General features: G+C 46.1%; 2 protein-coding genes across 18 annotated transcripts; both read left to right on the forward strand.

Annotated features, from left to right (window-relative positions):
* Positions 1-1,497: 1,497 nt before the first annotated feature.
* On the forward strand, positions 1,498-106,394 carry PPFIBP1 (PPFIA binding protein 1). 17 transcript variants are annotated; one of them, XM_030238203.2, is made up of 31 exons: positions 1,498-1,588; positions 2,134-2,214; positions 33,581-33,652; positions 59,215-59,375; positions 61,212-61,417; positions 72,227-72,313; positions 73,426-73,539; positions 74,086-74,217; positions 78,650-78,742; positions 81,087-81,201; positions 82,394-82,426; positions 83,728-83,789; positions 84,553-84,637; positions 85,665-85,819; positions 86,753-86,883; positions 88,169-88,222; positions 88,846-88,906; positions 89,983-90,012; positions 91,728-91,902; positions 93,341-93,373; positions 95,567-95,708; positions 95,981-96,109; positions 96,685-96,835; positions 98,066-98,177; positions 98,320-98,408; positions 100,181-100,303; positions 101,090-101,215; positions 102,032-102,220; positions 102,744-102,923; positions 103,554-103,619; positions 104,083-106,394. In XM_030238203.2, exons 4-31 carry the CDS (start codon positions 59,312-59,314, stop codon positions 104,167-104,169), a joined length of 3,024 nt encoding a protein of 1,007 aa, XP_030094063.1. In that variant the 5' UTR covers positions 1,498-1,588; positions 2,134-2,214; positions 33,581-33,652; positions 59,215-59,311; the 3' UTR covers positions 104,170-106,394. The 17 variants fall into 17 exon arrangements, with proteins under 17 accessions (XP_030094063.1, XP_030094066.1, XP_030094067.1 ...); XM_030238206.2 differs by having other exon boundaries at positions 91,731-91,902; XM_030238207.2 differs by having other exon boundaries at positions 84,553-84,628.
* A 144-nt stretch (positions 106,395-106,538) lies between these two features.
* Positions 106,539-108,965, forward strand: REP15 (RAB15 effector protein). Its single transcript, XM_018918620.3, has one exon. It carries the CDS (start codon positions 107,148-107,150, stop codon positions 107,883-107,885), a length of 738 nt encoding a protein of 245 aa, XP_018774165.1. The 5' UTR covers positions 106,539-107,147; the 3' UTR covers positions 107,886-108,965.
* Positions 108,966-125,790: the final 16,825 nt, after the last annotated feature.

The following is a 125,790-nucleotide window of genomic DNA, read 5'->3' on the forward strand; positions in this document are numbered from 1 at the left end:
ATCAACAAAAAATTCAGTTCCAAAATCAAAGGCTGAAGAATAGCAGATCCGTATTTGTTCGGAGTGCTTGTTCTTGGGCAAGTCCAAGCCCAGCCATTTCAGGAAGGATGGAGTGCTGGAGTGGGATCCCTGAGATTCAGCCTGGTGTGACCTGGAGTGTGATCAGCACTCACCCATCAGCTTACAGCAAACTGGTAACGTTTGCTGGGGAATTGATGAAAATTTGGGGGAAATGGGCAAAAAGACCAACTGCAGACCAACAAAACCATAGGTAGGCACCAAAGTTTTGAAACAGAGGTACTAGAAACAGAAGATACCAAAGAAACCCAGGTAATTTAAAATTGCCTTTCTTTTCTCATAGTCTGAAACTTAGTCCTGCTGTTTAACCTGAAACACACTGGTGCTGTGTGGACAACATGACAGGTTGGTAACTTGCCAGAAATAAAAAATGTGGTTTGGATTGACTTGTCCTCTTTGCAAACCATGCTTAAAAAGCAAATTATACCTTCCCACTTTTGCTAGGAATTCAAAATGTTTGCTTTCAACATGTCACCAATACTTTTCCCATTTTGAATGTAAACTTCCACTTCTTTGCATGTTATGGTCAGAAACAGAGCATAAACAAATTGTCTTTTCCATTAACAAAACATGAAAAGTTTTCTCTAACCCAGCTCTTGGAGAAGGGATGGGAGAAAGAGCTTTGAGTCAACTCCAAACAAAACTGAGAGTTAGTTGGCTGAACCCCTTGGTCTGTTACTTGTATGACTCCACTCCTGAAAGAGCAGCATCTCAGGCCTTTCTGCCATGGAGCTGGTAAAGCCAGCTTGGCTCTTGGCGTGGCTGCGAGGCTGTTGATGGAGTACACTGAGTCCCTTACACTGTATAAATGAGAGTAACGCTCGCGCAAAGGAGCAAGGATTACTGCATTAAAACCTGCACCATATTTATCCTCAGCACTGAGGCAAAGCGCTGGCACGGGTGCACTGCAGATTTAACCAGGGTGTCACTCGGTGCTGCCTCCTGCCAGCTGCAGCACCGGTCTCGCTGCTCGGGGGCCGCGGCTGGGCCCCTTCCCTTGCGAAGAGCGATTCGGGGGATCTCGGGCCGCTTCAGCGCAGCAGACATTCGGGGACATTCTTCGGGATCCCGAGGTGCGCACGGGAGGCCGGGTCCCGGGCAGAGCACCCTGGGCTGCTCCCAGGGAGGTGGCGGAGTCCCGGTTCCTGGGGGTATTTAAAGCCTGGACGTGTCGCTTGGTACCAGGGTGAGGATCGCGCCGTGCTGTTCACTCACGGGCTGCGCTCCATGATCTCTGGGGTCTCTCCCACCCTCAGCGATGCTGGGATTGTCCGTGAGGGGCACTGGGAACCCAGCCACTCGCACCACCCCACGCCGGCTCCCTCATGGCCGGCCCCTGGAGCGGCGGCGGGCGGTGCCTCGGCCGGGCGGGGCACAGCGGCGGCTCGGGGCCGGTCTCGGGGCCGCGGGCGGAGCGGGGCGGAGCGGCGCGGGCGGGACGGCGGCTGGGGCTGCCCGGAGCCGGCGGAGGCGCGGCCGGCCCGGAGGGCTCTGCGCGGTTCTGCCGCAGGTAAGGGAAGTTCGCGGGACGCGCTCCGAGAGCGCTCGGAGCCGACTGCGGCAACTTGGTGTCCCGGCGGGATGAGCCCCGCCGTGCCCTGCCCCGGCGGCTGCTCTGCCGCCGCCAAGGCCCGGGGCCCCGGCAGCGGGGTCGGAGCCGGCCCGGGCCCGGGGACGGGAGCGCCGCGTGTGCCCGGGGCAGGGGGACAGCGGGGGGGCTGAGCCGCCACATCCCGCCAGCCTCTGTTCCCGCTTCGTGTCCCTGTCGCCGTGCCGTGTCCCAGCCCCCTGCTCCCCCTGCATGTCCCTGTCCCCCTGCTGCCTCCCTTTCAGCGCTGCCGACCTTCTGTGCCTTGTTTCTGTGCTGGACCTGACGTAACTTTTCGGGAAGTTTTGGAGGGAGGTTGGCGTTCTCCGGTTTAATCTTTTCAGGCTCTAGTAGGACGCTTCAGGCGCTGGTGCTGTGAAAGTGCAGTTATGAGTTTTATCTAGAGCTAACAAATGTGGTTTGATTTAAGGCCTGGGGTTCTTACATCCTGTAATTATTTTTTCCAGGTCTGTTTCTGTTGGAGCCGTGATTTCTCCCAGCTGAAATAGCTGTGCTCGCTCGCACCGTGGCTGGGTGCAGCCGGAGCTGTAAGAAGCTGCTTTACACCTCCGTGGCTGTTGCTGGGGGTGGGGAAGGGGAAGGGAAGCTTTGCTGTTCGACGCTTGGCTGTGCTGCGACACGTGTGTGCTCCCTCGTGTGAGTGAGGAGCGCAAGGAAGAGTTTCAGGCTGGGCTTGGCTGTGCGGAGCCTTCAGAGGCTCTGCGGGCTCTCCTCTCGTCATTGTGGCCCGAGAGAGGCGCTGCCAGCAGCACCGTGGCTCGGCTCTGTGTGATTGCACCGGCAGCACGTTGAGCAATACAAGTGTCGCTGCATTCCAAAAAGTAAACGGCAGAAATGGGTCACGGAGTGGGAATATTCTCCGTGCTTACACCGTGGAGCTTTGGGGAGGAAGATGTCCCAGAGTGTCAGCTCGGCGTTTATTGCCTCTGTTAAAGGGAGCAGCTGTATCTTGCGGATTTCCATTTGTGAAGGGTGTAGTAGAGGTTTCAGTAGAACTGGTGCTCTCAGTGAGGCAGCATGGCAGGTTGGTTTGGGAGGTGTTCTGGGAAGCAGAAACTCTCTGTTTCAAGTGCAGCAAAGATTTTGGCCTCTGAACTTCTTCAGATCACAAAGAAATGAAGAGCCAGAGCACTCCCTACTTTAGCTTAGTAGCCATCCCAGTGGAGTTTTGGATTTAGCACAGCTTCTTGAAAAGCTGTATCAGAGGACAGCTGCTGGCAGTGACAGGACTGTCAGTGGTGTGCTGTGGTGCTCACACATGAGGATTGATGTTCCCATGCCAGGAGGGTGAAGTTGGTGTTTCTCTCCTCCCTGAAGGCAGCGGGAGCGGAGCAGGTTCCGTCTTTGGCAGCCTATCTCCTGCCCTGAGCCCTGGGATTTCATCCATTTGCTGCATCTGGGTGTAAGAGTTGTGCTGAGGGATGTAGAAGTTGCTTTGTCCTGTGCACTTGTGTCTGCAGCAGATCCAGGCTCTGCTTGTCCCTGACACGCAGGGTGGAGGGCCTTGAAGCCAGGGCTGTCCCGCGGGGCAGGACCCGTGGTGAATTTCATCTTTTTTCCTATTTAGATGTGAGTCCTGTTTCCTTTCTGGGTTGTGCTGCCAGGGCAGTGTGACACACTGCAGGAAGGAGAGGGGTGCTGCTGGAAATGTCTGTGCAGGTGCACGGGGAGGCTTTGCCTGTGAGCCCTGGCAACAGGAGGGTAATTGTTAACATTCCTGAAATGACAGCCATTCCCAGGAGACTGAGGTTCCCAGGTGGTGCTGCCGGCCTGGCTGGTCGTGTTGGTCCCTGGTGATGAGCAGGACAAAGTCTGGTCACTGCTCACTGGCCAGCTCAGGGTGGCCTGAGGACAGGCAGGGCTGTGAGTGAGGAGGTGCTCGGTGCAGTGTCCTTTAGGAGGTTTAGTCTCCTTAATCCATCCAAGTGGGGCTTCTCTGACGTTTCTTTCCCCACCTAAAGGAACACTTTCAATGAAGTGGAAATCCTTCCCCTGAAGAGCTTTGAAACCAGCGAAGGTTTAGTCACTTTCTTATTGCTGCAATTGCATCAAAGCGGGCCTTTGGCTTGCTGAGCACAAGGGAGTTGCTGTGAACCCCTTGGAGGAACTGACTGATTTTCTTTGTTGTGCTTTGTGTGTTTTTTTCTGGGAAGGTGGAGGGAGCACAGAGACGGGCCCAGATCCCAAATCTGGGACGGATGTTCCAAAAACACATCCCTGACTCCTGAGGTGGTTCAAAAGGAGTGCAAAACCCTCCATATGCCTCTGACTGGGGAGTCAGCTGTTTTGCAGTAGTTTTCAACAGAGAAGCTAGGAGCCAAATATTAGGCAGGATTTAGGTGGGTGATAGAGTATCCTGTGGTTTTAGGGGTGGTCAGTAAAGCTCCTGTTCCACTGCTGAATTTGCATGCCCTTCCTCAAGGAGATGCTGGTAACTTTTGCCTCAGCTGCTAAATGGTGATGTGCAAGTTAGGTTGGTGTATCTGAGACAGCTGCTTCTTGTGCTTGCCTTGGTGATTGTCAGGGCTTCAGAGCAAAACTGAAGTTATGTGGCTGCTTTCAAGTGTGCAGTTATGATCTGACCATTTCTGCCTGGCCAGACCACATCTCTAAAGCTACAGAAGCAAGGAACAGGTTTATTGGAATGTTCAGGCAAGTTTTGTTGTGTTCACTCCTCTTGAGTGGAACGTGTGCACGCAGCTGTGCAATAAGGATACATAAAAACACTTAATACCTTCATCAGTAAAACTGCTTAATACCTTCCTGTACTTAGGCTGAATAGTAAACCCCTTCCCCCATTAGTAATTGTGACATCCCATTAGTCATCCCATTAGTGACTTCGCTTTTGAATCTAGCCCAGGAGAGGTGAACTGCTGTTTCCTTGCCTCATGCTTACTGCTGGTGTTTATGCCCACATGTTTATTTAACATTTACTATAAATTCCCACTCTGGCTGAGGGAAGACAAGGTGATTATTTAATGACAGCTTCAGAAATCACAGGTAACCCTTTGGAGATGTCTGGCTTGCAAGCTTTAACCTTTGCATCGCACGGAAAAGGCTCTGTGCTAGTCCCCAGATTACATTACATCTCTTTCTTTGTGTTTGGAAAAGTCAGAATCTAATCCAGAACGAAAACGTGGTTCTCTTAGAGGTCAGTATTTCTCTTGCCATGTGTTTGTTCCCTGCATTTGTTGTGTGTGTCCATTTTGAAGTGAGTTCAGCAGAGATCATGATAAGTCCTGACATCTCTCTGTAGGTCTCTGGTGGGATCTTAGCTTTGGCTCTCTCTTTGCCCAGGGAGGGTGCTTAGCTGGGAAAATACCTTGAGATGTAGGGAATGATGCATTTTTTATATTCTTTCCTTTTTATTCCCCCTCCTCTCTCTCACAAATGGACCTGTGTATTGACTCAGCTCATACCGAAGACAGTGGCTGTTTGTTACTTTTCTAGTAGTGCTTGCTGCCAAAATAGTACTTTATTTGTGCTTAAAGGATGGAATTTTCAATTAATAATTCGGTAACCACACTGGATTCACAGCTGCTTGTTCAGGCTGTGTATTGCTCTTGCTATGGGCATATACAATTTCCTGGTGTTCTTTAGCTTCCAGAGCACTTTGTTCCTCTGTGACCCCTGCTGTACACAAGGAAAGTGTACAGCTGTGTGCTGGGTTAAAACTTTCTCCTTTTTCCATTGGCTGGCCTTCTGTTTCTGTTAAAAGGCTAAGATAAACCAATTGTAAAAAAAGCTGATTTCTTTCCTCAGTGAAACTATATTTAGATACAAGTTTTGCAGCCCATTGTAGGCAAAACCTTTCTGGGTGCTGCCCCCCCGGGTCATCTTTATCATTAATTATAGAATCATAGCATTTGTTAGGTTGGGAAAGACTTCCAAGGTCAGTGAGCCCAACCTTTGACCCATCCCCACCTAGTCACCCAGCCCAGAGAACTGAGTGCCACATCCAGTCCTTGCTTGGACACCTCCATGGATGGGGACTCCAAACCTTCCTGGGCAGCCCCTTCCATGCCTCACCACCCTATCCATGAAGAAATTCCTGCTCATGTCCAACCTGACCTTCCTGGCATAGCTTGGGGCCGTTCTTCTTGTCCTGTCCCTTGTTCCCTGGGAGCAGAGCCCAACTTCCCCTGGCTGTACCCTCCTGTCAGGGAGTTGTGCAGAGCCAGAAGATCCCCCCAAGCTTCCTTTTCTCCAGGCTGAGCCCCTTTCCCAGCTCCTTGGCTTCCCTTCATCAGACTTGTGCTCCAGCCCCTTGCCCAGCTCCGTTCCCCGCTCTGGACACGCTCCAGCCCCTCAATGTCCATCCTGCAGTGCCAGGCCCAGAACTGGACACAGCCCCTGGGGCGAGGCCTCCCCAGTGCCCACAGCAGGGGGGGACAGTCACTGCCCAGCTCCTGCTGACCACACCATTGCTGACCCTGCCCAGCAGCCATTGGCCTTCTTGCCCACCTGAGCAGGTGTTGGATGATGTTCAGCTGCTGTTGACCAGCACCTCCAGGTCCTTTTCTGCTGGGCACTTGCAGCCACTCTGCCCAGCGATGCAGTGACAGAGACAGGTGGAGAACTGGGGAAATGTTGGGCTGTGTAATCCAGCCTGCCAAACCAATGTATCTGCTGGCTGTGAATCCGGTCCCTTTGTGCTGACAGAGCTGATACTTCTGGAGAGAGCTCCTCACCAGAGCTGCTGGCTGGGGGGAGTTGTTTGTGGTAAGGTGAGGATGCTCCTGTTCCCTTCTGTGCCTCTGTCTCATTAAGCAGTGCAAGTTGTGTCAAGGAACAGCACCAGAGGCCACTTCAGCAGTCTCTGGCTTGTGATGTTTGAGGGGAAATAAGAATAACAAACCCAGTGACTTTAGGCAGCCCTGGGCTTACATTTTGATGGTAATCCCTGTTCCAGCAGGCACAGTGTTGTAACTCTTGCATGAATAAAATCCCCTTGCCAAATGGTAGCTGTGCACAAAAGGCTGAGGTCAGGTGTGCTGATGCAAAAGTTAGTTTGCACTTGCATCTCTCTTTATGGGCTTTTCCCCTAAGTATTAGTGGAGAACTGAAGGCTGAGCCTGGAGCCGGCTGCTGCAGCATCTGAACTCCAAAGTGGAGAACTCTGTGCTGCCAGCCAGCTGTCAAATTGTGTCACAGATGGGAAAAATCTGATAACCACTAGTGTGAATCAGCATCTTTTAAATCCAACAGTTCTCAGGGCTCCAAATGTGATGGAGTTGGAAGAAGAGCTTTGCTTTCTTGCCTTGTTACAGACACATCAAAATAAGAGGGAAGTGTAATGGTCTGGTCTTCCCTGCCTTGCCTCAGACTGATCCGTTCTGAAGCAAAGCATAGGGAAAAACAGGGTATGTTTTATATGTCAGTGTAGAATTATCCCCAGATAGTTCATGGGCACTGCAGTGGTTGTGAAGGGAGATACAACACACACAGTTTATAGTTGGTAACAGAAAAATAACTGTAAAATAACTGCAAAAGTATACAAACTGCCAAACAACCAATCCCGCAAACCTCCTCGTTCTCAAATCTTTCCCTTGTTGTGCTCTGTTATGGAGGTCAGAAACAAGAACACACATGCATTTACCCAATCAGCACCAGGATCTGTTTTGGGGATGAGGGAGGGCAGTTCCTTTCCTTGGTGCTGTGGCAGATGTGCACACAGCTGTCCATCTGCTCTGTCAGCAGGCATGGCCACGGGGGCCTGGTTCTCTCCCAGCTTTGTGTTTCGTGGGCTGAGTCTGTCCAAAAAGTTGAGAGTAATCCAGAAAAGCTGTTTTGCTGAATCTCGACTTCACGTTTTCTCTCTAGAGTGTGTGTACTCACTAACTACAGCCATGTAAGAAGTTTTGACAGAAATACAGCCTTTGTGAAACATGGGAAAGGTGTGAGCACTGTTGAGGGAAATTAGCTATTTAGACTAGCCCCGGTCATGCAGAGTATAGGGGGTGGGGAGAAGGACCTGCATCCTGTGTGAAGGCTGGTCTCCATGTTTTTGGGTGTCATGAGGCTGGCATGTGAAGATGTCTGTAGGATCAAATTAAAGCTCTGCAGAGTGTAGTGCTGCTAATTAATGTCTGTCTTGAAGAGCAGGTGAGAAGAGTACCTTTTTTGTTAAAACACCCTGAGCTGTGGGTGTGTTCTGAAAATAGTTATGATCTCACGTGGTTGTAGCCCTTGTGATCTTGGGTTCTGTGCAGCTCTGCCATGTCCTTACACAGCTGCCATAGGTTGGTAAAAATCTCTCTGGTCATACGAAGACTGTCAGAGTCTGTTCTCAGGCTTGGATCAGGTGGGCTGCTCCTATGGAAAAAGTGCTGTGGAGGCAGGGAAAGGGAGCAAATGCCTTGGGATCTTCCCAATGTGAGATGAGCAGGTACTCTTAGATGTCAGCTGTGTGGTTGTGTTTTGCATGATTTTGGAACATTTTCTTTTGTCTTCGAAGCATCCATCTCCTCTGTTCTCCTGGTTTAGATTTTCGACCTGTGCTAAAAGTAGGATGGATTAATCTTTGTCCATCCCCAGCCTCAGGGGGGAGTGTGCTGTCTCTGAGAGCTGCTGTGTGCAGGATGCTGGGGCAGGCAAGGGTTGGGGTGTGGGTGAGGCTGTGGCTGTGTGGGAACAAGGAACATTCCTGGTGCTGGAACCTGCATTCCAAGATGGAAAACATGGCGGAGGTGGTGGTTTGATGGCCTTGATGCTCAACCTTTTTGCTCTCCCTTGTGCACTGGAAGCATCTCTGGTAGACTTTTGTTCATGGGTGGGGGAGGGATGGTACACAGAGCTTCCTTTGGAAGAACCAGACAGAAATTTTATCCTCCCCAGAAAAAGCAAGGTGCTTCATCCCACAGCTGACAAACCCATTGTGTGATCTACACCCTGAGGACCTCTGTGCTGCAAGGGGGAATCTCCACATTGCAGCTGGAGGCTGAAGTAGCCATTCTTAGTGACTTCCCTCAAGATACAAGTTTAAATGTCTGTTCTCCTTTACCTGGATGTGCATTGTAGGCAGTGTCATGGCATTAGTGGCCTACAGAGAGGGAGAGGAGGAGGTGTTGGAGCAGCAAGGGCACGCTGCCCACTGCTGTGGCAACAGTGGAGCAAGGGTCTTGCTGAACAAGAGGGGGGGTGTGTTGAGCAGCTGGTCTCCAGGAAAGGCTTGTGGCAGCTGGGTGGCTGCTGGTGGATTCAGGTGCTGGCTTTGTTGTAGTATCCTCTGTCCTGCTTCCAAACCAGGATTAAGCCAAGGAAAATATTTCTTTACTCTTAATTTAAATCCCTGGGGAGTTGGTTTTGCATCAGAGCAGACTTGAAAAGGCTTGTCAGTTGGATCTTAGAGCCATCAGCATTTTTTTCCCCTCCATTTAACCAAAGCTGGTTTAATTTGTGACAGCACTTCTAATTTGTTATGTTTGTAAAGGAAACATCACAGGGGAAAGTTCAGAAATATATATTTATATTTCTTGCCTGAGATTAAATTGGTTCTAAAAATTTGGTGTTTGTATTTTTATAAAGAAAGGCTGGATTTTTTCTTTCTATATCACACAGTTTTTGTTTGGTTTATTGTTTGTTTTCTTCTCCAGAAGGAGCATATAATGGCTTACCTTGGTGTCTATCTTCTCTTGGATGTGAAACATGTAACTAACAGGTCATAACCAAAAGCATCTTCTCAGAGGTTTCCCCACGCATGGTAGAGTTGGTGTTGGACCTCCTGTGCTGGACAGGGCCACTGCAATCTCTCATGGTGCTGGAAAGAACTGTATTTTCTGGACTATCTTTAAGATGTGCAGCAGGAATTTGGTTGCACCACTCCCTGCCTCCCTCCTTGGGAGGACTGGAGCCTGTGTTGGTGAAGGATCCTAGAGAGGTGTGTGCCCTGCTCTGGGTGAGTGGGAGGACTGCGGCTGGGTTTGGGGTGCAGATGTGCCCTCCTCCCTCCCCAGTGCCCTGGTGGGGGCATGCAGCCATCTAGCAGCAGTGGCTGAGGCTGGGACTGTGCCCCATGGCATGGGGACACTACAGTCTCATTCATGGCTTGCTGCTGGCAGCTGGTGGCTGGTGTGACCAGCTTTGTGGTACTGCTCTAATGCTGGGATGCTGCTGGCAGTGTTGGGGTGGTGGAAACATCTGGGAACAACTGGCTGTGAGTTGGGGTGAGTCCTGGGGCTTTCCCGTGGCATTGGCTGTCCTCAGCCAGCTTCCTGGGGAGCTTAGAGGATGGTTAATTCTTCCCCCCTTTCAGGCCTTCACAAGAGTTAAAAAAGCAGCATTGAAGATGTGGCTGCATTTCTGGATAGCCATTAGGTGGACAGAGCAGCCGTGGGTTTGTTCTGCAGCGGCAGCATCTTGGTCTCTTTCCGTTTGCAGTAGAGCTTCAGTGTCCTTTTGGTGAGCAGTCATGAGGCTGTAAACACAGTGTGGAGATGAGAAGATTGAGATTTATTTTCAGGGTGGTGCTGGTAAACTTCCTGCAGCTTGTGGTAGAGATAATTCTACAGGTTCTGGCTCCATTGTTGTAGCTGGGTCTAAGGTGAATTTAAGAAAAATGTTTTCGTTGAACAGCCTTTCCTTTCTGTTTTATCCAAAGGGAACTATCTGTTCAGAGGCTGATCTGTTGTTCTCATTACTGAGGGAGTTTCTGAGCGAGACCTAAATCCATTATTATTTGCATGTCCTTATCTGTGTGACACAGGTTTTCCAGGTCAGTATCTCATGTTTCAGACTTCTCTATGTCTCCTCTTGTCATGGTGTGCAGTCTTAAACCTGCATATGCAGGAATGATTTCTCTTAAAGGGTCAATAAGGTGAAAGGCACTTCTTGGCATCATTTTGGGCAGAATCAGCTGCTGAGCTCACAGCAAGCTCTTGGGCTGTTGTTGGAAGGAGAGTGAAATGCAGAGCTGTCCATCCTATCCATCACAAAGCTGTAATGCCTGCTGGGGGTGGAGAGGAGGCACTGGTTACCTGCGAGGCTTATCAGGGATGAGACTTCCATGTGACCTGCTCAGAGGGAGAGGGAAACATCTTGTAGCTCAGCATGACTATGAGGATGAAGACCCTCCATTCCTCCAGAGAGATTTGTGTTGGAGCAAAACCACAGCCTGGCCTTGGGGAGGACCTCCTTTTCTGCAGGGTGATGGCAGTGGTAGCCAGAAATGTTTTTCCTTTCGGAGTTTGTTGGACGACAATCCATGTGATATGTGTGTATGGTTACCTCCTTTTTTGCAGATGTACCAAAGCAGGATCAGGGTCAAGGCTATCTTTTGCAAGGAGCCCCTGGGCTGATGTCTCCATCTGAAATCTGTTCTTAAATTTTCTTCAGCTTGTTGCTCTCAGACCTCACCGTGCTTGAAACTCCTCCCCACTCTTCCAAGGAATTTTGCAAAGAAATCAATAGCTGTCTAGTTATGACAGCAAAATGAAAAAGGCTGTAACATCTCCATAGCTACCAAAAAATACTTGTAGAATGCTGGTGGAAGAGAGTGCCCTGGAATTATCCCATGCATTCCTTGCACGCAGACTGAAAATTGTTTGCATTAGTTAAGTAATCGCTGCAAGCTTGCCCGGTGAGCAATGTTTGGTTACTGCAATAAAATTTTGTTCCTTAAACCCTGTGAAGCTGAAAAAATGAATTTGTTTTACATAGAAAATGAACTGACCTGAACTCTCTGTAAATGAACTGATTGTAAATGGACCAGCTTAATCCAGCTTGGTTTTTTCCTCGTGTTTCATGTAGCATCTGAAAAGAGACAGCTTGTGGCAAATTAGCTAGGGTGAGACTACAAAAAGATTGAATTATTCCTGTTTGAACAGCTCCCAGCATGTGAGCACTTGCTGCTTGGCTTGCACATCATCTGGCTTGCCAGGGCTGCTGTTATGGAGGTGAAAGTAAATAACCTCCAACTGGAAATCTTGCTTTTGCTGTAAATGATGATTTATTCATTCACCAGTGAAAATACCACAGAGATATGATGAACAAAAACTACAATTGCTGTGTGCTTGGCTTTCTTGCAACAGATGCCTCTCCCTGTTGTGTTTCTATGCAGAGAAGCTGTTTGACACTCTTTCCTGTGCTGTCCTAGGTAGTAATTTTGCTCCTGGTGGGACCTGGCACTGATGTGGAAATGCAGTTGTCAGAACAGAGATGTTTGCTTGGGGTGTGTGCGTGCCTCACTCTGGGCCATGGCAGCAGAAAAACAAGTGGCAGAGTTGGGCCTGCCCTGTTTAGGCAGGGCTGAGGTGACTGTGAGCACCTGGACATGCAGAAGGAGTTGGAACAAGGGGATGTTTCTGTAGCTTGCCTTGATACGCTGGTGTATATGGTGTATATCTGTGCCTCTTTTGGAGGGAAAGGACTCTGCAGTTTTGAGAGCCACGATATAAGAAGGATTTGAAACTCTCAATGTCCAAAGGAGAGATTTGGAGATGGTGAAGGGCCTGGAGGAGAAGCCCCATGAGAAGCAGCTGAGGACACTTGGTCTGTTCAGCTGGAGAAGAGCAGACTGAGGTCAGAGCTCACAGCAGTTCTGCAGCTTCCTCACTAGGGGAAGAGGAGGGGCAGGCCCTGATCTCTGCCCTGTGTGACAGGGACAGGACACAGGGAACGGCTGGGGCTGTGTCAGGGGAGGGTCAGGGTGGATATCAGGGAAAGGTTCTTCCCCCAGAGGGTGCTGGGGCACTGAACAGGCTCCCCAGGGAATGGTCACGGCCCCAAGGCTGCCAGAGCTCCAGGAGTGTTTGGACAACAACCTCAGGTGCAGGGGGGCATTCTTGCGACTGTCCTGTGCAGGCCAAGAATTGGGCTTTGATGATCCTTGTGAGTCCCTCCCCACTCAGCTCATTCTATAACTAAAAAGGGTAGGGAAGCTACAGCACATGTGGTAGCTTGGGATCAGTCACTCAGTTGTTTAGGACAGTGTATCCAGCTGGACTGCTGATGCTAAATTGGAATTTGGCTGTGATACTGCACTCAATTTCTCTTTGTACTAAAAATGTTCTATATACTTTTCCAATGGCTGTGGTAATTAGGCTTGGCTTTGCTGTTGCACATGGAGAGGAACAACTTTTCCGTTCCTCAGATCAAGCTGTGTTCACTCAGCTCCTGCAGAGTGTGCATTTAGGAGCAAAACAGGGGGTCTGTCTCTGTCTGTGTTAAAAATAAGGAATGGGGTCCTACTACCTTCCCTCTGAGCCTTACTTTGTGGTCTCTTTGCCCTAGGATGTTGAGCCATTTGTGGGTGAGGTGTTACTTGCTGGAAGCAGAGTGAGAAATAGGAGTGCTTTCCTATTTTTTTTCAAAAACCCCTTAGAGCCAATGAAAGTACCATTTCTACTTCTAGTCAGAGTTCCACTTTGCACTGTTTGACTTGCCACGTGTTTTGGGAAGAGAGAGGTGGTTGGGGATGGAGACCCAGTGGTGGTCTAGAGATGCCTGTCCTGTTGTCCATTTTGTCTGGGCAAGCTATTAGGGGTATGGCTGGGGAAGGGAGGAGGACACCCTGGTACCAAAGGGATGGTGGGTTTCTGCTGCTGAAGTCCTTGGCCGTGGAAGTGAGGGGCAAGGAAACAGGGCCCCCAGGGAATGTAGGGGCACTGGACTGGGCTTGTTGGGTGGTGAGAGCCCCACCTGAGCTGCTGCAGAGCAGGGGACCCTGCTGGCTTTTGCAGCTGGCAGTGCCACCTGCCATAGGGTCCATCTTCTCAGTGCATGTCCCTGCCCTCCCACAGGCACACAGGGAAATTCAGAGTGCTGTAATTTGTGGTGTCCTTCCTTCAGTCCTTCCTGTCTTGCCTGTGCTGCAGAGTTTTGAGGCAGATGTTTTCCTCTGGTATCAGGCCCTCATGCCTGGATTTTGTTGGTGTTTATACAGAAGCATGAGGGCAGCCAGAGGTTCTGCAGGGTCTGATAGAAGCCATACATGAAATTAATCCAAATGAAACTGTTAGTTGTTCCCTGATAAACAGGAGGTTACAGCGCAGACTCAACATGTGGCATAGCTTTGAGACTATGAAAAATCAAGCATGAATCCTCCTCTGAAAGTTGGCTTTCCCTGTTTGAGGCTTGATGAGGTTTTAAGACAAGCCAGTATGCCAAGCTTGCTGTGTAGGCGTTTGTGGGAAATGAGGCAGATTTTTGGGAGGGGACTGTGGGTACAGGGAGGCAGAGGAGTGCTGGAGATGAACTAAAGTAACTAAAAATCTTTTGGGGGGCTGCTCAAGGTGAATCTGTGGACCTGCAAACTCCTCTCTGTGGATGAGGGAGAAGTCAGGCTGTGTGTCCTGCTAGTGTGGGCCAAACTGGAGCTGCATTGCCTACATGGTGGGATTTTGTATGCCAGTCTGTATGCCAGCTTCCTCCTGGTGCTCCACAGCCATGGAGCATGTGGCAGGGATGTGGAAGGCAGGGGAGAGCAGTCTGGTCAGCGCAGCTTTCCAGTGGGTGGGTGATAGCCCTGTTCTTGTTGCAGAGCCTCTGCTGGGGCTCAGGAAATGCTGGAGGTTGATTAATGGCCAGACTCTCAAAGGGAAGCTTGGCATTCCCCAGGACAGTGTGAAAATATGTTGCTGGGACTGTCTCTGGCTCTGGCCCCCTTTACCAAGCACTGGGGTTGAGGGTGTTTTGGACATCCCAGCAGTAGTGGCATTAAGGAGCCATCGTAGGCTGGAATGATTTTCCATGGATGGAGCCAGAGACAGCTCCCAGAGTCATGGGGCTTTGCTGGCTTGTGTCTTCAGAGTTGTGTCTTTGGACAGATTTCTCCCAATGAGGATTTTAGGCCTCTCAAAGAAGAAAAAGTGTACAAAGATGTGCCTGCTCAGGAAGGTGTTCTGGGAGCAGTGGAGGCAAGAGATGGACCAGTGTAATTTTGCAGATGAATTTGTTCTGGCCTTGAACTGTGCTCCTCTGGACAGTTTGCAGTGCCACCTGGCCCTTGGCACCTGCTTGGCACTTGGACCATATTAACTGCTTGTGTTTGGAATTCCAAAGAAGAGGCTTCCCCTCTAGACTTCCTCTTGCAATTCACATCTGTGAAGCTGAATGCAGATGCTGCTGGCCAGGCTGTGGGGATTCATGTCCAGCTGTGTATGTACAGAGGAGGAGAGATGTTATTTTGGCATCTTCAAAGGCAGCTTACTAAAAATAGGCTAAAGCCCATGAACCCGGGAGTGAAAGTAGTTATCCCATAAGTCTCACTTGATGCATCTTTGTTTTTCTTCTGCCCTGAAGAATATTTGTTTGGAGTATGCTCCATGTTTCAGCGTTTGCTGAAAAGCCAGTTGTGCTCATGCTGGAGCTGCTTCTGTGTGGATGGGGCCAGACTGAGCTCTTAACTCCACCACTCATTGCCTTTGAGGCTGGGGTAAGTTGCCTTCCTTATTTTCACTGTTTCCAGCTATCAGGGCTTTTGTCTGGCTTCTTGAAGCCTTTGTGCTGTATGAGGACAGACAAAAGTCATGTCTGAGCAGAAGCAACGCTTTTTGGGGAGGCACTGCCAGTCAAGTGGCATGTGAAGAGGTCAGTGTGTCACAGCAAGACCTTTCCTGTGGTTTGGGCTGCTGGCCCTGGCCATGTTTTATGCGTTTGGTAGGGGCATTTCCTCACACACATGTAGCAGCCTTTCCCTCTTAGCTACTTTGTGGTTTTGAGTCTTTTCCATACCTTGATACTGTCTTTCCCTGCATCTCTTCCTCTGGTGTGTGCATCCTGTGAGCTACCTGTGCTGAGGAGTCCCTGCCAAGACCTCGTGCAGGTTTTGGGAGTGGAACCGCCAGGTTCCCTCCTACACAAGGCTGGGGCCTCCGGCAGTGCAGAGCTGGCTTTGTTTTCAGGAACACAGAATAAAGCACGTCGGTATTAACTTGTCTTCACTGGGCTGATCCTGGCTGCAGCTTAGCTGGGTCGTAGCTGGTAGGGAGAGAGACTTCCAGATTTTATTGTTGTGGAGAAAGAGCTTGTGCTTTGCTGTGTCTTCATAACTGTTTTCTGTCACTGAACGCCTGGAATAGTAGGAGGTAGTGTTACATTTCTGGACAAGGCTTTGAACAAGATCTGCTGTCAAAACAGCTTGATAAACTGCTTACTGTTATGCAGAATGCTGGTCTGTCATTTTGCAAATTGAATTACTGGAAAGCTCTTATGATTATTAAAAGATACTTTGTGTTAATTTAATTTCCTGTAAAAGACACAAGCTGTGTGATTTAAAGAAACAAAGCAAATACTTAATCAAGGTAAAAGCAAAATCTTCATATCTATGCATATGCAGAGCTTAAATATTGCATACTTCTAATGACATCTTGTGCAGGGACAAAGTAAAAAATTACACATAAAACCCCTGTACTTTAAAATTTGTCAGTTTTGAAGAAAGCTGGAAAATGAGTAATGAAACCCTGGCAAAGCGGGAATGAAGAAAACATTGCTTTAATATCTTCTCTGAGTGATAAGAAGTAGGAAATTTTCCCCTCATTGTATTTTAAATGAGCTTAAAACTGTGTTGCAGACAGCTTGTGAACAATCAAAATTCAGGGGTGGTTTTGTGAGCAGAAGGGCTATTATTTGGTCTTTCTGGCTGGGTTCCAGCTCAAGGGGTCTCAGTTGTGGTGAAATGCCTCCTTGCTATAGGCAAGCATAACTGTTGCCTCCCCCTCCTGTTCCTCAGGGACCAGCAGCCTCTCCTCCCATTTTTTCCATGCTGATGTCCTTTAGAACTGAGTTAAGCTCTAGTCATCTCACCCATATATATTGAACTTGACTCCAGTGAAGGAGTGAAAGGCTTTTGTGCCCAAAATACTGAATGATTATCTGGCCACTCTTCCCGTGGTGAGCGGCTGAGGAAAGGTGTTCTCAGTTGTGTGTTCCACTGGAGCTGGTCCCTCTCAAATGAGTCAAACATGAACGATCTTGGGCATCCTTATAAGGAAGAATGCTGCTCTGGATAGCAGTAGGTGTGCTTTTAAGGATGCCAAGGGGTCTGAAAGCTCTGTTGTAATTATATACAACAGTAAACTTTTAAAACAAACACATAAAAATATGTATACAAATGTTGTGTTGCTTTCTGAGTTTGTCCACAGGGTATGATGGAATTGTGTTGAAAATATTGGGGGAATACTTGGAGAGTTTTGGGGTCCCTGAGTGTTGGCTGCCTGCAGTGGTGCTTAGGCACTGCTTAAATGTGTTTAATCAAACATTTGCCTGTGTCTCCTGCCAAGTGAAGTTAAGCGTTGTGCTCAAATTCAAGATGTAGGTGGGAGGGCAAGTCAGGGACAGTGCTGGAGCAAGTTCTTCAATGCAGACAAACTCTCTGGTAATCAGTCTGTTTATCCAAGTCCTGCAGCAGTTTAGCATTCCTGTTCTGTCGTTCCCTTTGCGTGTACTCTCCCCTCCTGCTGCACGGCTATTCAAAGTTCATCTCTCCTCAAAAGTGGCTCTGCCTGTCCATAATACATCAAGTGATGTTCCTGGGGCTGTGTATGCTTTATTTGTATTGTGTGATTGTGTGGATACCTGCTTGTATCATTTCCACATGTTTTTTCCTTGCAAGAATCCTGCTAATGCAGCGTGGTTCATCATGAACTGAATTTATCATGTATAGGTATTTCTCTTACAAATACCTGACCCTGGGAGCAAGGTTGGTGTGTGTGTATCCAGCTGGTGGTTTGTTTACTGGGTGTTGTTAAAGAGCTTTGCTGTCTCCTGCTGCTGCCTACTCTGCTCTAGAGGAGTCATCGAATGGCCTAGGTTAGAAGGGATCTTAAACAACACCCAGTTCCAACCCTCCTGCCAAGTGGACACCTTCCACTATCCCAGGTTGCCCTGTCCAGCTTGGCCTTGGACACTTCCAGGGATGGGGCAGCCACAGCTTCTCTGGGCAGCTTGTGCCAGGGCCTCAGCACCCTCACAGGGAAGAATTTCCTCCTAATTTCTAATGTAACCCTGTATTCTTTCAGTTTAAAGCCATTCCCCTTGCCCTGTCCGTACATGGCCTCGTCAAAAGTCGCTCTCTTGTAGCCCCAGAAGGTGCTTTAAGGTCCCCCTGGAGCTGCCTTTGCTAAGGGCTGAGCAGCCCCAGCCCTGAGTCCTGAGAATCCTGCTACCACATGTGACTTGAGCAGGTCCCCTTTGCAGGACAGCTCCGAAGCTGCGTGTTTCCCTGCCCCTGCATGTCCCAGTTGGTGTGAGCTGTGTGCGTGTGTTCCTGTGCTGAGCTCTCTGTGTGTTCAGCATGACTGTACCGAGCTGTCCTCAGGCTGTGACCCTCCCAGTGTTCCCAAACTGAGCGCTGCAGGTCACAGGAAGTACAGCTGCATCGCTTGGAGTCTCCTCAATTCTTTAAAAGGATTTCCTGGGAACAAAGGCTCTTATTGCTCTTGTTCTTCAATTTGCTTTGTTGTTTTTTTTCTTCTTCTGCCTGCTAATAATCTTGGCTTCTTGTTCACAGTTTTCTCCCTTTTTAAGGAGGCTGGGAAAATAATGATTTCCTTGTTTTTTCAATTCTGAACTAAGTTTGCTGTGGTATCTGTAAGGCAAATAAATCTCCTTTTGCTACTTCTTGGCTTAAGAATACCTTTAATTTAAGAGAAACTATAGATCTAAAATAACAAAAAATACAGCTTGACCTTTATTAGTTAGGAAAATAGTGATGTAATGAAATGTCTACTGAGAAGGATCAATGGCAACAATCACATGGCCCTTTACTTGTCGATTTCCTGGCTCCGCTTTCCAGAAAGCCCCATGCTTTGCCAAAATCAGTTCTTAGCCAGTGCAACTATAGTGCCTCCTGAGGCTTTAAGTTTGCTTTGATATCTGCCCTCACGCAAATGATCAGTTCCACCAAATTTAGATTGAGCAAAGGCAGAGGGGATGACTGGTGAGGGGTTACAGCAAAGTTTCCTGCTGTCCCATCTGTCCCAGAGCAATCTCACCCCACTGGAGCTGCCTGCCAGATGTGCTTGCCTGCAGCACAGCCCTTCTTCCCCCCTGGCCAGGCAGTCTGGAGCAGGAGGGCAGTGGACCACGGGGATAACCTCTCCTTGCAGCCCAGGTTAAGGGCAGCATCCTCAGGGAGGGCTCTCAGGTGGCCATACAGCCACCTTCCTTACTTTTGCCACCCCACCCTGCCCCTTGACATCATCTTGGGGATAATTGCAGCTGTTCTGAGGAGCAGAGAGTCCAGCTGCTGAATCAGTGGGCACATGCATGTGTCACCGACATGGTTTATGTAAAATCCTTTACTTAGGATCTTTCATCTCCTGAGAGCTGAGAGGCCTCAGGAACAAACTGTAAACAATTCTTATCTGCTGCTGTGGAATGCAACAGGGGGATGTCTGTGACTGGCCCCGTCAAACTGTTTGCAATTGAGAGCCTATCACAGAACTCCTGTTCGGCTGGTCTCAGTCTGAGAAGACCTCAGTTTACACATTCCTTTTCTATTCTTAGCATAGCCTTGGTAGTGAAATCCTTCTCTCTCTTCTTTTAGTATAGTTTTTATCATATAATAATAAATCAAGCCTTCTGATACATGGAGTCAACTTTGTTGTCTCTTCCCTCATCTTGGAACCCCTCAAAACGAGGTAACAAATGGTGACCTCCGAGTGACAAAAGGAGCACCACCACGAAAGGTGAACACCGAGGACAGAACTGTCAGATGGTGCCTCGAGTGAAGAAATCACCGCAATTGGACCCTGAGTGAAGAAGAATTCTTCATTTAGTAAGCCCAGAGGAGCGTTGCTACATTTGGGTAAACCCCGAGTGTTTGGCATTGATGGTCACCTACACCAGGGACCACAGGAGTGGCTTCTAGCCAGGAGCTGAAGAACTGAAGATCCTGAAATTGAGCAGAGTTCACAGCCGAGGCTGGCCACAGAGAGAACCTTTGAAAAGTCTCCGAGACAAGATGTCCGGGTGTCTTTGCGGCACAGAGCAGCCTGCTGAAGCCCAGAGGACACTGTCGCAAGGTACTGTTTACACTGCCCTTCCTAAAAATGCTGCCCTTCGTGCAGGGTGGGCTAGGATGTGGCAGAGGGTACCTACGGAGGCCGAGGTTTCATTCTCTTTCGGAGATGAAGGAGTTATTAACCTCTGGCAAAAATGGAGTCATCGATGTGGAGTCCCTATGGTGAAGAGACATTTCTATGAGTTTTTTAGATGGACAAAATATTATGGCTTTTTCCCTGATCTGTTATATTCCCTTGATTCCTACATATGGGACTTCATGGCCTTGGTGTTCGAAGATGCTTTGCACCATGAGGGATTTGGAACTCCTTGCTGTTTTCCAGCATTTAAAACTCTCTTCTCAGTTTTGAAATGGATAGAATATTCATTCGAGGACATTGCGTCTTCAAGAGGCCGTTTCTCGCTGGAGCTGGGAAGAGTGGAATTTGTGCAAAACCGCAGCCTGCAGTTTCCCATCCCCCCTGACTGGGCGCAGGGGGGCGAAGCTTTGCCCGCGGCAGAAGAAAGGTTTTTTTCTGCGACCTTGGAGCACGCGCCGGTGGAACCGCTTGCCCCCCTGAGGACAGGGAGGTGGGTTGGCGCCGCGGCCTGAGCCGCTGCCCGCCCTGGAGGAGGGGCCGGTCCCTGCAGCCCCTCCCGCGGGTCCGCCTCCGGCGGGGGTGGACCCATTGCCTCCAGCAGAATTTGTCGGCGTTTCGGTGGCTTCTCCTGCGGCGCCGCCCCCTGCTGCTGGGCCGCCGTCTTCCGTGTCGGCTCTGCTGGCGTCGCTGGCTGCGACTGCGTTGCAGCTTCTGGTACCCGGAGAAGACGCGGCGGCGGTCCCCAGCCTGGTGGGGAACGCGCTCCTTTTGGCTTTGCAGCCCCCACCGACCCATCCCGGCGGCATCGCCTCCGGCTGGAGCACCGGGGGAGGGGGCTGGGCTTGAGAGTCCCCAAGCGGAACCGTCATCGGACCCGACCACGGCGGCCGCCGCGGCGACTGCGATCAGCCGGGACCCCCCCCCCCCGAGCTTCTTGGGCTGTCCCGAGGCTGCCTCTGCGGGGGGAGCTGGGATAGGGGACGGGCGTTCCGGCTTGCCCCTCCGTGGGGGGTGTGTGGCTAGGCAGCTGATCTCAGGCTCAGCCCACCTGCTTGCTTTCAATCTCGGTGTTTTTCGCGGGCTGACCTGGGTCAGGTTCAGGATTTCCCGCTGGGGGTTGGAATGCCTGGCTCCCCCTGCGCGCCCTTGCGGCGTGGGGGAGGTGGATCCTGAGCCTTTTGCCTCCAGTCCCCAGCCCGCTGGGGGTGGTGCCGAGGGGCAGAAAGAGGGAACGTCCTTTGCGTTTGCGTTGCAGAGGCAGGAGACACAGTGGACTGTGAGCATCGCTCAATTGCTCTGGGGACACAGCACCCCCAGATCTGGGGTGTTGATCCCTGGGAAAGCTTTTCTTCCCCAGCTGCTGGTCTGCACCGGTTCAGCGGGGATGAAGCGTTCGGTCACTCGGGCTGCCCGGATGTCGGCAGCTGTGTGCCGGGTTGAGAGAACACAGAGCCCGCTCCGCGGGCCGGGTTTGGGCCGGTTGGCTCGGTTCCCTGGGCCAGGGCCTCCCGGCCAGCGCCTGTTGGATTTGGGGGCTTTATTCCCCCCGCCGGGACCTGGCCCACAGTTCTGTGAGCCGGGTCTGGGGTCCCTATTCCTTCCACGGGGTGCAGGGCCCCCTGCAAACGGTGGCTGATGGACCAGCCAGTTTGGGGTCTCGGTGACCCCTTCCTTCTCTGCTGCTGCTCTTTCAAAAAAAAAAAAAAAAAAAAAAATTAAAAGGGCTGAAAGAGCTACCTGCTCAGAAAATTTTGCAAGCCTGCTTCAGGACCAAACGGGACTTTCGCAATGTCAAAGAGGACTATTTTCAGTTTGGACTTTTTCCTGAAACTCAGCTGTTTGGACTTGAAGCAATGAACTTTCCTTGGACTGTTTTTGCATTTTCTTCTATTTAAGATTGTTTTGGTGATGTGATGGGAATTTGGTGTTTTGCAGGTGAAGGGCTTCCCTGATGGTTCCCCACCAGCATTTGATTGATATTTTGATTGGCATTTTCCTTTGAATTTACTAAAATAAAAAGGGTGAGATGTCACCGACATGGTTTATGAAAAATCCTTTACTTAGGATCTTTCATCTCCTGAGAGCTGAGAGGCCTCAGGAACAAACTGTAAACAATTCTTATCTGCTGCTGTGGAATGCAACGGGGGGATGTCTGTGACTGGCCCCGTCAAACTGTTTGCAATTGAGAGCCTATCACAGAACTCCTGTTCGGCTGGTCTCAGTCTGAGAAGACCTCAGTTTACACATTCCTTTTCTATTCTTAGCATAGCCTTTGTAGTGAAATCCTTCTCTCTCTTCTTTTAGTATAGTTTTTATATATTATATATCATATAATAATAAATCAAGCCTTCTGATACATGGAGTCAACTTTGTTGTCTCTTCCCTCATCTTGGAACCCCTCAAAACGAGGTAACATGCATGTCTGGATCATTCTCCCTTGGGGTTTGGGACTAGACTGCATCTCCTCAATACTGACTATAAAGGATCTGTGACTGACATGAAAGGACTTGGAAAACGTTAAAAATTGGTTTAGCCCTGCCCTGGCACCTTCTGCCTCTGCTTTCATGACATGCAAGTGTAAACATCACAACTTGGCTTTCTGGGACTAATCCAGCCTTGGCTTGAGAAAATGGATATTTAGGTGGTTCTCCATTAAGTCAGTTCTATGACTTTGTAAAAAGTGCCCTTTGAATCAAACCTGGTTCCTTCGTGCTCAGACAGAGAGTGGCCTGGGTTAGCAGTCAGTCTCCCCTGCTTATCTTTGTTCATTGCTCTCTTCCCTCCTCGACTTTGCAGTGCTGTTGAATCATACCTCGCTTGGCTCCAGTGGTTTGCCTGGCTGCCATGTGGGAAATCAGCTGCAATCCTCAATCTGCTGCAAATCTGATAGAAAACTTTGTTGTTCAGCTAGAACAAGGAGTTGAGACTTGTAGTGGCTCATTGACCCTTTGAAAACACACTGAAGATGGATTGGGCAAAGTTCAGTCTTCAAAATCATATCCCCTGCTCTGGTGCATTTGTTTGCTTTTGTCTGTACTATCAAAGCTTATTTTGTATTCTGTATCAGCATCCTTGTGTGGAAGCTCCAGTATTACCTCTGGATTTATTACAGGCAACTTCACAGTGTTGGATTTGCATAAGCTTAACAAGGTTACAATGTACAAGTTTATTTAAAAGTAGTAGAGCCTTTGGATAGGAAGTCAAAATCTCTATTATTAATAAAATACAATTAAGTTTCTCAGTACCAGGCTAGTAATTACACAAAATTCATTGCAGTATGGAAAGACTGCAAACAGAAGCATAGACGTGTGTAGAAGGAGGCTTTTGCCAATACCAACTGCCTGAATTGTTCTACTCTTAAAAAAAAAAAAAATCTCCCTTTTGTCTTAAATAGTACTATGTTTGCTGTTTGGAGTTTGTAACTAGAGCCTATTCCTTTGCTTGGTGTGAGTGGTTTTAAACAGCAAAAGCTTTGAGGTTTGTGTGTCATGAGGTGCTGCAATCCAGTCATTCATTTTCTCTTCCTTGGTGAGCGTTTACGGAAATTTTGAGGGCTCAGTGAGGACTTGGACTCATCCAGAAGCAAAATCATCTGTTGTGAACACTCTTGGATTACAGGGAAGGCTGGATACAAATCAGTATTCTCTGTTTTCAACTAACTTGTAGAGAGTGGTAGTCAGTGCAAGACAGTGCACTGTTTCAGAACTATTTCAGCAGTGACCTTTTCAGCATCCAGCATATTTATTGTCCAAGAACTGTTGGAAAAGCTATAGTGAGATGGGTCTTTAGAGTCTGGATTGCACGCACAGGACTGCAGTCTAACACAGAATAGCAGCTCTGGGTTTAGGCTGTCTTTTGTTGCTTTCCCTGAGGGAAGACTGGAACAATGAGGTGAAGAGATGTGCTGGAGCCCTCAAATGGGTTGGCAGCAGAGCCCTGAACATGAAGCCAGAAGCCAGAGCATGCTGTAGTGTGATCACCAGGCAGTAATTCTGGAGCCACAGCTCTGGGCAGACACACCAGTGCATCGCTCTCCTGTGGCATGTGGTGCTGGTGTCTATCCTGCTGTCCTGTCCTGTGCTTATTCTGAGCATTAGGTAAGCTCCATTTACCCTGCTCTGCCTGGAGAGTTGAATTCTTCAGTGCGGCAGTGATGTTTTGGGTTTTTTTTAAGAAGGGAGTTATTGGATTTCTTTTGGCAAGCAACTCAAAGTAAACTCAGAGATGTAAAGCTTCCTAAATTACTCATCTTTTCCACACAAAACTGGGTATAACATAGGGCTTGTCTCAGACATTTTCTAATAATCAAATGTATCTGGCTTCAGACTGAACATCTGAAAGAAACTTCTGGGAAGGAGAGCCATGGAATAAACAGCAAATGAAATCACTTTACAGCCCTCTTTTGTATTACCAGAGGAGGAGGAGAGTGATTACTTCTTAGCAAATTAGGCTACACAAAAGAACTCTATATAAAGATTATAAGTGCCCTAATGAGTAATAATCAGTGATGAAAACAGAAAGGGGAAATGCATTATCACCAGCTGCATTGCTGCCATGTCTCTGAGGATTACTAGGGTTTAATGAGGACCTGTGGGAAGCTCTTTCCATAATTCCATCTTGCAGGATGTGATCTCAGCCTTCAGGTCCCCGGCTTGCATGAAGAGCAGGGGGGGAAATCCTGAATTAAAAAGCAATGTGGTGTTGCATGCTGGGAGTCCTGTGCTTGAGATGCCGTCTCTGCAGAAGAGAGGTAGCAGGCATCTATTTCCATGTGGCAAGTTGTGCAGTGCTGCACACACAGCTCATACAGATCTTCCGAATTTGTCCTTCTTTTCTCTGCACTTCATTTCTTGTGTTCTCCTGGTTCATCTAGACCTGGTTCATCTGTAGAGCACTGCATTGATGTAGTCCTCTCTTAACGCTCGTCTTGACCTGCAGAGCCCCACTTGTAGAAGAGGGTGCCAGTTCAATGTCTCTTAGACCTTGTCTTTGCTGGGTTAGAGAGATGCTAGGTGCCTAAGGATGGTAAACAAGGAATGTGTGGGAAGTGAAGGTTGTGTTGCAGCTCAGCAGCTAAGGGGTTTCATAGAAATCAAAGTTGTTGCAGTAATTTTGCGAGTGATGACTTGCCCTGTAGGTAAAGCATGTGTTTTACTACTTAGTTAGATATGGAGGGCTGTTTTCTCCCCTCATAAGTTTATAGGATTCTTAGAGGAAATTTCAGGATAAAAGGAACTGAGACAGAAGTCCAGTCATTGAGTCAGTCTCTCAGTTGTGTGTGGAGGGGTCTCTAATGGGACTGAATGACTGTGGACAGTTATGAGGGCGGGTTTGGATTGCAGGAGGTGAGAGACATGGCGGTGACTTGCCCTGAAAAGACCTTTTGGAAAGACCTTCTCCTGTCTCCATTGCTTCCACCATCCCCTCCATGGGACAGCAGCACATGCTCCTGGGTATGGCTCAAAGGGACAGACCCTGCAGCCTTCCAGTGAGAGGCTTAGGTTTCACTCAGCCCTTCTGCATAGGGGATGGATCTCCCTGTGCTCCACTACCTCTCCTGATGATGGTCCCTTCCCCAGTGTCCCTGCTGGAAAATAATCCATTTAAGTGACACTGAAGTCTTTTTTGCTGTCTCCCAAATTTTACTCAGCAGTTAAAAATCTGTTTGGCTGAACTGTTGGATTCTAGGAACATCTGTTTGTAGGATGTTTAATAGACGCATCCTTGCATGGGATGTATCCTACTTCTAATATTAGCTCTTCCCTGTGGGAAAGATAGTTATTAGGTGATTTCTAAATGAAGATCTAGCACAACAAATACTTAATGGTGCCCTTGTTTACCCTCAGCATCTTCTAAGTAGTTCATTCACATCTGACCTTTCATTTTGGAGTCTAAGCAAAGTTCACCTCTTTCCTTAAAGAAACAAACAACTGCTGTTCCACAAAACAAACCAACCAGTTAAGTATGAAATACTTATTTATCCACATTTCATGTGAAATATTAAAGTGGCTCTCACTGAGCTGGTTTCTGCTTGGCTGCTATGGTGGCTGGGGCTTGTTCTTCCACGAGAGTGAAAACTGGGTGGATGAAGTAGAAGAGTTTATTGGACTAAGCTGAGTAGAAAGCTCATAGGTTTTCTGGGGTCAGACATACAATCATAGACTGGTTTGGGTTTGAAGAGACCTCAAAGATCATCCAGTTTCGTTGGTTGAAATTCATTGTGATTTAAGGCTTATTGTTTTTGTGGGGTAACTTTACTTTTGTGCCCAGGGTCTGTCTTGTTCCCAGGCCCAGTGTTTGGAAGCTGTTTTCCATAAACCTCACCACCTTGCTCCTGACACACTGCAGTGCTTGGCTCAGAGCCCTGGGCTGTGGATGCCAGCACCTGCTATTAATAAGTGGAGCCAGACTATCCCAACTGGAGAGAGAGCCTCTCATCACAGGACACATCTGTGCTCCTGGCAGGACCAGCATTTTCTCCATGCTGCCATCAGAACATGTGTTGCTCTTGACCTGGGGTGTTTGCAGGAGCAGTGGAGCTGTTGTGGCTGTCTTCCTGTCTGAAGGCTGGCTAAAGTGCCAAGTGGTGGATGTGATTTTGCATATTATGACCCTGGAAAGCTTGGGGGGAAGCTGCTGCTGGTGACTTTTTAACTTGCTGTGTAATTGGTATGCACTTGGAGTGGTGGTCTAGAAGTGGAAAATGATTTTGCATCTTGTTTAGCCCCTGACTCTTGTACTCTGCCTGCATCTTTTCTTTCTCATAAACTGCCTCCTTGCTATATTCTCTGAGTGAAAAGCTGCTTTTTCTGCTGTTGCAAGACACTGACCTCTTTAAAAAAGGGCAGACTGAAAGCTAATGAAGTTTTTCCTCCGAAAATAATGCTCTCTAATTGTAAATGAAACGGTTTTTAGCATTGGTGGCAACATCCTTGTTTGTTCCTTGTAAAGTGCTGTAATAGGTTAGTTATAAAGCAGATTCCTGAATAAAATTAGTGAGTGGGACTAACTGTATTACACATTACATATTATTGCTCCATCAGCAACCTCAGGGCAAGTCTCACACTGGTGGCTGTGAGACTTGCCCTGAGGTTGCTGATGGAGCAGCTGCTGGGCCAGCCAGAGGAGGGAATTGCTGAGTTCCTGCAGCAGAATCTGAGCCTGTGAGAGGCTGATTTGGATGTGTCTTCTCTACCTGCACAGTAATTTCCCCCAAAGGTGTAGGAATGGGACAGCTGTTTGGATCTCTTTGCCTTCTGCCAAATGTGGTCAAAACTGACAGCAAGTTGAATATTTAATAGGGTGAGGACTGACAAACAACGCAACCACATAAGCTTAATTTCCTTAAGAATCCAGGCCAGTGCTGAGGGTTTTATTCTGCAATCATGTGCTTTAAAACTGTGTGGAACAATGTGATTAGTAGAAATGGTATTTTCAGGATCATTTGCAGTGCATATGAAAGTACAGCAGCTGAATCCTATTGTGTGTATGTGTATTAGCATGTAACCAACTTAAAAGGGCTGAAACAAGCCAAGTATCTGCATTGAAAGAAAGCAAAATACAAGTATAAAACTTATTTGTGAAGCTGGCAAAATATTCAGCTAAGTTGATCCTAATTTCTAGGGTTTTTAACTCTAATCCTTTGGCTGCCTCCTCTTGACAGCAGCAAAAGGATGTTATTTTGTTCTTTTTCTTGGTAAGCGCTTTTGGGCTTTGTTTCTTGCAACGCTTCCTCCTCACTTCCCAGCTCTGGAAGCAGAGTTGGGCTGTGTGTGCTTCAGTAACAAGGTTCTGTAAGCTTGTGGTGTTTAAGTTCCTTTGAGCAATGTCGAAGTATTTTGCTGCGAATGTGAAGGATGTCCAGAACAATTAAGGGTATTTGAAGGGCAGGCATGTTCCTGGGAGGTGTTATGGGGAACCTTATGTGAGAGCCTGATGCCTTTTTGTCCAGGAATATCTTGTGCTTATTTTGAGCAGAGTTGGGAAGGAAGACAGAAAGCAGAGTGTGGCAACACCAGTGAGGTTTAGGAGATGAACACCACTGATAGAGCAGTGCCTTTTGCATTTGATGGAGTATGCAGGATTGAAGGGATCAGGGACATGGAGACTTTTCCTGGCTCTTTTGCAAATGTAGTGGAATAAAACCAAATTGGTGCCTGAGAGAGAAAACACTTTGATAATCTGTGTTCATTTAGTGATAGCAGTGCTCCACTGTGATATCTTGCCCTAAAGAAAAAAGCAGTCTCCTCTAACAGAGCTCTTGCAGCCTCTGCTGCTTTGGGCTGCTGTCTGATTAACAGGATCCATGGCTTTAGTCACCTTAGTGTCAGCAAACGTGACACAACACTGAGGGGAGAACACTGACAGCACCAGCACTTGGTGCTCTCAGATCTGTCATTCTCTCATATCTGATTCCACAGATTTATCATCACCCTGCTTCGATAACATGGATTTTGGGGCATGAGATCTTCAGTTAAATGAATGAAGTCGTCTTCCATGTTTTTCAGACAGTTCTGCATCTTCCAGCAACTAACATCTGCATTTTCACAGATGATGAACTGGATAATCTGTTGCTTTAGCTTTGGCTTGTAGAATTAAAACAAAGCACTAGGTGACAGAAACTGCATGCAGTGGCATTCCAGTTCAAAGATGGACACAGTGGTTAATATAAAATTAGTCATAGATTAGTCATATTTTTTCTTTGTGTAAATCATGTCTAGTTTCAATTAATATCTGATAAGTCAATGATTTGAAAGCTTTTATTTAAACCTTCTGCAGTTTGTTCTTGCTGTTGGTCTTACAAGTACTTCATTGAATGGTGTACCTTGTGTTACTCATCTCTGACTCATGAAATTATTCAGACTATTTTATTATACTTCCAGAAAGTGTTTCTTTTCTGTAGTGGTTGGCTATGTTGTCTGTATCTTCCAGTGCTGCTGTGTGGATTCAGTGACTTCTGTGCATGTACATTGTTCAAGTGTGCTGTTTTCTGGTAGGAAATGTGTGAGCTATCAGCTGCTTGGATCACTGGAGTTAATGATGTGGTTAGTTTTGTTCAGTTGTGCCAGACCCCCTGGGTTTGGATCAAAACTTGTTTTTTAAGCTCAAGGCTGGCACGTGTAAATGCGCAAGTTTGGGTTTCAGCTGCGGGTGCAGTAAGACTCAAAAGCGGACTGCCTCGTTACTGTGGATGCTGTGTGATTTTTGTCTGTGTCAAAATGTCTATGGCATTCCAGAAACCAAAAATAAAGATAAGGGCTCAAACATCTGTGTTTTCTGTTCTTGTCTAATTTCTCTGAGTCCAGCTAGCATGTCCCAGCATAAATAAGGTATCTGCTACATAGTCTGCAGGGACTGAGAAATGCATCCTGGGACAGGGTGACTTAAAGGTGAAGGAGACTGTGTTGGTGGGTGATACTTGAAGTAGATGGATGGTGTATACAGATTTGAGGAAATCATTCAAGCTGCAGTCTTGATTGCTTCCATTCAGATTCAAACCAGCCTTTGCCCAAAGGCCTTTTACAAAAATTCATGCCATTAGTATAAGACGCGCATCAATGGCTTTTTCCATGGAAAACCATTAGCTCTCCAGATCATTCAAACTGTTAGTGTTTTTTGCTTGCTTTGCTTCTTTGGCTTTAAATCCTCCTCCCACCTTTCCAAGGCAAGATAGCTGGACACAAGTCAGCTTGCATCACTGACTTCCTTCGAATTGTATATGTTAATAATTTTTCTTAGTCATTTGGAATCCTGTTGCCTGTGGAAATTTCTTTTTAAAACGTAGGAAGAATGTCATAGTAGCTTTTTAATTGAAACAAAGACAGACATGAGGCAAGTGTGTGGGAAGGAGTAGTAATTTGAATTGTGCTGTGACTACCCGGGTCCCATGTTAGAATAATTTTTTAGCTTTTTGTAGAGAGGAGGGGCTCTTTCAGATCTTGTATCTCAAAGCCCTTCTTTTCTTGATCAGTAATGATTAGGCAAAACAGATCTTTATTTTTATCTTGTAAAGAACAGACATGAATCAGACTATTTGCTTGCAGTGGTCTTGCATTCTTCTGGAAATATTCCTGAAACAAAGCTCCTAGGAGTCACAAAGCAAAGAAATAGTGCTGCACTTTTCTTGTTAAACTGTGCCCCTAAACACAGTGCAACATGTGATTTTTTTCAGGTCTTTGAGCACAGGGCTGCGTTCTGTTTAAATTCACACGGTGTGTAATTAATTGCATGCAGTTGTGCATCTTGGATTCGAAAAAGAAATGGGTGGCTATTGCAGAAAACATTTGATTGGCAAGGCAAAGTATTACTGCTGAACATGCAAGATTGTGGGATTAGGATTTGCATTTTCTTCTTGGTTAAGAAATTAGAGTCTGGAAAAGAAAAAGAAAACCATATCATGCATTTTTCTTTCCTGGGGATACTGGTGAGGTTCTCCCAGGGTGTTTATACTTTGTGATGTTCTCTCTATGAAAGCAAAAGCCCAATTAATTCTCAACTGATTTTCCTAGTCCTGTTCTTGTTAAGTGATCATTCTGAACAACTGGCTCTTGATTTTGAGTGTGGTTTTCTGGGAGGCTGTTTTTTTCATACTGGAAGTGAACTTGGATTGAACTCGGTGGAGGGCTTTGCTCTTGCTGTCAAGGCTGGAGGGCCCCCAGCCACCAGTGCGCTCTCAGGTCAGGCTGTGTGTGACATGGGACCAGCTATTCCTTCAGCTCCTGTTCTTCGATGATAATTGACCCTTCCAGTTAAACCAGAAAAGCCCCACCCTTTCCAAGAAGTCCCAACAAGTCCCAGGTTTCACTCATAGTCCTGAACTCCAGACTTTGCCTGGGGGCTGTCAGCCTTCCTGGCATCTCAATGCAGGTCACGGGGTGAAGCCCCCTGGATCTCTGTGTCCTGTGCCCTGTTCAGGCTGGAGAAATGCTGAGATGAACATCACAGCCAGTCCTGTAGGAAATACTTCTCTAAGTGGTTGTCAGAGGTGAGGGTGTGCAAGAGGGATTTCTTTAGCTTAGGGTTAGAGGGTGTCTGTAGGGTAGTGTTGGGGTTTAACCCCAACGAGCAACTAAATCCCAGAAAGTCACTTACTCACTCCTTTCCTGGTGAGATCGGGGGAAAATTGGAAGGGTAGAAGTGACAAAGTTAATGGGGTGGGATAAAGAGAGCAAAAGCTGTGCACACAAGCAAAGCAAGGAATTAATTGTCCACTTTCCATGGGCAGGCAGGAGTTCAGCCATTCCCAGAAGAGCAGGGCCCCATCACAGGTAGCAGTGACTTGACAAGGCAAATGCCAGCATTCCAAACATCCTCCCCGAGCTTTACATACTGAGCATGATGCCGTAATGTCTGGAGTGTCCTTTGGTCAGTTGGGGTCAGCAGTCCCAGCTGCACCCCTAGCCCTTCACTGGGATGGGGTGAGAGGCAGAAAAGGCCTTGGCTCTGTTCAAGGCCTTCTCAGCAAGAACTAAGCCATCTCTGTGTTATTCCCACTGTTTGCAGCACAAATCCAAAATTTAGCCCATGCTACCCGCCGTGAAGAAAATAAACTCTATCCCAGCCAAAACCAGCATGGGAAGTTCATTAGTCAAAATTAAATTGAGTTTGAGGAAGGAAGGATACGGGGGAATAGGAAATGAAGCCCACTTCCCTAGCAGCCTTGGGAACAACCCGAATGCTTGTGTTGCCAGGGTCTGAGGCAGTTTGTTCCCTTTTGAGGAATGCAGGGACATGTTCCCTTCCTCATCAGCCAGCCAGTGGCCATACAGCTTGCCCGAGGTGTGGGCTGAGTGTGTAGCTCTGACTGTGTCAAGAAGGAAATGACTAAACTTGCTGTCAAACCACGGTAACAAAGAACATCTTTGATTTACCAAAATAGTGGTGGTGGAGAGGCTTGGGAATAGCTGTGGTGCTGCCACCCGTGCTGGGAGGAGCAAGTCAGTCTGGAGAATAGCCCTCGTGGGGAGTGTGAGTCTCCTGCAGTGATGATGGGAAACAGACCTGGCAGGAAGCTTGGTTCCGAACAGCTGCTGGGGCTTCCCTGTGCTGCAGAGAGCACTGAGGGAATTGGGGCAGCACTGGTGACTGCAGCAGGAGGGCCAGGCCGGCTGTGATGGGCAGAGGTGGCCAGTCCCACGCAGCTAAGGTGCAGCTGCAGAATCCCACGGCTGCTGTGCTCCACATCTCCTTCTCCCTGCCCAACTGCTGCCTGCATGTCCTGGCAGCACAGGCAACAGCAATCCCGAAGCTCCTGTCAATCTGGGAGCCTCAGCTCCAATCAGATATTTGTAATGAAGAGGAGAAGCTCCATCTAATTATAGGTTTTCCATTTCAGCCCTTCATATTACTTTAGGCAGGCTTAAAATAGCACCGTTGACTAACTTCTTTTCACTGGCTTTGCAGCTTCATACATGACATTCTGCAGTGCCCTTTATAGAAACCTCAAATATTTTTTTTGCTCCGCCTACCACATTTTGTGTCTTTTTCCATCTGGCAGATGTTTTTCCCCTGTGTTGCACAGGGCTCAGTACATAATTAGTCTGTTGCAATAGCCTGGAGCCCCAGTCCTGTGACAGTCTGCTTGCACAGGCTGCTATGTCCTGCTCAGTTCTTTGTCATTTTTTTTCCCCTGGTGGTTTTGTTCAATCTACTCTAAAAAACTGTTTGGAGAAGTAACAAGCACCCAATAATTTGTGTGCCTTGAGATCGTCTATTATAGCTTTTTATTGTACAGCCCTGAAAATGTTTGGGGATTTTTTTCCTCCCAGTCGTACAAGGGCTGAATTCTCTCTCTTCCAGTTTGTAACCTCTGGATATTTGCAGTTTGTTGCCACTAGTCAACAACTAGTTAGTCAGTGTGCCTTTACTTTATTCCTACATTTTTGAGCTGATTCTTTGCTTTCTGATCATGTTATTTGCTTGTCTTAAGCTCTTGCTCTTGTCATAATTTTTGTTTGGAGAGCAGTGTCTCAGTGTGCCAGTGAAGTGTCTCAGCTGGGGGGTACACTGGGGTGTTCCTGGTTGTTTCCATCCTTTTACCAACCATATTTCACTGAGCATTTGTATTTGAGTCACTTATTCTTAAGCCTCTTCTAATGGGAGCTCATGTAACTGCATAGGTTTGGAAGTTTTTAGTTATTAGCCTAAAGTTTTATTCCCCAGACTTCCCTTTTGCATTTCAGATTCAAAGCCTACCCAGAACCTTCTGTAACAGATTCTCCTGTCACATTCCCCATACAAAATAACTTCTGTTTACAGTCTGTAGATGGGAGTAGCCGAGACTAAAACTTCCTGTCAAACCACAGGAATAGAGAACATCTTTGATTTACCAAAATAGTCACAGTAAAGAGACTCAGGAATAGTTGTTGGGAGTGAGTTGCGGGTTTGGTGCAGTGCTGTGGGCTTCTCTGACTTCCACTGGCTTTACTTCACGCCCTGATTTTCAAATCAAGCACCCAATGCTAAGCAACACTGGGTGCTTGTTTGGGGTTTGTTTCAGTCGCAGTAGTGAGATGGAAGCCTTGCCAGGTATTATTCATCTTTGTTTTGTGCTATATGTGTGTGATCAGCTGGCGAGGTCAGGGGCAGGCACAGGCCAACTGTGTAATGTAGAGATACTGAGAAATAATGTTGCTGGGAATTATTTGGAATTAACAAGCTCATTTCCTTTTTGTACATCAGTTGTCATCCTTTAATCTCTTGGTATTAGCTTTTTTTAAATGCTGTTATGTACATCATCCACAGTGCTTCCTGTATCCTGTGTCACTTGATAATAAACTTTTACAAGATATCACTGTTAAGTCATCTCAGGCTTTGGGTGATTAATCAAAATCTCTATTTCTCTTTTTCTCAGGGTTGGATGTTTATATGGGTCAGTGGTACTTGCTCAAGAGTGACAGTGGAGATCAACACTAAGTCTGTTCCTGTGAGTGAGTAATCCAAGCCCACTGCATTGCTGATGTCTATTATCTACTATCTGCTGCTTTTTTTTTGCTTTTTGGTATCTTACACAACAGTTCCTTTGGGCTTTCATTTCAAATATCATTAAAATGATGCTGTATTGGATTTCCAGTAAGAGTTATAGAAGAACGTCAGTCTGCTTCTGTAGATATCCATTGGTTTTGCATCTTTTAAAGGATGGTCCTTAACACAGTCTAAGCTGTTGTTTGGTGTCAGAGAAATGTGGAAACTGTGTTTAATGACAGTAGATTTAGGGTTATCGTGTGGACTTTGGCAGAGTAGTGAAGTATATTTGGATTATCCAAGAAGCAAAACTGAAATGAGCTGTTCTGTGGAATGTGAAGGGTTCAAGCAGTGCCAGTGCACCCCGGTTTGGAAGGTTCAGCACCAGCACAAGATCCCCCTGGACATGCTGTGACTGAGTGATGCAGCTGTGCATGTACAGTGAGTCTGACTCGCAGGTCTATGGCAGTGTGCAGAGAAACTGCCAAGGGCTTTCAGATTGCTGGGGCAAGTTTATGAGAAAATGCATTCAGCAAAACAGAGCATGTGTTGTGATATGCTTTGGAAATGTCCCAGTTCTGTTGGCTTCAAGGAGCAGCATTTTGCATTTAGTCTAGACTGATTTGATCCAAGTAGCCTAGTGCATGTCAGAGCTGGCAGTCTTGTTTTGGGAATGGTTTTCCCTCATCTACTTTGTTTTGGATATTATGGTATGATTTAGCTTCTTAAATTCCAGCTGGAGAGCTGGGTCAGATTGCTGAGTGAGCACTTGATCCCTGCGCCCCTTGGCTGGGATGTGCTCATCCCATGACTCCACAGCTGGGCTCCCAGTCCTACAGGATGTGAGGACTGGTGTCTCATTTAAAATACCATTTCCCATATTTTACTCCCTTACCCTCTCCATAGCCCTTGGAGTGCTTCTTCGTGGCTCTCCAACCCTTCCCACACTAAATCACTGTGCATGAGCTCTCTCTGGGATTCACAGCTGCCCAAGGTCTTGCACCAGACTTGGAAAGAAGTGGATGTTGTTGCTCCTTGTTTGTCAGAAGCCCTGAACTCCACTGCCAAAAGCTTTTATTTATTTATATTTTATTAGGGTTTTTAATCAGAGGTCTGCTGGGGCTGGAAGTGGTTGTCACCAGTTGTCTCCCATCCTGGTCACATTTGTTCAGTTTTATCACCACTTACAGGTTTGGTGGGATTACACTCCAGCTGGATTTGCATCCATCATGGCTGTAAAAACATGGTTAAAAGTCTGATGCTGGCTATCTGATGCTGGCTAGCAGCCGTGTTCTGCTGGATGTGTGTTTGGAGACTTTCAATCTGCTGGCATCACTGTGCAAATGTCTTGCCTTTGCTGGAAGTCTCTCCCTCCTTGCTCCCCAGATGCTGTGCTGATTCCCCATGCCCAGGAGCAGCAGAAGGCCTGGGACATAAATCTGCCTGGTTTTCCCTGTCTCTGGTGCTGCTGCTCCCTAGGAAGGAGTGTGTGTGTCCGTGTCCATCCAGGACTGTAGTAGCAGGTGCTCAGTCCTCCCTTCTCCGTTCCTGTGGCTCCAGGACTGGCAGTTTCTGGCATTTGGAGGAGTCAGACCTGTTGCCCTCAGCAATCAGTCTGAAAAGCCTGATTTCTCCAGCTGCTGCTTGCTTTCCCCATTAAACAGATAAATAAGAGCCTCTCCTAACGAGGTGGCAGGAAATTCCCCTGCCTGACTCAGCCCTGACAGGGGCAGGGGTCTGTGTTTGGGGCTGCTGGCTGCTTCTCCCAGATGAAGAGGAACATGGGCTTCTTTGCTGGGTTACCACAAATTCAGTACAGATGTCTGACCTCCATTGTCACCACACAGAATATACCAAAGTGTTCAGAGTGGAGTTTCAGTGCCTCTGCCCACGACTTCTATTTATCAATAAAAGCATGGATTTCCATCTTCCCTCCTTGGCTAGCTTCATGTCAAACATACTGCTGCCAGTTCAGCCTTGCCCCGGAGTAAGGCCATGTATAAATAATCCAGAAAGGCTTTTAAAATAAGCCTTAGCAGAAACATCTGCTTCAGTGTGGTGCCATGAAGACACAAAACCTGGCTAAGTCTGTGTAGCCAGAGTCAGTCATACTCCCTGCAGCTCCTGCTCTTTCCTAGCAAAACGCTGCAGGTTTGCAGGTGTGTCTTCACCTTCCTCCACCAGCTCTGAGTTGGGTCTGTGCTCAATGGCAGCAGATTTTTGGTGTCTAAAGCTGAGACAGAGCACCACATGCAGCACTGAAATTATATCCAGTCTACTCTCTTACACACAGTGCCTATGTGCAAGAGGCAAAAATCAGTATTTGTTGGGTTTTCTGCCCTCAATGTCACATTGAATACAGGAGGGAAAGAAGCACAAGGTTGCTTCTGTGTATTCCATTTATTGGCACTTGATGGCTTGTCCTGCAGGGCCCAGCCCACACACAGCTTTTCTTGGACTTTTAATAGTTGTGCTAAACTAAATTGTACTCAAAATAGTAATAATTTCAAGCCTTTCCCCAGAGCCTGTGGCTGCTCTGCCTGTTTATGGGAAGTGCAGCATTGCACATAGTTGGGGCAGGGGAGGGTCCCCAGGCAGGCTGTGATGGGATTTTTTTGGTGTCTTTTCCCTCCCCTTCTTTTGAGAGGAAATACTGTTGCTTGCAGAGAAGAACTATTTTATTGTGCTTTTGCTCCTCACGCTTTGTGATGTGGTTTGAGTAACCTTAATGTAGCTTAAAGTAATGCTCACCCACAATTCTGATGGTGGCTCTGTAATACACATGAATCTCTGCAGGGAGGGGGGATGTATGTATCTGTAAACACTGAGCAGCCTGCCCTGTTTGTCCAGCATGTGACCCCTCTGCTGCACACAGCGTTTTCCTGCCTCCCTCCCATCAGAAATTCTTCTGATTTTATTGACTTTCCCAGTCCTGCAAATTGTTTTATATTCAGAAAGCATAAATTCATCCCTCACAAAGCTTGCAAACCTGATTTCAGTTCTTCCCTTATTCTTTGAAAAACTCTTTTTGCTCTCTTCAGGATCGAAAATGTACATTTTCCCTGTTTATTTAGACAAGCCTATTTTGTTCTGCAGAAATCTTGTCAAAAGCTAAGTTTCTTTGCTTGCATTTATAATCCTCTGAGGTTTATGTATTGGGAATAATCTTTGTGAGCTGGAAAAAGATTGTCCAATCTGTTTTAAGATGCCCCACTTTTTGAGTATTGCATCTCATTAGGAATACAGTTGGCTGTTTGCATGGCTTTTTTCTTCCTCTGTATAGCTTGGGGGAGAAAATACATAATTTCTTCATCTAGTAATAATGCTTGGCACTTTGCATCTTCAAAGAACTCTGTGGCTACAGATTGAATAATTCCTATAACATTGTGAAGAAGCTTCTCATTATCATTCCCTGTGTTCTGCAGATGGGCAAAGTGAACAAGAAGTCAAGTGAGCTTAGGCCATGGAAAGAGAAACAAGGTCAATTTGAGTTCTCACCTCCCTGACTTCTTCTAGAGCAAAAGAAAGTTTGATTCAGATTGACACAAAGGGAAGTGTAATGATCTTTCCTAACCTTCTTCACTACTTACTTAAGTGCATTTTCTGGTGGTGTTTTTTGATGGTTTGTTTTGTGTCTCTCAATAAGTTATCTCGCTGACTGATGTGGTTGTCCCTTCTCAGTGAGTGGTTGGAGGTGTGTGAGGAATTGTTGGAAGTTTTATAAAGACGAAGCAGCATGTTAGTGGGATTGGGTTTGTAGGGTGTCACTTACTGCTGTCTGGGGGATCTCTCTGCTCCTTCCCTCCTCTTTCCTCTCAAACCAGAGTCAGAGAAGATCTTTTCTGTATTATTTGGGAATATTTTTTTCCCCATATTGTTTTCCATCTGAGACTAAGATGGGAAAAGTGAGCCTCAAAATGGAAACTGTGTCAATACATGGAAGCTGATCTTTCTTGTTTCATCCACCACATGCCATGCTAAGATTTAATTTTTTTTCCCCTCCCAGGGACTGTAGTGGAAGTTACTGGCTCAGAGTTATGTCTGGAATGATGTAATTTGCAGAAATAATTTCATACAACTGCACTAGGCTATAGGCCTTCATATACAGCTGCTTAATTCCCAAATGCATTGCATGGCATGTAGAAAAGGTGAGTGCTGTAGGCAGTAAACTGGAATTAGGCACTCTGTTACAGAGGAAGTCATGGTAACACTTTTGTTGCCTACTTGGTAGAAGTTAGTTAAAAGTTTTTCAGGAATTCTGGCTTTTTACAAAGTTGCTTTGGAGCACTGGAGAGTGTTAGGGCAGTTTAGCCCTCTTGGGGAGAATGGATAATCTGCTAGATGCAGAGGAGCATGGAAATCACATGAAGAATTCCTTCATCTTCTTAGGAAAATCTCGTGGCAGCTTCTTTGCAGGCTTTCAGAGGTTCCCTGACCACCTTCTGACTGGCTTGAGATACCTTGCTTTATAAACTTTCAGGCAAAAAGCCTTGCTTGGCTTAACACAGCTTTATTCTGGGCATGCCATGCTAATGAAGGCAGTGGAGAAAGCAGCTGTCTCCAGCCATGTGCTGTTTTTGAGGATGCAGAACTTTGCAGAGACTTTTTTAGGGGCTCAAGATTTAGTTCCAAGATTATATTTAGTTTTCTGTTTCTGTTGGGTGGGACAGATATCCCGATGCCTTAGATGAGACCTTCAGTGATGGACAGCAGCACCAAGGTATCACAGCCAGTATTTTTATTTTCATTTTTCTTTGACTTTCTTATATAGCTGATACCTCATTTGTGCATGCTCCTTCCCAGTGCTGGGCAGAGCTGTCCTGAACCACTCTGTGCTTCGAGGGCTCTGGTTTCATCCTCTGCTTCTCATGACACCCAAATTGCTGATTACTTGTCTGCTGACTTTTTAAGGATCTGAATGTGGCTTTTCATGAATCTGGATGTTTTTCTTTCATTGATCTTGGGAAGCCCTCAGGGCTGAGTTGGGACCTGGACTTTGCAGCAGTAAGTGCAGAAGCCTGGTGAAGGCTTTCATGCCTTGCTTGCAGGATGTGAGTACTTGTGGTGGGGTCTTGGTGTCTCTCCTTTGTCATCTGGTAGCTTCTCTCACTAGATTTTGATTTCAGCAGCTTAGGAAAAATGTCAGCAGCTCAGCATGTGGGGAGCTGCATGCGCATCTGGGGTTGTTCTGTTGTGTTTGTTTTAATTTTGTGTTCTGTAATTTTTTTGAGGTATTCCATCCAAAAGTGGTGAGTGCCTCCAAGAGTATGCCTAGGGCAGATTGCCCGAATCATGCTGATACCCAAGGAATTTGTTGAGATCTCTTACGCTCTCTGGATGTTCCTTAGGTATTTGAAGTTAAAAGGAAGGGACCAACTGGCTGGAAGGTGATTGCCCAGGGGGGTTGGATGGGGCTGCTTTTTTTTCCTCCCCCCCTGAGGCATCAAACCACTATCAGAAAGCACCAAGGTCTTCAGTGGAAAACCAGCTGTTGTCATTTTTCAGCTCTCCTCACTGCAAATTGGCGAGCTCAAGGCTGAGGTGGTGCCGCCCAAGTCTGACAAGTGATAACTAGGGAGCCTGGCTGTGTTCTCTGGGGGCATTCCAGCTGTAAGTTGGCCCTCTAAAATGAGCAAGGAAGTTGCTTTCAGGCTGAGGTATCTGGAAAATATCAAGGGGTAGGTGGCAAGGTGTGAAAGGCAAGGGCCGCTCCGAGCAGTGAGAGCGCTCCAGAAACCTGGCAGTGACGGAAGTGGGAGAGGTACTGGATGCAGCTGGAGATGGGCTGGAGCAGGAACTCTGTGTCCAGTCTTTCCCCTTTTTGTAGGGGAGGCTCAGACCCACTCTGCATTAAATTTGTGTTTGTCTCAGCCTGCTTTCTGCTGGCCAGCCCACTTCCAGATGTTCTTATCTGAAAACCGGAGATGCACCTGAAATTGTCCTTCCAGGATTTGGAAGCTTTTTTGTTGAAGCTGTCTGTCTGCCAGTGTTTCCAAGGACACATCACACTTTGAAATCATGGTATTAAAATAATTGCTTTTGAAATGAAGGGAGGGTCATGTGCCCTACATCAGAAATTCCTCTTAGTGCTTATTAATCCGGTATATAAATGTCATGGCTTACATCCACAGGGTGTTTATATTGAATTTTTAGCTGCATCAATATCTCTTGCTCCTCAGAATAAATGCCATATAATCTGGTGATGAGCAATAGTCTTAATTTAGAAACAAAAAATAGGACATAGACAAATCTGAGTTACTGGAAGAAAGTAGGAAATAGCCTTACCTCATGAGAGGAGAGCAAATTCAGGTGAATCATCTAGTGTTTAGTGTAATGGTAAGGCTGGAGAATTCTGACTGTTTCCCTAGGATGGCACAACAATTGCCATATTCCAAAGGCCTGATCCTCCTGTGGTACACCTATTCTGAGGTGTGTAATGGGGTAGTTGGGAAACACCCTTCTTTCCACATCCTGAGGAGGTCACTGCCCACCAACTGGAGGTACATTAAGCAGGTAGGGATTTAGGCTCATGCCCTCCAACACTCTGTTTCAGGGAGATGAAATTGTTCCTCTGAGACCTACAGTGGGCAGCACTGGCTGGGACAAGATGAGAATTTGGGAGGGGAATCATCTTTGCTGTGACAGGTGGGCATCATCCAAGATCTCTAATGTCTGGAGCACCTTCAAATATGAAGGTGCTCCAGACATTTCTCATGCCTTAGCAACTGGTCTTAAGTAACAGCAGTGGAACCAATAGTCATATAAGCATCAGTGGCTAATAAAGTCAGTCCCTGATACACTAAGGGTGGTAATACTGCAGGATGTCCCCATGGGGTGGGGCCTCATGGCCACTCAGTGGCCAGTGCTTGTTTTCTCTACACCATGAGGGGCATAGGCTGTTAACTTTTAGCTTAGATGCTGTCTGAGTGCTGGGCAGATGGGTGAACCTAGTTCATTGGAGGTTTTCTGTGACTCATTGCATTTCCCAGACACAGCCTGCTCTCCCATCCTGTGAACTCCCTCAGTGCAACATACCAGCACTTGTTTGCCCTGATTCACTGAGTGATTTTTGGTTTGTGTTTTGCATGCAGTAACAGTGGCTTTGTGTAACCCTAAGTAAATTTTGCTTTGAAATATCTTGGTAAGGAAGTTACCTTTCTGTGTGATGGTGGTGTCACACTTAACCAGAGCGATGTGGAGCAAGGTCCATAATGGAAGTGAACGCATCTTTGTTGCAGACTTGGTGTGAGTTTTGAAACTTCACTGTTTCCCGTGGTCCCAAACACACACACACAGCCAGAGCTGTGCTCTGGTGGTGCCTCTAAGTGGAGAAGGAAGGCAGATTGTCACAACAGTGATTGAGATCTTTGTGACTGTTTGCTCATGTTGTGTTTTTGGCAGAGGCCGTGTCTGGCAGATGGTCTGATGTCCGTTGTGGTGAGGAGAGAGCTGCTATTTATTACTGATAGCACCCACAGATTGCACAAAGCTGCCAGGATCTGTGTTTTGAGGTCCTCTTTTGGTCTCTTGGTCAAACGGGAATCCGGTGTTAAGCATGTTCTCAGTAGCATTGACTTCAGTGGCATTAGAAACATGCTTGACATCAAATTTGGGCTTGTGCAAGTTGCTGATCTCAGGCTGGGTGGGTCTTGCTGAAAAGCTCCTGTGCCGACAGAGAGACTGTCGCTATTTCAGGCTGTGGTTCTGCTCAGCTGTCAATCCAATTTAAGCGGACCAGATTATAAACACTGTGAAATGCTGAGCTGGTGCAAAGCTGCTTTGCTGATAAGGAGCTGTTCAAAATATTTGGAAAGTTCAACTCTGCTGTGGGACTGGGCAACCATTCCTGGCTCCACTCCCAGGGCTCAGTGCCAGGGGTGTTTTGGCTGGTTTGCCTGCTTGGCTGGATGTCAAGTGGCCAAGGCTTAAGATGCCCTTGGTGTCACTGTGCCTGAGGGACACTGGGGGATGGCAGTAGTAAAGCAGCCATCCTGGTTCTGCCATCTGGGCAGTGAACAGCTCTCTGTTCCTGTGAGGACAGAAAATAGTGTAGTGCATCCCATCGAGTGCTGCAGCATTGCCAGGAATACCAAAACTGAGCTTACAGCAGCTTGGTGTCCTTGTATCTGTTCCTAGCTCCCAAAAGGAGATGAAGCTCTGATAGGTGGGAATGCTGCATCACTGTCTGAGGAAGAGCTTTGTTGACTGTCAATGTTTCAGCCCCAGAATAGTCTGGCAACAGAGCAAATTGGCAGCTTGCAAGTGCTTGCAGGAGCCTCTTTGTGGATTTGGTTGCATTTTGCTCCAAGACCTCAGCAGAGATTTCCATGGTTCCTCCCTTGCCCTTGTCCTGCCTGTTGCCCTTTCCCACCCTGTCCTTCACAGTGCAACAATGTGCTAGTGTTTTATTGCTTCCCTTTAAGATTTTGAGCACTAAGGAATTTATAGAATCATTGAATGGTTTGGGTTTGAAAGGACATCAAAGCCCATCCAGTTCCAACTCCCTGCCATGGGCAGGGACATCTTCCACTACCCTGGGTTGCTCAGAGCCCTGTCCAGCCTGGTTGTGGGCACTTCCAGGGATCATGAGGCAGTCACAGCTTCTCTGGACAATGGGTGCCAGGGCCTCAGCACCCTCACAGGGAAGAATTTTTTTTATTAATATCTAAACTAAACCTCCTCTCTTAGTGTGAAGCCATTCCCTCTTATCTGGCACTCCAGTTCCTAATGAAGACTCCCTCTCCAGCTTCCTTGTAGGCCCCCTTCAGATATTGGAAGGCTGCTATGAGATCTGTATGAAACTTTCTCTTCTCATATTTTTTGATCAAGGAGTTTGTCATGTATAAACTTAACACCTTTGCATCCTGTGAGTGTCTAGAGTAGCTACACTTGAATGTTCCCACTCCTCTGTAGCCTATCTCATAATTTCCCTTAGAGACCTTCTTTACAGCTGTGCTGCCATTCACAGAATCTGTGCCAGCTGTGCTGCAGTGTTCTGGGCAGGGAATTGGGAGTGCACAGTCCAGCACGAACGTGGTATTGTGTCCTCCGGATGGTTCCTGCAAGCGCGCACCTGGATCAGATGCCTGATGCCAAGGGGTTCCTGGTGCCTGGGTGCAATGTTAAGATGTGTTTGTTTTCCTGTTAGCAGGACATTGGCAGCCAGTGCTTATACCCCTCTCGCTAAAGGTAGGGGCAGGACTGCTTTGAGCAACTGAAATAGCTGCCTGTTGAGAGGATGGGAAAGGGAAGTCCAACAGCATTGCTACATCGGGAGAAACTAAGAGTGCAGTCAGTTCTGACGTGAGAAACTGTGTAGGTACACAACAAACAGCAGTAATGGGCTGCGTCTGTCTCCTCTAATGCTTCCCCTATCTGATCCGTTGTCAACATGTGTTAATCTCTGCTGCCACAGAACATGGAGACAGCTCTGAGGTTTGTGCCATTTAGGGTGTGTGCTGTGTATAATTCACAGAGTGTGTGACAGCCCTAGCGAATGCCGTGATCCATGCCAGGGAGCACTGGGATATGGCTGCGTTATCTCCTGTGTTATCCAGGAGGAGTTTGGAGCCTTGCTGGCATTACAGCAGGAGAGGGAACATGTGTGGTCATGTTACCCTCAGCAGACATTTGCATGTGGCTCTTTGGAGCACCAGGTTGCTGGCCCGCAGCCACACCGGCATCTTGGGATCTTGTCAGATCTTGCAAGCAAAGGAGCACCAGGCTGGGTCACAGTTCTTGGACAAGAAGTTTCCAGGGAACAAGCTGCTGATGCAGAGATACCACTGACGTCCTTGTGATGCCCTGTGCATTCTGACATGCATGCTGGGTGTGTTCCTCTTTTTCTGTTGTTACTTGGTATTTTCTGACTTCAAAAGAACACTACTACAATTCTAGTGTCGGTAAGACTCTTCTCTCCCCTGTACTGTGGCCAGTTGTAAAGGATTTGAAATTAGTGTTTTGAAATCTGCAGAGGGGTATAGCACTGATTATTTATGAGATAAAAATTGCCTAGGCACAAGTTGAATATCCACTTGCACTGAGCTTGGCTTTAGCAGCAGTGTGGAGCCATGCTTCAGATTCCTGGATGCTGTTGCTACATGGAGTGCTGTCTTTTTTCCTCAGTGGTGCAAAGTTCCCACAAGTGAGAAGTTCCCACTGATAAGAATTTCACCCTAAGTAGAATGTGTGCTCTACCTGGGTAGGCTCACCCTTTAAAATAGCCTTGAAGACCAGAGTAACAGGAGTCCCAACTCAGGTGAGCAACTTTTAACCTAAGCCCTTCAGGGTGACTGGTTTAGCTAAGCTGTTTCTTTTGATTTAATGCCCAGTTTGCTTCACCTTCATGTCTGTCTTCAGTCAGGTTAACTCTCTTGAGTTTAGCAGCTGGAATTGGGAAAATAATGGCAGTTTTACAGCATATTATTGGCAGACTGCTGTGTACAAGTTAAAAATTGTTGACTAAGATGGAAGTTTCCTGCCTTGGCCCACAGTGCTGCAGTACCAGGAGAGCCTCTTGGGCAGGGTTACCACAGGTTGAGGTGCTGTGTGAGTCCAGAGCAGGTGGTCTCAGCTGCCAGAACCACTGCTGAGTATAGCCTGAGGAGTGCCTGTGGCATGAGAACTCGCCAGTAACCACGTGGAATTGTTGCCTCTGGCAGGAAGGAGTATTGCAGCTGTCTAACCATTCTGGCTTCTCAGTATTGATTTCAGGCCTGAAGAATTCCTCTATCCCATGATCTGTTGGTTTTCTTCCTTCCCCCTGCAAGCTCCCTGGGCAGCCTAGGAAGCCAGAGTTCTGCCCTCTGGTCACAAGTCACTGGTCACTCACTGTGAGGCTGGTGGTAAATGTCTCCTCCTCAAGCCTTCAGGTGCATGGTCAGATCAGGTTGGCTTCATTACCTGTGTACTCAAGCAGGCTGCCTTTGGAGACCTCCCAGGTACCTTACTCATACTTCTTTCTTCCCTGCCAAGTGCACACATGTGCTAAATCTCTTCCTTCCACTCTTCATTGATGGTTAAGAGTGTGACTGGACATCAGCTCTTGTTTCATTGATACTGAGACTTAGTTTAGAAAAACAGGATGCCATGGAAATAATTGTCTTGTTCATGTTGCTTTCCTAAGTCTTGATTTTTTTTGGACTCAATAATGCAACAGGGAATTAAAATCCTGCTTTTTGGAAAATGCCTACGTTTTTAATTAGCTGAAAATATGGATTAAGATCTTGCAATCTGTAAAATACTGCATCTCATGCTGCTACATCTTGGGCAATGCTCTGTTTTCTTTTTAAGGGGAATTTAAATAGAATATTAGGGAAGAGGGAAAAAAAATCCACTCCAAACCAGAGCACTGAAATGGCAATTTAGAATTCTTGACATTTCTCAGAGAGCTGCTTATGATTATCTCCTTAAAATGGCAGATTTCGCCTGCAAGTCAAGTAGAGGAGCAGGAGCTGATATTTGATTAAAATACTAGGAGAGGCCTAAATGCATTTATGATCATTGAGATTTTTGTAGGGAACAGAAACTTGGAACTGCCAAAAGTTTTAATAAAGGGCAAAAAACAAGTCCCAGAATCCAACAGCATGACTTAGATACTTCCTCTGCCAGAGATCTCTGCTTGTTACCATGCAGAGATACCTGTTCTGACATTTTTTTCCCTTCCTTTTCTTTGTGTGTTTATAAAAGCTCCAGTCTAAACTTCCTGACACAGGTCTGTACTGCTCCCTCAGGTCCCATCCCTGGCCACCAGAGAGAAGAGATCATTGTCTCAAACACACTAGATAACATTTCAGTAGTGCAGGATTTCCAAGGTATTTCAGTACTTCCAAAGCTGTAGTGCACCAGGAGGGAGTACACTCATGTTAAGGGATGCATCCTGGGCTGTACCCAGGGCAGCAGGGCAGGGGGGATTCTGCCCCTCTGCCCTGCTCTGCTGAGCCCCACCCCCCCTCTGCGGGCTGCATCCAGCCCTGGGCCCAGCACAGGAAGGACAGGGAGCTGCTGGAGCCAGTGCAGAGCAGGGACACCAAGGGGATCAGAGGGATGGAGCAGCCCTGCTGGGAGGAAAGGCCGAGGGAGTTGGGATTGTTCAACCTGGAGAAGAGAAGGCTTTGGGGTGACCTAATTGTGGCCTTGCAGTGCCTGCAGGGAGCCCACAGGAAAGATGGAGAGAGACTCTTGACAAGGACCTGGAGTGACAGGATGAGGGGGCAATGGCTTCACACTGACAGAGAGAAGGTTTAGGTTGGATATTGGGCAGAAATTCTGCCCTGTGAGGGTGGGGGAAACCCTGGCACAAGGTTCCCAGAGCAGCTGTGGCTGCCCCTGGATCCCTGGCACTGTCCAAGGCCAGGCTGGATGGGGTTCTGAGTAACCTGGGATAGTGGTAGATGTCCCAGCCCATGGCAGGGAGCTGGAACAAGGTGATCTTTAACATCCCTTCCAGCCCAAACCATTCTCTGATTCTATGATAGGAATTAATTTGCAAAAATAACAGAGTTTATCAACAAGATCTGAACCTCTCTGAGGTAAACCACCATGGTCTGTGGTTTTGCTGTGGCTTACCAGCAAAATCTTGAAATGGATGAATCCATGTAGGTAAGTGGCAGTTTTGTACTGTAAGGAGGGTGGTAACTGAAGGGGTTTTGTAGCACAACTGGAGGGGTGGGTGCAACAATGGATTTTTCTGTGAGCAGTTCAATGCGCTTGTGATGTAGAGCTGTCCCCATTTCTGTCCAGTGACTGAAGTGTCAGCCATGCAGAGCTGCTAAAATGCCCCTGCTGCAACCTGTTTCCACCGAGTGGCAAATAAATGTTGAGCTGTCCCTGAGAAGAGCTGTACTTACACAAGCCCTGTGTGAAGATGTGTGACAATTCCACCCTGAAATAAGTGCTGTTTCTTTTCCTAAACAGGGATGAAACTGTAGTTCTGTTGTATATGTAAGCAAACATTCATGCCAGTTTTGGATTTACTTTTCCCATTTCAAGCAGCAGGATAATCATGGCTGAGGCCTTGGCATCACCTGTATCTTCTGCAAGCCCAAACTAGACTTGCCTCAGTAGTTTTTTATGTTCAGCAGAGTTAAAGATCCTCCTCTAAGGGAGGATCCCTTCCTAACTTTAGCCAGGGAAAAAATGTCTTTAGTCCTTCAGAGCTAAATATAACGTCCCTGAAACCATCCCTCCAGTGATGGCTCTGTAAACACATGGAAAAATACTCAGCCCCAAAACGGGAAGCTCAGGAGGCAATAGTTTTAAATAGTTATTTGTAGAGATCTGTTATATATGAAGCAAGAACCAACATTTTAAAACTCATTTAGTGCTTGAGAGCATGCAGGATTGTCTCCAGGTAAGTCCATTGTCTCCTCATATACCGCAAAGGATTTGGCCCCAGATGTTCATGTGGTTGCTGAGGAAGCTGCTAGTTCATGATGAGAAAATGCAATGATTTGTGTACTTCTGCTCTTTGGGGTGGGGTTTTGCATTCTTCTGGTTGGTTTGTTTCCTGTGGAATTTTTTTGGCATGGTAGTAGCGACAGTTCTAGGATCATTCTTTTATTTCAATGGTTCCAAAAAGGTCTTCGATGGAAGCACAAAACCTGGTGCATCTTGCCAGCCACACTCTATCAGTTTCCGTGGCAACAAGTGTTTGGGAGTTGGGATGAGTTTTTCCCTTTGCCTCTTAAGAAAACCATTGAAGATTATCAGCTCACTCCAATTAAACCATTTAAAGGACTTTGCCAGTGCTGGTGTACCTTGTTTTTTTCCCAGCCTCCTCCTTCCTGTTGCCTTCATGCACTGGGCACTTCTATTAATCACAAATTCCCACTTGAGGGCAGCAAGTCAGTTTGAGTCCTACAGGTTAAACTTGTGTTGTTCTTTGGGATCAGGCTCTTCAGCCACAGGTAGGAGCTGGAGGTGTACCCTGGTTCTGTTAGACCTTTGATACATGAATAACTCCTCCTTGGCCAGCTGGTATAGTGAGAATCAGCCTATGGTTAATATATACCTTTCTTTCTATGGGACTGAGTTGCCCCTCCACCCCCAGAGGTTGGGAAAGTGTGAAACACTTTCAGTGTCTGCTTCTTTTAGCATCAGATGTCTAATTTAATTTGTATGTAAGTAGGAAAACTTTGAAGTGTGGTCAAAATACAAAGGGAAAAGTACTTCAAAGAAGTGTAACATTATATCTGATCCCTCAAGGTTTTTGAAGCTTTATTTTGAGATTACGTATTCGGAGGAAGATTTGTATGGAAATACTGAGGGTCATTAATGCATGCAAGCCTTTATGAATGTTGGCCTTGAACTATTCTGTGCTAGTTTTGCTTTCACATGGTGGCAGGCGCGTTCTCCTTCACCGGTCTGTCTGCACTGCCAGTGTCCCTGACACAGCAAAAGTTAACATGGTCTCTGGGGGGAAACCAAAGCAAAACTGTTACTGAGTGAGACTTGTTCAGCACTGTTATCCCATGATCAGCAGAGGTCTCTGGTATGGCTGAACAAAACCACAGTGTGTAAACTCCCCAAACTTCTGATTTGCATTGGTTGCTCTACTGGAGTCCAAGGTGGTCTGTGGTGCTGGTTTCTAATAAATACCTTGAACTTTGGGAGAGTTCAGATCTTGGAGCTGAGCTTTGTTTTAGGGTTGGGCATCCACTCCTGTACAAACATGCCCAGCTGTGCTGGAGGAGAGTGGCTGTTGTTTTTCCTTTTGGCAGACAAGGATTCTGGCGTTGAAGCTTTTAATTGCAGGAATTATATTAGCAGTTCCCAGTGCTCAAGGCGGGATGTCTGTGTATGTGTACAGGAGGAGCTAATTAGATGTGTATAAATAATGGGCTTGGGAGCTTTTAATCCTGGATGTATTGTTCCATCCTTGCTATAATTTCTTACAGTGAAACTGTTGAAAGTTAGAAAAATATGAAGTTACACAAGAGCCACTTTGTCACAATACAACTTTGAAACAACAGTGAGGTTTCTTTTGGTCTTTTTTATGTCATAAAAACATCTTTGAATTTATTCAGTGTTTTAATAAAAACATCTTAAAATATTATTAATTTTTAATATTGTTTTTGAAGGTTTATTTTAATTAGATCTGTAGGTCAAGGGAATGGAAACAGTTAAACAGTCAGGATTTTTTTTTCTCTATTACAGACTTAAAAAAAGTCAGGTGATCTTGCTTCCCCATGCTTTCCTTCCCTTCTATGCCTTACTATATTTCATGTCAAATAAGGGCTTTCTGTGTTCAAACTTTCAGGATATTCACAGATCACAAAACTTACTTCAGCAACCATGTGCTTCAATAATGCTGTTCTTTCTTTATGAAAACTAATATCCTGCTGGAATGACTCCTCTGGAAGACCTGGAGTTTTGAGAGAGTTTGAGGGATAAAACTGGCTTTCCAGAAGAGTCTGTAAACCTGACTGGCTTAAACATGTGGCAGATATTTAATAATGGAGAAGGGCAGTTCAGCTCTTGCATGTGATGGTATTTCTACATTATTGTTGTTGTCGTGGGATGTAGCCACACCTAAGTTTGCTTCAGACTTGTTGACTTGGTTCGTGGCCCCACTTGTGCTGTGTGCTAACCCATCTAATGCTGATCCTGTGCCTACAAAGACAATTTTGTAGCCCCTTACTTCAATTAGACTGCTCTGGATATCCAAGCCAGGTGATTTATAGGTGTATTCACACTGAACTGCTGCAATTGGGCTGTAAATTTTGTTGTAAACTGCTCTTACAAGTTGTCTTCTTCTCCATTTTAATGTGTTACAGCCCTGCTGCTAAAGGCAGTCCACTATTGGTAAGGTCAGTAAGAAACCACAGTTTATTGTTGTATCTAAAGAAACAGGCATTTTTCATTGTTCTATATAATAAAAAAAAATCTGTTTCACACTTAGAATGCCTGTAGTAAATAACTCCAGTCTCAGTACCTTGTTATCCCAGAGAAGTCCATGTAGGTTTGCAGCAGCTACAGTTCTGCTCCAGCTGGGTATCAGACATCTCTTGATGCAAGCATGTGTTAATTTTCGGAGTGCTAAGATTTGTCTTCATCCCATGGACTGCATCTTCCTCAGTTGCAAAGCCAGCACTTTCTGCTCATCTTACTGATGGGGTGAGAGGTGGGATATTCCCCGCTCCTACATATGCCCAGAGGCCTGACCATGGGATGGAGAGTGGCTGCTCCCATCCATCCCTAGACTTTTCTCTCTTAGAGGGGAAGCAGCAGAAAGAAGACTCTTCTTTTCTGGCCTTTCCCTCCCCCCCAGTTTCTCTCCTCTTCCTGCTGCAGGAGAGAGAGGAGAGTGTAGGGCTGGGCCCAGTAGTGTTTAAAGCTCTGTTCCTGCAGAGGCCACAGCTCTGGCTTGCTGTGATTTGCTGCCTCCCTCTGCCTTGCTGGTGAAGCCCTCCTACCCTTCAGTATCAACCATGTGTGTATTATCCTTATCCATGTAGCCCTCCAGCCCACCCCAGCATTGTTTCCATTCCCCTAGCACTGATGTCTTTGTCTTGTGAACTCTGAGCCCCAGGCACAGCTCAGCCCCTGCTTCACTGAGATTTTTTGCCTTGGGTGATGCTGGAAGCTGGAGGGCGCCCAGACTGAAACCATCTTTCTGCAAGAGATGGTGAGGAGGTGTCAGTTGTGCAAGAGGAGGATGGAGAGGACAACATCTCTACCCCTAAGAGCCATTTGTAGGCTTTCAGGAGAAAGGAATAAGCAGCAGAAGAGCTGTTTCCTGTGTCCTGGCTGCTAAGTTGCTTCTGTGCTGAGGAGCAAAGCTGGCACAAGGGTAGGCAGGACGCACGGCTCCCCAGCCAAGCAATGGTGTAGGCAGCATACGGTTCCTTAAAGCTGCACTGTAGTGGTAGTGGGGGTTTGGGGATTTGTTTACTTGCTACTCACCAGTGCAGCATTCAGAAGAGAAAGGCCCTCTCTTGGAGCTGAGAGCACACAGCTTTTGTCCTTCATCTCTTGGCACTGGGACTTTGGTGTTGAAAAAGCAAGACAAAATCAACAGTGCTTTGCTCCCTGGCTGAAAATAAAAAGGAATAAAAAACTTTGCTTACTCCAGCGTTACTGGAATCCCTGGAGCTGTGCTTTCCCTACGGATTGGAGAAGAGATGTGGGGAAGAGAAGTAGTTGAGAGAAAGTATGGGAAGGGCAGTGCTGGGAAAATGCCCTGTCTGTGCATGCCTCTTCTTCACCCTAACATACATGAGTGACTCTGGAGCTGGGCAGTCAGCACAGGCTGTGTCCCAGAGCAAGGAGAAGATGGTCCTGAGGGGATGAGGGAGTGCATCCCCACAGAGCCACACTGCCTGGGCATCGTTGTGCAGCCAGGCAGTGCCTTGCTCTGCAGGGTCTGTGGCAGCTCTGGCTGGCAGTGGGATAGCACACTCTGCAGTTATCAAATGTCAGAGGTCACTGTTTGGGGAGAACAAACACACTTTTCTAAGTGTTTTGCCCATGAACCACTTGTCCCTTTTTGAAGCTGAGAACTAATGCAAAATTTGAAGCCTGTGTTTTGAACCCACTTTGTGTATTTCAGGAATGTCAAAGGTAGGATTCAATTTTTAATAGTGGTTACTAAAGCAGCTTGTCTTGATGTGGACTCTCTCAGACTCCCAGTTGTGCTACCTAAGCAAAGGCTGTTAGCAAAGCTCCAGTGTGAGGTATTGGCAAAGGGCTTCAGTTTAGGATAAGATGAAAAGGTCCACAAGTTTTTGAGGAGAAAAAGAGAAAATCTGAGGCAAAGTTAGCCTACAATTATTGTTTTTCACTTTCCCCCTATTTTTTACTCATTAAAATTCAGTCCCATTCTATTACATGGCAAAAAAAGAGATTCCTTAACCAAGTTGAATTTTACCCTGCATCATTCTTAAAATGCCAGGAGAGTTGAGATGGTAAATCGTGTTGTGGCAGTGGTGCAGAGGTGGGACTGGCAGCCTCAAGTTCTCAGAGATCATGAGTCTTTGAAAAACAAAAGTATCCTCACACACAAACATGTGCTTCAGATATCACACTCTTGTTTTGCATATCACTCCTGAAAGGTAAATCTTCACACAGCAAAATTGGAGAAAGATAGAAAGGGAAAGATGCAATACATACACATATTTTCCATTTGTAACAGCTGATGCTGCAAAATTACAAGGCATTGGATGTTTTTGTTGTTTTCTGCAGACACTTATTAAAACACTGTTCAGGCTAAATGTATTTTTTTTTATGGACTTTTTATGAGTGCTGCCCTCTACCTCTGCTTTGTGGGGTGTCAACTCTAAAAGTGTGCATCTGGAAACTCTTAGACACGAAGGTCCAAAATCTAGAGTAAAATCCTTTCAAATCTGGGGGTTTGTGAATTTGACCTTCGGATGCAGTTCATTGAAAGAAAGTGGCACAAGCAGTGAAATGGGATCTAAATGTGGGTCAGTGCTCAGGACTAGGCATGGGTTTTAAGGCATGGTGGGTTTTAAGGCATTTTTGAGAACTACCTTTTGGCCTGTCACCCAACAGTGCCCTTTTTGTTTAGTAGCCGGTGGGGCCAAGGTGTGTCGGTAACATGTTGCTGGGGAATGTGAGGCATTTCCTTGCTTGAATTAGCAGTCTTGGAGTCAGAGATGAAAATCTCATTTGTTTTTCTAATCAGTGGACCCAAGCAAAACAAGTGAGAAAATAATGTACTGGTTCTCAAGCTTTCTGAGGTGAGAAGTTGAAGACTATTAAACAGTTAACCAGTAAAACAGGAACAGCTTGAAGTGGTCTGTGGGGGGTGGTTTTTGTTTTGTTTTGTTTTTTAACAAGGCTTCATTTGACTTTGGATTGCTTGTGTGAAAAGAGTGAAAGTGAGTCTGAGTCTGAAGGGGGTGTGCAGACAGGTATTAGCATCACACAGCTGCCGTGCAGGTAAGGAGCTGCCTCCCTGTCACAGCACTCAGAGCCCACAAAACAACATCACATGCCAGTGTAAAACCCGGGTTTCTAAATTTCCTTTCAATTGCAACAACAACAACAAAAGTGCTGCGGCCGTAGGGTAGCAGAGATAAGCAACCGGAGTGATTTCAGTTCTGGAGATGCAAATAAAGGGTTTGCTTTGTAAGTGGATATGAATCTAAGCCATAAACCTTAACTCAGAGACTTTGGGTGTTTACATAAGCTGTTTGCTGTGTATGCATCTCTGTCAAAGGATCTCAAGGATGCTTATCTTGTCGAGGCTGGGCTTTTGATTTACTAACCAAATGTTAAGGCAAAGTGCAGAATTCGACTCAGCTGGTTTGTAGTAAAAGTTGTGTGATTTGAGGTAAGTTTTTCCCAGGTATAAACATTTATATTTTGGAAGGACTTCTGTGTTTTGTGCTCTTTAAGGTAATTTCTACAGTTTGAAACCTTTTATCTTGACACGTTTCTTGCGTACTTATGAGATGGGCTTTTATCCTCAGTGTGCTTCCATTCATTTTTATCAATTAAAGGAAATAAATAGCTTTTGTTGTATAATAAAGAAATAATGAAATTCAGGGAACAAAGAAAGGATCTAGACTTAGGGAACAAAGGGACATTTGTTGCTTTGTTTGTAGTCCTGCGTAATAGGAGAGCAGTATTGCTTTGATGTCATTGACTACAGCTCAGCAAATTCAAAAATAATTTTAGTTATAAAAATAAATAGACATAATCAGTTTAAAGTAAGCCTTTGCCAACACTTGGGTTGTTTTTATCCGTAATAATGTTATGGATACACCTGGCTCCACATGATGACCTTGGATAAGGGGGACAATGTCTGAATTACTTGGCTAAAAGCATAACTGGGACCTTACTAGATTCCCATCCCTGCCTCAAATGAAGATATTTCTCTGTATTATTCCATTGAGGTATTTCCAGCATTTCCTAACTTGACTTTTAAAATTTAATTTGTTCTTTTCTTTCAAAACACCAGAGCAATGTATTCAGCTAGCATCCATTTTCTTTTTTAGTTTCTTCTTCCAGGCCTGGAAGGAATGAAATGGAGTCGTCATTTACATTAGAAGAAATGTTAATGACTCATAGTGTAAATTACTCAAATATATTCATTAGTAAACTGCTACTGACTGGTGGCACTGTAGTTGAGCATCTTCAAAACATCCCATGAGAAACTGTGCCAGGGATTTGGATTGAATTAATTTGAAACTGTTTGCAATTGTGATTGAAATGTATTTTGTAAATAAGTCTCCATGTGTTTGTGTTTCTCTTCTGGCCTGCCAGAAAAAGCAGAAATAGATGTGTCTTAAATGGCATTTGTCTTCATGAAATAGAGCTTTATTTTGTGAAAGTTAATTGCTAAGGATGTGTTTAGTGTAGTGAGGCAAGAGAGATGAATTCAGAAGTTGCTTTAGACCTCTCATGCAGTCACCTGGTCCCTGTAGCACTAAGAAGTCAGGACATGGATTGTGACAGCATTTAGGGTCTTACTTTTGCTGTGGAACAAGTTGTTTTCCTCCACTCTCCCCAGAAAAGATGACTGCAGCTTCTGAGCTTTTTTACTTTACTTTTGTGGCAGGCTGCTCTGGGGTGACAGCTGGCTTTTGGGGTCCTCTTTTACTCTCAACAGCCCTTAGAAACAGGCCCTAATCAAGGTTTTTAATTTCTGTGTATCAAAATTTCCTGCCTTAAGGAGTGTTATGTGTGAATGGCAGAACTGAGAAACTTAAGTCATCTATCTTACTGCATCATGTCATAAAAATAATCTGTTGCTGATGCTTTATTTCCCAACACTGAGCATTTGCAGCCCATGTGCACAAAGAGGAAGGCGAGTGGGACAAAAGGCCAGCCCTCCCTTCCTCAGAGCGGTGACATCCAGGGCACGGTGTGTCCTCTGGGCCTTCTGGCCTGCCAGCAGGCAGCTGATTCCCTTTAACTCTGCGAACCTCTGGGCTTAAAAGTGTGGTGTGTTTTACGGGTGGAGATCCAGAATGAGACCACCCCCAAAATAACAAAAAAACCAGGCTTGAAGATGTTGGACCTCGGTGCCTCTGTGTGTGCTGTTTGATCTAGGAAAGAGGCAGCCTCTGGGTGGGAAAACTACCATTTCCTACATATGTAAAATGCTTAAGCACTTTTTTTTCCTTCTTTTTGAAGTCTGCCATCTTAATTAAATATCAGATTTTGAAATCCATATCCAGGCAGCTTTCCAGTTTGCAGCCAGCAGACTGCAGTTCCATTCACAGAGCCTCTTGTTGGTTTTTTTTTCCAGCTTTCCTTGTGTTTATTTCCAGGGCAGCATTTTGTTTTCTCTGTAAGCTGTTTGGAATACGTCTTCCCAGCGCTGTAGCCAGAGGGTTTGTATGTCATTCAAAAATAAAAATAAAAAAATCTCCACCTACTGAAAAGTGAACAGCACAGCCCTAGCAACCGGCTGGTGCATTTGAACCAGAGGAAGGGACATTAAACAAGTAAGACGACATTATGTCTTCTCTGTTACAGCCAGGGATGGGGTAGAAATGCCAGCTAGTAATAAGATAAATGATAAGTGATAGTGGAGAGAGCTGCATTTGTATTTTATTTTTGGTTTTTTTAACGGTGGCTTGTAAATACAGGCTTGACGAAGCGATGCTTGTTCATGTCGGCATGAGCAGGGTATTCAGCTGGGAGCTCTAAAAAGGGAATCTGCCTCTGTACAAACAGCCCCCCCACCCCACCTGGCACTGGTTGTGCACACAGGAAGGTAAGTGTTGTCATTTTCTTGGAAAGCAAGAGAAAACTTACTTTAAATTGTCTGTCAGGCAGGGAATTGTCAGTACTTCCCTCTCAGGTGTGCTGTCAGTGACGTTATACCAGGGGTGGATTTCATGCATCTGCCTCTCTATCTCCTGTGTGCACCTTGATATCTCATTTATCTGCCATGCCATAGATCAGTCTGTGTTAAAATGATGTTTTTTCCCCTTCCTGCTTTTGTGGATGAAGGGAGGTTAAACTGCTTGTCGTCATTAGCTATGCATTATTTTCCTAAGGAGCTCCACTGTAGTCCTCCAGGATGGATTTTTGTTCATGTTACCTGTGTAGTTTTCCTTAATCCCTGCCAAGAAAAAAAACCCCAAAGCCTTGAGTTTTCTGTTAGTTTTTATTTGTATTAGACCAAAGCCATAAAGAGGAAAGAGTTGAACACACATATTGGAAAAGCTCTGCTCTCTCAGTGGCCAGCTGAGGCTTTTCTCAAAGTTTGTGAAGTCAGAGGGTGCCCTTCAGGAGGCACAGGGATTAATCTGCTGGTGTTTTATTGTTGTCCCCTTTCCTGTAGCACACAGAGGGCTGTTGATTGCTGATTTGTGTATCTTTGGCTCCCTCTGCATCTCCCCTTTCCACCCTTTTCTCCTGGGGTTTGTTGTCTTTTCTGGTTCCATGCAGTTTGGTCTTTTGCTCCCCTGGTGTATGAAGTCCTCTTTGCCCTCTGCCCACCTCCTCCCTGTATGCTGGTAATAGTTGTGCAAAGACCAAAAATAATTCTATGTCTTTGCTAGGGAAGGATACTTCCAATATTATTTTTCTATCCCAGTAATTTTACTTCTTGACTGCTGGATGTGCTGCACTGTGCTGGGAAGATGGCCAGAGCAGGATGTGCTGTTCCAGGCTAGTTTTCAATGGCCACTTTTAGGACCAAATAACCAGGGAAATGGGATTTTGTTGCATCATCCCCAGCTGTTTGGCTTGGGGGCTTTTTGTTCATTTTGATTTCACCTCTCCAAGTTTCTCAGCTGTGGACTTGGTCAGGCTGCTAACAGATGCTCTGTGAGTGGTGGAAGAGTTTTTGGAGGTCTGTGTGTTTGCAGGGTCTTGCTTCAGTAAATTTTATCTTTAAATTTCTCCCTGCTGCTCTCAGCAGTGCAGCTCCTTCAGGAGGAGCAGTGGAGGAAACTCTGTGCAAACCGATGTGTCTTTCCTTGGAGGCAGAGGCAGGTAACCTGAAAGTCTCTTGGATGCTGTTGGTACCACTGTCTGCTCCCATTAGTAGGGCTGCCTTAGGGATTTCTCACAACCATGGAAAAACCCCTTGTTTAGGAAAGCAAGGAGTGCTTTTGGCAAATGTCAGGAGTGGTTGTACCTGGATGAAGTGCAAGGTTAGTGATTTTTCTGTGCCTACAAGCCATGGCTATATTGTGCAAGTACAAATTAGCAGTTGTAGTTGTACAAATTAGCAGAACTTGTCCCCAGTTCATGCATTTCCTAGCCAGAAGGTGAGAATCAAGGGGTGTTCTGGGAACAAATGTGGTTAGGGAGCCCTCTGTTCCTTTGTGTGTTTTTAGCCTACATAGGCTTTTCCTACCAGCCTCCAGGACTGCATTTAATTCTTGAACATGAGCTGCACTGAGCTCACTGTGATGCTGAGGTGGGAAAGCACCACTGGAGATATCCAGCCCAGCCCCTGCCCCAAGCAGGGACGCCCAGGACAGGCTATGTAGGGTCCAGCTGGGTTGTGAGTAGCTCCAAGGTTAGAGACCCCAAGAGGGCAACCCTTTCTATTACTTGCTATCCTCATAGTAAAAAAGCTTTTTTAAATGGTTTCTTTTTATTTAGGCTTTTTTTTTTTCCTTCTCCCCTTTTTAATTCTAAGGTGAACTTCCCTGTGTTTTCACATGTGCCCATTGCCTCTTGCCACGTCACCGGGCACTTCTGAGAAGAGTCTGGCTCTGTATTCTTCACTTGCCCCGGGAGGTGTGTATGCACTTTGAAAAGCTCATGTACACTTCTGACTGCCAGACATAGATTGGCTTCTGTGGGTTTGTGGTTGCTTTGTGCTGTTGGTCTTTTCCCACTTAGAGCTGTGAAGAATCAGTGTTTTGCCTGGGGCTGTAGAAGCCCCAGGCTTTCTCTGTGTTCTTTGCCCTTGGAGGGAAATCCACAGCAGATTGTTCACACTCTGCCTTCATAGACTCCCATATTTCAGCAGGACCTGGTATCAGAGCCAGGAGATCTTAAGCAGATAAAAAAAGAGACTGTCTTCAGTGTTGTCCAAGTTATTGTGTGTGTAAAAGCTGCATTTTCTGATCATTTTTATCAGATGTGGAGGCACCGAACCAGTTGTCTTGTAGGATTTGCATATTCTGGCAGGTCTTATACTGATTGAAGCTGAATGTTTACCTTATCTTTAAAACTGGGGGCTTCCTTCTGGAAGGCTGAGCGTCTTCAGTTACAATGCTACTGCAGTTTTTAAGATTTGCAACATCCTCACTTACAGGTATTTTGACTGTTTAAAGTTCTCTTGGTTTTTCTGACTCTGGCAACCACGTAATAAAACCAGGCATTTGCCAAAAGTGTAGCAGTCTTTGTGCTGTTGTTCAAAGGTTACCTTAGGGTTTGGACCTGTAATAAAAATATTGTTGTGGAAGATGAAATGTTTGTTGGCATTTTAAGGATAACGTTTCAGCAAAGCTGGCTGGCAGCCTCCAATAAGAGCCACCTCCCAGCTGGGTCAGACCAATAAGGTGACTCATAGGAGGGAAAAATCAGTTTATAACGAGGATTTTTGTTTAGCTTTTTTTTTTTAGTGGACTCTTTTCCAGAACTTATGCCAGAGATACTGTGAATGACTTTCTTAATTGCTCATGTTGGGGCAAATGTCAGCAGTGGTGTGGCCTAATACAAAAACCAAGTGGCAGGGCATGCGAAGGTTAAAGTGAGTTTTCCTTCCTGCTGTTTGTTTAGCTTTGTTCCCTAGCTGTATTTATAGCAGAAGCAGTCTCATGTGTATCAGATTAAAGCTAAAGCAATCTGGGCCGTGTTGTTGGTTTGTGTGTCTGTTGTGGTGGGCTGGAGGGATTGGGAATGCCTCTGACCACTGCAGCTCCACTTCAGCCAAGTTCCTAAACACCTGCTTAAAATAACTTGTAGCCCATCAGGATTTCTGGTTTACTAGCTCACCTACAGGCAGCAGGTTGGGCAGGCTTGCTTTTCCAGCCTGCTGGAAATACTCCTTTGGGGACCAATTCTGGCTTGTAGAAGTATGCGACTGAGATCAGATTGCATTGTTACAATGTGAATCTGCTAAACTCAGAGCCGGGTTAGTCCATGCACACATGCTACATCCAGTGAGCTGTGGACACCTGAGAGGTCCTGCCTGTAGGCACACAGTTCTGTGCCAGGAACTTCTGTATTGTCAGATATCCAGAAATCTCAGACAAATGGTCAGACTTCTCTTTTTCTATTTCTTGGGGGGAAAATTACAGCAGACACATATGGTTTGTTGCTGAATTGCAGCTCCTGTTTAGTGATAGAAGGCCTGTGTCTTCTCTGTGAGCTTCCTGGAAGTGCCATGTGGGATTTCTGAGGTGTTCTGTGGGATGCCCTGTCAGTGGCATAGACCTGTGGGCAGAGCAGGCCATGGGCCACTGGAAACAGGGTCATCAGGTTGGTGCTTTGATCCCTCGATCTCAGTCCATGCCTCGTGGTGAATACCTCTGGGTTTTATTGTGGCCAGCAAATGATCCCAATCTTCTTTCTGATCTGACAACAGTGATGCCTGAATTCAGAGAACATGCAGTGAAATTAAATTCTCTTTTGCAGATTAAATTGCAGACTTGAGGCTCTGGGCCAGCTCCCACCATCGATGTTTTACTGCTCCTTATGGTGTAGCTGGTGATTGTTCCTGAGAAGAGAGAAGATGATGAGTGATGCAAGTGACATGCTCGCTGCAGCCCTGGAGCAGATGGATGGCATTATAGCAGGTGTTTATTTTGCTTTTTTGGATCCTCCTTTCTCCCACTGGAGGACAGAGTTCCAGACAGAGAAGGGAATATGCTGGGAATTGCTTTTGGTGCCTTCTATTCTAGCTTAGAGTTAACAAATAACCGGAGTGGAGGGATTGCACAGACTCTCACAGGCTCCGTGGATTGGGTTTTCTCCTGCCCTCTCTGAAAGGGCTGCTGGAAATAGCTGAGTGATGCAGCTCAGCTCCTGCATGGAGCACCAGGAGAGTCAAGGACAATAGTGGCTACTCTGAACTTCCCTCAATTCAGAAGAGTTAAAACATTAATTGAATTTTCTTTTTCTTTTTTTTCCTCTTCAAAATTGGAATGCTTTGGGTCCAAACTTTGGAACTGCCTTGAACATGAGAAAGTTTTATAAGTACCTGTAAATTGTAAGTTGCCCAGGGAGAGGCATTACAAAGAATACAACCTCTGCTTTTAAACTCAGTCTAGTGAGTTAGAAAATAATATAAAAAATATCCAACACATAGGAGGGAAAGATCAAGAAGTCAACAGTCAAAAATGCCCTTGCAAGTGTAGCAACGCAGTTATAAAATTTTTAGTAGTTCCACTTAAGCAATTTTCCTTAGGGAAAAAAATAATCATACAGTGTGTGCTTTGAACAATGACTCTCTTCTCTGCCTAAATATATTAAGGACACATAGCAGGAACAAATGCAAAGGGGATTCAGTTTGATCATGATGATCTCTAAAAATACATGTAAGCTGTGACTTCAGTATTTTCCATAAGTAGACACTGGTTTTTGGATTCAATCATGTATTTGTGTTTCAAAGAGCCCAAGTTGGTTACGGCAGGATGAGGTGTAATATAAAAACAAAATGTGATGTTGGAAGATTTAAGTTGCCACAGACTTCATTTAACCATGTCTGTGAATAGATCTATAAAGGAATATTATAATAAAGGGGTATCAGCTCATGTGCTGTTGAGGTTATTTTTCTCTTTATTAGTGGGAATTTAGCAGAATACTTGGATTTTTGTGGCTTGCCAGTTGGGGTGAATGAAAGTTCATGGAAGTGTATATATGGCATATCCTTGTAGTTTCTAAAAGTTGACAGCACAAATGAAGGTCTGTCATGAACATGTCTCATTGTGCCGAGTTATTAGAGAATTAAGGTCACAAATCAGTGTCCTGGAATTACAGTTGGAATTAGCGAGGTTGACTTACATCAACCTTAATCCTAAATTCATAGTTTCTTTTCTAACTTAATATATAGCAACTTCCAATGTAGGTCAAATATGCATCCTGTGAGTTTATGCAAATGAGAGATTTTTCACTTTATTAACATGCAAATGTCAGTGCTACTGTGTCAAATTGCTGGTTTTAAAATTTATTCCCGTGCAGAAGTGATTTGGTCTTTTAATTTATCTTCATCTTTTTTATTATTTAAAAAAATTTCCAGTGTCTTGGAGCAGCGTAACATGTTCCTGCATGGAAAATGCAGGGCATGGTTTCCACTGGACACCATCACTGGATTGTGACTTGGATCATTCAGTGCTGCTGGGTGACTCAGGGTATTGGCAGAGGTTGTTCCATCCCTGGCAGCACCTTCTGCCATGGGAATTCATCCTGGGGAGCAGGAGCCCAGCCCACACCTCAACCCCATGGGCAGGTTGTGGCATTCCCATTCCATGAGGGCCAGCCCACCTTGTTCCTGCTGGAACTTTCCTCCCCAGGTACCAGTGCTGAGTTTGGTTGGGATAAACACTGCCAGGAACAACCCCCGGATTTCCCCAGCCCCGGGGTGCGCCCAGCCCCTGTCCCATGCCTGACCCCTGCACTTTTGCTCTCTGCAGGTTCGAAGGCTCTGGAATACTCCAATGGCATCTTTGACTGCCAGTCCCCCACTTCCCCATTCATGGGGGGCCTGCGGGCTCTGCATCTCGTGGAGGACTTGCGGGGCTTGCTGGAGATGATGGAAGCGGACGAGAGGGAAGGGCTGCGCTGCCAGGTCCCGGACTCCACGGCTGAGGCTCTCATCGAATGGCTCCAAAGTCAGATGGTACAGTCTCACCTTGTCTGACCTCTACCAGGCTCATTTTGGGTGTTGGGTAGACTGGCTCTGTTCTACACAGCTATTTATAAAGCTAAGAGTGGGTATCAGGGAAGAGATTTTGTTTTGGAGATACTCCTGTGGAGTCTTGGAAAAGCTGTTGCTCAAATGCCTCATGCAGTGGTTGGCCTTTGCTGTCTTTGATGTACCACTGTGCCTCAGTCTAGGGAGAAAACAATACTTGGTGACTGCAATTTCATTTCAGAGGGCTGGGAAAAGACTTTTTTTTTAGGAATCAGATGCTTAGGTGGGGGCAAATAAGCTGTTTTGAATACTTTTCAGTAAAAAGCATTTTTGGCAGTGGTTTTTTTTTCCATGGGGATCAGTGTTATTATGGAGCTTCCTCACCTGGTTTATAACATAAGGGAATGGTGTAAGCTCTGCATCCCTTCAGTCTGGATACCAAACCAAACTTTTATTTTCTGTGTTTGTGAATCAGCCAGGTTTTGTCACCTTAATTAAAAAATACACAGAAATATAACTGAGAAGGCAGTTCTTTCCCCAATACTTGGTTTTCCCAAAAAAATCAACAATTATCCTATTGTAGGTTACCCAAAGACTGCCCTGGGAAATAAAATTTTGTACTTAGCAAAAGGTGAGTTAAAACAGCATCATTTTTGAAGAAGCTGCTGGGTTTGCCTCCAGATGCCCTGTGACTGGTGACTTCCAGGCAGGGCTAAGGAAGAGTCAGTGTGCTCGTGGTGTGTGGCAGGGTTTGTGTTGTGGAGGTCCAGGTGTGTGCAGGTTTTGGGGAAGCTCCAGCAGTGGAAGTCAGGAGTTGCTCACAGAGGCCACACTTTGGTTTTTCAGCCAGTCTCACCGCAGCTGTCACAGTGACAGCGGTGGGTGGGCACTGCCACATATTCTGTCAAATCCTTCCTGCAGCTGTGGCCAGGTCCTCCTGTGTCACCTGCTGGGTGTTGGCCAAGGTGACACCGAGCTGCTGAAATTGGGGTGCCAGCCCTGGTGAAGGTTGGGGCTGCTGCAGGACTGTGTTGGCTCTGTGTTCTGTGTGCCACTTCTGTGGGGACAGACGGCCACCATCGCCTGCTCCCTTGCCAGGATGGGCACTGCACCCCCTGGGAAGGACTCAATCTCCCTGGAGTCATGGCTGATCTTGCAGAAAGCATTTTTATCTCAATGAATGGATTGATCTCAGCGCTCAGTCGCAGCCCAGAGGACTGCCGGGTGCAGGGCCGTGTTTGCTGTGGCTGGCACTGGGTAACCCTTTGTGCCATCTCCTGTCATGGGGGCTGAGCACAGCAATGCAGGGACAGGTGGGCACCTTGGACTTGCTTCTGATGCCCTTGCAGAGAGATCTGAAGGAAGAGCCTTCTTTTTCCATTTTTTAAATCTTTGCTTTGAACTACTCATTTGGAAATGCTTGAAACTTAATGAAGCACGTGGGAGCTCTCCCACTGCCTCCAGTGGGATTTGGATCTCGCCCCCGCTGTCAAAGTGTGGCAGCCAACGCTGAGATCAGGAGGAGGAGACAGGAGTGACATTGAAGTCAGATCTTTAAAACAGGCAGAGTTCCTGCTAACATCAGCATTTCCTGCCTGTATAACGTACAGCCGTGAACATCGCTGTAACTGCTTGCTCGCTGTTCTCAGTGGGCATAACAGGTTTCATGCAACTATGGTCTTGATAAACAAAAGATATGCCAAATAAACAGTCTTGGAAACTGCACTCTCCCATGGTGTTCACAGTCATCTGTAGGCCTTGTTTAGTGGGGCTGATTCCCTGCAGGTTATTTTGGAGCAAAGGGGCCCAGCAGCATGCCTGAGGCTGCAGTGCCTGCTGAGATTAATGAGAGGGAGACCAGTCATTGCCCCTTGTGATGGCAGATGTGTGATTTAGGGGTTCCTGGCTGGTGGGGTCTGGAATGGGGCCCTTCAGACTCGCACGATGGGGATCACCTAAAGGCAGTGAGACAGCAGTGGGTTTTTGTTGCAGCCATGGGCTCAGTGGGAGAGGAAGGGCTCTGTTGTACCATTCAGTTTAGTGCCTCCCAACCACTGGAAAAGATGTGCAGGGGTTGTGAGTACCAAAGATTGCAGAAAATTGCTATTCCATCTATGCCTCAATTACTCCTTATTCTGCCTCAAATTAGTACCCTGTATTCTCTGTCATCCTTAAAGCCCTTTGTAGGATAAATCTAACATTGCACTCAGTGTGCTACAGTCACAGGATTTGCAGGTGTCACCAGTCCCTGTGTGAGCAGGGAGGTGTCACATGAAGTGCCTGGATGATTTGCGGGAAGGTTTTTTGCAGCTATGTCCCTCCTTAGAGAGGAAGGGCAGACACCTTCTTTGTTTGAATGAAACTAGTTTAATCCTCCATGCATGAAGTTGCATCCCCTGGGATGCTGGAACTGGTGTGTGACATCCCATGTGGGGCTGTAAGCAAGCCTCTTGTGTCTCAGAGGAAAACAAAAATAGTGTTTTCTGCTGCCAGACAGTGTGTCACAGGAGAAAAATCCTCGTCTGGCTCCTGCAGCCAAACCACTGGTGCCCACATTGGCAAAAGGGGATGACAGCAGTCACCCAAAGTTTCTGTAAAATAGGGCAGAGTGTTCAGTCCTGCCGTGCCAGAATGGGCTGCCATGTGTCCTTGATCCTCTTCCTTTCTGTTCCTCTCAGTGTGTGTGTGCAAAGACTCAGAAAAGGGCCAGTGGGTTAAAACACCTCGTGCTGCTTTTTGTTTTTTAACGGGTGGGTGCCAGATGGCCACGTGACACCAGAGCACACGTACCGTGCCTGGACATCTGGCACGGCTCTTCCAACAGAATCCATCATGTGGTCCCCGAGGGGAGCTGGGAAAAGTTGTACATGCAGCTCTCTGCTGCACAAAGTCAGTTTCACTGTAACACACTAACATGTCATTGCAGCTCAAACTGATCTCTGCTGCTGAAACCCTGCTCACGTCTTCATGTGTAAGTGGTGAATGTCATGGGTGAAAGTACAAACGAGGCCATTTGTTCCAAGTCTGGAAAGGGACTGAGACCTTTCTGAGCTCAAATATGTTTGAACTCCATGCTTTCACTGAAACCAGCCTGAAATCCATGGCCAGATCATAACCATTCCAAAGTTCTGGAGTTTTTTCAGAATACTCTTGGTCAGCAGAAATATTTGGTGTATTTCAATGTGCTCCTTAATAAGGCGTGTGCTGTACTCTGTGAAAATGGAGCTTCTAGCTTCAGTACAGGCAGTGTGTAATCTCTAACATCAGCACCAGTAGCAAAACAATTCTAAACAAAACTCCACATTTTGCAAGACCAAGGCAGTCTTGTTGTGTCCAGCTGGAAGCTGATGGATCCATCTCTTGAAGAGTAATTCTCACAAACCTTGCTCCCAGCCGTGAGCATTGCTCCAGTTTTTCTTCAGTTGAAACAAACAAGAGACAGTTTTCCTTCTGGTTATTACTTTTCTGGAAAGTGGTTGGGGGATTTTTTGCATTTTTTAAAAAATACATCTTATGCAACTACTTTCCCAGAAAGAGGAAACCAACTGTGTCTTGTTAAAAAGAAGAGTGAAGGGTAGGAGTGGGTGGTCAGTGCCTTCCCACACCTCAGAGCCGTTTTCCCCATGCTTCTGATCTGAACTTGAGTATGTGGGTCCTGGTGTGTGCCTTCTCCTCTTTAAAGGATGTGCCCCTGAAGTGAAAGAGCCAGAATAACATAATATTTTTTCTTTAAAACCCACAGCAAGTGCAGCTTTGGAAGGGACTTTGTGAATTTAAATATATATATTATACGACATTTTTTAATAATTATTTTCACTCCATAGGTGAATTTCTGAAATTGACTTTAGGGTCAAGCAAAACTTGATGGCTTCCAAAGGTTTCCTGAGTCGTATAAAATCATTAAGGTTTGAAAAGACCTTTAAGATCAACATCAAGTCCAGCCACAGACCATTTTCAGCTCATCTCAGGATGGTGGTTGAGCTGAGGTATCCATTGTGGCTCACACAATCCAATGTGTTGCTGCTGCTTCACAGACCAGCTTCAGATTTTGACATTTTTCCTTTAGGTTGGTTCTTCCAGAGAGTAGCTGGGAGTAATGAGAGTTAATATGAGAGGATCTTAGCTTTCAGAGAGGAATTTTCCTTGCTGGGTAGACATAGCTTTGTAATCTTACAGAGATATGCTGACCTATTTGGACAGGAGAGTAATTCCCAAGTGGAAGAAGCAGTTTGGTTAGCCAGAAATCATCTCTTATTCATGGGGGAAAAAAAAAAAAAAATCTTGTCTTCAAAACTAAGTTTGTTGTTTGATTATCCTGGTGTGGGTGTGCAGTGCAGTCATTTGATTTAGCTTCTGCTTATGTTGAGTTTGTGTATCAAAAGGTCCTATGCTAATGTGTGGCACCAGGGTGTTACCACCAAACAGTTTGAGATCTCTCCTTGAGTTGCGGTATGAAAGGAGTCTTGTGATACCGTGTCAGCCTGTCGTCATCCACTCCCTGCTGGCAATGCATTTTGTCCCTGAGAGATGCACCTCCCAAGGTTCTGGAAACACAAGACCCTTGTTCTTGCTAAAGGTGATCACCCAGACCTGGTGTGTTTTTAACACATAATATGTGTGTTTTAACAGATAATATGGGCTCATTTATGGTATGCCTTGCTGTTGCATCTTCATGCATCGGGGGTGAGTTCTTTGGCAGTTAAAACAACCCATCAAAAATCACCGTTCCCCATCCAAAATGAATCAGTTTGGCTTAAAAAGCACAACTTCTGCTTGTCCTTTGCTCTCCTGATATCTCCTGAGTTATTCAGCATTCGTGGTTTTGAGATTTTTCTCTATCAATGGTAGCTGTAGACATTTCATTATAATAATAAAACTGGTTTTTGAGATAATCACAGGACTCTCAGAGCTGGGCTCTGTGGTCAAAAATACCAAGAATTTGTCATGCTGCTGCTAGTAGTGAGTCAATTGAAATCTGAACCCGAGGACAGAGGTGGTTGTTATTGTTGCTTCTTACATCACTCTGAAGTATGACATAAACTTGGGACAAGCCACTTGTGAGACCTGGGACAGCTGCGTCAACTTCTTCCATTTTTCTTGGCGTCTACACGTGGATTAATTGCATGTGTTCCTGCAGCTTTTACAATTACTTTTACTGTTTACTTTGTGCTTAGGTGAAGGGGTGGGAGTTGCTCTTTTCTCCTGTGCTGTTGGGTCGGATGCTTTCCGGGAGGGTCCGGAGGAGGGAGCTGCGCTGCTGACAAGAGCCGGGGTGGAGGTGGCTGTGTGCCACCTGATTGGGGCTCTCCTTGCTCCCGGTCAGGTTTATGCTGCTCTGCACCTCCCTGCCTGCATCCCCCTCCTGTTTGTGCCCGGTTGGAGGAGTTTCGTGCCGGGCTTTGATGTGTTAATTCCCCAGAGCTGCTTGCTCCGCCTGAGGAGCGCTGCTGCTTCCCACGTCTCCCACTCCGCTCGCCTCCATCCTCGGCTGGGCAAGGGGACCTGCAGTCACTTAACCTCGGCTCGGAGGAGCCCGGAGCCCTCATCCTCGGCTTCTGGCGTCCGTGAATGCATGAAAACAGTCATGACCAGCATGGAGTATAGCTGGGACATTCACGGGCACTGCGTCTGGCTAAATAAGGTAAGGAGATCTCTGCCTGTGCTGGCTCCTGCATTTCTCCCAGTGACAAGCCATAGCTGGGCAACGCTGGGAGTGAGCCTCTCATCCTTCTCCTGCATCAAGCACCAGCTGGGCTGCTGTTGAGGAGACGGAATATTGTGGAAAGGTTGCATCTTCCCTGCTCAGCGGCGTGCTGTTTATGCTTACAAAATGTTTCAGGTAAATGCCTCAGAGTGAAGGGCTGTATTCAGCTGCTTTTCTTTCAGAATTCACTTTTAGGTTTTAAAATATCATGTGGGAGGCTTTGAGTGGGTGTGTGGTTGTTTTTATTTTTTCCCTTCTTATTCTCTGGGGAGGAAGTAACCTGCAAACTTTAGGAAAAGCTTTGCAGTAGGTCTTCTGCTGGAGTATGTGGAAAAAGCTGCAAATATTCTGAGCAGGGAAGTGGGAAATGCAGGAGAGGCTGGTTTGGGAGGGCAGAGGTGGGCTCCCACATAAACAGGTTACACACCAGCTCAGATGGTATGACCAGTATGAATTTGGGATGGGATTGATGCTGACAGAGAGTAAAGCTGTCATGAGTCTGTATCACAGGTAGTGGGTACTTGGCTTGGGAAACCCAGAGGCTCTGCCCAAGGCACATCAATTGATGCTGAGGTAGCTGAGGCTGGAGGAGCCCTCTTGCAAGGGGCTCTAAAGCTGAGGGAAGAAGCAGAACAGCAGCAGCTTTGTTTAACTGAGTATAGGTAATGTGTATTGTAATGATCTGAACCATGCAAGCATGTTGGTGAGCTCTAATTTAACTCCAGATGGTCAGGAAAGAGGTGTTGGGAAAGGCTCACTTGCCCAACTGTTGACTTGACTGTGGTGGTCAAAACAGTCAGTGCAATCTGCTGTACAGGGAAATGATGCTGTGGAGTTGCAGCTCCTATACAAACCAAACTGCACATACAGCAAGAGCAGTGTGATTTGTGCTGCTTATTTCATCTCCAAAGCAGAAGAGAAAATGAAGGAAAATGAGGGTGTCAGCTGTGGGAAGCTAAAAATGAGGTTTATTTTTGAAAGGAGAATTCAGCAACTGAGAGGAAACAGTTTTTTAATTTTTTTTTTTTATTATTAGGTTTAAACCAGCAGCCACTAGAAATGTTCCTGTGGTTTGGAATTCTAACTCACTTCCAGGGAAGAGGGATTAAAGACTGAAGGCAGGCAAGCTGTGAAAGTTTGATGATGCTTCTACTTGCTACAGGAATAATTCCCTCCAGAGCAGTGTGGATTTTTTACACTTAGATGATTACAGACAAAGCTTTACACACGTGTTTAACAGATTAGCTGTGGATTGATCTTACAGAGTTTAGAAGTGCACTGGGTCTGGTCTTACATGGCATTTTAAGTAAATGCTTGACCTCAAACTTCTGTGAAGCCTCAGTGGCATTGTGACAACTGTTCTTTTGTTTTTAGGATTAAAATCAGTATTGGTAAATCTGCATTCTCTTCCCATATACTGTTTTGCAATTAATCACTAACATTGAAAATACAAGCAAAATCTAGCTGCTTAACGAAGATAGATTTTAAGTTACTGATGAAAAGAGCCTTCTTCAGGAAATGGAAGGCCTTTCTTACACAGCTAGTAAATTATGTTAATCCTTTGTGGACTTAAATGATACCAATTTGATCCAGAACTAACTACCAAGTGCCCTAAATATGCTTGCAGTTGCTATTCAATCAAATATTTGCTTTTCTTTTTTGCTTCTCTTACTGTTTTATTTCTTTTCTTCCCCCCATCCCCCCAAAGAGGAGCTGTTGCTCTGCAGGGTGAGCACTGGGCTCAGTCGCAGGGGAGGATGCAAATTCCCTGGTGGGGAAATGCTCCTGAGGGACACACTGAGTGTTGCTCGCCTAGGTTTTGCACACACCAGGTCTCCTGGCATTTTTCAGACCTCCCTGCAGTCCATTCCTTCCCACTGGGGCTCCCTCCACCCCATCTCCTGATGCACTACTTTCCTAAATACAGTGTTTGAGCATATTCCCTCTCCATTTCTCTTCAGTCCTGCTCACTACCATTATTGCTCTCTTCTTCTCATATGTTTCATCTCCCCTCTTCCTTCCACATCTCTCTGGGAAGAATACCATGCCAGGAATCTACTTTTTACCTTTGAAGACAGTCCAGACCAAAGATCTGGGAAGGTGTCGTGTGTCCGGTGCGTGCGGGTCCTGGGTCTTTGCACCAGTGTAAGCAGTGCTCAGGCTGCTGCTCTTAGAAATAGCTGCCATGGTCTTCCTCTATCACCCATTCTCCAACTATCATCGTTTTCTCCACTGAAACCAAAGTCAGGGGCTTTCTTGCCTTTTCATACCTCAAATTAAGAGTCAGTCACAGGTATTATATAGGTATTATATAGGAGTTGCAACACTTCAGGCAAAGGGCAAACAATTCTTGTGTTGTACATAGAATTTTTTGGGTTTGGTGTGCTACAAGAGGTCTGGTTTTATGCAGATTTTAGAAAATATTACTGGCAATACCCAGAAAAGAGATCTTTGCACCCAGTACACACAGCTTGCAAAACCAAGATGTCTCTGCAAGTTTTCTCCCAAAGAATAGATGAGCTGCCCTAAGTGTTTGACAGGATGAGAGGAAATGGCCTCAAGTTGTGCCAGGGTGGGATTAGGTCAGATATTATGAAAAGTTTCTTTCCTGAAGGAGTTTTTAAAAATTGGAACAGGCTGTTCGGGGAGGTGGTGGAGTCACCCTCTCGGGAGGGATTTAAAAAATGTGTGGATATGGTATTTGAGGACATGGTTTAGTGGTGAACATGGTGGTGGTGCTGGGTTGATGGTTGGACTTGATGATTTCAGAGGTATTTTCCAGCCTTAAGGAATCTGTGATTCTGTTAGCACTATTTTTTGTTTTGTGGGAGAACAGCCTTTACACTTGTCCTGTTTGGGGTTCCCATCACCTCTCTCTGATGGCAGGGTGCAGCTGCAGCCTGTGCTCCCCCTATCCCAATACTCCTGCTTTAAAGCCAAAGCTGACATGCTAAGCCAAGTGGAATTTTCCTGAGAAATGTGAGCAGAGTTTAACAACAAAGGTGTCTTGGCAAGATGCTGTGCACAATGACTAACGTTCTGCTTTCACACCTCTGTTGGTTTTCACAGACATTTTAATCGTGTTGTGAAACCAAGACTTCCCTCCCCACATTTTCTTCCTGCAGTCTTTGGTTTTAGTTCATTTGTGTCTGGTTATGCTGACTGAAGCTATCAGGAGGGTCATTGGTTCAGGTGTTGATGTGGTGGTTGGGAGGCAGGGAGTCAAGTCAATTCCTTTGGCAAGGAATTCCATGTTAGCCCCAGCAGCATGAAAAAGTGTTTTTGCAGCTCTGCTGCCTGTAGTGAGGGATGGATACCACTTTCTCACATCAGACTCGTGCACTGGACTGATAAATGTGTTGTGTATTACAAAATACAGATGCTGTTCTTATACAGGCTGAGTAAGTGCTTGAGATGTACTGGAGCTCTTAAAGGAGCTGTAGAGCAGCAAAAGTAGACAAAGGGAGCTGTAGAGCAAGGGAGCTGTAGAGCAGCAAAAGTAGACAAAACCCTCAGTTCTGTTTTCACAAACAACTCAGGTCACAAAATCCAAAGCATAATCTACTCGTTGAACAGCTAAGGTTTATTTCATTTTGAATGCTTTCACCTGAGTTGAAGTGTTATGAAATGGAAGATCTCATGGATCTTGAATGGCATGAGCTAAATTCTGGTAGAGGTCAGGGGGAAGATGTGGCAAACTCAGAAGTTTAGAGGAATTTTGCCCTGGGGTTTAGTGTCTGCGTGGTCAGGTGGCTTAGTATTGTGCTGCTAAATAATTCAGATACAGAGTCATAAGTCAGATCATTGTGATGAGGTACTGGTACAAATTACTAGAGAGCATCCTTTCTTAGTCTGCTGGAGCAAATTTCAGGGGAAATATTAGGGTCACCCAGTGAAATTTCATGCTTGTGAGACACTTTGGTACTGCTCAGTGATTTAAGACTTGCCAGGACGCAGCCTGATTTCTTGAGAGCACTGAGGTGAGGTCAGACGCTTCTACCTTCTCCTGTTTGCTTTATGTCGGCTCTTTAAGTGATGCTGGCGGGAGGTCTATTGTTTCAGGCTCAAACAAGGCAGTTTCTACCAGCACCCAAGGTCAGACATGTAATTTAGAAAAGGAGTTTAGCCAGGAGGTTTCCTGAGGTATCCTCTGTAATCAGGGGAGATTCAAAGCAGGAGCTGGAGGCTTGGAGCTCCTGAGTGGTGGTGGCCTCTCAAGGCAGGGTTGTGCTGCATGCTCACGGGAGCACAAGGATCAGTCACACAATTTCTTTTCATCGCACATTCAGGAGGCAATCAGGGCCCCTCAACATTGTTGGGTGCCTCTGCTGAGCACCCTGGATTTCAAAGCAGCTTCTGAGACTCCTCGAAGTGATTTATGCCATGATGGGAAGAAGGTTTCCTTTTCTGAGCCAAGATCTGATTGTGGCCTGGATCATGAAGTGCTTTGAGACAGCTTTGAATATGGATAGAACAAAATCCTTCCTGCTGCTCAAGAGCATTGAAGTTATTATGAAAAAAGTTGCTGATTCCTCTGAACTCTCTGATAGCATTAACATGTATTCTTGTTTCCCTCTAGCCTCAGGCAGCTTTACAAAGAGATGTGTTTAGAGTGCAGACATTCACCCATACCCAGTAGAATGTGCCTGATGTAAAAGGATGTCTCTGACTGTGTGTGTGACTTGCAAGAAGCATAATACACATTTTGCAGATTGTATGTTTGGCTTTTTTCACTTGCTGAATGTCTCAGGGTATTTGTCTCTTTGCAAGTATGGCTTAGCATTGTGTAGCAATGAGTCCAAGTTTTGTTAGCAAAATGCTGAATGCACAGTAAGTGAATTTTGCAAAACTGGGTCACCAGAAGGTTCTTCCTTTTCTCATCTTTAAGCCCCTGAAGAATTCTCTCCTGAATGGTGGTCATGTGTCCTTTGTTGACAGGTGATTTGATTTGTAACTCTTAGGGGGCTGGAGAATATTTCCAACATGTTCTTAAACTGTGCAGACTAAAAATGTTCTCATTAAGTGTTTGATAACGTTGGATGATACTGTGGCACAGTAGCTGAGTATACCGTATTTGTTGTCTTTTCCAGACTAATGGACACATATCTGGGAATGGAGATGTTTATCAAGAAAGGCTGGCTCGTCTGGAAAATGATAAGGAATCTCTTGTTCTGCAAGTGAGTTGTTACCCAAATAATTTTTTTCTGCTCTTGCATTCACTAGACTGTCTAAAAGTATGTGCTAAAACCTCTGAGAATTTATTTGGAGTAGTGATGTCTTAGACAGTGTTCAGAAGACTTGCTGGGATGTGAGAATTAACCCAGATTAGAGAAAGGTGTGAATTCAGATTGCAGGAAAAATCTAAAGGTCTTTCTGTCTGTGTGTCTGTTCTCTTTGAATTTAGTTAGCGGAGCAGGTCTGCAGAGCAGCCGCCTACTAACATCCATGTGTATCCTTAAGATCACCATTTCCCAGGGCCATTCACATGGTGTCTGCATCAGGAGACATTGTCCTGTCCTTAGGAAAGGTAACAAAAGCTGCAGGACTAGCTAGCCAGCAGAAGGAGACAAGCAGCTCCTTGGTGCTCCTGCTGTCTTGCTGTTGGAGCCAGGAGTACCTGGCACCCCTTGGACTGCACAGGTGGCATCCCCTGATGTGGACCCAGCCTAGGGGCTGTGACAGCACTGAGCTCACCCTCCTTCCCAGCAGTACTGCAGGAAGTTCCTGTTGAAAATGAAAAAAAATCATTCAGAAAAGGCAAAATGAGAATCTGTCTGCTGTCTTAAAAATGTTTTCTGGGTCTTATCCAGCCTCTGGCTGTCTGTTTTAACCTTCTTTGCTTTTATTGTTCTGAAAAGGGGAAAGTACTTGTTATGGTACACTGTGTGCAATCACTTGGGAAGAAGAATTATAAGCAGCGAGGTTTATGTGGTGGTTAAGGTAGGAGCTAATGGGTTGAGTTAATGTATTGTCACAGCAAAGGCATAATTATTGGCAGTAAAATGCAGCAGCCACCCCTCGTGAAAACCTCCAGTGAGGAGGGGAGTTGCAGAATTGCAATGTGGCTGCCAGAACTTTGGCAATTCTAGTAAGTGTGAGGGGAGAGCCTTCCCTCCTCTCCTGTTTTCTTTGCCAAGTGGCATGTCCCGTGCAGAGCTCTGCTCCTTCTCCTGCTCTTCCTCCCTGCATGGTCCCAGTTAATCTTTGGCATAACCAGCAGTGCTGCTCACCTGCAATATGGCACAGGTGCAAGGTGTTAAACACGCATCCTTTTTTTCCTGCTGTCCAGGTAAGTGTGCTTACAGACCAGGTGGAGGCCCAAGGAGAGAAGATCCGGGATCTAGAGTTCTGCCTGGAGGAGCACAGGGAGAAGCTGAATGCCACAGAGGAGATGCTGCAGCAGGTATTTCACAGCTCCATGTCTGTCTTGCTGTCTTGTCTTCCTTCTGTCTTAACAAACTTTGGTGAGAGCAGTGCCCTTCAAGGTGTTGCAGCCCTTGATGTCTCTTAACTAAGGGATCATTTTCTACCATACTGGCTCTAAAGTCTTTGCACTAGTAATGTCAGTGCTGCTTTATGCTGCAGGAATCCAGTTCTGCCCTCCTTTGAGTCCTTCCCCACTCAACTTCCAAGAGTCTTAGATTAAAGCCTCTGGCAGGATGGGTGGATTCCCCTCCCAGCTCCTTGCTGCCCAGAGCAACTGTGATGACAGACAGGCTTTTTTCTTGTCCTGGCAGCCAGCCCATGATAGTGCCCCTGTGATCCTAGATGCATCCTAGGTGCCTGGAATCTGTCAGATGGATAAAAGCTGTGTCTCAGGGCTTCACATAGAGCAAGGATGAGGGTGATGCTATTCCCCATGAAGGAGACCTTTAGCTGTCAAAATAAATTAACGATTTCTTCCCGTTGGGTAAATAATTCCATTCTCTTCCTCTTCATCTTGAATCAGGAGCTTTTAAGCAGAACAACCCTTGAAACTCAGAAGCTGGATCTTATGGCAGAGATTTCCACTCTGAAATTAAAGCTTACATCTGTAGAGAAGGATAGATTGGACTATGAGGACAGATTCAGAGATACAGAGGTGAGTAAACCCCAACAGGATAAACTGTGAAAGATGTGTCTTCACCTTACCTGAACATTTTCTGGGTTTTTTTCTTTTTTTTTTTGGTCAGGCAAGAAGGGGAACTCATCTTTAAGGTTAGAACATGTTGCTTTTAAAGTAAAAAGTGTCTTCTTTCTTAAATTCTGGTTTTACAAAGAAAGATTTCCAAAGGCAGTTTTTGATTTTGGCTGTCAGGTCTCAGGAGGGGTGGATTTAGGTTAGATTATAATAAAATCGTGAACATACTACACTCTCCTGACCCCACATAAAACTGTCACCTTCTGAGTAAGGCATGTCTGAGGCAAGTACAAAAAGCACCCATGTGCAGAGACACTGCACAGGAGCAGAACTTTTGGGGTTGCTAACAGAGAGTGAGCTGACTTGCTGTGGGGCTCTTGGGAAGCCTGACTGCAGACCCCAGCCTTATGGGAGCCCAGGACCAGAGGCTGGGGGAACAGAGCCAAGTGGAGCTGCCATCCCTGGCAGTGCCCTCCTGAGGCATTTCACTCTGTGCTGCAGGTCTGTGTAGCTGAACCTCGCTCATGTTGCAAGCCAGAAAGGCTCAAAGCAGGTGGGCAAAGCCAGGAAAATCCGAGTATCAGCCAAGCTGTCCTGACAGGATGATAGAGCCCATATCAGAAATACCTCAGAGCCTGGCTATGAAGCAGAACAAAATTTCCAGTTCTGGATTCATGAATGAGCTGAAATGTTAGCTTTTTGTTATGATTATGGATGTTCCAGGTGCCATTTGTTTCTAGAAGGAAAGAAGCCCTATTGTCATGACAGGACACAAAATTGCCTTTTGCACTTCTGCCAGTGGTTTCCCCACTGCTCAGTTTCCAATAAAGCACCATTCCTCATTGTATTGCAAGCACAAAAACAAAAGTCAGTCTTGCTTTTGGTTGCTCTTTGTGCCTGTCTGAAGTAATCTGCAGACCCAAAGAAAGCTACAGGTTGGAAACTGATGACTTCTATCACTTTCAGGCTTGAAAGTGATTCTTTAGGTAGTGACAGCAGTGTTCATTCCTGCAGTGCAGCACATCTTCTTGGATGCTGCCAAGCTCTGGGATGGATTCCTGTTGCTTCCTGTTACCTTTGCCTCTAGCTGGTAACAGGTGTTATGTGACAGGATCACAGCACTGCCTTCAAAGCAGCTGATTTTGTAGTGCAGACAAGCTCTGTGTGTGGCATTGCTGGAGAAATTGGTGGGGGAAGAGTGGAGGGAATCACTGAAGGTCTCCTGCACCCGTGGGAGGTGTGTGTAAGAGCTGGCTGCTCTCACAGCTCTCCTGGGACTCTGCCCACACAGAGCTTAGCTCTTTCATGAATTACAGCACACAGCAAATAACTCTCTGTGGGCTGACACTTACTCTAAGCAGCCCAAATGAGGGATCAACGAGCTGGCACCAGCAGTAAATGGCTATGGGGAGGCAAGGTTTGGTCCAGATGACCACAGGGAGCAGGTGCTTTCTGACCGGGGTTCTGTTGTATCTGCATTTGCAAACACCCTGTGGTTTCTTCTGCTTTCCAGAACTGCTAACAAACGTGACTGGGCTTTGAGTGATTTGCTTCCTCTATTTCTACCCTTATTTTTACTGACTATTGTGGAGTTCTCCTGGACTCCCTCTTTCTTTGTTTCCCACTCTGAAATGTGGTTTCTCCATAACTTCATAGCACAGCTCAGCATACCAAGAAGGTGGACATGAAACTACAGGTTCCCAGAAAAATGGTTCCAGTGTGGGGAGTACACCACAAACTGCAAATCTGTAATCTCTGTGCATGTATTCTATGAAGACCTTCCTCTTTGAAGTACTTTGAAATACACTAAATGCCCTTGATAAAAATAACCTAAATTTTATTTAAATAGTAGTTACTGTAATTAGGGACTATATGGATTTATATCAAGGATATTTATGCCAGAAATAATGAACTATTACTAAAATGTTTCTCCCTCCATTTGAAATCCAGAATGATGTCCTTTAGTGTGATATATATTATTATATTGTTTCTTCTTTATTTCAACACTTTATAGCTGTAAAAACACTTAGGCTTAAATGCTGGAAGGGATATTATGTCTTAGTTTCCACTTAGTTCTAGGAAAATATGAATGTCTAATTAGTTGGAGGGTTTCAGCCCTCACAAAATCTCTAAGAGATATTTTGGAGGCAGTACTTATTCAGAAGTATGCAGTATTTTATTCAGTGTTGATCTAGTTATATTGCTGTTTATCAATTATTTTAGAAGAGCTGAATGTTTAAATGAATATTTAAAATATTTGACCCTAAAAGATGTTATGACATTTATGTGGAGTGATTGAAATGGAAAAAGATTCATATCCAGACTAGGAAAGCGAAACTGTGAATATTGCTTCTGGTTTTATTTAGGGAAAAGAAAAAATTTGATGTCTGACAACTTGTGCAGCTACTGTCTCCTACAGAATTACCATTCTGATTAAATCCTTCATATTATCCATTTGTTAATTATGTCTGTCATTGCAACTTCCCATTCCAGCTTGGTTGGTTGCTCATATTCCTCATTTTTTGTCTAAACAGATGCCTCACTAGATCTTTGTGCTCTAGGATTTGCTGTCTAGATGTTCACAAGCACCCAGCTTTTTCAAAGCTAATTGTGTACTTAATAGAGATTTGTAATTGTTCTGTTCTTTGAATTATTCCAGTATTTCCACTTTCTCAGCAGACACCGGCATTATTTTCCTTGAGGAGCACGGGTGGTCTGAGTTGGGCTGAGTTTATGTAAGAAAATACCCTGCAAGAGAGTTTGTTTGGGATGGAGTCCATAGCAAGACTTTGAAGCAGCAGCCAGAGGCTCACTCACAGGGAATTCTTTGTGATTTATCCACCATCACCTCCAATCTGGCTGCAAGATTGTTCTGTTTTCTCTGTCACACTGAGTATTTTAAAAGTCATGTAGTTCAGGTGACAAATATGTGGAGAACAGCCTCAGCAGTGAGTTCCACACAGCATATTTAGACATTGGATCATGCTGCAGGAGAGAAAAGCCCCAAACAAATAAATTGTCGAGGAATTTCAGGTGTACCTGAATTAGAAAGTCATAGATTAAAAGTAATAATTACTAAAAGCATTAAAATGTTCAGTATTTTCACTTTCCTCTTGGTTTTGAGAACTGAACTTGGATCATTCTGAAGAAATACAGGTGCTGCTCTCTTAGCATCAGGTTCATTAAAAACAAAATAATAACCAGAGGCTTGTAAGCTTAGGAAGTGTGGTGTGGGGCTGAAAGGCAGGTGTTATCAGGGACCCATGAATACCCTCTAAATGTCAGCTGCTGGCTTGTTAATTTATGAATATAAATCTCTAATAATTATAGTATTAGCTCTGAGAAATTGTGCTTAGAGCTGTTAGCTCAAAGTACAGCATTGCTTAACATGGATAGGGTTTGCCTCAAATATAGGAAGGAAAGCAAACATAAGGACCATAAAAACTCCTTATTTGAGGGTACTGAGGTCCTGGCACAGGTTGCCCAGAGAAGCTGGAGCTGCCCCATGCCTGAAAGTGTCCCAGGCCGTGTTGGACAGGGCTCTGAGCAACCCAGGATAGTGTAAGGGGTTGGAACTGGATGGGCTTTAAGGCCCCTCCCAAGCCAAACCATTCTCTGACCTAGAGTATGAGGAGGCTTAGTGTAGCAGTCACACTCAGGGTTTGTTTGACCAAGGGGGCTGGGGACACTCAGGTCTGGCCCCCAAACCTGGGAGGATCCATCAGGATGGCCAGAAGGTCGAGCTGGTCTCCTAAAGAGCTCAGATGTGAGTTTGTGATGGCTCTGAGTTTCTTCCAAGCCAGGCTGAGTTTGCAAGGCCAAGATGTAGTGGTGCCATTGATGCTTAAACACAGGCCTTTGCTTGTAGAAACCTGTGATGGCTCCTCTGTTCAGCCCTCAGTGAGAGGGTTCTTTTAAGTGGTGGAAACACAGATTTTTACAGTGTAATCACTTCATATTTTGAAAAAGCAGGTGGTGGCTGGTGAGGCTGGGGCAGGAAGAACTGCAGAAGGGAGGAGGTGGCTGCTGTGTGTTGAAGGATGTCTGCCACTGCTTTCCATTGTCCAACCTTAGTACTGGGCTCCAGGCAGCTGAACAGAGAAGCAGGAGGCCTTTCCTAACCCTCAGCACAGGAAACACAACTTCAATTTATGTCTCCCTTTGTCCTCTGCCCTCTTACATTCAGTTCAGTAACACAGAAACTGAGAAACTCGGTCTCTCGATATTTAGGAAGCTCTGAGTTGCTTGACTTAGTGCTGGATTTGGGTGGTGTGGTTTTGTGTACTGAGTTCCTTTTATGCCTGCTTTTCTTGTTGTTACAGTCATAGTTATTCTTCTGGTTTGTTTACTGAAGTTCTTTGTTGTTTCTGGTTGTCTTTTTCCCTCCACTCAGGATTTGATCCAGGAAATAAATGAATTGCGGTTGAGGGTGGGAGAGATGGACAATGAAAGACTCCAGTATGAGAAAAAACTGAAAACAACCAAAGTAAGTGAGGCTGAGGGGAAGAGGCAGGGATAGGTGTAAATCAGGCTTTAGGAGTTCATTCTTTTCCCTAATCCTTGCCTGCACCCTGCAAAATCCTGAGCACACTTAAGTCCTGGGGTTTCATGATTCTCATTTAGCAGCAGTGGCTATTCCTAAACAGCCATGCTGGGGTTTTCAGTTTGAGCATTGTTTTTTATGAAGGGTAACATACCCTGCTGTTCACAATAAATTGATTACTTGTTTAGGCCTTTGTTTCGCATGTGTGTCAAGAAATACCAGTTGCAGTATGTAAGGTGTATGCCACAGGTTAAAACCAGCATTTATTTTCTCCTAAATGTTCTAAAAACAAACCACTTCTGAAGCAAAAGCATTCACCTAAGTACTTCTAGCAGCCTGTTTCTCTAATTGTCTTACTTCTCTTTGCCATTTAGCATTGTCTCTTTTCTACCTTTAGTTTCCTCTCACTCCTCTGTCTCTGTTACCAGTCTTTAATGGCCAAACTTTCTAGCATGAAAATCAAAGTGGGTCAGATGCAGTATGAAAAGCAGCGGATGGAGCAAAAAAGCCAGATGCTAAAGGTGTGGTAGTTTCTGGGTAATGCTTGGCCTCTTTTGAATCCTTCGTGTTCCACCCTTTACTGGTCTGTCCTGCATTGTGCTGTCATGCTCTGTTCTTCATTAATTGCTGTGTGTTGATATGCAGTGTGCCCTTCCTCCTTAGATGTGGAAAGCTCTTTATGCAGGTATTCCTTATAAACAGCTTTTCTATTGCAGTGGAGAGGATTTTCCTGCTCTGAACCTTGCATAGGTTACGCATGATGGCATTAGACTTGGGTTAAAATCACTCCCCCTTCCAAGGGAAGATTTCCTCGTCTGTAGCTTACATCCATTATTCAAACAGAACTTTTTATCACCCTTTTAGAGAAAATCTATTCATGAAAAGTATCTGGGAAATAGTCATTCTTTTATATTGTCCGCTCTCCCAGATGTAAATTTGAATATCATACTTCTAATTCAGGAAAAGAAATGCACATTGACAACCACATGCAGCTCTAGTTGCCTGTGGGTATAACAGCAGCTTCTCAAGTGACCAAGAAATGATCTTGTTTTGGAGTAGCATGGATCCTACACTGGCAGAAATCCCATCATAATCTGTGCCAACTTGGAGCACTGGAGAATTGTAGTTATTCCCCAGTCACTGTTGTGGAAAAAGTTTGATTTCTTGACAATTTTAAGATTGTCTATTTTTTTTAATGATGCTTTAGAGCAAACAGGAACCAATTTAAGGAAATTCTGTAGCTGGGCCGTAGTTTGGGTTGCAGACATCCCTATTTATTTGCAACAGATCATCTGAGGGTAGCTTAGGAAAATATCTAAGCCACAGTATTCTAGTTTGGTTTATTCCATTAAGGTTTGAAATGTCATTTCGAAGCTGTAAGTGCCAAAATGATGAGTCTTGCCTTGCTTTGCTTTGTTTACAAACGGAACAAATTAAATTTTCAGTGTTGGGTACAGTTGCAGTGAGGGGTCCTGTCTTGATGATGTTGTTGCACAAGATATCCTCGGACATCAAAGAAATATATTACTCAAATTTTAAAAAGTTAAATGCATGGATCTGTGCCAGTCACTTGCTACTGCAGATGGTTAGATCTAAGTTAAAACTTGACAGCATTTTTCTAACACACCCCAACTCCCCCAAACACCATCTGTCTTACTCCCAAGCATCTCAGCTCCAAGCGTTCTTTCCTCATGCTTGATCAGCAAACCCAGACTGTGGCAGAGGTACCACCAATTTTTTGTCTGAGCTGCTTTCCAGTATGTGTCCATGTGCTTGCTGGTGTTGTGATTGATTTTTTTTTCCATAGAAGCACTGGTGATTTCTGAAACTGTCCTCAGCCTGGTATAAGCACAATTTCGGAATTGTTCAACTTTGAACATGCAACATGCCCCATAAATATCAAAAAATGTATGGAAATGTTAGCATTCAGCCTTTTCACCTGCATTTTTTTCTATCTCTGCAAGGTTAAACAAATAAAAGAACTGTTTGGTTTTTCCCCCCACTTTGCTCTTTCATCTTTAAATTTTGATGTGAAGTTTTTTTCCAATTATACACAAGACCAGCAATTTCAGACCACAGACCCCCTGATTTTGCTCTATTGTGGGCTCAGAAGTCTATTGGGATGTTAAGAGTCTCTTTGGTGCACCCTCAGGCAGTGTTAAATGTCAGGGGCCCTCAGTCACTTCCACCAGCTGAGGACCTGTCCACTGTGCTTCCTAGGAGGGGATTGTGGAAACAGCTCAGCTGCCTGTGGAAGCTGCCACTGAGTGGCTCTGTGTCTTTACAGGATGAGCTGTCAGCTCTGAAAGACAAACTGGAGCAGAAGGAAGCCGAGGTGAAAAGGTTGCACGAAAAACTGGTTTCCAAGCTGAAAGGAGAAGGGATTGAAATACTGGACAGAGGTAAGAAAAAGGGAGAGTCTGTCACCGTGTCCTCCTCAGTCACTTCATCTGAGGTCATGTTTCCTTGTGCAAGAAATAAGTGATAAAAGCCTGAATCTTCCTGAGCTTTGTCTTGATGTTTACCTCTTGAAACATATTTAGAGGGTGTTGATGATGCAAGTGCCAAACTTTCTGTCAGAGCAAGGTCTTGGTCAAATTTAAACAAGACCGAAAAAATCCCTAATTAGCTCCTTACATGGCTTGCATGGGGCCTCAAAATATACAGTTTATACTGGCTGAGAAATTTTTAAAGTAATTTCTACAAATGCTCCAAAAACCTGGTGTTGAAAGGGAAACTTCCTGGTAAGGAAGGGGAAAAGCCATACTACAGACCAAAGTATGATATGGACCTAGCTGTAAGTAGGTGAAATCAAGGATTGATTCTGGATTTGTGTGCTCATTAAGTCTAAACCTTAATTAGGCTTGAATAATTTTACATGCTGGGTAATTCTTTTATTGGCTTGTAAAGAAGAAACTATTAGTATTTATTTATGGGAATCTTAGATTGAGGACTTACTTAAAACCAGAAATTTTTAAAGCATCACAGCAATTTTCCACAGACTTTTTTGACCTAATGCAATTTCAATTCTAAATATATCTTACTGATAGTTGTTGCTGACTTTAAAATTGTGCTTTTAAAGTACGTTTTTTAGAAAAAGAAATGCACAAGAGATTAGTGTTCTCCCCTGACCTGAGGAGGAATATGCTGTGTGTAGATTGTCACATTTTATTTCATGAAATGGTGTTTTCAGAACCACTGCCTAAGATCACTAAAAGTGATCACAATGAACTGTGATTCCATTTTTTTAAAAGAACATTTAAATGTGAACAGGGTCTGTACTTCATTGCATTCATGACTACTTATATAGGGCTTTTTTTCCCTGGGGAACTACTTGAACTCTCATTACCCTCTGGTCCTCAGCTTTATGGTTTTCAGTGTAGCTCAGCAGAAGATCTCTTGCTGTGATGAAACATGTTTTATCTGCCTTGGACTGATATTAAGAAATGTTGTTTCCAGATAATAAATTATCTGCCTCATTAGCTGAATGAAGTGAGGAAGAGTTGACTCATAAAGTATCAATAATGTCTTAAAAGTTATTTCATGTGATAACCTTCATGCTAATTTCCAATCCAATGGGTTTTCCCTGCACAGATGAAAATTGTAAAAAGAAGCTCAAAGATAAAAGTAAGGTTCCTGATGTCCTTCCACGAGCATTTGCATTCCAGAAGTGCTTTCCAGAATAGCTTTCTGCATGTGTTTGCAAAACTGCTTTAACAAACATTGTTAGGTTGCATCATCTATAACCCTTAGTTACACTTACAGTAAAACTGGAGAACAAGGGTGAGTGCATCACACTTGAAACACAAAGTTTTCTGAAGAAAATCATACAGATAAAGGAAGATTGGGTCTCAGGAAGGCTCACAAAGCAATTGCCTCTCAGTGAGATGCAGTTGCAATCCAGCAGACCAGATTTTCAACCAGCATAGCTGAGGGAAAATCACTGGAACTGGATCAGGTGCTGGTTTAGCCCGATGTGTCTAAATGTCTTTCATCTAGAAAGCCAGCCAGGCTACCTCTTTTCTTCTTGTGTTTCATTAAGGAGGAGAATGTTTTTCCTGCTCTGTTTGCTTTCCATGAATTTTTAGGAAGTTGAAACAGGGCTTTTTTGCCTGTCAGTTTGGCTACCTGCCTACATTTGTAGTGAAATTTGACTTGTACCTCATTCATGCAAGGTAGTCTTTAGGAAAAATGGAGATTATTTCCATTCTTTTTGAATTCCTAGCCCAGAACACCTCCAGAACATACATGTTCCCATGTATTTATATTTCTTGGTAAATAAGGATTATAGATGAAGCACTGTTGTCTGCATTAGGAACCCTTCCCAGGCCTGAACTGCCATGTAATATTCCAGCATGACTGCTCATCACAAACACTTGTGTCATTCCACTGTGCCCTCCTCATTGCTCCATCCATGCTGGATTAGGGCTGAGCATCACTGCACGATGCTTCCTTCATCACATCCATTCATCCCCTGCCTTTGTTGAGTGGATTTGAGAGATGCTATTTGGGGTGGTCATTGACTGTTGTACTGAGAATGTGTTTTGTTGCATTCCAAATGTAGGATATTGTTTATTTTGAACTTCTTGTTTTGCAGGTATTTGGTTATTTTAAAGATGGAGATAGTGAAAATCAAGCAGTTGTTTTACTCTATTCTTGTAAGGCTTGGAGAGGGGTGGGGGGAAGGAAGAAAATTTCCTGGATTTCATAATTTCCTTGATAAAAATGTCAGAGCAGAGGTTTTGAAGAAAAATACCTTCCTTCTTTGTGTTTGCCTGTAAAAAAGAATTTAAGTGGTGTATGTTTTGTCTGTAACCATGTCAGTCTATTTTCAGATATTACTGAGTTGCTTCTAGATTTTTTTTGTTTTCTTTCTTCCTTACACTGTCTTATTTAAATTGACTTGGAGATCTGTATTGTGTTTTTAGATATAGAGGTACAGAAAATGAAGAAGGCGGTAGAATCTCTAATGGCAGCAAATGAAGAGAAGGTAGAAAAGTCATTATTTTTTCAGTGATCATTCATCAGGTTGATTTAAATCTCTAAGAAAACCTTCACGTGTGAGCTTTTCACAATTCAACTAAAAACCAGATTTGTAAGCATCCATGATTTGCTGCAGTCATAAAGATCAGATTTGTAAGAATCAGTGAATTTCTGCAATCATAAAGATCAGATTTGTACAAGTCGATGATTTTCTACAATCAGAAGCACTGCAGTGCCTTTCAGGGGCTATGAGCATTTATGAGCTCTGTGCATGTGCACAAGATTTGTTCAGAGTCCTTACACTCTTGAGTTCAGTGTGGTTAATTTACACTGTGTTCTGCAAATGTAAAGATCTCCATACAAGTGCCAGATCACAGGCTGCATTTCCAAAAGGGCTTTTCTGTGAAGTAAGAATTATTTTCATACATGGTTTTTATGCTTTCATATGCATGTGCATTTTGTAGGATGTTTCCTTTTGATCACCAAAGTTCTAAATCCTTTGTACATGGCAAATTTATTATGCTCTACCTTTGACTTAATAAGGGAGCTGAAATCCACTTTCAAGGCTGGGACAGTTCTGGTGATTAACCAGATTATAGTTTTTGCTAAATACAACTTTTGATATTTCAAAGCCTCTCAGCATTCTGAGTCCTGTCCCATCCACACTTCCCATTTATTTTAGTCTCACAGCCAGTTAAACTAAAGGATCTAGTATTTGTACTTCTTATTTCTGGGAGAGGAAGCATAGTCACAATTTCCTTTTATTTTAGGATCGGAAGATAGAAGAGCTTCGGCAATCTCTGAATAGGTACAAGAAAGTCCAAGACATGGTGATACTGGCTCAAGGTAAAAAAGGTATTGTACAACCAAAAAACAAACAAACAAACAAAAAAGGCAACTCTACTGTCATTTAAGCTCCAGGTGTGTTGTGGTGAGCTTAACCATGTGACTGAAGCAGAAGCTATATCTGTATCACAACATTCCATATATTTTAAGACTGGTGGGGGTTTCCAGGCCCCTTCAGAGGGGATTTTCAACAGTCCAACAAAAGTGAGGAAGCAAAATATGTGGTTTTTTTGTGTTGGGTTCATACCATGCTGAGTGTTGGAGGGGGAGCAATTTTTAAATAAGTATTGCCCTTTCTTGCAGTACTGTGCCTTAGCTACAGGAGGGTGTTAGAACAGACCTTGATTCTCTGGGAGCTCTGCTCCATGGTCACTTCATAGAGCATGGACAGAGATTTCAGGCAGTGACAAATGGGCGAGAGAGGTTTTTGCCCTCAATGGCCTTTGGTTTGTGCTTGCCTCAGGTCTTTGGCAGCAAACACTGGATTTCTGCTCACCTTTTAGAAAGTATTGGTTGTCTTTCACAACCAGTCCAAGCCTTTTGCTAGCACTGAGGCAGTTCAGGAGCATCCAGCGTGGAAGGAGCAGAGGATGCCAACACTGATGTGGGCTTCAGCACTACCTAAATGAGACATACTCTGTTTGTGGCAGGCTGCAGACCTGATGTGGTCTCTTCCAGGCTGGTGATGGACTCAGAGCAGTGGGCTGCATTTTTCCATAGTAAATAAGGGAAACAAAGTATTTAGAACAAAATTCCAGGACAGGAAAGAAGTCCTCCAATTTATTCAGCTTGTTGAAACTGATGGCACTAAATGCCCTGAGGGTGTTTGCTGGGCTTTTTGACCTCCCTCTGTTCCAACCCTGCTGTGTTGTGAAGGTTGAATTGGGAAGTGACACTTGGCTGCGGTTCACTTTCACCTAAAAACCCCAGCAATCAAATCCTTCCAGTTTTTGGCCCATAAATGAGCACGCTGGCCGCAACTTGTATGGGAGCAAGGGTTGTAAAACCAACAAGTTTCCATATTCTCTCCCTTCAGGCAAGGAAACTGAAAGTGAAGACTTGAATTCCGGGTCTGTATCCACGGGTTTATTGGACACACCAAGTCTGACCGACCCAGAGAAGAGCCCATCCCCAACCCCAGTAACAGCATCTCCAATCCATGATGAGTTCAACGTGAACATTCATGAAGAGGTAGGTTGGTTTGGGGTTTTTTTGCTTTATTTTGTACCATCATTCCTTGAAAACACTGCTTGTGCTGGATTCATATTGCAGATGGCAAAACTCAAATTTCTGAAAAGATTATTTTCTGGGTTTCACAGTTTTTTGTAATGTCTCATATCCTTTTGAGGAAAGTAGTTTTCTTGTGAAAGCTGCTGAGGAATTTCAATTAAACTTATTTTTCTTAATCCTCAAATGGGATCAGGAGACAGAAATAGATGTATTTATCATGAGAACAAATCTAAATTACTTTTCCTATTTGTCATAGAAATTATTTTTGTTATCAAATGTAGCTGTTTTAGGAGCTACATATACTTTGGCACATACCTGAAGTAAATGTGTTGGGACTTACTAAATATATATTTTCATATTTAAGAGGATGCAATCATAATTGCATCCACTCAGGTTAAATGATACATAGGTTGTGGTTCAATCTCTGATTTTTACAATCAGATTTTCCAGTACAAAAACTATAGATCTCTTCTCTAAACTCTGAGTCAGAGCAGGGTCTTGACTACCTAAACAGCAAGAACCCACTATGAAGAAAATGTAATTAAATTAAATTAAATGTTTAGCAGCTTTTTTCTCTGAGTGTCTGAGGACAGGATTAAATCTGAAAAGTGGACTGCCCTTCATGGTGTCTGTGGTTGAGACAGATTTAGCAGGCAGCCTTGGGAGACTTGTGAGATTTTTGTCTATGCTGTAGCTTAGCTGTGCAATGATTCATGTTTTATCTGCAGTGCCATCTTTCAAGGAGTAAATCATTCTGTTAGAATAAGGAAAAAATCACTTTTGAAACCTTGTTTCAGATCCTTTTCTTCATGGTTTATCTGTTGCTCTTTTTTCATTTATGATTGCCTTATTTCAGCTCAGAAGATTGTAACACATATTCTTCCTTCTTTTCAGAATTCCTTACAGATCCACACAAGCATTTTACAGATTTCAATCCCTTCCTTTCCATCAGCATCCAAGAGCTCAGAAGCTGTTGCAGAGAGACTGAAAACACACCCTAGGCCAGATCCTGCAAGTGAAATGAGGTATTATGGGTTCCATGAATTTTTCAATTGTAAATCCAATATTCTATGACATTTAAGGAGAGCAATAATCTGTCAGTCACTGAATTAGCCAGGTAAACACAGCTAGGAGTCCCTTGGCTAGCTGCAGCAAACCAAGCTAATGTTCCTGAAGTGCCTTGATTAAATCCTGCGTAAGCAAGGGCTGGTTTAGTTGCTGCTGTAGCAGCACTCATGGTCTGTACCAGCTGCTTCACAAGGAATGAACAGAAGGAGAGGGAATCTGATCTCATGTATGAAGGCCATAGAATCATTATTTTTGTCTATGTTTGCATCATGGAAGTCTGGCTGGCTCTGCCAGCCCTGGTGATTTGTGCTCAGACATTTTCCACAGCTGCTAAAGAGGGTTGTAAGGCACTGCCATAACAAAAGGGCTTCCAGCTCTAACCCGAGGAGGGGAGGAAACCCAAGGGATGTGTGCCTGCAGCCTGGGGCTGTGGCTGAGCTGTGGCACCCAGGGATCCCTGTGCTTGGAACCAGTGGCAGCTGCTGGGTGAGGAGTGGTTGTTACCTTTCATCAGCATTTCTAATCCTGCACCCTACTTGTCCTGGGAGGAAACCTAATCCCTGCAGACCTGCACTGGCACTGCAGGGAGTACAGAAAAGCACTCACAGCTCAACAAAGACTGTGCTTGGGTTTTTTTCTTCTGGGTCCAAATCCCTGGCTTTATCTTAAGAAGTATCAAACACTAAGAATCCAGAGGCAAGGAGATGTTGTTGACTTGAAACAATCATCAACCTCAATGTGAAGCATCAGTGCAAGCTCAATTTGATGTGTGATTTTTCCAGTTCCAGTTGAGGAAAGGGTCCTATCCAGAAGCCCAGCTTTGCTCAGTTTGTGCTGTGCATGTTCCTCATGCAGCTCTAGCCATCACCAGCAGGGATTTCACCTGTGTCTCCTCTTGGCAAAATCCAAAGCAAGCACTAAACTGCAACAAAGTGCCCCCTACTGCGAGTGGTGGCCAGGAGATGGTGACCTCCACTCCTTGTGCTGCTGCAGACCCTGCTGGAACCTCTGCATTTATTGAAGCTGAATAGTTCAGTATTGTCACGATCTTACAGTGAGAGTTGTCTTTCCTGAGGCTCCTGAGCTCACCTTTGTCCTTTATCTTTTACAAGACTTGCAACCATAGCAGGGAAAATTTGCCGTGTGTTGGTACCATGAGAGCTGAAGTGAAAACAGAATTAAAGCAGGTTGAGATCATAGGATTTCTGTCTCAGCCTTTTTTATATCTTTTTTGCTTTACAGTGAAGGAAGATCAACAGGTTCCTCCCCTGAAACTCATCTGTGTGATAGTCCAGTGTAAGTGCAAATATCAAATCTGTCCAGGGGACATATTTAAATGGGATGGTCAACTTGAACCCCCACAAAGCATCCCCCTTATTTTACATACATATGTAAATAGGTCTGTTAATTTTAGCCAAGATGACATTTTGTGATGGTAGATTTCTGCTTATGTCCCATGCTTTCATGATCATTATTTTCCAATGCTTTTTCTGGGCACATGGTACTTCCTGTTACACTGTAAAGCATTTCTAATTTGGTGGTAGACTGTCAATATACTTTGAAATCTGTAGTTTTCCACAGTGCATGAACACATGATTTGCTTTTTTCTTTTGGTAGCGGGGGGAAGGTGATCAGCTGACTTCAATGAGAAAATAATTTTCATTACTGCCACATATCCATATTCCGTAAAGCAGCAGTTATTCCAGTGTCAAAGTTCTTACAGTATCTCATTAAATTGCATGGGCTCTGATTACTGAATTTACTGCACTGATTACTGCATCTTAATTCAAAATATCATTTGGTTTGGCATATCTCATCATGTATTATAATGCTGTCTTTAAAGCTGACTCCTTTGAGTGTCTTTCTCTTAGCAAGTTTAATTCTAATAACTGAGCTTGGTTTTTATGTTATTGTTTCAGAATTTCCACACTGCAGAAGTCCAGCAGTCTGAGCAGTTTGAGGAAAGAGGCATTTGAAGTGGTAGGTTTGGTCTCTTACTTCCTCCCACCTCCTTGCACATAGGTGTGACATCTCTGTTTTGACCCTGTGGGTGTTGTGTTGCCTTCTGAGAAATTTTGAGTCAGAACAGGCTCCTTGTGGCTTGTGTTGGCAGTGGTCACACATATGTGACATCTTCCATATTCTATTAAAGAAGAAAAGCTGTCCTTGAAAACACAGGTGATTTTTTTTTCCCCTGTTTGTATGAGGCTTTCACCTGAGACTCTCCTGCTGTGTTTTTGCCCAGAGAATGAGAAAGGAATTTTTTTTACTGGATATGCCTTTCTGATTTAAGACAAGGGAAAAAATAACTCCTTGCACCACTTCCTACCTGTGTTTAAGGTGAATAATTTTGGCAGGCCATGTAATTAATGCACTGTAAAATACACTCTGTGTTGACTGTATGTTTTAGGTAGTCAGAAACAAAATACTGAGCTGTTGGATGTCTGGGGATAGCTTCAGTTTAGGTTTCTGTGGAAGTGACCAAAAGCAGCTAATCTCTAGCAATGCTATCAAATCAGTGCAGTTCAGGTACTCTTTAGTGACAGTCTGAACTCCAGGAAGCTCCTGAATTCCCTGATACCTCCTGTGCCTTGCAGTGTAGGGGGCAGGCTGACAGGACTGAAAATGTCACCAGAACCTGATAAGAGCTGGAGTTCATGGGTTGGGGGTCTTTGGTTTTTTGTTTGTTTGGACAGACAGGAATAGAGGTTGTGGATGTTTTATCTACATGGCTTCTACCCTGTCTGGTTCCTGCTCTGGGTCCCCTCAGGCAGCTCTGCCTGTGAGTGCCTTAATATTCTGTGTGTCACTAATCATGTGCACAGCTAATCCTTCACAAAGTGAACCAAAGCAACTCTATTTCCATGTCAGCTCACTGACCTCAAAGCAAGCAAGGCTTAATCTGTGTGAAATACAGCTCTGAAGAGATTTATTTTGGGGGAAAGGAACAGTCAGGGAAGGGTATTTCTGTCAGAACTTAACTGGGGGTAATCATAATGAATTGAATACTGGCTATAAACCATGACTTTTAAAATGCCTTAATCTTTTCCAAACAGGACAGAGACTGTGCACAGAAGCCAGCAGAGGTAATGTGTGTGTGTAGTGATGTGTGTCCTTGGAGAATCAGGGGCAGAGAGCAGGTGCTGGCAGGCTGGGAGGTGTGGAATTGCCACATGCAGTTCCAGAGGGGGAATGGAAGTCCTGCAGACAGGACAGGGAGGAGTCTCTGGTGGCTGTCACTATCAGTGGCATTGCTCAGTGCTCAGCACCTCCTTGCCTCCTCACATATGGATTGTCTTCCAGTCTGATTGAGCATGAGGTTGCCAGCTGAGCTAATGTTTTTCCCCCACTAGATAATTAGCAAAGCATTAAGCATTTTACTGACTCTGTAATTATCTTTGATTAGTGTATCTTTAAAAACCTTTGGGTTTCTCAGTTGTTTTCTGTAAGTAGCAAGTGTGTTTCTGAAAAGCCTGTCATTGCAGAACAGTCAGTCAGTGGTACCTTAAGGCTACATCTTGCAGTTCTTACCTCTAGGAACACCTGAGCAGAGGTGACAGACTTCAGACATCACTCACAGGATGAATTCTGTATTGATTCAGCAAAAGCCTAAGGATTATATTTGGGCTGTAAATGGTTTTGCTTCCTCCTTTTAAAGAGATAGTGAAACAGCTGGCAAGGTTAAAATACTGCTTTAAGTTGGCTAACTGGAGTGTCTGATATCTCTCTTGGCATTTATATTCCTTGCTTGATCTGAAATTTCCTCTTTGCTTTGGCAGTAGACACAGTCAATTAATCCATTAATTAAGAAATTGCAGAGCAGTGACAGAAAGAGCTCTCTGACACTTGGTAGAGAACCAAAGTACTGTGGGGTGTTGTCTCTCTGCTTCCCACTTACTGCCCCTACAGCTGCCAGTGGGGGAGACAGAGACCCTGGAAAGCTGGAGAAGTTCAGAGCCTTGCAGGACTCTATTTTCATCTTGTCCATACTTTTAAGTCAGCCTTACAGAAATTAAGGAATATCTTAAAGAACACAATTTACTCTTAGCAGGTAGTGATAGTAATCCTGGATCCTGAACATATGTCAGGGTTTAATCCCAGCTGACAGCAAAGGACCCCACAGCTGGTCCCCCTCCCTGACCCAGTGGGATGGGGAGGAGAATCAACAAAAAAAAGATGGAACTCAGGGGTTGAGATATGAACAGTTTAATAATTGGAAAAAAAAAAAAATAGGAAGAGAGAGAGAAAACCCAAAAAAGACAAGTGATGCCTCACAATACTATTGCTCATCCCCCACTGACCAATATCTAGCCCATCTCCAAAATATGGTTGGCTCCCCTTCCCAGTAACCCCCCCAGTTTATATACTGGCCATGGAATTCTGTGGTGTGGAAAAATTCTTTAGTAGTTCAGGTCAGTATCCTGGACATGCTGCATCCCAGCTTCTTGTGCACTTCCTTGCTGACAGAGCATGGGAAAATGAAAAGTGCTTGACTCAGGGCTCAGCAACAACCCAAACACCCCAGTGTTATTCACATTATTCCCTACTAAATCCAAAACACAGCACCAAACCAGTACACAGTGTTGAACTAAGAAAAAGTTAACTCCATCCCATCCCAAACCAGGACAACATATTCAAATTAAGATCTTGTTTATGTTTTTCATTATGGTTTTTGCATTCTGTATTCTTGTAGTGACAGATGAGGAGGACCTCCAAGATTACCGGCCAGCAGTCACTTTGCAGGCTCTCAAAAGGCCTTCTGCAATTCCCTTATATTGACTCTTTATTTCCCAATTTCAAGCAGGTTAAACCTCCTGTGGAAGGCAATAATTTTGCAACCCTCCCTCCCAAGCCCCCTTCTCACGGTGGCACAGGTGATGAGGACAGTTTTGGCACCCGCAAGGCCAGATCTTCCTTTGGACGAGGCTTTTTCAAGATAAAAAATAACAAGAGGACTGCAAGCGCCCCCAATCTGGGTAGGTACCCTGACTCTGCATTCAGATTTCAGATTCTGTGCATTTGAATCTGAACAATAGCTGTAACTGCTTTAAGAAGCAGGAAAGCAAGCCTTAGTCTCCCTGTGACTTGGTGGCACTTGTGATAGTCGAATGTTTGGAAAATATCAAACAGCAAGGAAAGAAAATGACTGATGTGAGGAAGTATTTGATGTGGTTCAGACTCTGTTGTGGTATCTTGCCATGGACCTTGTAGGGTCTTGCTGCTCTATGAAATGCTGTCTGGCAGTTGTTCACACATGGGATTTTTGGAGTTTTTTTCCCCTGGGTCTATCTTTGGTTTATCTTTCACAAGATTTTTTAGATATACAGAAATAGGACAGCAGGACTCAGTCTTTCTCTTTTTTGTTTTTTTGTACTTAAGCAGCCTTGCAGAAGAAGTGGTGACAACAGGAACAGGATTGGCAAGTCATTCAAGCTCATGTTGATTTTTTTACCTGTAGTGTTGGTGGGGGTGTTATTTTGGTATTGTCATTTGGTGACATTTGCATATGATGAAGAAATAAACAAAATGTTCTGCTTAATGCAGAAGTCACTGTTGCCACTAATTGGAATTCTACTTACATTTACTGCTCTGCTCTAGCAGTCTTTCCACTGATCCAGTTCAAGCATCCAGTGAATCCCTGCATCAGATCTACTGCCAGACATCTTAGGTTTTTGTTTTTCTCTTGCATGAGATTCAGGAATTTAGCTCTCTATTTCAGAAGCCTGAAGGGGGATAGCTTCTACTTTGTTACTAACTCCAAGAGAATTTTAGATTTTTGTTCAAAACAAATAACATACCTACACATTGATGATATACTGCCCATATTTGCCTGTGACATACAGCCTGGGAACTTGCTAGCTTACTTGGAATAGATGTACAGTCTGTTCTGAGGGTTAAACTCTTTGCTTTGGTTTATTTCATCTTTGCTTTTGTGTAATCTCCTGTGTTGTCCTGAAATTGATTTGTCTAACAAAGTGCAGTACTTGTGGCTGTCATAGAGGAGTGGAAGATGGGCCATGTAAATGAGGTGCTGTGACTTTGAGTAAGTTACTTATGTTATCCAGATTTCAGTGCCCTCATCTGTAAAGCTGCTGTCCAGGAATTTGCCACTTCACAGGAGCAATGGGTCCTGAAGCAGATGACCTCCTTGCACCGAAGTGACTGCAGTGCTATTTTTCCCTCCCACCACAGAGCTCTACTCCACTCCTTTGTTGGGAAAGGGAGTTTCCCAGTGACGTGGGATCCTAATCCCTTGTGAATTCAGCATTTGTGTGGCGCTTGTGTCTCCCGTCCCTCCCTCCTTTTGTCCCTACTGCGTCGCTGTGAGTTTTGAATTGTGTTTGACCTTGTGCCTCTGCGTGTTCTCTCCCGTTGTGCTGCGTGTGGGTTTGTGCCTTGTGTGGATATCTGAAGATCGCAGTCGAAGTGCCAGTGCACCTACTTTAGGTACAGTAATCCTGCATGTCTGCCCATGCCAGCCCTGTGCCCTGACTGCTGCTAACAGCTGCCTGTGGCCACACATTTCCCAAACCAGGCACCAGAGCTCTGCATCAGAGCTTCTGCCCATCACTAAAAGGAGTTTTAACGTAACATCTGCCCTCTGCTAAAAGTCAGCTGTGCTGTTCCTGAGTAGCTGCTACTAATGAGAGATTGCGGGTCAATTTGCAGAGACTTTTGCTGTAACTCTGAGCACAAAGTTACACAGACCGAGGTACCAGGTGAGAACTGGTGATGCTTAGTAGTTACCTATGTGCTGCCACCTGTCCTGGCTCCACTGGAAGAGTTTAAAGGGTGGTGAAGTAGGGAATGAGCTGTATTTCCCAGGCATTCATTTAAGGGAGTTTTGAGGGAAAGCATGTGTAATTCATCTTCTAGATGTAGTTGTGTTTATGGTACAGTAAAACAAATGAGAAGTAATTGGGGTAGATGGGGAAGGAGCCATTCACACAGCAAATAAGAACCAGTCTTGTAATGTGAGCATTCCCTGGGTGGTTCTGGCAAGGACAGGTGAGACCTGCCTTAGGAAGCAGAGCTGTGTCAATGGGATGGTGGTACAGCCACATGGGGTGGCAAAGAGACCAAGTGCTCTGGACCCTCTCTTTTTCTCACATGGCCCCCTAAATGTTACCTGTTCTACAGGGTTGTGTCAGTGCATGAAAAGGAGCCAGGTGTGAGGAGCAAACAGCGCAATTCCCACAAATCTCTGCTACTAATGCACCCAACCTTGTCCTGGTGTTCTCCCTCTAGAATGCCATTTCCACGGTTTTGGATTTTTTCACTTTACCTTCTACAAGTAAAGCAAAACCCACAAATGTCACAGCCTGGTTCAATGTTAGTGCTGTCTCTGTCAGCGGCAGGATCCCTGTGCGGGATAGTGGCCAAACTAAAGTGCCTGGAAATGATCTTTTGTGTGACCTTGTTGTTTCACTGCAAGCTTTGACAAGGTGGAAAATGGGACATGTTCAGAGGTGTTCTGGCTGAACCATGTAAAGTTTGCCCAGCAGACGGATACACTGGCAAAGCCTGCAGTTTGTTGCTGGTCATGGCCCTTTTGTGGCCATCTCAGCATTAACTCTGTGGCTTGAGACCACATGTCCCAGCAATATAAGGTCTGCCTTGATGCATCGTTTACTTTTCTCCTGGAAGTCTGAAAGTCCATTTCAAACACAAGTGATGGTCATTCAATTACAGAGCTATATTAAAAGATGCTGCAAATCATTCCAGGCCTGACTGCCTTGCCACAGCTTCTTCAGCTGAACAAGCTAGTGCTCTCACTCTTCCCCAGCAAGCAACTGGCATAAACTCTATGTGGTAGTTTTATTCAGCTATCTGGCACTTGCTAGCACATCTCTGCTTATGTAGTCTAGTAGATACTGCAATTCTGTTAGTTTTCTTTTAAAATTATGTTTAAATTGTCTTTTCCTTTAACAGTTTAGCTTTTGTGGCAACTTCCCCTTTGGGGACAAGAGCACTCAGGTTTGTTGTCATGGAAAACAACTACAGATCAAGGATTTAAAGTTTTTAGGATGGGTGGTAATGTTGAGAGTCTCTGATCAGAGATGTTTTGTTCACCAAGAATATACAGTTCAGACAGAGCCTAAACTCCATGGTGTTCCTCTGAGGAGGAACAAAATATTTCATAGTTTGAAGAAATGAGGGGAAGAGGGCCCTCCTTCTGGGGCAGGAGTTTTGTTGCTGGAATTTCCTGGCCAGTGAATGAAATACTACAGGTTGTTGGAAAGGATATCTGCAGGGAAGTTACCTGGCTTTCTGTGCTTTGGGGACTCCTGGTTTAGTTCCCTGCCACTGCACTGAATTGTTTCTGGGCACCCACATGCCTTGGCTCTGTCTGTGAAAGCACTGTAGGAGCACTCCCTGAGGAAGAGTAAATTTGGGATTTAATTCCCTGCTTGATTCATGAGGTGGATTTTCCCACCTTGGGTGCAAGGCACTTAACTGAAGCAGAGCATTGCCTTGGAGGAACATGTGGCGTTTCTCATGGATTTTCCCATCCCTCTTTACCCCATTTTCTTGACATGGTGGCTGTCAGTAATTTAGCAGGAGTCATTCCCAAGGTCAGGAGCATGTCTGTACAGTCCTTCACAAGAGGGTCTTGACAAAACTTTTGTTTTCTAACAGCTGAAACAGAGAAGGGATCTGCAGACCACTTGGATCTGGCTGGCTTGCCCCCTCGCCCAAAAGAAGCAGATAGTTTGCAGATGACACCACCTTCTCCAGATTCCAGGAAAAAGGCCAGGGGAATCAAGAAGTTGTTTGGAAGGTAAGTAAAAGATGAGAGATGACCATTTTCCACAGCTAGGGCTTGGGCAGGGTTTTGCTGGGGACACACCTTCCTTTCTCCCCTGCCAGGGTATGGCTCCATGGTTTAATATCCCAAGAGCAGGAGCCCGTGTGGTATTTGTAGAGATAACAGTGGGCTGGGGACAGGTAGAAGAGGAGCTGCAAGCCCTGGGGAGATCTTGCCTGTGTTGGTTGCAGTGGTAGCAGCCTTTTCCTTTGCCAAATGTGAATGTGATTTCTTTCTTTCTTCAGGCTTAAAAGGAGTCAGTCCACCACCTTCAACCCAGAGGACATGTCCGAGACAGAGTTCAAAAGAGGAGGGACGAGAGCAACCGCAGGGCCCCGGCTGGGCTGGTCTCGGGACCTGGGCCAGTCCCACAGGTGACCCCAGTGCAGCCAGCGTCAGTGCTGGGATCCCTGCGAGCACAGGGCTCAGAGCAGGAGGGCAGTGCAAAATGAAACATCCTCTCTTCTGACTGGGCAAAACCAGGCAGATCCAGGCTGCCTGCTTCTCTGAGAGAGGGTCCCTGCAGGGCTGAGGTGGGCTGGGTGGTGGGGTCCTGCTGCTGAGCTCTCACCTTCGCAGGATGGGGCCGTGAGGCAACATGTGAGCCCTCATGTGGCAGTGACAGATACTTCTTCTGTGCCTTTCCTGCTGCACTTCCAGGGATTAAAGGAAAAAGTGAAACATTCCAGTCTCACTCCAGAGCTGCAGCCATGCTGGGCAGCAGAGGTGGCTCTTTTCAGTAGCATTATAGGAGGCTGTGTTTACTGTGACAGTGGCAACAGATCAGCAGTGCCCAGCACTGCATCGTGCTGATGGTTCTCCCTCAGAGGTTGTCCCAGCTCCCACAAGATGTAAATTAGGCTTAGCTTTTGGCTTTGTTATTATTTATGAGAACAGGAGACTGGAAGCACAGGATTTATCAGTTTGTTTTGGGTAATATCTCCCACAGTGAGCTGGACATGCCATTCGCAAAGTGGACCAAGGAGCAGGTTTGCAACTGGCTCCAGGACCAAGGGCTTGGCTCCTACATCAATAACGGCAGGCACTGGATATTGTCTGGGCAAACACTTCTGCAGGCTTCTCAGCAGGATCTGGAAAAGGTGAGGAATAACAGAAACAGTCCTTTCAAATAAAGGTTAAAAAAAAAAAAAAATCACCATACCTGTGCATGTAAATCAGGTCTGTAAAGTGCACCTGGTATAAAAATGTAAACTAGATGAGTTTTCACCCTGCAGTGATGCCAAATCCATTTCTTTTTAGCTGAAGCTTTGTAGAAATTTAATGCTCTGTAATGAAGCTAATAATTAAAAATACATGATTTAACTTCATTAAGCAGGGACACATCAATTGACTGTAGCACCCTCTAAAAATATGCATGTGAGACTGCCTCATTATCATATGGGTTTGTAGCTCTGCTTCATTAGCACCCATATGTGCTACAGTTATTTTATGCCTATGTGAGAAGGGTGTAAAAAGGTGCTGTTTTGTTCTGATTGTGTTTTCTGTCCATTTTACACAAAGAGGAATGAGGATTTGTTACACACAGGTTGATCAGTCTCTGTCTTTAATTGTTGCAGAATTGCTTGTCTGTTTTTAAAAATGAGAAACACAGAAGAAATTGATTCAATTTACACTTTTAATCCATAGTATTTGATGCAGTTTGAATTTTCAGCTTTTAAAAAAATCACTCTCTTCACCAAACAGTAAGCCTGTTTTCTCAATTGGGTAGTTACACTACAACTGGAATAAGAGAAGTGTATTATGAACATAATGGCTTGTAATAGTGTTGTCAGAGGTAACATTAACCAGCAGGCACTCCTGAAAGGGAAATGGGATTAAAGAGATCCTGCAATGGCTACACTTGCAACTAAACTGGGGAATAATGTTGAGCATTTGGAAGCATTAATGAATTTCAGTAATTCCTAGGACATTCCTATACTCTTAACTAAATAATTATTTTAACTTTACCTAACTAAGTGGAAGAGGATGAATTAATCCCAGCAAGTTTTTTTTTTGGAATGCTAACATTTTTATTATATTGTGGGATTTTTTTTTACTTGCTATGAGAATATTGTGGCCAACATTTTAATGCAGTTTAGAATCCACCACTCCTTGAAATTAATCTACCACACTGTGAAACTCACCCACCCCGGTAAGTGGGCCTTTCCCTAGTGCTGAATGTCTGCTAAAACAACACTGAAATTCAGCAAAAAGAAAATGCACCTGCCAGGTCACCAGCAATGCTGTGAAAGTGTGACCCTTTGTCACTCAGCAGAGGAAGAAATAAAACAATATTGTCTCTAGATTTACTGCTTTGCTTCCTTTCACAGGAGCTTGGGATAAAGCACCCTTTGCATAGGAAGAAGCTCCAGCTTGCTCTGCAGGCACTGGGATCTGAGGAGGAGAACAACCATGGAAAACTGGATTACCACTGGGTTACCAGTAAGATTTTACTGCATGCTGAAGCAGTGCCTTTGGATAGGGGTCCTTAATCGTGGCTGCTTTGGGGCACTGGGCATGGGAACAGTGAGTGCTGCTGGGTAACGTGGCTGCCACTCTGACAGGAGTGTCTGTCCTGCCCTAGGGTGGCTGGATGACATTGGCCTGCCCCAGTATAAGACTCAGTTTGATGAGGGGAAGGTGGATGGACGCATGCTCCATTACATGACTGTGGTGAGTAAATGGTTTCTTCCTTTCCTGACATCCTTTCCATGTTCTTGGCTTCTCAGTGTTCAAAGGACCCCTTTGAACTCTAGTGAGTGTCCTGTGTTCGTGCCAATGGCTGTAACCTATAGAAATCAGATACTACTGCTCACCTGCAAGCATTTCCTAAGTTCTTTCCATCTCTAGAGCTACTAGATTCAGGTGGAAGAGCAAACACAGTAAGCAAGAATTTAGACTCTTGCATGAGAAATGGGCAATCCTGAGCTTAACAGCTGTGTGTGACACCGCTGTGCTGAAGCAGAGCTTTTGTACACAAAGGTGTGCAAATGCTGTGGTTGCCATTCATGCTTTTGCTGTTCATATTGTTATTAATTAATAGAAGCAGGTGGAATCTTTTTCTTCAGTGAGCAAGCATTCTATCAGCTTGCTTTCTTACATGGATGCTTAGGTGAAGAAAACCCAAGCAATTTCCTTTGAAGAAAATTGCAGTTCTGAGAGCCAGCTTGTTTGAAAGCAGGCTACACTTAACAGCTTTTGCATTTCAAAGTGCTTAGCGCAGGCATCACCTCCCCACTCCCCACTTCACTGCCAATCAGGCTTCCTTTGTGTAAGGGCTCAGGTAAGATGAGATAAGATCTTCCTTCTCTGGGGACACATGCAAATTGAACATCACTAATATTAATTCTTTCTGCACAACAAAGAAGAAATCAATCACAGCCCTACTCTCTCATGAACCATGAGTTACCTTTTCATGCCACACTGGCATGTGTTTTGCATAGGTTTTATGTCATGGTTTGCAATTTTATTTATTATAAGATTGTTTTTTCTCCTTCTTAGCCCTGGGAAGTATGATGTCAGCAACCTCCATGAAGTTTGTTGTTGTGTTGGGAGACTTTGCTACCATTGTCACCGCCCTTTAACTGTAGATCACTGGGGATATTTTTAGAGCAAGTTTAATTGTACAGTCAAATTATGACAACAGATTCGTTGTAAATTACCCACAAAATATGCAAAGTATTAAATTAATACTTGTTAATACTTGTACTCTTTTGAAGTTACTCTGACTCAAAATAATTAATAAGGAACATTTATTATTTTATAATAAATGAAATAGCAAACCATGACATAGTAACCTACTGTCAGATTCATCACAAAGTTAGCTGAACACAGTGGGATGTTTGGGTAAGCAAAGAATCTTGTCTTAAATATCTGACAAAATAGATTCCAATGCTCATAAATATAAATAAAACTGAAAGATTAAGCCAGGCTAATCCTGGAACAAGGGTGCATAAATTTATATAAGTTAGCCAAATTGCACTTGGACTTTGAGACACTTTTCTTCTTCCCTCTTTTTTATTCTAACCATAGAGAATGTCCCAATTTTCAGGGTAATTTCTTTTTCAGTAAAACTTCTAGCTGAACATTTGAGGTAATTTCTGGCAGGATTAAATGCCAGGTGAGTCTAGTGTAGTGTGTTGCTGCTGTCCTGGCTCTTAGCCTGTCACTAAGGATGTGTCATCTCACCCTTTTTCCCTCCTTGTTACCCCATGTTTCTTGTACTTAGCTCTATGTGAAAATCATCCCCCAAGAGCTAGTACAGTGCAACACAAAGTTTTTGTTTTGGGACAATGGTTTGTTATGAACCACCTGTCTGACATATTAAAATCTTCCCCTCAGATGTGCCATTTTAAGCCAGGGGCTAAAGCAGTTCCCTCCAGGAGGATGCTGCTCCCATGAATAAGCATGTCTGTGTTTATTAACTCCCTCTTGCTCTTTGACAGGATGATCTGCTCTCCTTGAAGGTCATCAGTGTCCTTCACCACCTCAGCATCAAAAGAGCCATTCAGGTTTTGAGAATAAACAACTTTGAGCCAAATTGCCTGCGCAGGAGGCCATCTGATGAGGTACTGCTTACAAGGAAGCTGTGAAGAGGAATCCTGTAGGATTTTATCCTTGGTGTTCGATTATTCCTGCTCTGCTCTCTCTTCCTGTCTCCTCATCCTCCTTCATTTTTAGTTTCCTGTTTCTTATGTTATGCTTTTAACCTCCAGCTCTGACATCACTTATTTTCCTCTACCTGCCATGACCCCAAACTCACATCCCCCTTTCCAAGTCTCCTGCTTCTCCAAGCCAACAGCTGGCTATTTTGGCCCAGTCTCTGATGTGCTGTCTGGAAAACAAATCATCTTGAATTCAGTGCACTGTTGTCACAAATCTTGTGCAACTCTCTGGAAAACTGATGGCCATGTCAAAATTTTCTCTGTAAAAGGAGCTTGGCCCCATTACCAGGCAGGAGACTGCCATCATTGTGTTTTGGATGCAGCAAATGCTGGATAGGGCACTGGATGACAGAGCAACCCAGACTCTTGGATTTAGATCCACAATGTGTATCTGCAAGAACAGCACAGCAGCTGATGGAACCAGCTGAATTTTCAGCTCTGCTGGTAGAAATGGCAAATAACCCTAGTGCACAGCACAATAATCAAATGACCTGACACAGCCCTGCCCCCTGCCCAGACCCATCCCCATGCTGCTGTTGCAAGGTAGCAATCCAGAAAGAGAGTCTTTTCTCAAATGCAAAGTAGAATTGTATTCCTTAAGGGCAGGAGAAGTATGTTTCAGTAAAACTTGGGGCTGGGATTCAGCTGATTTGGAATGTCTCCTTACCTGCCTGTCCCTCCTGTTGGCAGAATAATGTGACACCTTCTGAGGTCACCCAGTGGACCAACCACCGCGTGATGGAGTGGCTGCGCTCCGTGGATCTGGCAGAGTACGCGCCCAACCTGCGGGGCAGCGGAGTGCACGGGGGGCTGATGGTGAGCTTCTGGGGTGGCTTCTTCCATTTTAGGAAAAAAAAGATGTCTGGTAACCTCTAGGTCACTGTTCTGACATTTTGTTTGCACACGCCTTTTCTGCTTATTCGGCTTAATACGAAGTTTCTTACCTTATGGTTTAAAGGGTATGAATGTCTCAAGGGGAAGTAGTGTGATTTAATACTCTGTATTCCCCTCACAATTCTGTTTTGGTATGGCATTCTCCACCTCCTGTCCTACAGTGCTGCCGTGCTGTTGAACAGCCAGTTTCTGCCTTCCTAACCTGGATATGGTTTTCTTTTGTGGGGGAAGCTTGTTACCTTCATAAAATTTGGGATTACACTGTCAAACCAGAATTTTTTTAATTGCTCTAGCATCACTTACTTCAGACAAAAGACTTATATGTGCAGAGGTTTGTTGTGGTGATTAGGAGTTATATCCCTGCTCCAGACATTTTGTGTCTGTTGATTTTCCGTGATTCCTCTGGCTACCTTTTCCAGAATTGGAAGATGATTCTGGGTAAACATTTTGTGGCAGCTTCACAGAGTACTTCAGTTAAGGGTGGATTTATCTGATCATTTCTTCTTACCTGCCAATTTGTTCCTGTTTATAACTCCAGAAGGAAAGGCTGGAGGTAGTATCTTAGGATTCCTTTAATTAGCTAACTCTCTTTCCTCCTTCTTTGTTGTATATTTCCTCTAAAATACAAACAAAAATCCCAAAGCAACCTTACGGAGTGACCAAGATAGGCCTGGATGCCCTTGAGATTTCATCAGACAGTACTGGCTTCAGCTGGATTCTCTGTGATTGGATTCCCAGGTTTTAGAGCCCCGTTTCAATGTAGAAACCATGGCCCAGCTGCTGAACATCCCACCCAACAAGACACTGCTGAGGCGCCACTTGGCCACTCATTTCAATCTTCTGGTGGGGCAGGAGGCCCAGCAGCAGAAGCGTGAAGCCATGGAGTCTCCAGACTACGTCCTCCTGACAGCAACTGCCAAAGTCAAGGTAGGTTGACTTTGCTCTGGGAGGTTCCAGGAAAGCATTTGGATCTCTGGTTTTATCCATGCTGGGAGGGTGCAGCATCAGTAAGGTCTGAGAAAAGGGTTTGGTTCCTAAGGAAGGAAGCATGAGAGCAGGACCGGCAGATCTGGGGCTGACACTTGTGTCTGCCATGAACAGGCCACTTCGCAACCTCTCTGACATGCAGAGACAAGAGGTAGCACTCATGTTGTCCTTCTGTCTGTACTGAGAGATGTTTGGGAGGGGGACTGTCCCTTACTGTTTACAGACTCATGGTTTAATGTGGAATTTTCACCTCATTTGGGATCTGTTAAATGGTGGTGTCTTAACAGTGGTAGAATGTGAGGACACATTGTCCTTTCAGATGCCACTGTCATGAAATTCAGAAGATCTGTGTAGGAGAGCACTGGGGTTTTGACCCTTTGTCAGGGAAACACAAGAAGAGCATGAGTAGGCCTGTTCTTTGCCAATTCTCTAACTCTTTGGCAAATTTCTCTTCACTTTTAAGCCAAAGAAACTTACCTTCAGCAATTTTGGGAGCCTGAGGAAGAAGAAGCAGGATGATGTGGAGGAGTATGTGTGTCCTATGGAGCTGGGGCGGGCCTCTGGGAGCGCATCAAAGAAGGGTTTTAAGCCTGGCCTGGATATGCGAGTCTATGATGATGATGATTTGGACAGGCTAGAGCAGGTAAGCCAGTTCTAACAATTCTGAGTCTTTGAGCTGTCAGGTTTGGTGGGAAAACCTTCCATTTCCCAGGGAAGTCTTCCTTTTGCTTTGGCCCGTGAAGGCCCTGACTTCTTGCTGTCACACAGCATTAGTGACAGAAGGGTCTGTTCCCAAGGAGGTTGAAGCTGTGAATGCAGCACCCTTAGGGCCTGCTCTGGAGTAACTCTCCTCTCCTGGCAGGCCCTGCTTCTCCCTTGGTCTGAACATCTCAGGTATAGTCAGTAAATTGTGTGCTGCATGTAATTGTCACTCTCTCCTAGCAGGACGAGGGGCAATGGCTTCACACTGACAGAGAGTGGGTTTAGATCTTAGGAGGTGTAGGATATTAGAAAAATGTTCTTCCCTGTGAGGGTGGTGAGGTCCTGGCACAGGGTGCCCAGAGAAACTGTGGCTGCCCCTTCCCTGGCAGTGTCCAAAGCCAAGTTGGACAGAGCTTGGAGCAACCTGGGATAGTGGAAGCTGTCCCTCCCCATAGCAGGGGATTTGACTGAGATGATTTTTAAGGTCTCTTCCAAACCAATGTGTTCTATGATTCCACTCTATGAAACAAATAAGTTGTTATTAATTCATGATTCATTCTGTTTTTTATAGATGGAAGATTCAGAAGGGACGGTGAGGCAAATAGGAGCATTTTCTGAAGGCATCAACAACCTGACAGTGAGTGTGTGTGTTAATGGGGTCTGTGCAGTAAGGTCTCTGCTTTTGTGGGATGAGTGTGAACCCCTTGGCAGTCACTCATATGTCAGTGAGGTCCTTTGGGTCTCCTGCAGGGACAGAGGGCACAAAAAAACCAAGTGGTTCAGGAAGGTACCTGCCCATCCTGGTGGGGAGGTTTGGTGGCCTGAGCTGGCTCCCCACACACCGGGGAGGGCAGGGGACACGTCCCCCATTGCCATGGTTGGTAGGTTTCCAGCTGGGAGTCAGGTTGCATTTTCTGGGTGGAAGCCCCGAGCCATCGGAGCCAGCAGGCAGCAGTGAGCTGGTTTTGCAGCAGGGTGGGTGAAAACCTCCCTCAGCAGAACAAAGCAGTGGCTGGCAGGCAGTATTTGCTGCCCAGCACCTGACAGGTGACTGACTGCAGTTGTGAGAAAACTTGACTCTTCCCTCCTTTCCTTTGCAGCACATGCTGAAGGAAGATGAAATGTTCAAAGACTTTGCCACTCGCTCTCCTAGCACCAGTATAACAGATGAGGACTCCAACGTGTGACAGTCACCACCAGGCACTGACAAAGGCTCATTCTCCTGCCTGCAAGGACATCCCTGTTCCACGTGACAGATCATGTACTTTACATTGCTCTTGCTTCTGTTCGTTAGAAGTAACACTGAGGGGTGGAGAATTTTAAAGAGAAAAGGAGAAAAAACAAGGTGCCTACTTAAGTTGCCATAAAAACCACCCAGACACTGGTGAATGGTAATCATTTTAACTATTTAATGTACAAACTGGTGATATGTTCAGAGTATTGCGCTGAAATTGATGTGGTATGCTAGTGCTCCTTTTGCTTATCCTGGCCTCAGATAATCCTTTCTACTGTTTGAAAAGAACACAAGGTGTTAGGTGAAAATGTTGCATTTGTAGATAGCGTGCATCAGCTCCCTCTGAGCTCCCAGCTGAAAAACAGAAGTTACTGCTCTTCTCTAAGTGCTTTTCTTGAGCACAAACACCAGTTCAGCCCTATCCAGTGTAGGATTTTAGTCATCCGTGCCCTGTGTAAGCTCCCCAGTAGCTCTTGACTGTTGCTCCTATTTTTATACTGTTTTATAAAAAAAAAAGAAAAAAAAAGAAAAAAAGAGAAAAAATTAGTATATGAAGTACATATAAACACAAAAATTTAAAATTTTGTGAGATAGAGTGATGGAAAGTTGAAGGTGTGCGAGGGAAGGGGAGAAGGTTGTAAAAAAGTTATGCCAGTTTGCAGACCAGCTGGTTACTGGGAAAGGCAGGCTGACCTTTGGAACTGGTTGCTTTCGTTGCTTTTTACTGAGTGCACAGTTTAATGATCTTCCATTTGAGATGAAACTATTCTAAAGCATGTTTCTTCTAGCAGTGACTCATCCAGAAACTGCACATTTTAAAATGTCTTCTTTATTGTCCCCAGCAGCAGTAGTTGGTGCATTCAACAAAGTTATTAACACTTCCATGACTTAAAAAATTTCTTTAAAGTTGAGATTAGTCCCTGCATATGGAAGGGATGTTTCTGTGCTGTGACTAACGTGAAGATGATGTAGTTGCAAAAAAAATAAAGTTATATAGAGAAATGTATAGGAAATATATTATTTCATATTATTAAGCCTAAGGTGGGACTTTTCCTCCAAAATTCAGATATCAAATGTGTTGCTCATTATTTTACCTTCTTAAAGCACAGCTCCTCTGCTCTTGAGGATCATCAGGTTTTAAGATTCCTAACTAGCCAGTGGGAATCTTGTGTCAGACTTCCAGTATTGCGAGGTGTCCTAGCCAAAAGCAAGCAAACAAACAAAGAAAAGTAACTTTTTATTCCAGTGGTCATTTGTATGGTGTTGAACATTGCATGTATTTTAGCACAATGGCATGAAGCTGCTTTGCTCTGTAAAAGGCAAACAAAGTCCAGCTGGAATTGTTCCTTGTGGTGGTGTTGCTTTGCCAAGTGTTTGTCACTCGTTTTGTCGCTCTTCTTGCTGGAAGTGAGATCATTCCTGGTGTCGTGCAGGGGATTTGGGGTTTGTGCTGACTTTGGGGGTGTTTCTGAAACACTGTAAAAAAGGTTGGAAAGGAAGAAAGGTTCTTCCCAGGATTTTCAGGGAGTTCCCCTCAGATTAGAGGCGTATTCCAGCATTAGAATGACGTAAGCTGATAGCCTGAACCTTTGAAGGATGTGCTGTATAGGTGATTATTGATGTACTAAGATGCAAAATTTAATGTGGGCAAGTTTAGGGTGCAGATGCTTGGGATGTAGGTTCAGGCCTCCCTTTCTGTGAATACTCTGCAATATTGTTGTTATTTACATGGAAGTTGAACAAAAAGCCCTGTGGAAGCATTGGGAGATGTGGTGCAGGCTTCCAAAGAAAAGTGTTCCTCTGGATGGCTCTCACTAGTCACTGGCTACTGGACAGGACTGGGTATTCACAGCAGGGGGAAAGGGAGCTAGGGACACAATACTGTGTGCTGAAATAGCCTCAAACACTCTCCAGTTTCTCTGGAGTGTTATCAGTGTGGGCAGTGATCATTTATTGAAGTGCAGGGTAAGCAGCATTCTGCTCCAAACAACCTGGCAGCCAGGTCATCACCTTGAGCTGCCATCTGAGCCCTGCTTCTCTTACAGAGTCAGGAGGTTTTAGGTGTGTGTGTGCACACTGTCCATACTGTAGGGTTTTAATTGGTGCCTCTTTGGAGAGGGCAATGTAACTGCTGTGTATTGCCATGTGAAATCCAATAAAGTCTGTGGAAAATGCCAAGTGTTTCTGGAAGCCAGTTCCCTTTTTCACGTCCTCTTTTTTTTTTCTTTTTAATTTTCCATGGAAGCTTATTCCATTCTATTCAAAAAACAAAGGAGGGAAAAGGGGCAAAATCACACATTTTTTTGTTAACTCATTAATTAGTTTGTCAGTAGTGCCTGCAGCAGGGCTCGACTAACAGCTAAGAAAACAACTATATCAAGACTTTTTAGTTATTTCTGGGATCCAGATTTGAACCAAATTGGGGTATGCTCTCCAGAGGGAGCACTCCCAGGGTCCTCTGTCCCTTCTTGCTGTGAAAGAGACTCTCTCTGGTCCCAAGTGTTAATCTCCCTTCTGTGGGAGATTAAAAGAAAAAGGTGGTTTCATCTCCAGGCAACACCCTGTGCCAAAAAAAAATGGTTTCTGTGCAATAGTCCTAGAAAGGAGATCCAAGGAGATGAGATCAGACTGGAATGAGATAACATCAGCCAAAGAAATGGTGCCGGAATTGACAATAAGAAAAACAAGCACAGATGAGTTCAGTAGGTGTGAAAGCTACGGGGCCTGTTGGGCTGGTCCCTGCTCAGTCAGCTGTGGACAAACACACCCAGAAGAAAGCCCAGCTGCCCTGTGGGCACACAGAGCTCAGTTCTGCCATCACCTTCACCAGGAAGGCTGCAGGCGTCCATGTGCAGCTGAGTAGGTCTAGCTGAGCCCAGCACCTGCACAGCCTTTGCTAGAAAATAAAGGTTTGTCCCTGAGGCAGTCTGCATGTGGAAACGACTTCCAGCAGAGAAAATGGGCCAGAAGGTCTCCCAGGAGGACAACCAGAAGAACAAGGCTGAAACACTGGTCATCTGTGAAGTCTTCAGCCAGGGTGTGCTCCATGCATCTCAAAGGCTGAAGGACTATCTGGGTTTTGTGGATCCTCAAAGCAAATTTCAGCCAGCCACAAACACACTGAGCGAGATCTTCCTGGTCAACTTCATCGGTTTCTGCGTGGGAAAGGGCGTGGAGGAGCAGATCACGACCAGCAAAATGACCAAGCAGCAGTCCTCCCTGTTTGGAGTGGACTGGATCTGGACTCTGTGTGGGTCTGACAAGCAGATCAAGCTGCAGATCGCCGTGCAGGCTTTGCAGCCGGCCGAGCTCTTGCACGGTGAGGGCCCTGCCGAGGATTGCTGCCGGGAGGCCGCGCTGGCCGACGAGTGCTTCCAGAACATGAGCAGGTTTGAGAAGCTGGCCGAGTTCTGCCGCCTGGTGGGACGGGACTGCCTGGGCTTGTTCGTCATGTTCGGCGTGCCAGGGAAGCCCAAGGACATCCGAGGAGTCCTGCTGGACAGCGTTGCCAAGGAGGAGCAAAAATGCTGCCTGTCGGGCAGGAATGCGCTGCGGCAATTTGTCACCAGCACTGACAGCTCCCTGCCCACAAGAGACATGCTGGAAAATTGCCTGGGCACCAAAAACAGGCTGAAGGATGTGGGAAATGTGTACATAAACTTTGTGTGAGCAGCTGGGCAGGAGCAGCAGCTCTGTGCAGCACCAGGGGCCGTGTGGGGCTCAGCTCTGCCCCTCTCTCTCCTCCCCATGCTCCATTCCCTCCACCTTCCCCTGGACCCAGCGTGTTCCCTTAGCTCCTGCAGAAACCAGGCTGAGTCAGCCTCTCCAGATTTTAAAACAACAGGATGGATCTGCCAAAAAAAAGTGTTTATAGAAGGCACGATGTTTTTCCAGAACATTTTGTTCGCCAGACATTAAGTCTTGGCTGGAGCTGCTGAGAGTTTTATCAGCCAGAGCTCTGGGGAGGTCCTGGTGGATTTGACTCAGAGCCTTTGTTTGCAGTGTGGCAGATTTTTTTCCTGTCCTAGGAGGGTGAGTCTAATAATGGAAATGTGCTGGTGCTGGTCAGAACAGTTGAAATGAGTGTGAAGGACAATACCAGGCCTTAAAATGACTGATTTGAAGGAGTGAGCTGGTTTCAGTTAAGAGGAAAATCCATTCCTAGTGCCAGAAATTGGCTCTGAGAGAGACTTATTAATTACCTGCTCCCTAATTGGTGCCAGGCTCCACAGGGCCTTGGAGCTGTGAACAAAAAGGCAAGGCTGGAGCCAACTTCAAAGCTTTTCTCACTGAGTGGCTGTGTCAGGGCAAGGTGTGGCAAAAGCTAGGGGCAGGTGTTCAAGAACACTTGGGAAAAATCGAGCAATGGCAACAAAAAACAGGCCTGATGTAGGTGTGATCTTATCATAGCAACAGAGGCAGCCCCTGACCATTCACAGCAGAGAGCAAATCTGGAGGAGGCAAGATTATGTCACTTGGAATTTTTTTCAGTAGCTTAGCAGCTGATGGTATTTATGGGGCTGATTTATTCTATTTCCCTCAGCTTTTACTGGACTAAGTCAGCCTTTTGGGTTATATAGTTATAATTAGTTGCTTTAACCAGTGAAGGACGACCTGATCCATATTTAAACTGGTAAACTCACTTTGGTTATAGCTGTCTGAATAGTCTTGTCAGTGCAAAACTCATCTGCCTCTAATTTTCATATAAATTCAGTCATTTAACAGAATAAAATTAATATTGAAAACACATTAATCTTTCACTATTTACTATTCAAGTTGTAAGTTGGGGGAAGCTGTGACAGACATTGAAAAAGAGCCTAAAGAGGCTGAGGCATCAGTGCCATGAGTTTTTGAAGCATTCCATGGCAGAGGCAGGGAGTCTGAAAGGAGAACTGAAATAAAAACAAACACAGAGAACTATAACATTTTTGCTGAGTCAGAAACGTAGCTGGGTTTGGAGGAGGGTGACCTTTCAGTTCTGAAACAAGAATTGATTTTTAAGAGCTGCTGTCAGTGTATTCTGTGTCTGTGGCTGGGTTTGGTGGAACAGAGGAGACAGGTCTGGTGTGTTGCATAGAGAACCTGCATAGCTGTAGGGTATAGGGGGTTTTTGCCTGTTAAAAGTAACAGAAGAATCAACACTGCAGCAGGATTGATACTGGTTTATAAAGACCTGCAGAAAGCTTTAATTTTGCATTAAGTTGATGTATTATAACTAGTGTGACTTCACCTATCCATTTCTTTAGAAAAGCTGGCTCACTTGAAAACCAGGCTTTTTCCTTTGCACACTTTCTCAATAATAGAAAGGGAAGGAGAAAATCAAAATGTCTTGACTTGTATAGAGTTTGAACTATGAGAGTTACACACCAGGGCAGTTGTTGATTTGATTTGTGTCCCTCAAAGGGCTCTGGTACCCCAGAGATGTCACACAGGCTTGGTATGTTATTTTGGGAGCTGGGTTATGTTGCCCAGGCTGCACCACACTCTGGCCCTTTCTCTTGTGAGCTTTAGCTCAGGGCGCTGGGCCCTCAGCCATGGTGGGAATTGGCCAAGGCTCTGGATTCTGGCTAACAGTGAAAAGTGTTTAACCATGTAACTCTGACTATGTTCATCCACTCAGCCGAGCTGGAGCCTCAGCTCAGGTGACCCAGAGCCATCCCCAGGCTTCTGTGACTGCACATGCTGATGGACCAGGGAAGGTGTAGCCCCCAGCCCCTGAAATCCCAGGCAGTTTGTGTAGTAACATGACATAGTGGTTGTCCTGGGTTCTGAAGAAGCTGGAATTCACACCTTTGTCCCTTGGCAGTGTTTTCTGTTCTAATTTCCCTCTGAACACTCTCTGCTGGGATATACAGAGAAAAGCTCTGTCCCTGCATGGGATGGAAACTCCTCCATGTCTCACCAAGAGGTTCAAAGCCTGTTTGGTTTTCTGGAAGCAGTCAATGAACTTGGCCTCACTCGGGGTCTTGTTCAGAGGGTCAGTGTTCCCTCTGCCAGGAGAAGGGGCAGAGAAGGACACCTTGGTGAGAGCATCCCTTTGGGAAGGTTCCACCTCCCTGCCGTGCAGAAGGCACAGCAGAAATGGGTGTTGAGACCAGAACTACTGCAAATCAGGGGCTCAGGGAAAGGCAAACTCCCTCTGTGTGCTGGAGGCTCTGTGCTCTGCTAGAGGTGCTCCCAGAGCAGCAGCACCTCCCGAGCTCCTGGGCCTGGATCCGTGGCTGTGCCGCGGCATCGATCCAGCCCTGCTGTGCCGGGAGCTGAGGTATCACCCCCCGCCTTCATCTGTGCCCGCCTGTGCTCCCTGTTTGTTCTGGCTGCTGTACTGCCCCGCTGGCCCTTTCTTCTGGCTCTGCCTTCCTTTCCTCCTTTGGCTGAGCTGTGGGAATGCCTCTGCTGCCTTCTGGAGCCAGGGGAGGAGCACTGGGATGTCATTCAGGGTGCAGCTCAGGGTTTGCTGTGAGGACAGAAACCCAAGGGACCAAGGTGAAAGTGACCCCAGGCTAGGCACGGCTGGGAGCTCGAATCCCAGGGCCTCCTGCATTTCCCAGGAAGATGCACAGGAGTGGGCAATCCAGGCATGAAACAGAGCTGAATGCATCCCTCTGCAAGCAGAGAGCTGCTGGGCCTGGCTGTGGGCTGTTCTTACCAAGGGGACAGGTGACCCCTCCTCATGGATGGCTGGAAATAACACAGGTGGGATGGAGAGGAGCAGAGCTGGAATCGGCAGAGCTGCCTCAGGTCAGAGGACATTGGCACTGACCCAGTGATGGAGATTTGGTCACCTTATCTTTTCCACAGCAGGTATCAATTGGAAAAATGACCAGAGGATGCATTAAATGCCTTCTCAGGGAGGAGCCCCTCGCTCCCTGCCTCTCTTCTCCCTCTGCTCCTGCTCCTGTGGACTGTGCAGTGTCCTTGTTCCCACCATCTCCTTTGCCATCTCCTGTGCTAATGTGGCTCCGGACTCCTCATGCTTGCCAGAGCTGGAGCTTCGTTGTTCAGGGTCTGCAAACAAGGGACAGAAAAGTACATTTGCTCTCAGAGGTGGGAAATGGGCTCCCCCAAAGGCAGGGATCCATGGGATGGTAGCTCCCAGCTTGGGTGTTTGTTCTGGGTTGTGAGGGCACCTCGGGACACATGAAGGAGCAGGAGGTGACTGGAGTTGCTTATTAAGTCCTGCGGGGGCACAGCACCCACCTGCCAGCCCCGTGTCCATCCCCTGCCTGCTCTCAGATGCAGACAGGGCTGGACCTCAAGGAGCAGCCAGCAGAGTCCTACCAGCCCTGGCTCCCACTGCTCCAGGTCCCCAACTCCTGGGCCTTTGATGGATCTACGTGGAGGAGCTGAAGAACCAGATGTCAAGTGGGATTAGATGAACTCTGCTCTCCCTGCAAAACTCCAGCTCTCCGTGGGAGCCTTCCATCTCCCAGAGGTTCCAGTTTAACCGAATGGTAGTGGACAATGAAGGAAGAAGCCCTGGAATTCTGCAGGATGGGTGTTTAGGCAGCCCTGGACACAAATCAGCATTTTTGTACAAACGTGTGCAGTCCATCTGCTTGCAGTACGTACTAAATCCCCAATCATCTTTCCAAAAGCACCTCCTGGCTTCCAGCAGCCACACACCCAGCATGGGGGGGGGGATATTCCAGCAGGAGCAATCGCTGGGGTGGCCCCTGGTGCAAAGCAAAGGGTGTCAGCCCAGGGCAGGGGCTCTGAAAGGGCCGGCACAGCCCCAGGGATCTGCCAAGTGGGAGGGCTGGGGAGGCAGCTTTGGCGAAGGACTGTGACAAGTCTGGGGCCATATGGGGCACAGAACAAAGGGCTGGAATTGGGCGCCGGGAGGGGACCCCGGGCAGGGAAGGCAGGGAATTCAGACCGGGAGGTGCTGCTGGCTCCGGCAGGGCCCCACCAGAGCTGCAGCCATGGGATGCTGGAATGGATTGGGGCGGAAGGGACCTTAAAAGCTCATCCTGCTCTACCCCCTGCCACAGGCAAGGACACCCTCCACTACCCCAGCTTGCTCCAAGCCCTGTCCACCCTGACCTTGGACACTGCCAGGGATCCAGGGACAGCCACAGCTTCTCTGGGCACCCTGTGCCACAGCCTCAGCACCCTCACAGGGAACAATTTATTCCCAAGATGCCATCTGTCCCTGCCCCGTGTCAGTGGGAAGCCATCCCACATTGTCCTGGCACTCCAGGGTGACAAGTTCTGCAAAGGGAAGGTGTCAGAGATGGGGACCAGGAATGTTTCCTCTTCCTTTTCCCAGCTAAATGGGAATTTAATCACATTAGCTTGGGATATTATTTGTTCTATGACCTCAGTGAGGACATGAGGCCATATCTGCTGTATTTATGGATGTTTTATTCCCTGTTCAATCCTTTTCTTCTCCTTTAGTTCCTCATAGACCATGGGGGCAGTAAGGGAAAAGCCATATCCATGGACACAGAGGGGACCTTCCATCCAGAGCAGCTCCTGGCCGTGGCTGAAAGGTCAGTGAGTGGAAGACCGGAGTAGATGGACTCACAGCTCAGCTGGAAAATGTTTTCCACAGGTCCTGGGGGTTGATCTGGCAGGTATTCCCTTTGCAAAGCTCTGGTGGTGTTCCTCTCCTATCTCTGCAGCTCTCTCCCCACAGCTCTAGTGTCATTGTCCCTCGGCACAAGGTGATTTCCATCTTTTGATGCTGGAAGGGACTGGGAGCTTCCCAAGCAGCTGGGGACAGGACTGGCTGCATCCTGTCAGCTCCTTCTGAAGGGAATTGGATCTAATCCTGCTGGATTCTCCCACAGCAAGGACTGCTCCCGTGTTCCCTGTCGCCGGGGGAATGCTTAGCAGCTGAGTGAAGGAGAGTGTTGTGGTTTGAGAAGAAATTAAGTTTTTTTGAGATGGCGTAGTCACACTAATTGGTGTTCAGATTTTAATATTGCCACTTGGTTTGTTTATTGAAAGTATGGATACGTTTTTGAGAACACAGGGAGTTAAAAGCTGTGAACTCTCAGGGGAAACTTTTTGGGTTTTGGTTTTAGAAGAGAGTAGACTTTCCCCTGGCTCTGAGCTGGGTGGGGGAGGGGAGCTTTGCGGTTGGAGGGAGGTAGGTTAGGTTTGGGTTGAAGGGTGGAGGAGAGCATTGCGAAGGTTTCGGGTAGCTATTTCTCATTTATCTCCCTCCCTTCTCAGAGGGAGAGAGAAGAGAGCAGCTTGTGATTGTGATAGCGCGGCTGGCCTGAAGGAGAAAGGAGAGAGTGCCTGGCAGGGCAGCCAGCCATGAGAGTTTATGAACTAAACTGATAGAGCTTGAGACTTTTAACTTTTTTTGGGATGACAGAAACTTTGCAAATGTTGATTCTTTTTAAAGTTGAAGAGATAGAGTGAAATAGTAAGAAAATGGGCAAGTGAAAGACATTGAAAGAAGTTGAGAAAAATTTTAGGTAAGAGGAGATGATAGAGTGGTTTTTGGCTAGACTTTTTTCTTAAATAGCTATGACAGAACTCTTGAGTTTTTGTGACACAGAGACTGCATTCTAGAAGGAGGCAATATCTCCGAGCTAAGAGAGAGCAGTAATGTGAAAGTGTGTGAACAGAGATGACGAGTGAGGAAAGTAGTGGTAGTGCCCTCCGTCTTCAAAGAAAAAGAAGATGATTTTTGTTTAAGAGACTTTTTAGTTCTACGGGGTGAAATTTAAGAGAGACAAGTGTCTCAAAAAGAGAGAGACTGTGCTCTTTTTTAGAACTAGACAAAGCATCTTTAAAGAGAAAAACAACTTTAGAAGTAACTCTATTTCATGTGTAGTGGTGAGAGCACTGGACATAAAAAGAAAAAGTAACGATAATAAAATGTTCTCCGAGCGGTGCCACACGTGACACAGAAACACGAAAAGTTTAGACTGTTTCTTGAGTGAAGTCTGTAGTGCAAAAGAAACTCCTCTCTTTTCAAAAAATTGAGAATTAATTATCTAAAGAGTAGTGATGGACTGAGAGCGAGTGATTTAAAGAGTGGTAACAGAATTAAGAAATTTGGTGGGGGGAGGAGGAAGAAATTTAGCAGGTTTTCATCCTGTGTTCTGAGTGTTTTTCCTTGTAGTTTTAAGTTAATAAAGTTTTTTTTTTCTTTCAGTCTGAAGTTAGAGCCTGCTCTGCTCTGTCTCTGATCACATCTCACAGTAGATACCAAGAAAAGAAGTATTCTCATAAAAGCACTAGCATTACGCCAAGCTCAAACCATGACAGAGAGGAAGGGAAATTATGCTTGCAGCAGGCACAGGTGTGTCTGTGCTGGCAGTGTCCAGGGTGTCCTTGGAATCGTGGAATCCTTCAGGCTGGAGGAGCCCTCTGAGATCACGGTGCCCAGCTGTTCCGTGGTGCTACTGAGGCCACCATTGTCACATGTCCCCAGGTGCCACATCCACACAGCTTTCAATCCCTCCAGGGATGGGGCCTCCACCACTGCCCTGAGCAGCTGTGCCAGGGCTGGACAGCCTTTCCACTGTGAGACTTCCCAATATCCAGCCTAAACCTCCCCTGGGATCACATCAGGCCATTTCCTCTTATCCATTTCAAATGGTTCCAATCATTCTCTTCTCTTTTCATTAGGTTGCATTTGTTCCGTCTGTTTTTATCTCTGCCGGGGATGTTTTCCTTCCAGTCTTTTGACAAAGCTCCTGGCCAACTCCAGGAGCTCCTTTTCTCCCCTGATTTTGCAGGAATGGCCTCTGGCAGCGACACCCTGGACAAGGTGGCCTCTGCCGGGGCTCTACCAGCGACCGCCAGGCACAGCTGCTGGATCAGGTTGGAGACTGAGAGCTCCATTTCTCCCCTGGATGCCCAGTCCGTATCCCTGAGAGGCTCCTTTCCTGCTGGCACCGCAGGGACACTCCCCGAGGCAGGGGCGGAGGGAACTGTGGCTGTCAGCGTGGGAACGCGGGGAGCTGTGGGAAGGGATCTCCCTCTGGGCTGCAGGCACAGGGCAGCCCCGGGAGCTTCCTGGGCAGCGTTCCCATGGGAATTCCCTGCGTGTCTCCCTGGATCCCGCCCTGGACACTGTGCAGAGAATCTCGGCGGCCACAGTTGGGAACTCAGTGAATTGGAAGCAAAGCTGAAGGCTTTGTCCACCAAGAGAAGTGGTGATTTATAGAGCAAAGCAGAGTGGTATTCCACACAGGGAATTTGGGATTTGGGATGATCCCAATCCATCATCTTTCTGTCCATTTTCTTTTGGATGCTGCAGCCTGCTGTCCTGAGGGAGCTGCTCCTTTCTGTTCCCATTTAATTATCTGTATTTCATTAATTCTCTGTGGAAATCTGCTTTTAATGAAAAGGCCCGGGAGGATATTGATGACATCCCACAGGTGTGTGCTCAGACCAAGGATTGTTCTGGCTGGCAATCTCCCAGGAATCTCAGTCTGGATTTTCTTTTCTCCCAGTTCTCCTCCATTTGGGGGTGCAGTGCAGCCCTGCCATCTCCTAGAGGAGTTTTGGGTTAAAAATGTTTTTTTGTATTTTGCAATATTTCTCTAGAAATCGATTAAAAAGAGTAAAACCATATCAATGTGGCTTGGACTGGTTCATTTCCAAAGTAAATCATTGAGAAGGGGTTTGAGCAGCCCTTGGGTGGAGCTGGCAGCTCTTCCTTATTGTCTCTTCAGTCTCTGAATTTCTTTGAATTATTTCTTAAGCAGTTATGCAATCAAGATACACAGTGAGGAGAAACAGCCCTGCTGTCCTGCTGGATTGGGAAATCCAAGTCCTATTCCACAGAGGGATTGAAGGGATGGGGAGCTGAGCCTCAGGCTGGGATTTGGCAGTGGGAATTCAGTGAGGAGGGGAGAGGGGAGATCCACCAAAACTGGTTAAAGCCAATTCTGCTCGGTTTGGGTGTCCCCACCCCAAAAATGATCCTGGTTAAAGGGATCTTGAGGGATGTGCTGGGGGGGGGCTGTGCTGGAACCCCCAAACCCTGGGGCAGGGATGGTGAGCAGTGCCAGAGACATAGGAACACTATGGAAGGGGGGCTGTCACCTCCAAATTCTAGACAGGAATGCTGGGCACTGCCAGCTCTTTGGGACACTGCCTGATCCAGAGAGTTGTCCCATTATTTTCTGTCGTGCTCAGCAGCTGGTACTTCATTAGAGTCCCACAGGCCAAAAATCCCATGGGAGCAGCTGGGATCACAACTGATCACACAGAAGCCGATCCAGGATTGGAAATGAGCTGTTCCACAGATTTATTTTCCCTAATGGGTTTTTAATTTAAAGCAGAACACTTTAACACCGTGCCCCGAGCCCCCGTCCCCGACCCCATATCCTTTATTTTTGGGGTTTCTCCATGAGAATTATCTGCCTAGGCTGGATAAAAAATTCAAAACAAATTCCCCCGAATCTGCGGGGCCCGGCGGGGTCTGGGGTGCCCCGGAGCCCCGGCGGAGCCGCAGCCGGAGCAGGAGCGGCAGCGCTGGGCTCGGCCCCAGCGCCCGGCCCGGAGCGGCTCCTCCCGCCCGCGGCGAGCCCGGTGCCCATCCCAGCGCCAATCCCGCTCCGGTCCTCCGGCCCCGGGACCGCCAGCGGATACAGGCAGGAGCCGGACCCGAAGCACCGGTCCCAGTGCCGGTCCCAGTCCCGGGTCGGCCCGGGTGTGAGGGGCGGGGCCGCGAGCGATGGGCCCGGCCCCATCCCGGGCAGGGCCGGGGCTCCGTGAGGCGGGGCCGGGGCTCCGTGAGGCGGGGCCGGGGCTACGTGAGGCGGGGCCGGGGCTCCGTGAGGCGGGCCGGGCTCCGTGAGGCGGGGCCGGGACTCCGTGAGGCGGGACCGGAGCTCCGTGAGGCGGGGCCGGGGCTCAGTGAGGCGGGGCCGGGGCTCCGTGAGGCGGGGTCGGGGCGGGGCCGAGGTTATTTAATCGCCGGAAATCGCCTCGGCCGCCGTTGGATCATCCAGAGCAGGGGGTGGGCGAGATGTCTCTGTGCGGCCTCCCATCCTGTTTCCCCCACCCCACCCCTCCTTCCTTCTCCCCGTATTCCTCTTCTTTCTCCCCCTTCTTTCTCCCACTTCCCTCTCGCCCCGAAACCCTTCCTTCATCTGCCCCCAAACCCGACCCCTCACTCCTTCCTTTCCTGTCCCTACCCCGCTATCTCCTTCCATTCCCCTCTCCCCTTGCTCTGTCCACCCTCCCTGAGGGGTGGGAGGAAGGAAGTGGGGCGGGTGGCGTGGTGGGGAAGCAGAAGGGATCGCGCCAGTCTGCAGCGTGAGCACGCTTTCAAAAATGGCCAGACAAACGAATGGCCCCTCCCGTCCCTATCCCCCCGGGCCCCGGTCCGAAGAAAGGGGTCTCCGGGAGGCGGTCGGGGCGGGGCCCGTCTGGAGGAGAGGGCGAGGCCTGGAGCGGGGGGAAGGGGAAGAAGCTCCCTCCGCTCCGCCCCCTCCGCTCCCGGAGGGGTCCTCCCTAACCCACCCAGGACCCAATCCTAAGGACGGGCCCCCCCCACCACCTCCCCCTCATCCCCTCCGGAGGAGGGGGTCCCTCATCACCTATCCACACTCCCTCCCTCTCCCTGACCCCCAGCCTCGACCCCCCAGTGTGATGTAGGCAAAGCCAGAACGCCGGCGGTGTCGGGCGGTGTATGAGACCGGTTTGGGAGGAGCCGCCGAGCGCGTCCTGCCCCGTGTGGGGACTCTGGCGAGGGCGGGGGACGCCGGGCTCCGGCCCTCTGGGCTTTATTCTCCGGCACCCCGAGCCCCGCGGCTGCGGGGAAAGAGAGCGGGGAGATAAAATAAATGTGGACAAAAGTTGTGAATGCAGCTTCCAAGTTACGTGTTAGGGAATTACTCCAGCTCTCTGGTACCGCAGACTGTTTAACCACAGCCAGGCTCTTCAGGGCTGCAGCCTCTGAGCTACACTTGGGAGCTGGTCAGCAACAGCAGCTGAGGTTTCATCCCAGCTGTACACAAAAACGGGCTGCATTTGGATACACGCAGGAAGGCTTGGGCCACTTCAGAAAGCTTCAACCCCTGTTTTTCAGAGATTCCATCAGGGATAATGAACTTTTCACAAATCTCTTTAAGGCACATGAGAACCTGAGTAAGCAAATGAACTCAACCCCTTTGTTCCATTAGCCTCATGCCCTGAATTCCAACAGGACAGACAAGTCCCCCTCGTTGGAAGGCACCGTCTCCTACCTGGCTCTGTGCCTTCCCCAGCCTTTGGTGGCTGCTGTCTCCATCCTTCCGCATCTCCTCATCTTCCTCCTCAGGAGGGCTGGCTTCCTCATCCTGTGGAGCAAACACAGGGACAGTCACCAGCCTGCTCATCCCAAACCTGGGCAGCAGGGACAGACTGGTGGGACCCTCTGGATGGTCACCCCTCTACTGGGCAGCATCCCAACCCTGCTCCATGGTCCATTCCCATTCCTGGCTTGGCATCTCCTTTCAACATCCTTGGGATGTTAAACCACAAACATTTGCTCTGTGGGGCTTTGAGACTCCCCCAGTGCTCCTGTTCCCACAACCTCTGCCTCCCACAGCACCAAGGAAAGGAACTGCCCTCCCTCATCCCCAAAACAGATCCTGGTGCTGATTGGGTAAATGCATGTGTGTTCTTGTTTCTGACCTCCATAACAGAGCACAACAAGGGAAAGATTTGAGAACGAGGAGGTTTGCGGGATTGGTTGTTTGGCAGTTTGTATACTTTTGCAGTTATTTTACAGTTATTTTTCTGTTACCAACTATAAACTGTGTGTGTTGTATCTCCCTTCACAACCACTGCAGTGCCCATGAACTATCTGGGGTTAATTCTACACTGACATATAAAACATACCCTGTTTTTCCCTATGCTTTTGCTTCAGAACGGATCAGTCTGAGGCGAGGCAGGGAAGACCAGACCATTACACTTCCCTCTTATTTTGATGTGTCTGTAACAAGGCAAGAAAGCAAAGCTCTTCTTCCAACTCCATCACATTTGGAGCCCTGAGAACTGTTGGATTTAAAAGATGCTGATTCACACTAGTGGTTATCAGATTTTTCCCATCTGTGACACAATTTGACAGCTGGCTGGCAGCACAGAGTTCTCCACTTTGGAGTTCAGATGCTGCAGCAGCCGGCTCCAGGCTCAGCCTTCAGTTCTCCACTAATACTTAGGGGAAAAGCCCATAAAGAGAGATGCAAGTGCAAACTAACTTTTGCATCAGCACACCTGACCTCAGCCTTTTGTGCACAGCTACCATTTGGCAAGGGGATTTTATTCATGCAAGAGTTACAACACTGTGCCTGCTGGAACAGGGATTACCATCAAAATGTAAGCCCAGGGCTGCTTAAAGTCACTGGGTTTGTTATTCTTATTTCCCCTCAAACATCACAAGCCAGAGACTGCTGGAGTGGCCTCTGGTGCTGTTCCTTGACACAACTTGCACTGCTTAATGAGACAGAGGCACAGAAGGGAACAGGAGCATCCTCACCTTACCACAAACAATTCCCCCCAGCCAGCAGCTCTGGTGAGAAGCTCTCTCCAGAAATATCAGCTCTGTCAGCACAGACAGAGTACACATAGAAGAAGCACATGCACAGAGACAAGTACAGGAAGGTATTAAGCAGTTTTACTGATGAAGGTATTAAGTGTTTTTATGTATCCTTAATGCACAGCTGCGTGCACACGTTCCACTCAAGAGGAGTGAACACAACAAAACTTGCCTGAACCTTCCAATAAACCTGTTCCATGCTTCTGTAGCTTTAGAGATGTGGTCTGGCCAGGCAGAAATGGGTCAGATCATAACTGCACACTTGAAAGCAGCCACATAACTTCAGTTTTGCTCTGAAGCCCTGACAATCACCAAGGCAAGCACAAGAAGCAGCTGTCTCAGATACACCAACCTAACTTGCACATCACCATTTAGCAGCTGAGGCAAAAGTTACCAGCATCTCCTTGAGGAAGGGCATGCAAATTCAGCAGTGGAACAGGAGCTTTACTGACCACCCCTAAAACCACAGGATACTCTATCACCCACCTAAATCCTGCCTAATATTTGGCTCCTAGCTTCTCTGTTGAAAACTACTGCAAAACAGCAGACTCCCCAGTCAGAGGCATATGGAGGGTTTTGCACTCCTTTTGAACCACCTCAGGAGTCAGGGATGTGTTTTTGGAACATCCGTCCCAGATTTGGGATCTGGGCCCGTCTCTGTGCTCCCTCCACCTTCCCAGAAAAAAACCACACAAAGCACAACAAAGAAAATCAGTCAGTTCCTCCAAGGGGTTCACAGCAACTCCCTTGTGCTCAGCAAGCCAAAGGCCCGCTTTGATGCAATTGCAGCAATAAGAAAGTGACTAAACCTTCGCTGGTTTCAAAGCTCTTCAGGGGAAGGATTTCCACTTCATTGAAAGTGTTCCTTTAGGTGGGGAAAGAAACATCAGAGAAGCCCCACTTGGATGGATTAAGGAGACTAAACCTCCTAAAGGACACTGCACCGAGCACCTCCTCACTCACAGCCCTGCCTGTCCTCAGGCCACCCTGAGCTGGCCAGTGAGCAGTGACCAGACTTTGTCCTGCTCATCACCAGGGACCAACACGACCAGCCAGGCCGGCAGCACCACCTGGGAACCTCAGTCTCCTGGGAATGGCTGTCATTTCAGGAATGTTAACAATTACCCTCCTGTTGCCAGGGCTCACAGGCAAAGCCTCCCCGTGCACCTGCACAGACATTTCCAGCAGCACCCCTCTCCTTCCTGCAGTGTGTCACACTGCCCTGGCAGCACAACCCAGAAAGGAAACAGGACTCACATCTAAATAGGAAAAAAGATGAAATTCACCACGGGTCCTGCCCCGCGGGACAGCCCTGGCTTCAAGGCCCTCCACCCTGCGTGTCAGGGACAAGCAGAGCCTGGATCTGCTGCAGACACAAGTGCACAGGACAAAGCAACTTCTACATCCCTCAGCACAACTCTTACACCCAGATGCAGCAAATGGATGAAATCCCAGGGCTCAGGGCAGGAGATAGGCTGCCAAAGACGGAACCTGCTCGGCTCCCGCTGCCTTCAGGGAGGAGAGAAACACCAACTTCACCCTCCTGGCATGGGAACATCAATCCTCATGTGTGAGCACCACAGCACACCACTGACAGCAGCTGATCTCTGATACAGCTTTTCAAGAAGCTGTGCTAAATCCAAAACTCCACTGGGATGGCTACTAAGCTAAAGTAGGGAGTGCTCTGGCTCTTCATTTCTTTGTGATCTGAAGAAGTTCAAAGGCCAAAATCTCTGCTGCACTTGAAGCAGAGTTTCTGCTTCCCAGAACACCTCCCAAACCAACCTGCCATGCTGCCTCACTGAGAGCACCAGTTCTACTGAAACCTCTACTACACCCTTCACAAATGGAAATCCGCAAGATACAGCTGCTCCCTTTAACAGAGGCAATAAACGCCGAGCTGACACTCTGGGACATCTTCCTCCCCAAAGCTCCACGGTGTAAGCACGGAGAATATTCCCACTCCGTGACCCATTTCTGCCGTTTACTTTTTGGAATGCAGCGACACTTGTATTGCTCAACGTGCTGCCGGTGCAATCACACAGAGCCGAGCCACGGTGTTGCTGGCAGCGCCTCTCTCGGGCCACAATGACGAGAGGAGAGCCCGCAGAGCCTCTGAAGGCTCCGCACAGCCAAGCCCAGCCTGAAACTCTTCCTTGCGCTTCTCACTCACACGAGGGAGCACACACGGGTTGCAGCACAGCCAAGCGTCGAACAGCAAAGCTTCCCTTCCCCTTCCCCACCCCCAGCAACAGCCACGGAGGTGTAAAGCAGCTTCTTACAGCTCCGGCTGCACCCAGCCACGGTGCGAGCGAGCACAGCTATTTCAGCTGGGAGAAATCATGGCTCCAACAGAAACAGACCTGGAAAAAATAATTACAGGATGTAAGAACCCCAGGCCTTAAATAAAACCACATTTGTTAGCTCTAGATAAAACTCATAACTTCACTTTCACAGCACCAGCGCCTGAAGCGTCCTACTAGAGCCTGAAAAGATTAAACCGGAGAACGCCAACCTCCCTCCAAAACTTCCCGAAAAGTTACGTCAGGTCCAGCACAGAAACAAGGCACAGAAGGTCGGCAGCGCTGAAAGGGAGGCAGCAGGGGGACAGGGACATGCAGGGGGAGCAGGGGGCTGGGACACGGCACGGCGACAGGGACACGAAGCGGGAACAGAGGCTGGCGGGATGTGGCGGCTCAGCCCCCCCGCTGTCCCCTTGCCCCGGGCACACGCGGCGCTCCCGTCCCCGGGCCCGGGCCGGCTCCGACCCCGCTGCCGGAGCCCCGGGCCTTGGCGGCGGCAGAGCAGCCACCGGGGCAGGGCACGGCGGGGCTCATCCCGCCGGGACACCAAGTTGCCGCAGTCGGCTCCGAGCGCTCTCGGAGCGCGTCCCGCGAACTTCCCTTACCTGCGACAGAACCGCGCAGAGCCCTCCGGGCCGCCCGCGCCTCCGCCGGCTCCGGGCAGCCCCAGCCGCCGTCCCGCCCGCGCCGCTCCGCTCGGGGCCCGCCCCGCTCCGGGACCGGTCCCGGGGGAGTCATTATCTTGGAAATGTTTGCTCTTCTGACCAACTATTGTAGTTGGGCTGTCAAAGCTGTCCTGGCTTTCCCCTACCTGAAGTATCCTGATTGTTAAATACCCAACAGAGCAAACTGTTTTGGCCTTGAGCTTCAGTGTGACACCCTGTTCAGTCCTGGGACAAAGCACTGCACAAACAATTTCTAGCTGTCGAATCCATACCTGAACCTTTCTCCTCGTGTTTAAATTCCCCTCCAATCCCTTCCTAAAAAGGACAGGAGAGATTCAGTGCCCAAAGGATTCATAATCCAGAGCAGCTGAAGTACAAGATGCTCCCAAACTGTACCCCCAAAACAGTCAAACTTCTGAGCTCGGCTGTCCCATCCCTGGCTCTTCCCACAGTGTTTGAAAACACAAGGAAAAGCCCTGCACACTGAACCTGCTGCTGAACTGATGGAAGAGATGCTGTCTTGTCTTGGCTCTGCTGCAGTTTCTGGTCTAAAGTTTCTCTGTCCTGAAGTTTCTAGTTTCAGGCCCCCAAAAAGCAGAAGGTCGTTTAAGAAGTGACCAATCTGCCCCAGTTTTGGGTGCCCAGCTTCAGATGACCAGTCTTGTGTACTTGATCTGGAATGTTGTGTAATTAACTCTAAAAATCAAGAAAAAGCAAACTCCAGCTCCTTTTCCAGTGGACAAGGAAGCTTTCCATAAAATTTAACATACCTATGAAGGTGAACATGTAATTAGCTGCAGAGATCTCTCCCAGCATGAACCTCAGAGATGTGTCAGTGGGGATCTGGAAATCACAAAGGACAGTGTTACAAATGCTGCATATTTTATATAAAATGTGAGCAAGAGAAAACCTCCTGACATGAGCAGGAATCACATCAGGTTCAGCTGGAGAAATCCATTCCATGGCAATAGCACAACTGCTTGAAAAGATTGGGTGTTCCAGACCATTGTCTTCCCATTATTTTTAATCACTGCTGTCATTAAAAGCAGGACAGGAAAGGTTACACTTCGAGAAACTGGTTTTGTTTTTACTTTAGAGACAATCTAGGAGCAGGCAGTAAATTACTGTAATAAACCACAAGCAAGGCAGCCCTGAAAACTGTTGTGATTTAAAAGGTTCTAAAGCTGGGGGTTCATAAAGGAGCACTGTCATAAAGACCTAAGAGGTCATGAGTAACAGAGAGACAGAAGATAAGAAACAACTCTTTGCTGGCTCCTCCAGCTCCACAAGCAGCAATCCACAAATCAAACAGAAATTTGCAAATTGAACTAGCAGGAGCCCAAAAGAGGACTGGCAGCTCTTCCTGCAACAATTTTCTTAGGAGTCAGCCTGTGTCCATAGCTGCCCCCAGCAAAAGGGGCATCCTGAACACCAGAGGGGCTGGAACACAAATTCCATGGAGAATGAGGTGTGGGCAGCCCAGAGCTTTCAGAGTGAATCTTTAGAAGCTGATTGGAGCTTGCTGAAACAACACAGAGCTCACCTGGCTTTTTGTTTGATAAGGGATTCATCATCTCTTCAATGATACTGAAAACAGTATCTGGTACTGGAACTGCATTTGTAGATTAAAAAAAAAAAGTATTCTTAAAATCCTTGAAGACCTGGCAAATTAAATATATTTGAAGCCCAAGGGAAGAGGAGGAGCAGACACCGATCTTTTCTCTCTGGTGACCAGTGGCAAGACCCAAGGAAATGGAGCTGGGCGAGGGCAGGGTCAGGGTGGAGATCAGGAAAATGTTCTTCCCCCAGAGGGTGTTAAGCACTGAACAGGCTCCCTAGGGAATGGTCACAGCCTCAAGGCTGCCAGAGCACCAAGAGTGGTTGATACTGTCAGGCAGGTGGGATTGTTGGGTCTCTGTGCAGGGCCGTGGGTTGGACTCTCTGATCCTGATGGGCCCCTCCCAACTCACGAGATTCCATGATTGTATAATTAAGAAATCAATTTGCTTATCCTGCTGTGACAAGGTGAAGTCTAAGGATGGAACCACTCCTCTCAAAGAATTTATATCCAAACATCTGAAAGTATTTTGCTAAATATTAAAGGCCCAGTGGTATTGCCTTCCCCATCTGTTAGGTTTATGAAAGCAGCAATGTTTGAAGTCAGATTTTTTTGTTTAAAAGCATTGCACATTCCCTGAGCTGCTGTAGAGTTCAGAGTCCTGCTGCTGACCTCGCAGCACTTTCCAGGAACACCCTGATAAACTCACTGTTACACATTAACAGTGTTACCCAAGAGCCCATTAATTATGTGCCTTTCTCTCTGCTGTGGCATGGCTCCCTGAGTGGTGAAGGACACGTTACAGATGTTGGGTCAGGTACACTTGGAATCTGCAAATTCCAGGAAAGAAAAGTTACCACCCAGACAGGGCTAGCACTGCGGCAGCAACAGCCAAGGTAGAGCTTTCCCACAAAACTTTTTACCATTTCCAAAGATTGTGTGATTTTTTTCTGGGGGTTTTGACATGAAAACAAATGAATAATAAAAAGTTATGTGCAGTGCCCACATACCTGAACTTACCTTTAACAGATCAGGCAGGCTGAGGTACTGTATTCTCTTTTCTGTCCCACTTTGGATCACAAACAGAAACCCTGCTGTGAGCAGTCACTAAAATGACTTTAGCCTTTTATGCTTGTGAATAAACCAAATTTTCCAGTATTCTAAAAAGTGTAAGATCCACAGCAAATTCCAGAACTACAAAGCACCACAGGAAAGAAACCTGGCATCAGTCTCTGCTGTGGACCCCTGCAACAGCACTGTACCTGCCCATACCCTACAAGGGAATCCCAAAAGCACAGAAATGATCCTCCCTGCCCCCAGAACACTAAGTGACAAATGTTCAGAGGTACTCAACTATTTAGGTCGAAAAAGACCTTGCAGATCAAGTCCAGCTATCACCCAGGACCACCAAATCCCCCACGACCCCCTGTCCATCAGTGCCACACCTGCATACCTTTAATCACCTCCAGGAATGATGATTTCTCCACTGCCCTGGGCAGCCTCTGCCAATGCTCTATAACCCCTTTTTTGCCCCAGTGTCCAA

Source organism: Serinus canaria, chromosome 1A (assembly GCF_022539315.1).
Source record: "Serinus canaria isolate serCan28SL12 chromosome 1A, serCan2020, whole genome shotgun sequence".
Classification (NCBI taxonomy): Eukaryota; Metazoa; Chordata; class Aves; order Passeriformes; family Fringillidae; genus Serinus; species Serinus canaria.

Coding starts and splice junctions, on each gene's coding strand:
- PPFIBP1 (XM_030238203.2), top strand. CDS start 59,312: ATGATGAGTGATGCAAGTGACATGCTCGCTGCAGCCCTGGAGCAGATG. Junction 95,709..95,980: donor ATCAAGAAGTTGTTTGGAAG/GTAAGTAAAAGA, acceptor TTCTTTCTTCAG/GCTTAAAAGGAGTCAGTCCA. Junction 103,620..104,082: donor AAGGCATCAACAACCTGACA/GTGAGTGTGTGT, acceptor TTTCCTTTGCAG/CACATGCTGAAGGAAGATGA.
- REP15 (XM_018918620.3), top strand. CDS start 107,148: ATGTGGAAACGACTTCCAGCAGAGAAAATGGGCCAGAAGGTCTCCCAG.